Source organism: Quercus lobata, chromosome 6 (assembly GCF_001633185.2).
Source record: "Quercus lobata isolate SW786 chromosome 6, ValleyOak3.0 Primary Assembly, whole genome shotgun sequence".
NCBI lineage: Eukaryota > Viridiplantae > Streptophyta > Magnoliopsida > Fagales > Fagaceae > Quercus > Quercus lobata.
This window is the reverse complement of record NC_044909.1, coordinates 1,598,940-1,705,398: the sequence shown is the minus strand read 5'-3', so window position 1 is coordinate 1,705,398 and position 106,459 is coordinate 1,598,940. Positions and strand designations below refer to the sequence as shown.

At 34.3% G+C, this 106,459-nt stretch overlaps 7 protein-coding genes, 1 long non-coding RNA gene and 1 pseudogene across 14 annotated transcripts; 5 read left to right on the top strand and 4 right to left on the bottom strand.

Annotated features, from left to right (window-relative positions):
* The first annotated feature begins 6,341 nt into the window (after window positions 1–6,341).
* Window positions 6,342–8,427, top strand: LOC115950628 (non-specific lipid transfer protein-like 1). Its single transcript, XM_031067848.1, has 3 exons — window positions 6,342–6,832; window positions 7,066–7,134; window positions 7,996–8,427. Exons 1-3 carry the CDS (start codon window positions 6,439–6,441, stop codon window positions 8,193–8,195), a joined length of 663 nt encoding a protein of 220 aa, XP_030923708.1. The 5' UTR covers window positions 6,342–6,438; the 3' UTR covers window positions 8,196–8,427.
* Window positions 8,428–15,999: 7,572 nt separating this feature from the next.
* LOC115994517 (probable RNA helicase SDE3) lies at window positions 16,000–23,668 on the bottom strand. 3 transcript variants are annotated; one of them, XM_031118704.1, is made up of 6 exons: window positions 23,425–23,667; window positions 23,106–23,194; window positions 21,814–22,600; window positions 21,547–21,717; window positions 17,848–19,302; window positions 16,000–16,606 (listed from the first exon to the last, which is right to left on the bottom strand). In XM_031118704.1, the coding sequence occupies exons 3-6, from the start codon at window positions 22,585–22,587 to the stop codon at window positions 16,367–16,369; spliced, it is 2,640 nt and encodes an 879-aa protein (XP_030974564.1). In that variant the 5' UTR covers window positions 22,588–22,600; window positions 23,106–23,194; window positions 23,425–23,667; the 3' UTR covers window positions 16,000–16,366. The 3 variants fall into 3 exon arrangements, with proteins under 3 accessions (XP_030974564.1, XP_030974563.1, XP_030974565.1); XM_031118705.1 differs by lacking the exon at window positions 23,106–23,194 and adding an exon at window positions 16,786–16,828 and having other exon boundaries at window positions 16,519–16,606; window positions 23,425–23,668; XM_031118703.1 differs by lacking the exon at window positions 23,106–23,194.
* A 2,980-nt stretch (window positions 23,669–26,648) lies between these two features.
* LOC115994626 (proteasome subunit beta type-2-A-like) lies at window positions 26,649–31,387 on the bottom strand. Its single transcript, XM_031118835.1, has 4 exons — window positions 31,370–31,387; window positions 30,938–31,081; window positions 28,477–28,545; window positions 26,649–27,143 (listed from the first exon to the last, which is right to left on the bottom strand). Exons 1-4 carry the CDS (start codon window positions 31,385–31,387, stop codon window positions 26,811–26,813), a joined length of 564 nt encoding a protein of 187 aa, XP_030974695.1. The 3' UTR covers window positions 26,649–26,810.
* A 7,755-nt stretch (window positions 31,388–39,142) lies between these two features.
* LOC115994225 lies at window positions 39,143–40,268 on the top strand. Its single transcript, XM_031118288.1, has 2 exons — window positions 39,143–39,353; window positions 40,067–40,268. Exons 1-2 carry the CDS (start codon window positions 39,164–39,166, stop codon window positions 40,186–40,188), a joined length of 312 nt encoding a protein of 103 aa, XP_030974148.1. The 5' UTR covers window positions 39,143–39,163; the 3' UTR covers window positions 40,189–40,268.
* An 8,379-nt stretch (window positions 40,269–48,647) lies between these two features.
* On the top strand, window positions 48,648–49,793 carry LOC115994223. The gene is made up of 2 exons (XM_031118286.1): window positions 48,648–48,858; window positions 49,572–49,793. Exons 1-2 carry the CDS (start codon window positions 48,669–48,671, stop codon window positions 49,691–49,693), a joined length of 312 nt encoding a protein of 103 aa, XP_030974146.1. The 5' UTR covers window positions 48,648–48,668; the 3' UTR covers window positions 49,694–49,793.
* Window positions 49,794–52,115: 2,322 nt separating this feature from the next.
* On the bottom strand, window positions 52,116–72,344 carry LOC115994624 (vicilin-like antimicrobial peptides 2-3). Its single transcript, XM_031118833.1, is given in 10 exon segments — window positions 52,116–52,315; window positions 52,405–52,714; window positions 52,819–53,088; window positions 53,200–53,223; window positions 53,225–53,284; window positions 53,390–53,565; window positions 53,698–54,013; window positions 54,077–54,100; window positions 70,879–71,455; window positions 71,950–72,344. Coding segments are annotated over 10 exon segments (2,352 nt in total).
* On the top strand, window positions 57,775–67,287 carry LOC115994274. Of its 3 annotated transcripts, none has more exons than XR_004093169.1 (4): window positions 57,775–58,036; window positions 59,905–59,973; window positions 60,669–60,910; window positions 67,226–67,287. It is a non-coding gene; the product is annotated as an uncharacterized LOC115994274 (long non-coding RNA). The 3 variants fall into 3 exon arrangements; XR_004093168.1 differs by lacking the exon at window positions 67,226–67,287 and adding an exon at window positions 63,911–64,131; XR_004093167.1 differs by lacking the exon at window positions 67,226–67,287 and adding an exon at window positions 63,949–64,130.
* LOC115994273 lies at window positions 61,787–63,898 on the top strand (annotated as a pseudogene).
* Window positions 72,345–87,768: 15,424 nt separating the features above from the next.
* Window positions 87,769–93,420, bottom strand: LOC115995316 (type IV inositol polyphosphate 5-phosphatase 7-like). 3 transcript variants are annotated; one of them, XM_031119829.1, is made up of 14 exons: window positions 92,774–93,420; window positions 92,502–92,623; window positions 92,038–92,109; window positions 91,866–91,950; window positions 91,660–91,764; window positions 90,721–91,558; window positions 90,414–90,607; window positions 89,933–90,041; window positions 89,676–89,824; window positions 89,179–89,448; window positions 88,912–89,017; window positions 88,458–88,540; window positions 88,179–88,361; window positions 87,769–88,083 (listed from the first exon to the last, which is right to left on the bottom strand). In XM_031119829.1, the coding sequence occupies exons 1-10, from the start codon at window positions 92,794–92,796 to the stop codon at window positions 89,226–89,228; spliced, it is 1,920 nt and encodes a 639-aa protein (XP_030975689.1). In that variant the 5' UTR covers window positions 92,797–93,420; the 3' UTR covers window positions 87,769–88,083; window positions 88,179–88,361; window positions 88,458–88,540; window positions 88,912–89,017; window positions 89,179–89,225. The 3 variants fall into 3 exon arrangements, with proteins under 3 accessions (XP_030975689.1, XP_030975691.1, XP_030975690.1); XM_031119831.1 differs by having other exon boundaries at window positions 92,536–92,623; XM_031119830.1 differs by lacking the exon at window positions 88,912–89,017.
* Between the last annotated feature and the right edge of the window lie 13,039 nt (window positions 93,421–106,459).

The window sequence follows — 106,459 nt, the reverse complement described above, 5'->3', positions numbered from 1 at the left end:
CATACTTGGAACTATTTTTATGAGTTTCTCTGTGAGTTTTAAGTGTGTAGAGGCACACTTATTTCGACATATATACGGGGTAAGAAGTTTCAGTGTAAATTGGAGCCTCTTGGTTTTCTCTATGGAACCATTCTTCTAGGTATACAAATAATTTTACAAAAGATTTAATACCTACTTAGGTTGCAAGTTGTTAATAGTAAGTAAAATGTAATGTCAATTATGGGCATAATGAGAATCTATAAAAATTAGCCAACTCAACCGTTGTGAAAAATATTATGTAAATTATTGTATTGTGAAAAATTAGCCAACTCAACATTATTCTTCTTTGGAAAGCGTAGGCCCTGGAGGCCCTATGCTCAACAAGGATACTTAATATTATAAAAGATTACCTCGCTTCTGGTCGACAAATATATATTCTCTTTTTTCCTCTTTAACAAATAATTTTGCCCATGTCTAGTTACCTGTGACAGAAAAAAAAAAAAAAAAGGTGCCTCAGCTTTTTAAATAATATTGATTCTATTGTGCACTTTTTCTTCATTTATTTGTATTGTTATTTATTAATTCAATAAAAGGAACAAAAGAAAAAGACCTTAAAGGTATTGACTAGGCCGTAATTGTATTAGAAAACTGCTAAGCCCTAATGTATCTGGGTTGCTACTGTTAGTTTAAAGAATTAATATTAAAATTTTGATAATTAATTTTAGGATCATAACCCACATAATCATAGATTTTAATAAGAAGAAACCACCACACACTCTTAACATAATGAGTAGGAAAACAAAGACTAAACTTTTTTTTTAAAGAGAATTTCAACATATGGCGTCCACTTCTGATGATAGCTCTTTATCATCAGACTAAGACACCAATCGGTTTTTGGTGTAAGCGGGGATTGAATCTCAGATCTCTTATTTAATTATCAGAGACTTTATTAGTTGAGCTAATTGAAACCCACCAAAGATTGAACTTTAAGTATTCAGGAAGGAGTTAACCATGATTTTTAGAGATTTTTCATTTTTTTTAAAAAAAAAACCTGCAAAATGCTAAACAGCTAAAGTAGCAGAATTAAACCACTACCATGAATTCCAATCCTATGGTTTGCACATTTTGATGGAACCTAAAAAAATAAAATATAAAAAATCATAAAATCTCCCAAAAATTTGATTTTTCTTAGAAGGGCATTGTATAATTCAAAACCTGTGGACTCCGATAATTTCTACGGCACCTTCTCATTGGCTTTAAACTCTGTTAGGGTAATATTTTATGTAATTGGCTAATCCTTTGACAAAATGCATTTTACTTGTAATTGGGTAGATCTAAATTGATTTTAATACATCAAGAAATATATTGTTCAAGAATATCAAGTGTTCGTATTAAAAGACATGAAAATTGATCTAAGAAATAAGTAAAGAAAAGTTGATCATTAAGTCTCGACAGATAGCTTAATAGACGACTACAATCGAGACTTACTATGAAGCTCAATAGATGGCTCGACACATCCTCAATCTATCGAGAATTACGATTTCAAAATTTTTAGGTTTGAAATTTGGCCCAGACTTATGTATTTTTTTTAGGGTTTCTTTTCTCACAACCCTAAACATATATAAGGCTTATTTTAAGAGTCGTCACATATGGATACTGAGACTAAGAGATTTATTTTCTCTGTGAGAAGCTACTGCGTTTATACGCCATAGGGTTTTGTAACCAAGTGTTTCTTGATTTTCACTGTTAATGAAGTGAATAACTTTACAACTAACAACATCATTCAAGTTGTTGGAATTAGTCACGTACTAGGATCCATGCAAAGGGTTAGTCACAGATTAGAGATTTGTGTATCAAGGGAAAAAATGCTACTACAAGATCGAGTTCAATTAAGTATTGAAGCGAAGGTTCAATTGTAAGTTGGTATTTTGAGATAAGCCAGGGTAGTAGTAAGATTTCTTATACTTGTAACCGTTTGATTATTGATTAGTGGATTTTTGGGAGTAGTGACCTTAAATTCACCCGGTGTAGTTTTTGCCTTGCGAGAGGTTTTCCTCATTTGTCAACAAATCACCGTGTCAATTTATTTTTTGCTGCATTTAGTTTATTTAGTAATTTGTTGATGCCTTCACGATTTGCATGCAATTGAATCTAATTAATCAACTTGGGTAATTGAATTAATTAATTAGGGTCAAACTATCTTAACCCAACAAACTTTGCCAATGGTTTTTGATTGTTACTTTGTCCAGCAGCCTTCAATCCTCGGGTTTCCATCAATGACACAAGATTGTTCTCTTTCTTTATGATCTGTTTTGATTGAGGAGGAGAGAGGGAGAATGGAGTAGAATTGGCATAATGATTTTCCTTGTTACTTTCTCCACTCACCTATAGTCATCATGCAACTTATAATTTTTAGCTATTTCAACACCCATTGGCATTTTGGGATTGTAGACAAAGATTCCATTAATTATCTTTTGCCAGCAAGTTAGCTGAGTACTTCTTTGATGAGTGTGTGCAAAAATGTGTGTCAGAAAATTTTCACCCCTATCTTGATATAGCATTTTCGGAATTTAGCCTCAAACCAATTTTTTTTTTTTTTTTTTTTACTTTCAAAAAAAGAATAATGTGTCAACATTCACAAACTGTTGTGTTTGTTCCTTTCACAATTACAGCATGCTAAGACGTGCGAAATGCTTTAAGGAAAAAATAGTGAAGTTCCATTCAGCAAAGAAGACTGTAAAACCTTAAATGACATATGCAAATCTCAACTAAATGCAGTCTTTATAGAAACAATGAAATGTGGATCCTGCTTCAACATTCCACTTCATGTGGATCGTAGTTTCATGGCATACAAAAAGCATGATATGTGTTAACCTAATTTTGAATATTGTATCATATATATACCACTTCTTCGGTGAAGACATAAAACATTCACAAAAAAGCACATGCCAGTTTCATGTCCCTAGGTGTCAGATCAAATTAATCCTTCCGAACATCAAACCATTCATCTTCATCCTTATTAGGTTTAGGATATTCTGTTTGCGAAGGCTCTTGATCCCATTCATCAACTTCTTTAGAGGGTAGACTAGTAGAGGGTTTTCTTCATCATAGTTCAAGTAATCCTTCTGTGTAGGGTTCTTATTGACGAGCTCCTGTTTTCAAGGGAGAGCACAACCCTGATAAGAATTGTAGTCTGCACAATGCCATAAGAGCATGTTCCAGTGGGGGTCCTGCCAAAAATTAACCCCAAAAAAAAAAAAAAAAAAAAACCACTAGGCATTAGCAATGTAAATAACTAACTCCTGTATATGTTGGTATGAAAGCTCAATCAATTCAATTACTTGATGAGATGGAAAATACAACACGTGTAAGTTTATAACATCAGATTTTGGTCTTAAATCATATCAAAATTTTTTGACATGTTCATGAATACCATTCTTTTAACTATCCACATTGCTATTCTACCTAAAGAAATCTTGATTCTCCATTGGTTTTGAAAAGGGGGTAAAAAAAAAACCATTTAAACCTTTTCTTTTTAATTAACACAAAAAGTAGATGAGGGTTGCAAGAATAGTACTCCTCTTAAGAGTCATTTAATTTCCTAGCTCATTGGTAGGAAGTGCTGCAAACAACAGAGCAGTAGAATAAGCAGCACATTCAGGGCATGCCATGTCCATAATTAATTTATTCACTCAGATTGAAACTTGTTATATAATTCTAAATGAAATATCATAAAGCCTTTTGCAAAATTACATATCAATTATAAATGATATTGAAATGTCATGGGAATTTCGAAGGCAGCACCCAGATTGGATTTTCAAGTTGATAATTGAAGGTAAATTGCTGGATGAAACTCCATTAAACATGTTAATATATGGTACTCATCAATAATGTCAGTTATATTTTGTACTTCTACAAGGCTCTTGGCTAGAGGACATTGACTGTTACCATCAGGTTTTGTTCAAAGTAATGGGTGGATTTCCTTAAATTTGCCTCATCTCAAAAAACAACTTGCATTAGAGCATCCACAACAGTGGAGCTAAAAATTTAGCTTTTTAGCTCCACTAAAAGTTACTTTATCTATTATACCTACACATATGTTGCAGCAGTGGATCTATTTTAGCTATCAACGCAATAAAATAATATAAACATCACAATAAAATAATATATTCCTACAATAAAATAATATACCACCTACAATAAAATAATATATCACATTACCCAAAAAAACAACCCAGCACCATCCACAACCACCTCTACCATCAGCCACACCCACAACCACCACTACCACCACCACCAGCAGACACAACCAAACCCCAAAAAAAAAAAAAACCAAACACCGTACCACCAAACCATAGCCACAACAACCACCATTGCCACCACCACAACCATCAAACACACAGAAGAAAAAAAAAATCAAACATCATTCCCACATGAAAATACATTAAAAAAAAAAAAAACAAAAAAATAAACAAACTTAATCACAGCAAAGAGAATGGTATGGGTCTGATCGGAGGATTGGGCGGAGGCGTTGATCGGCGGAGTGGGGAGGACTGGGCGGCGTGGGTTTGATCGGAGGATTGGGCGGAGGCGTGGATCGGCGGCTTGGGGCTTGGGCCGTTGACGTTGAGGCCGGCGGAGGGGCGCGGACTGGGCGATGGGGCTTGGGGAGATCGGCGATGGGGCTTGGCGTGGGTCGGCGAGCTAGGTCGGTGGAACAGGTCGGCGGTGAGGGAGCTGGCCGGCGAGCTGAGGGATGAGGGAGATGAGGGAGGCCGGCGAGCTAGAGAGAAAAAAAAAAAATTTTGACCGGCGAGCTGAGAGCTAGAGAGAAAAAAAAATGATCGGCGAGCTGAGGGATGAGGGAGGCCAGTGAGCTGGAGAGAAAAAAAAATGACCAGCGAGCTTAAGGATGAGGGAGGTCGGCAAGCTGGAGAGAAAAAAAAAATTGAGGAAGAAAGAAGAAGGAAGATAAGCCCCAGAGAGAGAGAGAGAGAGAGAGAGAGAGAGAGAAAAGGATAGGAATATTTTAATTAGAGTGGAGAGAAAAGTGTAATAATAATTTTTTTTTTTTTTTTTTTTTTTTTTTTTTTTTAGCTTTGAGCTATAGTGCACATCTAAAGATAGATGTGCACTGTAGCTGAGGAGCTAAATCTTTTAGATTTAGCTCCACTGCTGTGTAATGGTTTTTGGGTATTAAGGAGCTAAAAAATAGCATTATACCTATATAGCACCACTGCTGTGAGTGCTCTTAGAAAAGGCATTACCTTGTTGATGATGTGCAGTGTGGATTCCCAATTATGACCAACAAAGATATAGCACAAGTTACAACCACATTAAACCTTCTTGGATTGCGAGAAAAACCCAAACAATACACTCTCATTTATATAATATTTAAAAACTGAACAGTAGTATTTATTCTTATCACACTCTTGTTAAGTCACATCAGTGTAACATTTTAGTTCATAGTTCGGTTCATTCACATTTCAGTTTGTTTAATGACTTTGGTCCTGTTCAGTGCATTTCAGTCCACTTAGGTCCATTTCGGTCTATTCAATCCGTATCGGTCCATTCATTCCGTGTCAGTCTACTTCAGTCTGTTTTGTTCACTTTGGTCAATTTCGGTCCACTTTAATGATACATTGAGACGAGTGGTTTGTATAGAAAGAGTATCCACTTCATTGACAATTATTTTACATTCTCAGTATAATGTTGGTAGGCTTTTGATAAAATTTCATTTTTCTTATGTTATTAAAGTCTTATATTTTTTTTCCTAATGTAAGCGATATATTTACTTATATTTGCTTTTCTTTTTAGGTCATTTAAGATATATAGAGGATGAATAATTTGTAAATAGTATTAGAAACAAATTCCAACTACACATTATATTATTTACAAAATATCTCACCTTATATAATAATTGAATGAAAAATGTATTATATTTTCTTGAAGAAAAAGAAGAATAGACTTAACAAATTTTACATTTTCACTTAACAAATATAGATAACTTAATTTAAAATTTTTAATATAATTTATTAATTATATTTTGTTAGAAAATAATAGCATCTTTTTAAGAATAATCTACTAACACTTACAATTCTCATATACTATTTTTATTTTTCATATTTGTATCTAATTACAAACCAGACAGTAGATATAATAATGAATTTCTTCTCTTTTCCTTGAAATTGTTCAACACTTCCAACCTTGATATCTGTCATCTCCAAATTTTCGAGGTTGATCTTTAGTTTGCACTTTCTGCCTATAAAAAAATAAAATAAAATAAAACCAAAGGGCATTTTCGGAATTCCATCCTCTAGAGAAGAAAACAGAACTCTCCCACCACTCAAATATATTTATAACCGTTTTACCAGACTCCAACACCAACAAAACAAACCAAACCCCTCTCTCCAAAATCAATCAACTGTCTCCCTAAAGACTCCCCCAAAACTCCCAACCATGATTACCACCATGGCTCTGCAGCTCATTGTTCTCGCTCTCAGTGTCACCTCCACGCTCCTCCTCACCGTGGCGGCCCCACCACCACCACCGCAGCCATTGCCACCGCCTTCAGGTTGCTCCGACGAGCTTGTTCTGTTCTCGCCATGCCTGCCCTATGTCTCGACTCCGCCAAACAACCTCTCCAACACTGCCTCCGACAGCTGCTGTGGTGCCTTCTCCTCGGCTTTAAACTCTAACAATGGTGTTTGCCTCTGTTACCTTGTCCGGCAGCCTTCAATCCTCGGGTTTCCTGTCAATGACACAAGGGTTCTCTCTCTTTCTTCGGTTTGTCCCATTGGAGAAGACAACAACAGTTCCATAAAGATTGGATCTTTGGAGTCACTTTGCTCAGGTTCAAAAAGCCAAACCCAGTTCTTGGTTTCTTGAAGTCTTGAGCTTTTCTTGTTTAAACTTAAGTTTCCACGGATTATTTTTGGGTGTAATTAGGATAAAGTTAGAATCTTTATAATGGGGTTTTGCAACTCTGTTCCTTTTCTCTTTGCTTTATATTTTTTTTCCTAGAAAGAAAATCAAAGATTAAACAATGGATTAATTGAATTCTACTTTTGGTCTATATTGAAACAGGGTCATCAGCATTGCCTCCTCTGCGGAGCACAACAAATACCTCAGTAGTTACAAATCATTCTGCTTCTGGTAACTAGGCAGAGTAGTCTTTCACTCTTACAAACACTATTTTTAGAAATTTACATTTCCCTTAATGCACAGTTATATTTGGATCACCAATTTTCCATTTCTTTGAATGATTTAATTATACTCTTTTAAATCTTAGCAACTCATGCAAGTATTAATCAGAAATTAGATTTTAGGGTATATTTTTAATGCTTCATTTGCTATGAGATAGTGTCAACTTATTAGAGAATCAAGTGAAATTCTTATGTTCACAAAAAGAGTTAAATTGTAGGGGCAGAGGCCATAGTGGTTATTTGCCTTATCTTTTTGCTTAAAATTGCAGTGATTAATAAACCAATTTATTTAGCAAACTATTTTGGACATTACACTTCCCTTAATGCAATTATAGTTAATAAACCAATTAAAGTATCACCAATTTTCCATTAGTTTGAATGATTTAATCCATCTCATTTTTTTCCCTTCCGAATCTTAGCAACTCATGCAAGTATTAATCAGAATTTAGGTTTGAGAATATATTATTAATGCTTAAATTTTTTTGAGATAATGTCAACTCACTAGAGAATAAAGTAAAAAACTTGATTTCACGTAAAGAGTTGAGTGAATTGTAAGGGGGCATAGGCCATAGGGGGGCCATTTGTCTTATATTTTTAGTTAAAATTATTAACATCTTGGCCTTGATAACCAATGTAAATAATAAATTGATCAATTATCACACACTATAACAATGTCAAAACCGACTTATCTTAAATCCCAATTGTAAAATGGTTATTAGACATAAGTTTTGAATTTTCTTATAAGGCAGGAGCCTTGGTGGTTAGTAGAAACATGGTATGATCTCTCAGGTTTTGAATCCCTTTATTGCAGGTCTTAATGATGTTCATTCTCCACCAAATCAGTTTGCTAAGACACCACCCACACAACAGAACTCATCACTAGAACCGGCTAGAATTTCATCGGCCACAACCATAAAACAACTTTGTAGCAGCTACAGTTGCTTCGCATCCGGCATAGTGATTCTCCTTGTTCCCATCTCCATTCATCTATACTCATCATGCAACTTATAATTAGCTCTTTCAGCACCCATTTCCATGGTGGGATTGTAGATAGATTCCTTTAATTACTGTTACCCAGCAAATTAGACATGTACTTTGATATGAGTGTGTGCATAAATGTGTATTCTCACTTGTCAGAAAATTTCTACCCCTATATTGGCACTACTGGAATTTAACCATAATTCATTGTGTTTTAAAGCCCAAACAAAGAACAATATGTCAACATTCACAAACTTTGTTTTTCCTCCTTTCACAATTACAGCATATGCTAAAAAGTGCAGAATGCTTTAAGGCAAAGAGAGTGAAGCTCCATTCAGCAAAGAAGACTATATACGCTTAAATGACACATGCAAATCTCAACTAAATGCAGTCTTAATAGAACAATGTAACATGGATCCCGCTTCAACATTCAACTGCATGTGGATCATAGTTTCCTTGCATACAAAAATCAAGATATGTGTGAACCTAATTTTGAATATATATATATTCACACACCACTTCTTAAGTGAAGATATAAAACACTTCCTTCCAAAAAAAAAAAAAAAAAAAAAAAAAAAAAAAAAAAAAAAAAAAAAACAAACAAACAAACCAAACCAAACCAAAAAAGCACATGCCAGTTTCCTCATGTCCTTAGATGTTGAGCAAATTTAATTCTTCCAACCATAAGACCATTCATCTTCATCCTTATTAGGTTTATTAGGATATTTTGCTTGCAAAGATTCTTGACCTCATAAATAATGTAAAAAACATGGTGCCAGTTTTGCTACCTGCCTCTATTGCTAATGGTTCAGCAGTTGAACTATAAGCAGGTCTAACCAGACAAGACAAAATTTGAAGAGCACTCAACTAGACCATATTCCAGGTGGAGAAATTCCTAACAATTCAAAGTGTATACCTACCTGGGATGCACGGACGCGGCTCCGAACCCAGCGCACCCGCGTCTGACGCGGCGGGACACGCCGACGCGGGAGGGACGCCGCAGACCGCGCGTCTGTGCCGCGTCGTGCCACGTGGATTTCCCGACTCGCGCCGACGCGGCTCAAATCGACGCCGACTCGCACCGATTCGGCTCCCACGCATGCCGATTCGCGCCGAACCGGACGGATTCGCGCCGATTCGGGCCGAATCGGATTGTATCGGCAGAATATCGGCGTGTTTCGGCCGGAAAAAGGAAATCGGCCGGTAAGGGAAAAAAAAAAAAAAACCTTCTGGACTGGACTGGATATTCTTACGCTACTGTTGCCGGTGGACTGATTTGCTTCTTCGTGTTCTTCTTTGCATCATCTTCTGAGTTGTTCTCTGTTTTTTCTTTTTTTCTTTTTTCTCTGGAAGTCTTCTGTAACGTAACTACTGTTTCTCTTTTTGACAAGTACAAAAACTTTTCTTTGGTTTTTGTCCCTCTCTGACCAAACGTGAGAGCCACATCCTCTCTCTTTTTTTTTTTTTCTTTTTCTTTTTTAATGGAAAGCTACACGTGAGAGCCTCCAACCTTTTTTGTTTTTTTTTTTTTACTTATTATTATCTATTTATTTTATTCTTATTATTTCTATACTATTATTATTATTATTATTATTATTATTATTATTGAGTTTTCTATTATTATTATTATTATTATTATATAAAAAAGCATGCTTAGTAATATATTAAAAATATTTTTAATAATTTTTTAATCGCCGAGTCCCGCCGCACCCGCACCCACCTTTTTCAAAAATTGCCGAGTCCCGCACCCGTACCCGCACCCGCACCCGCACCCGAGTCCTAAAACGCACCCGTGCTTCATAGATTACCTACACACTGCATAAGCAACATTGATATAAACTTAGTTCTATAAATATACCTGTGTGTGTACAGAATAATTATATGGATCTGATAGAGATGCAATCTTTTAGAGGACACCTTTTTATTATTATTATTATAATTCAATTGTTACTAAACTAGAAGACTCGTGTAGATGACACTGTTATCATTAGGTTTTGTTAATAGTAATGTGTGGGCTTATATCAGACTCAATTAATAAAAAATAACAGCTTACAATAGAAAAGAAATTACCTGTTGATGGTTTATAGTTTGTACATTTGGATGGAACTATAAAAAAGAATCTCTCCCAGAAAATTAATTTCTTATTGAAGGGCCTGTGTCAAACTGTTTAATGAAGCGGAAATTGAAGCGTATAACTCAAAACCATAGGGCATTTTCGGACTTCCATCCTTTAAACAAACAGAACTCTCCCGCCACTCAACTATATTTTTAACTGTTTACCAGACTCCAAAATTTTCCTTATACCACCAACAAAGAAAACCAAAACCTTCTCTCCAACATCACTCTACAGTCTCTCTAAAGACCCCGCATAACCCCCAACCATGATCACCACCATGACTCTGCAGCTCGTTGTTCTTGCTCTCGGTGTCACCTTCATGCTCCTCCTCATCATGGCGGCCCCACCACCACCACCACTGCCACCGGCTTCAAGCTGCACTGACGAGCTTGTTCTGTTCTCACCATGCCTGCCCTACGTCTTGTCTCCGCCAAACAACCTCTCCAACACGGCCTCGGTCAGCTGCTGCGATGCCTTCTCCTCGGCTTTAAACTCTAACAATGGTGTCTGCCTCTGTCACCTTGTTCGGCAGCCTTCAATCCTCAGGTTTCCGGTCAATAACACTAGAGTCCTCTCTCTTTCTTCGGTTTGTCCCATTGGAGAAGACAACAACAGTTCCATAAAGATTGGATCTTTGGAGTCACTTTGCTCAGGTTCAAAAAGCCAAACCCAGTTCTTGGTTTCTTGAAGTTTTGAGCTTTTCTTGGTGAAACTTAGAGCCTGTTAGGCCAACAAAATTTGATCACTTAATTTCCGTCACTCAATTTCCATCATTCATCACTCATTATTCGTCATTCAATTTTTCACATCCATTTGCCTTCATCAACCAATTTCTACCGCTCAATATTTTTCACACTATTTATGGACCCCACAACTGTTACTGTGTCAGAGTACTTCTGTTTTGTTACCCGTGGATTTTTTTTTTTCTAGTACCCAGAAATCCGAACCAAGTGAAAAAAAAAAAAAAAAAAAAAAAAAACCCAGTGAAGAAGACCGAACCCAGTGAAGAAGAAAGGAAAAAAAAAAAAAAACCAGTGAGACTGAACCCAGTGAAGAAGAAAGGAAAAAAAAAAAAAAAAAACCCAGTGAAGACCGAACCCAGGTGAGAAGAAAAAAAAAAAAAAAAAAAAAACCCAGTGAAGAAGACGAAACCCAGTGAAGAAAAAAGAAAAAAAAAAAACTAGTGAAGACCACCGAACCCAATGAAGAAGAAAGGAAAAAAAAAAAAAAAAAAAACCCAGTGAAGACCGAACCAGTGAAAGAAGAAGAAGAAAAAGAAAAAAAAAATCCCAGTGAAGACCGAACCAGTGAGAAAGAAGAAGAAAAAAAAAAAAAGGTCAGTTGGTCAAAAGGTGTGGCTGAGTGGGACGTTCATGTGTGTTTAATTACAAAAATGTCATTGAGTTATGAATTATGGAAACAAAAAATTAGAAACTGAGTTATGGCTTGCTAAACAAATTTTTTTTTGAAAATTGAGATGGGTCCTACCATTTTTTAGAATTGAGTTATGGAAACTGAGAATTAAGTTACGGAAACAGCTAAACCAAACAGGCTCTTATAGTTTCCATGGATTTTTTTGGGTATAACTAGGATAATGATACTCTGTTCATTTTCTCTTTGCTTTATCATTTTTTTTTTTCCGGGAAAGAAAATCAATGATTAGATAATGGACTAATCGAATTATACTTTCTCTCTTTTATTGAAACCGGGTCACCAGCATTGCCTCCCCTCCAGAGCACAACAATTTCCGGGCTTACAAATCCTTCTGGTTCTGGTAACTAAGCAGAGTAGTGTTTTACTCTTAGGCACTACTATTTTGATATTAAGATTTTTCTTATTGAACTGTTATATTTGGATCACCAATTTTTCATTTCTTCAATGAATAATTTAATTCATTTTTTTCAGAAAAACAATTAGCAATATATTCAAGTATTAATCAGAATTTAGTTTTAAGAGTATATTATTTATGCTTAAAGTTTTCTACGATATATAGTGTCAATTTATTGGAGAATAGAGTGAAAAACTTGTTTTCACAACACGGGTTAAGTAAACTGTAGGGGCGTAGGCCATATATAGACTAGTGGCTAATTAATTGTCTTATATACTTAGTTAAAAATGTTAGGGAATTTTTTTTTTTATATATATATATAATAAAAAACTTCGAATAGAATGATTTAATATTAAATATAATCAATTTTTTAGTTAATAAACTTTTTTTTTTTTTTGAGGAATATAAAGTTTGTAGGGGTAAGGACCCAAGATCATATATTGGGCATTGAGCTTTGTTCAAGGACATTGATAGGTCCGAGAATGAGCAAATAATTATTAGGGATTCCCAGTTAAAGTCTCATAAGTGAGAAACGAATGGAAGGTAGTCCAAGAAGGAGCTCTTCCTCGGATATGATGAATGCAACCCAAGTATGTATTCTAGCAACTAGGGTAACCCTCCAAGAAACTCAAGTGATAGGGATGTGTTTCATGAACGTGCGAAAAGGAAGGGAACTCAAAAATATCTAAGAGAAAGCTACTATCACCGCATTAAATGCACTACAGCTATTTTTCTGGCCACATTTATTAGGAGAAGACTTTTGAATAATGCTGTCTTGGCTAACACAACTCACAAAAAGCCAAAGAGGACGTTTGATAGGACTGGTACTCAAGTAAGGGTTTAGATGATCAACAAGGGTAAGATCAAGATGGTTCAAAGGGGGCTATATAATGTGAGAGACCCTCCATGAGAAGGGGATCGAAAAGGAGAGGGAAGAAACATTGTAGTAATCTAGAACTAGACTTGTAGCAAAGCTTAGAGAATAATATTTAAGAATCAGTCTCCTCGGACTTGGTTGGGACATTTTTCTTTAGTAAACTTCTGTTATTTTCTCTCTTTGTCATCAAAATCTATTGGTCTGTTATCTTTCTCTCTTTGTCATCAAAATATATTGGTCTGTTATCTGATTCACTAAAGCTCAATTTTTCAACCCATTCTCTACAAATTTATTGTTTAGGGTTTTTTTGGACTTAAGTCCATATACCCGTTGGGTTAGAAGCTTAAATCAAGTCCTTACAAAGTTAATCAAACTAATTTGGAATATACATTTCCCTTCATGCATAATTATAGTATCACCAGTTTGCCATTAGTTCGAATGAATTTTTATTTTTTTATTTTTTAAATCTTAGTAACTCATGCAAGTATAAATCATAAATTAGTTTTTTTGAGTATATTATTCATGCTTAAATTTTTCCGACTTCTGAGATAGTGTCAGCTTATTAGAGAATAGTGGAGGCATTGGCACAGGCCATAGTGTCCATTTGTCTTATCCTTCTAGTTAAAATCATTAACATCATGATAGCCATGATAACTCTATATAAATTGATCAATCATCACACATTGTAACCATGGCAAAACTAACTTATCTTAAATCCCAATTGTAAAATGGATATTACTAGAAACTTTGGTCTTGTCTCTCAAGTTTTGAATCCCTTTATTGCAGGTCCTAATGGCTAATGATGTTAAATCTCCGCCACATCCAAGCTCGCCACAACAGAACTCATCACTACAACCAACTAGAATTTCATCAGCCACAGCCACAAAACAACTTTGTTGCCCTAGCTTCTCATGTGGATGGTTTTCAGTAGTGTTTCCCCTGGTTATTTTCTTCGTTCAACAATACCCTCTCAACCTAGCAACATATCTTGCTATCCTATTCTTCCTTTTAAAGGCTTTAAATTGGGTAAGCCCTACAATATTTTAACAGCTTCATATATTCTGGGTTATCTGTGACACAAAGGAGGCTCATTTATTTCTACTTTTATTCAGTATTTCAATAAAAGGAACAAAAATCTATCACTTTTGTCACAAAAATAAATAAATAAATAAAAGGAACAAAAAAAAGGGACCACAGAGATATTGACCTCCCACATAATCATAGGAATAGGAGCCTCTCCATTTGAAATGGACTATATACGTTATAGACTATTAGATCCAGAAAATAAAATACTGAAATGAAATTCTCTTATCAACATCCTAATCTCTTTATTTTCATTGAAATGAAGAAGATTGTGTTCTATAATCATAGATCTTGATAATAATAGAATGTGTACTTCTCTTAACAATCCAAATGTGTTACCTTTTAAGGAATTTACACCTCCGTCTCCTTTTATTTTTAGGGGTTTGTAGATGTCTATACTCTATAATAACACAAAATAATTCCGATCATGAACTAGGTTATGGTGTCTTAAGATTTTGACAAAAACCCTAGAAACTAGATAGAATATATTAGAGGTGTGATCCTTAGGAAACCCCATCTTTGGAAAATTGAAAAGGCTAATTATTGCTTCACATCAAACCATGCACATGCTCTTTCCTTAAAAATTCTTATCTTCAAATGTAACACCATATGTATGAAAACTCTAATTGAATAGTTTTGAGTAATCAATATAATGTATAAAAACACTACTTAACTCAAAAAAACTTAAACTTATAAGTTGGACCCCAACTATGTTATGGTATATTTACCACTTACCCTTCTCATGTAGTATTATTTAATGTGAGACTATCATTACCCACTGCCTAACTAAGCCACTGCAAAATGCAAAATTTGGACATTATCTCCAATGTTCACATTAAAATAAATAAATAGAAACTGCTAAAGCTGCTAGCTGAATTCACATCCTATAATCTTCTCAAAAAAAAAAAAAAAAAAAAAAGAAAAATTCACATCCTTTTTTTTTTTTTTGATGCGAAATTCACATCCTATTGTTTGCACATTTTGATGAAACTTAGGGATATATATATGTCAGAAAATTAATATTTCCTAGAAGGGCACATATAACTTAAAACCAAAGGATATTTTTAGAATTCCATCCTTTTCTTTTGCAACTCTGTTTCTTTTCTCTTTGCTTTATCTTTATTTTCCTACCAAAAATTAAGAATGATTACATAATGGACTATTTTTCTTTTTATCTATATTGAAACAGGGTCAACGGCATCATTGCTTCCCCCCCGGAGCACAAAAATATATTCTGTTCTTAAAACTCTCTCTAGTTCCGGTAATCAGGCAGTGTGGTCTTTGCTATGACCAATTTGTCATTTCTTTGAATAATTTAGTTTTACTCTTCCTTTTTTTTTTTTTAAATAAAATATTTTAGCAACTCATGCAAGTATTAATCAGAAATTATTTTTTTCATAATGTTGAATCTGTTCTGAGATAGTGTCAACTTATAAAGAAAATAAAGTGAAAAACTTGTTTTCACAGAGAAGAGTTAAGTGAACTGTAGGGGCATAAGCCATTTTTGGACAGTAGTCTTTGTTCCCTTATAAGGCAAGGAGCCTTGGTGGTTACTAGAAACACGGTTTAGTCTCTCAGGTTTTCAAATCCCTTTATTGCATTTCCTAATGCTGGCGCATCTCCACCACAAGTACCATAGAGATTATCCACAAAACGAAGCTCGCCCCCAGATTATGCTAATACGCCGCCACCCACACAACAGAATTCATCGCTAGAACCAGCTAGAATTTCATCAGCCACAACCACAAAACAACTTTGTAGTATCTACAGTTGGTTCGCACCCAGCATGGTGATTTTCTTTGTTCCTATCTCCATTCATCTATACTCATCATGCAACTTATACTTAGCTAAAGTGCTTTGATATGAGTGTGTGCAAAAACGTGTATTCTCACTTATCGGAAAATTTCCACCCATCTCTTGATATAGCACGTAATTTAACCACAAACCATTGTGTTGTAATTCCCCAAACAAATAATATTCACAAACTATTTTTCTTTTTCCTTTCTCAATTACAGCTTGGTAAACGTCTGGAATGCTTTATGGCAAAGATTGTAAAGTTTCATTCACTATATAGACTTAAATGACATGCAAATCCCAACTAAATGCCGTCTTAATAGGACAATGTGACATGGATCCCGCTTCAACATTCAACTGCATGTGGATCATAGTTTCTTGGCATACAGAAAGCAGGATATATGTAACCGAAGTTTGATTGTATGATAGATATACCACTTCTTCTGTGAAGACATAAATAGCAAAAGTACATGCCAGTTTCCTCATGTCCCTAGATGTCAAGAAAATTAATCCTTCCAACCATCAGACCATTCATCTTCATCCTTATTAGGTTTAGGATATTCTTCTTGCCAAGACTCTTGATCGCATTCAACTTCTTTAGAGGGTAGAGGGTTTTCTTCATCATTGTTCAAGTAATTTTCCTGTGTGGGATCCTCATCAACAAACTCCTCCTTTTCCGGGAGAGTACAACCCTGATATGAGTGGTTGTCTGCACAATGCCATAAAAGCATGTTCCAGTGGGGGTCCTGAAAAAAATGCAAAAATCTGGGTGTTAGCAATGTAAAAAACTATATCCTGAATTTGTTGGCATGTAAGCTCAATCAATTTGATTACTTAATGAGAAGAAAATCACAAGACAGGTAAGTTTAACACATCAGATTTTGGTCTTAATCATATCTGAATTGTTTGACACGTTCATGAATACCTTTTTTTTACCTAACAAAAGAAACCCTGATTTCTCCATGCTTCTGCAAAGGGGAAAAAGCATTTATCCTTTTTTTTTGATAAGTAAAAGTTTATTGATCTCAAAAAATGGAACACCCTAGTACACAGGGAGTGTACAAGGGTTCAAACAATCAAGAACAAAAATTACAAGAATCTAAGAAATCAAGAAAGGATGGAAAGGATTGGTTCCGCAAAGCAGCCAACCAATCCATTAATGTTCTAAAGAAAAATAGCTTCAAATCTGATATGGATCTCTCCTTATCTTCAAAGCACCGACTATTTCTCTCCCTCCAAAGGCACCACAATAAGCAATGAGGAACCATAAGCCATATATACCCATTTCGATGACGGCCAAAACTGCCTTGCCAACAAGCTAGAAGCCCCACTACATATTGTGGCATAACCCAACTCACTCCAAACAACCCGAACACCATAGCCCACATATCCATTGCAACCGGGCAATGAAGAAAAAGATGATCAACTGATTCCCCATTACACTTGCACATATAGCACCAATCTAATATCCAAACCTTCCTTCTTCGTAAATTGTCAATCGTTAAGCATTTCCCTAAAGCAACAGTCCAAACAAAGAAAGCTACTCGAGAAGGAACCTTCTGCTTCCAAATGCTTTTCCAAGGAAAACAATAGTCAGTAGGGCCCACTAAGAGATTGTAATAATCCCTAACTGTGAATCCCTTCTCTCTAACAGACTTCCAGCACATTTATCCTTTTTATGTTTAATCAACAAGAAGAGTAATATCCTATCAAAAAAAGCAAGAAGAGTAATATCTAAAAGAGTCATTTCCAAACTCATTGGTAGGAAGTGCTGCAAATATGAAATAACAGAGCAGTAGCATAAGCAGCACATTCAGAACATGCAAAGAGCATAATAGCATAATTAATTTTATTCACAAGAATAAGAGTAATCTTTTAAAAAATGTGTATCTTATTACCATCAGGTTTTGTTCATAGTAATGTGTGGGTTTTCTTATAGTTACCTAAATTAATCACAAATAATAGCTTGCAATAGAAAAGGCATTACCTTGTTGATGATGTGTGGATTCCCGATTATGACCAACAAGGATATGGCGCGGGTTACAGCCACATTAAACCTTCTTGGATTGCTCAAAAATCCCAAACAATACGTTCGGTCAAATTCATTGTGTTTGATTGTTGAACGGACAGTAGATATAATAATTACTTTCTTCTCTTGACCTTGAAATTGTTCAACACTTCCAACCTTGATATCTGTCATATCCAAACTTTCAAGGGTGTTCTTGAGTTTTAGCACTTGCTGCCGATAAGGTGTTATCACCCCAATATCTTCCTCACTCAGATTTCCAGTAGCAGTCAGTCGCCTGATGACCTCTACTACCTTGCTTGCCTCGATTCGGTTAAACCATGATGGATTATTTCCTTCCCTCTCATCACAACCTTGGATACCAAAGAAAAGAACAGGAAAATCCCTGTTAGGAAGGAGATTCACCCCATCCAAGAAGGCACTTTCGTCATCTTTACATGCAATTAATTCGCTATTATAGAACAGCATTGAAGGGAGATAAAGAATTTCTGGGTGACACCTGTAGTTCCGCACCAATTTTGTAACATAATTTTCCTCCCCATTATAGTAAATGTCAGATTCAGACAATCTTTCCAAGTAAGATTTCCCCAATCCATAAGTTTCTGCCTCTTTAGAGTATATTACTGGACCTAACTGCATGGGGTCTCCAGCAAGAACAACAACTGTCTTTCTTTGACAAAGACTGGCTATAGGAATCATGGTTTCTGGCTCTGAAGCTTGGCCAGCCTCATCCAAGAAAATATGAGAGAAGTGGCCTCGCTTGACATCTTCTGCATAAAGAAGAGAGGCACTCATATAAGTCGATATGACGATCCTATATCGCATGAGGGCATTCGGTGGAGGACACTTGAAGATATGCTCATCAAAGAAGCAAAAGCGGATAATATTAGGTGTTACATCCTCATAAGTACGGCTAGGTGCATTGAGCCTGAATATTTCATTATCGTGAACCTTTACAGCCTTTTCACTGAGGAGCTTCTCTAGAATGTGGTCTGCTGCACTATTTGAAGGGGCACACACAAGAATCCGAGCATTCTTTCGAGTTGTGTAGAGCTGGAGGATTGCTTCCACTAAAGTCATAGTCTTACCAGTACCTGGAGGCCCATGAATCACATAAGGCGGTGCTCCTTTGCAGCCAAGGATCATCTCAACTGCACACATCTGCTCAGGATTAAGATGACATGATATAGGCACCAGTGGAGTGGTTTCAATCAGCCTCATGTTAGGGGCCTCAGATGGAAATAGGAACTCTATCTCTAACCTTGCTGCAGCTTCAATGGCTTGATATAACCTTCTCATGTTGACTCGATTATATTTGAACCGTATATTATAGAGATTCCCATCTCTATGCCACAAGTGAAAGTCTTTAGCAAACTTCAGGTAAACTTCATCAGCTTCAACACGGTGGATAAAACCCTATAGAAAACCACATTCAATTTTGGGAAAACTGCTCTAGGATTCTAAATATTCAACTAATAGTGAAAAGACTCAATATTTTCTTTTTAATGAGTAAATACTTTATTAGAAATATAGAAGCCTAAATACACAGATGTGTACAGGATTCTTTGAAGAATTATAATCTGAAATTTAAACAATAAAAATAAAAATCAAGAAAAAATGAGATAGGATAGTGCCTAAAGTTGACATCCAGTCATAGAACAACCTCAAAAATCTAAAGGGATATGGGATAATGTTATACACCATCAACTGCTTGACCTGTTCTCTCCAAATGGACCACCTAGACAATGTGGAATAGCATTCCAAATGTTACCATTTTTTTATGAACAAGTTTTGTTTTCCAAGAAGCAAGCAAGTCAAACTCAAAAGCCTCTTCTTCACCACCTGTTGAAACCCGGAACTGGAATAGAGAACACTAGTGATCACATATCTATTGTCATCCAACAGCGGAGCAGAAGAAGACCAACCAATTCACAAGAATATTCACACATACAATCAGTCCACCACGATTAGTCTCCTCTTAATATGGTTATTGCTATCAAATTTCCACCAAAAAAACGCCCTTTCCCATATGAATTTTGTACCATATGCTCCTCTAAGGGAAATTGCTATTAATTTTCCTTCTAAAGGCTATATAAAAACGAATGAACCTAATATTTTTCATTACACACCATGCCGCCATCTCCCAAAAAAAAATGTGCAACAAACTTCAAGTTTCAATTCGGGATGAAATGCACAAAGTAGGATTCCAATAACAAATACTGCCCTCTTCCAATCTTCCCCTATAGGCAGCAAAAGTGTTCTTATAAACAGCTAAAAGAAACAACTCTAGAAACAAGTCCTTCAAAGCCTTATCCTCACCACATTTTTTTTTTTTGATAGGTAATAAAGATTATATTCAAAAACACTACCTTATGCAGAAAAACATAAGGCAAAGAGAAAAATACTAGGCGTGGAAAAATCATCTACTAGGCGTGGAAAAAGATCATATCTGCTCATCCCATGAGATCCTCCAACCTCTATATACTCCAAGCCACCACTAACAAAGCTCTTATAAAAACTTAATTATCTAACCCTCAACCCACCTTTACTAGTAGAATAGACAAAACTACTTATAGCTTTCACTCAAAAGGCACTTCCTCCTTCCATGAGAATGGGTTTAGTGTATGGTCATGAGTTCAAAACCCACTAGATGCATTTGCAACTTATCGATAAAAAAATTAACAAATTAAAAAAATAATGATGATGATGAGGACGATGAAAGAGAACATGAAAACCACCATATTCAGAGGAAATGACTTAGTGAGTCCAAAGCAATTACAACTCTGAATGGCCAAACATTTCAAGAAGTGTTACCAAAAAGTGACATTAGTTCAATTGCTTAGCCATATCTTTCAAACTACCAAGCATATTGTGTGAAACTTGTTCCATTAGAAACTAAACATCCAAGTTCAAATGAGCACAATAATAAATAATAAATTACAAGGAAAATATATATATATATATATATATATATATATATATATAAAGGCTCCAATTATTTCGTTGTAAAACTATGTTCTGAAGTTTGGTGCAACTAAAAATTGCTAATGAATAGAAAACATTTTAATGGTCAATGGAAATTTTAACTAAATCGGTGATAAATAATCTACACTTTGTAAAAGCATGAATCATTTTTGGAGCAAGCTTGTAAAAGCATAAATGCTCTAAATTTTATAAAAAGTTTTATATTGAAACAAATGGAGCCTAAACGTAATAGTGATTAACATACACAAGGCACTTTTCAACTATGCACAAACATGTCTATTTGACATAGGTGAAATACATAAGTCAAATGAGAACTACTCATGTTGGACCATTATTTGCCAAACAGGAAAACATCAAAGGAGGCAAGAATCCTTCAATTTGTTCTATAGCCATTAATCAAAATCAATGGATGGTTGAGAGTATGATGATGATATTTTCTTTTTAATAAGTAAATGAAATTCCCTAAAACATCCAAGAGATCCCAGTAGAACACCACCTATATCTTCTTATCCGAACAATGCATCTGACACAAATAATTTGCCCATCTTTTTAATCAAAATCAAAAAGTTCAGTAGTTCCGGAAACACCTCAAATTTTGTAGCAACTAGTATCACACATAATTATGGATAGAAGTTGCTGATACATTCAAACCATTGAAGACAAACAAACATGAACCTGATATGAAGTAGTCTCATTTTCATCTTCAGAGGCAAGCCTGGCAAAAATATCATCTCCTTGGACAAGTGAAGGCCTTCTCTCGGCAAGACCTGGAACCACAAGGGACAAAAAATGAGCTCCCCTCTTCCTCATAGTTACACATTCCATGTCATGACCCCTCATGTCTTCCTGAAGTAAACAACATGCCAATTTTAGAACAAAATAAAAAAAAGGACTCTCATTTAATCATCATTATTGTTCTTTACTTTGCAAATAAAAAGTTACCTCCCATTGTATTTCTTCCATGATTACTAAATTCCTGAAGAAGTCAGTATACTTTTCAATTGAAAGGCCTTCTTCAACAGCATTCGGGATCTGCTTTTTCTCAAGCAATTCCCTGACTTCCCTTGGAATGTCATATCGAGGAAGTCTGTTCTTGAAAACTTTGTCCGTTTTCTTCGGAGGACGTACACCCATAACAAATGTACCATCAGTCACAACTTGCTTCTTTCTTCTGTCCCTTGAATAAGGCCTTCTAGAAGCCAAAGACTGTGATATGTTATCATCACACATAAGGAACACCACTCGTTCTATCCTTGTACTCTCAACATCAAAATACATAACTGAAGTGTGCAAACCAATTGTCTTTGGTTTGCAAGAGATCCATACAGTCAAGGTCTCTCTTGGCTGAATCATCCTGTCCTCCAAGGTGAAAAAGTCTACATAGCCTCTGCTAGTTTCATTTCCTGATGGCGGCTTCATCAGAGAAAGTTTGAACGAATTCTCAGGAGTTGAGGCAAAAATTGAAACAGACCAGAGATTCACTGGTTCACTAGTAGTATTCTTGATGGTAATTGACTCTGCAGCGGTTTCTCCTACGACTATTGATTGCGGGTTTCCACCTGACATAGGAAATGGGACAGAAATAACAACAGGACCCTCTTGATCTGGGTTGTAACTACACACAGATTGAGCGTCCCCAAAATCAAGAAACCCAATTTCTCCTTTGTCTCCAACAGTAGAGAATTCCTCATCCCACTTACCACCAAAGTCACCCATCACCAAGTAGAGACTAAAATAAACAAACTGTCAGTTTCAATAATTACAAACCTAAAAGAAAGGAAACAACCCCATAAACAAAAAGTGCCCAATTTTTATTTGAATAAAAATAAAAAATTACATGCAATACTACTTAAAACCCCCCAATTACTTAAGCTACATTGAAAGTATAAAAAAACAATCAAAATTCAGAAAGATCAAGGATAACATAAAAGATCTCAAATACCTAATAAACTCAAAATCAGAAGCACCATAACCTAAAGAGAATCAAGTAGTACTAGATTGCAATAAAGCATACTAATGATAGGTAGAGCCACAAAGAGAGTAAAACAAACAGTCATCGTTCTGATTGGCATTCCTTACTTTAAGGTTCAATGAACCAAACATCAATGCCCAAATCCCATATAAGAATCAAAACCCCCCACAATAACGTTGTCCACAATAAAAGCAAAGACAGACATATTAGAAACTGTATGGAAAACAAAAGGCAAATGCAGACTATGGTTAAGGAGACAAACCGTGGAAGAATCAAAGAGAGACGCTTTTGATGACAGAGACAAAGACAAAGAGAACCCAACTTTGATCAAACCTCAGCCTCTTCAATAACCTATGACAAAACAAAAAGTGCTCTCTCAATGCAAATTAATAGCGAAAAATGCAATGACCCTTTTACTTCAGTAACCAGAAGAACCCCAAAACAGAAACAAAATCATATAACCTTCTTGTAGAAGTATTTTGATGTGACTTTTATTATATTCCAAAAAAAAAAAAAAAAAATTGTAACCAAAAAAAAGGGAAAGATATAAACTTGATGGCATTGGCTTATTATTTTCGTACCTTTGGGTGAAAAATACAGTATCTTGGCAAAGCATTCACAAGAAGGGTATGATTGGGTAATCAAAATGGAACCCAGTTTACCCATTTATCATTAAAAGGTGAAAACTGAAAAGTGAAACTGCTCTCTCTGTAGGGAAGTGTGTGTAAGCCTGGTCTGTACTGAAAACTGAAAAGTGAGATTGCTCTGTTCTGTAGAGGGAATGAGAGTCCCATTGTTTTTAGGAGGTGGGTCTATTGTTAAAAGGATTTGATTGGTGGAGCTTAGAAGTGAAAGCGTCTTTATTGTTGGAGCCTCTTCAATGCCTTCAATTAATTATAATTTAATTAATTGAAGGCATTGATGGGTCTTCAATTAATTAAATTGGCCTATTGGAAGTGCATCCCTTAATATTTTTATTTTTTAGTTTTTAGAAAATATTTTTAGTATTTACTTCCATCTATTCACGTTTTTTTTTTGGCTTTTTTTTACTAAAATCTAAATGGTAACCTTATTTTTGTTGAATTATCATTATCATTGATAAAAGTTTTTTTTTGTTAGTCAGCGTAGTCTTTAAATTTTAACATTCTTATTAGGATTGTCTATTGTCATTTACAAAATTGTTACTTTTCAAATATGGATTTAGTTTAGGTACAATGCATTTAGTACACTGAACTTGGTTAGATGGTGATATATGTTCAAAAGTAAACACATGTCATCATCTCAACGGATCTAATATCACTGAACACTACACCTAAGTCTGACCCTTCAAATATATAATACTAAACTCTAACTTCACAGTAGTTTTATTATGATGACCAATTTTAAAGTTTAAATAAGAACGAAAATGATAATTCATCCGTTTTTTTAAATGGGAATAATTCACCCATTTGAAGGGTATAATCTAAATATTGACTTTTTTTTTTTTTTTTTTTGTCAATAACATAAGGAGTTAGCTCCAAATTTGAACAACATTTTTACTGCGTGATAATTCATTCAAACCAACAAACGCACTTAAAAAAAATAAATCTAAAACATGCAATTACTAAATGGAAATATTGATTAAACAAAAACTTTAATAAATAAACATGTTAAAATAATGGAGTGATTTGAGATTTTTATCCAAAAGGTGTGTACACATCACATACCCAGTGTAAGCACCTTTTGTAAACCTCAAGTAAATTAGGTCAGAAATGGCCTTTAGGGTTAGTTCTTAGGTCACATTTGGGTTTGAGCTTGGTTATGTTAGGCCACCTTAAGGTTCATTGGCTCATTGGGTTCCATTCCATATACGATGTTAATCATTTTGAAATTGAGTTAATTTCTTGTCATTAGGACCGGGGACCTCAGATATAAGTCAAAAAAAAATGAGGTGTCTATATACGTTATACGCAAAAAAGTATATATATATATATATATATATATTCCGCCAATAAATCAAAATGTAAGTTAAGGGAAATATTCATTCCTTAATAATAGTTATTTATAACATCTTGTGCATTATTAGAAAAGTATGTTAAAAATTGAAAATTATTCTTTTAAGTTTTAAACAAGCTTTCTTAAATCCTTTCTTTTTTCTCCCTACAATCCAAAACACCAAAATTTTATCTAAAAAATTAATAAAACTCAACAACTACAAGTCCAAAACAAAGTGTAAAAAAATTTACTTAAACACCTTTTACATGATATTAAGACCAAAGTTACCAATAAAAATTTAAAATAGAAAAAATGATAGTTGGAATAAGAGACGACAAGAAAGAATTGAGAAAAAAATCATTTCTATTATCACCTATTTATGTGGATTCATGAGAGAGAGAGAGAGAGAGAGAGAGAGAGAGAGAGAGGGGGGGGGAAGATAATGAGTTAGGCTGTGATAGAGTGAAGAGAATAAAAAAAAGAATTTTATTAACATTGTTAATGATAGTTTCTAAATTTATTGAATATTTATGTTATTTGTTGAATGCAAATAAATTTTATTTTTTTTGGCTGAATAAAAAAGGGGGATCTCCGGTATGGTCTTATCGACCTCATGCCACGTGACGGTAATGGATAATACCACGTGTACCATACAGGCTTTACTGGGGCTATCGCTCAAACCACTCCTCTATGAGTGCAGGACGAGGACTCCTACTATCAAGCCACATCTCCGTGTGGTGTTGAATGCAAATAATTGAGTATGATGTATGAGCTATTTAGTTATATTTTTACCAAAATTACTAGTTTGACTAGCTTAAAAAGAATGCTATTACCGACATGATTAAAAGTTAGTGGATTGAAAGAGGTTTTGTGGAAAAGAATGCTCTTACCGACACAATTAAGTTATTAAATTGAAAAAAAAGAAAAAAAAAAAGAACGAACGCATCTATTTGATCATTAGGACATTCCTTTTGCCTTTTTATCGTCAATCTTTTTAAAATAATTGGGTAGTGTTTGTTGCATGCATATGTGTGTATATACACTCATCTACAAACAACTAAAAATATGCATTGAAGACACAATTTCAAGTTGGAATTCGTATCTTCAACTCACGTTTTTTCAATCGTCGCATGCCTTTATATCCATATGTGCAACAAGATTTTACTAAAATAATTTGACTTTAAAGTTCAAAAGGTAAAATGGAAAATTAATACAGATTCTTTTTTTTTTTTTTTTTAAAAAAAAGGGAAATTAGATACATCCAATTTCAATGACAATTGTCTAACGACAGTGCTTTCAGAGATTGAAGTATCTAATTTTATGTTTTAACTTATCCTGGGTGTGAAAATTATGGCTTAGAAGTTAGAAGCAATTTATAGCTTCATGAAGACCGTTCCCAACTTGCAAGGACTGAGTGGCCTTTCTTAATGCAATGATCTATATACTGTTTAATCATATCTTGTAAACGTGTTTAACCTTAATTTTAAAAGCAAAATCACCCAATACTCAAATTTAACCAAAGAGATTAACTCAATCGGATCATGCATTTAGCCAATACAGCAGCCTGGCATTTTCTGCATGACTAACAAATTCCTTCACCATTACTTTCAAGAGACAAAGCTGTTGACATTTCATCTTACATCATTGAGAAAATAAGGTGTGGTTACCTCTTATAAGTTTTGAAACAAGACATTTTCTTTACTGCTCATGGTAAATGTAAAACGATAAACAAAACATCTTTCATCAAGGTGTTAATTGTGGAAAGCACTGTGAGAATTATATTAAGGCATGGTCAAACAAGTCCCACTTGGAAGAAAAAAGAAAAAAGAAATGGAAAAACACAAGCGTTGTATTAATTTTCTAACAATACAACTATTCTGGCATATCAGCAAATGAAACAAGAATAGTCGGTACGAGTATTTCAATCTAAAGTTCAGGAAGAGATATGTAACTTTCCCTTTTAACTCATTTAAATTAAAACATAAAAAGGAATTTAGGCTGTAGAAACTGCACCATCCTTGACAGATTCACGCCAGGCATACTCCCTTGCTCCATCCTTGTTAACAATCTTGATAACAAAGTTTGGTGGTGACACAACCAACCGGGATCGAATCTCCAATATGCACTTATCAACCAAATCAATTGCTTCTTCAACCGACATGCCACTGTGGTAGTGCCTATCCAACATGGAGAGAGAAAAATAGGACCCATAACCAAATGCTCCCTTGTCAAGTTTATGAAGTGTAGCGATGTAGTCAATATAGTAAAGGGATGGGCCTGTCTCCTTATCGTAGCCAGCCAGAAGGATATTCACAGAGTATGGATTCTGAAAAACAAATATCACAATTATATCAAGTAGCCAAAGTATCAATTACCTAGCAATTATGCCTATAAGATGTGTATGTCCCCACATGGGGATGTACTAGGCAACCGCATTAGCAACTATAACTCCTTAGGACCAACTCAATGAGAGGGGCACAATCACAGAACAGATCCAGAACAAGCATTTATATGTGATATGATTATATAATTACATCCCCTCCCCCTTCCTATCTCTCTCTCTCTCTCTCGTGCACACATTTTTTTTTTAGGTTTCTCTCTCTCACATTTACACATAGAAATGAACACAAAATTATGGCAACTTCTGAACATAACGAGCATAGCTCTATGTCAACTGGCTTAAACGATTACCTCTTGATCTTAATGCAAGTTCACTAGAGAAGACCACTGAGCATCAACGTTAGTGTTCTTCTTTGTTGGGTATATATATTTCAATTTGATTACAATTAGGAAAGAGGCATTACTGCTATAATAAAAGTAGGCAGAAAAGTTTAAGTGAGGTATCCTCCCAAGGAAAAACTCAAAAGAACATGGATGAAGCACCAAGAAGGAATGAAAGAAAAAATCTGGAAGCTAAAGCTTAAACTAGAACAAATTTCTCCAATATCACTATACTAAGAAGTCAGCCTCGAATTACCTGATCTTTTTAATCAAAGAAGATATGCAATCAGCAAGATCAATGGTACAAATAACTCAACCTATACATAATCCTCCAAGCACAACAATAGACCAATCACAGTATCTCTCCACCACAATGTCAGCAACATATGGTGATTGATTAACATTCCTTGTGCCGATAAAGAAAAGCATATAGCTTTCTTTATATGACATCTTGAAAAGGCAAGAATTAAAAACCTGTTTAAGAATCCTGTAAACCCCCTAAGATTCCTATCCTTTTTTTCTTTTGCTATTAGTAAGTTATATACACAACCAGCGAGCATTGAACCAATGACCTTACCATGGATCCCTGCCTAGAATAAACTTACAATATAACCATCTAATTATCAATTACAATTTCCATATAGCAATGACTGCTATTTCCAAATGAGAAACCAAAGTAGAAAAACAAAACCCTCAAATGAGCTCAGAGTCTTTAGGCCAAACAGGATGGGTTCCCACTGTACATGCCTAGCTGAGGATATATATATATATATATATATATATATATATATATATTACACATGTTTTAGTTGTGTGGGGGCCTAATTGATCTTTTGTTTCTCTAAAAGTATATATATGAAAGGATGCTGACGTGCAAGTGAGATGGATGACTCACCAACAGGAGTGCTGATGGGGTTGTAAGTTAAAAAAGGACATACCTTTCCCTCGATACTAGCTCCAGAGGAAGGACTAAAAGACACTCTTGTCCAGGCTGTGGGAAGATAAGCCTACTTTGGTCTTCAATCAAACTATGTCGTCTCTTAAGCTGTGTTTGGATGGGTGGAATATAGGGAGGATGGAAAATATAAGAGGGAAAATGGGATGGAAAACTCAGTTTTCCACTGTTTGGGAATGGGAAGAAAATAGGGGGAGTGGAAAACTAGGGAGAAAATTTTCTCCCTGGGCCCACAAATTTTTTTCCTCCCAAATTGGGAGGAAAAGCAAGGGGGGAAAACTGCACTAAGGCAGTTTTACGGTAATGCCCTCCCTTCCTTTCTTCCTTTTTTTTCTTTTCACGTGACCTGGAAACGTTCTTTTTTTTTTTTTTTTTTTTTTTTTTTTTTTTTTTTTTTTGCTTTGACCTGAAACGTTCTTCATTTTTTTTTTTTTTTGACCTGAAACGTTCTTCTTCTCTTTTTTTTTTTTTTTTTTGACCTGAAACGTTCTTCCCTTTTTTTTTTTTTTTTTTTTTTTGTGACCTAAAACGTTCTCTTTTTTTTTTTTTTTTCTTTTTACTTTTTTTCACGTGACCTGAACATTTTTTTTTTTCAATGTGACCTGAACGTTTTTTTTTTTTTCAAATATGACCTGATCTAATTTTTACATTATAATAAAAAAAATAATAATATAAATTTATATATGTGATGTGATAAATTTAATATTATGTAATAAGTATAAATAAATTTATTTCTTACATATTATACAACAAGGGTATAATAGTCAATTTATATAAATTACATTTTTCATCCTTCCCTTTTTCTCTCCAACCAAACAAAAGAGTTTTCCACCCTCCCACTTTTCCACCCCTCCAACCAAACATACAAGAGGGAAAACTAAATATTTTCCATCCTCCCACTTTTCTATTCTCCCACAATTTTCCATCCTCCCACTTTTCCACTCCTCCATCCAAACGGACCCTTAGTGAGAAAAAGAGGTAGCACCTATTCTAAGGTAGCCAAATGGTAAGCCCCAAATTCTTTAAACAAAAACTTCAAAGCAGATGCTAATTTTTTTCATTATAATCAAAAGTGAAAGTTCCTTATGTCATAGCCTCTATTTATAAGAGAGAAACTCTAACATTGTATCATAACCCTTAATTACTGAAACCCATGCATATCACAATAACTAAAAATAACTAAAAAACACAAACCCCCATAATTTGATTAATATTTTTCCTACATCAACTTAGTCTCCTCAGAAGCACAAACACAATAAAAACCTATGTGTCCGTGTCATACACGTGCCAGACATGGACATGCTTGGGACATGATTGCATGAGTGTCAATTTATCGATAAAGCATGAAAGCCTTCCATGATCTTCTCTCTCTCTCTTTGGGGTGCATCTTCTCTCATATTTTAAGTCTGGTATAATCTTTATTTGGGTGGTCCTCATATTAGACCAATATCATTTGTTCTGATTTCTTTTTTTTCCCCAAATATATAAATATATATATATATATATTTATATAAATGTGTAATATTTAAGAGTTCCTTTGTTTAATGTTCTCTTTCTCATGACTGACACTTAATTGTATTTTTCTAATTACTGTTTTGGTTAATTTTTTGTAGTTTATTTGCACTCTAAACATCAATTTTTAGGCATCAATGTACTTTTTTGCTATCTATTATTGCTTTAAAATTTATATTAAATATGTTTTCAAGAAACTTTTTTGGTTATTACTCATTTTTAAAAACCTAGAACAAACATAAAATATGCCTAAAAGTACATTTATTTATTAATTTTTATGTTCTTCCCAAGTCATGTCCTAAATTTACAATAACTGTCATGTGACTGTGTTTTTTACCTTCTGGTTTCCTGTCTGTGTCCGTGCTTTTTAGGTCTCCAAAAACCATATTAGCACTAAGTCCCCAATGCAAAGTCCAAACCCATATTACCAAATAGTGCATTTTAACACATACCAATCCCTACTAAACTGGATCCCAAATCTTTGATGTTGCATCCTTAACTATCATATAGATTTAACTACTCATAAAAGAAAATGGCCCTCATCCTCCCAGTCTAGATCTCAATCCACCATTTGGGATATTCTTTTTGGGTATTCTACATTTCTACTGTTGCTTTAATACCATCATATTTAGTCTATCATGAGTTAGTATGGCCTGAAATGCTTGACACTAAAAATGAAGCAAAATCATGCTCATTTACACATTAAGCTTTCTTTATCTTTTTCTTTTTTTGATGAGTAACGTAACTTTATTGGTGAAAATTAGCCCAAGTACACAAGGGGTATACTATGGGTACAAACACAATCAATCTCTCAAGTTATAATGATCAAACAGATCCAATAAAGAAGTAAATAGAAAATGATTCCAAAGCTAGAATCCAATCAAACAAAGATGGAAAGAAAAATAACTTAAGATCAAGAATAGACCATTCACAATCCTCAAAACTTCTAGATTCCTTTCCTCCAAAGACACCACATCAAACAATGTGGCACTACCTTCCAAATGACTATGTTCCGATGATGACCAAACTGACCCTGCCAGAAAGCTAACATATCCTAAACCCTCCTCAGCATAACGCTGTCAAGTGTGAACACCAAACAGACCCAATACCATAGTCCACAACTCCTTAGCTATAGGGCAATGAAGAAATGAACCAACAAATAACAACTTATAGTCATTCATTCTACTACAATCTTAATAAGTAAATGAATCAACAAATGCCTTCGGCATTTTGATACAAGCAAATATCTCATGCTCTAAATCATAAATATCCTGATCTCTCCAAGGATAAAAAAAAAATACTACAAGATATCACAGTGTTTTCATTGGTAAGTTAAGCACAGAATCAATCAGTTTTGAACTCACGTTCTCCTTCTCAATCATTCATTCTTGTGGGAAGAGGAAATACAATTTGAGCCAAATCTCATTGGCAAGATATCATAGTTGATAATACAATGAATTCATTCTTGGCTCAGAATTACACTTGCACAATTTCTTTCCATAGAATAATTCCCATTCATATATACAAGCCCCAGTTCACCAATCAAAAGCATACAAAACTATCTACTTCCTATAAATTGCACAATTTAATTTAAATTTTTATTTATTTATTTTTATTATGGGTATCCAAGCAAAATACCACACGAGACATAATAAAAGAAAAGAGTTAAACTCGTTAGACCTAACCTTCTTCACTGACCTTGTCGACTGTCGCTGCTATCAATGATTTACTACACAAACCCAAAGCTACTTTAACTTTAATAGGTGGTCATGCATGGCACACATAAGTTGAGCATGTTTGCTTATCATGTGTATGGAACGAACCTGAGAACACAGACCAGCAAGAAGTAAATGGAGCTGCAGAACATTGTCATCTGCATTCTTCACAAATAGAAAAAAGAGGAAGTGGGTGTGAGAATGTTATCAACTTTACTAGTGTTTACGGGTAGGTAGAGTCTGGAGTGTGAACTATATATAGTATATATACTAAAGTTACTTTAAGGAAGTTAAGGCATTCTCATCAGTTTCATGATTTCATGCCATAGGGGCCGGATAAACTACAAAAATTAAATGTCTTTTTTTTTTTTTTTTAATTTTTTATTGAAAGTTTATTCCAATGGCATTAATAACTGGGTCGAGAGTTTTCCATTTGACCATTTGAAATTTTAAGTGCTTGACACGTGATTTATTCTTCAATTTATTTAGTTAGTACAATATGGACTAATAATTAATTACGTATACGTTGCATGCTAACTTCTCAAAAAAAAAAAAAAAAAAAAAATTACGTCTACGTTTGTTACATCATTGCCATGTATTAATAAATTACAAGGGTAAATACATTTAAGCAATAATCATTTATATTTGGTGCATTAATTATTATTTATGAAAAGAAATTTATATAGTTATTTATCTCACTACAAAACTTGAGTCCTTGACAAATACTGGATTTAGATTTCAAAACATCGTAGTGAAAGGGAGAAATAGCATGATGTTGTCCATTTTGCCACGAAAGCTCACAGCTCATAGATTAGAGGCTTATTGGGTGATGGTAGTTTCAATATGTTGTAATATGAAATTGAGGATTTTATTTATTAAAGGATTTAGTTTACAGAATAGTATAAGGTGTAGGTGTAATCCCACTTGGGGATGTGTGGTCCTCAAAGAAGTGGATTGTGGGAACTCTTAAGAGTCCGAAAGATATCTTATAGAGGTGAAGGGAACCTGAGTCTTGTTCAGTCTCACATCACCTAGATAGAGCGAGTTGTTGCACTTTATTTGTACTTCTGCAGGCTTTAGACCTTAATTGGTATGGCATGTTTTGAAGCTATAAACTTTTGTAGCAAGCACACAACATAATGCCAATGATAGGTCGAGAGGTGTAACTTTAAAATGAAGCATTCATTAAGGAAACTAAAATGTCATGAGATTAATAAGATATTAGTCGCAACCCACGTGATGGGTGGGAATAAATAATTATTTTGTATTGTAATATAATGTATAATTTTTTCTCTAAAATATTTTGAAGATTATCTTTCTTCCTAAAAATTAAACTTCTATTCGATCCAATTAGGTTTACTTCGGTCCCATTCGGTTCAATTAAGTCTACTTCGGTCCAATTTGTTCCATTCGGTCCACTCGATTAATTTCAGTCCCCCTTCAGTCAATTTTAGACTAATTGTGCCTTAAATTGATTCTTTTGTAGGTTTTCTTTTCAACTTTAGCTCAAAAATTCTTTTTGTTTCTCTTTATTTTTGGGTTGAAAAGTATGAAATTTTATTATATTTGGGCTAAAATCTTTAGTTTTGAGTTTAAAAATAAAAAAAAAAAAAAAAATTAAAGTAGACATTGGAAATTAGATATGTGAGCCCTAAAAATAATAAATATTCAAAAGTTGCATTGGTTCTATTTGGCCCATATTGTCAATTTCAGTTCGATTTGGTCCTATTTTGTTTATTCGGTTATATTTAGTCCATTCTGTCCACTAAAGTTCTATTCGGTCTAATTCGACCCATTCGGTCTTATTGAGTCACTTTGGTCCAATTTAGTCCATTCAATCCACATTGGCCATATTCTGTCTACTTCAGTCCTATTCGGTCCACTTTGGTCCTATTCGGTCAATTCTGTCTACTTGGGTTCTATTTGGTCCTATTCGGTCCATTCTGTCTACTTTGAAAACCATAGTTATTCCTTTAAAGCGAGGCATATTTGATCTTTAAACTTTTCAACTCTTTCTCTTTATCTGCATCATTTCAAAAATAATTGGAAACCAACTAGCACACTAGCCACTTGCCAACTCGTAAAATAAGGCTATATGTTGCCTTCATCAATTAGCCAATGTGTAACTATTTTTATTAGGTTTGAACATAAATTTGAGAACTTAACTAAATTCTCCCATCCCAGTTCATCATAGATGGTTTCACTAAAATATATATTCAACATAATTGGTTTTTGAAACCTAAAACCCTACTTGTTTATGTCAACCTTTGAGTCCTCTTTCTTGAACTTGGTAAACTCAACCTTTTTGTGTCCCTCTAAAATTCACTACCATCCCTTATACTCCATTGACCTTGCCCACCTCTCATCTCCTTGCTCCCATAACTACCACAACGTTGCCCAATTCGTAATCGTCCTATGCATGCAGATCTACATCTGAACCCAACTTTTGCTTATCCCTAATTTCGAATTTTCTATGGAAAAGTGCCTATTGCACAATCATATGTCACCCATATAGACTTGCTTATGTGGAACTTATTTTTTAGGTGAACACCAAGTAATCATCCAATCTAAGTTTAATAAACATGGTCTCAAAATATTTGGAAGTTTGCAAATTAGGCATACTTTAATAGTATAAATACATTTTTCTAAAATGCCTGTTGGTGAGTTTGAAAATGTGGGTTCAAATTTCCAACTAAATAAATGTTTATTTTTTTTGTTTGTTTATAGAAACTCTTGTATACGAAAGAAATTGAAGCATGTATAAAGAAATTCTGTTGAAAATTTTCAACTATATTGTTCATCTTTTAATCTTGTATATGAACTCCATTTACTCTTAATCAAATTATCTATTTAAATTTCTTATATATATATATATGTGGGGCCCAATAATTTATGGGCCAGACCCACTTGCTCAGAGGGAGTCCAAAGGCCCAAGCCGAAAAAGGTTATGGCCCTAGTTCAAAAATATAAAAAACAAAAAATGGCCCGGAGGTGCAACCGAGGACAGTTTAGTCCTCGGCAGACCCAAAGCTCCATTGAGAAAAGGGGGATAGGAACAAGTTTGTAAGGAGATCTAAGATATCTTGGGAAAGTTATCCCTACTACCCTTCCCAAATAAGACTCTGCACCTAACAGAGCCTATTCTTCAGCTTTATCAACCATCCCCAACAATTCTGGGATTAGATTGATGGGACAAATATCAGTCTTGTAAAGGTTGACCCTACACGTGGATGAAGGACAGCGAACGCAGGCTAGTATAAAAGAAAAGATAAGTGAATCTGGAAAGGGGGCTCCCATCCTACCTCCAAAAAGAGACGACATGGGTAGAAAGACCTCAACAACTCATGCAGATCAGAGAAAAAACCCACCGTTGGGGAACCGGAGTAGGACCTTAATGATCCTCGGATCAAGTCCGAGGAGTCCAACCCCATGGGATGTGACACTATAGGGCTTAAATGTTCAAACCCAACTCCTCTTTTTATATGAATTCCTCCAAAATCAAGACTGGAATATCGCCCCGTGCCCAACGGCTAGCTTTTTAAGCCCACTCTCTACAAATCATATTGTGAGGGATCTTTCACGTGCGAGCCCAACATCATTATTGGGCCGCAAAAGAATCGTGTCCTTACAATTGGCGCCGTTTGTGGGGAAGCTTGCGCGTTGGCGCAGGTGGCGGTGGAGTCAGCTCTCTAGCAAGCAGAGATTCCTGGGGCTTCCTCCGTCTCCGGCGACATACAGTTGTTGCTCCGGCATAAACTTCTGCTAGGGGCTACGCCTTGCAGTGCCAAGGGCGCGGGCATCTCTAGGGGCTTCCGGCCTCAAGCCAACTTTCCCCGCCCTGGTATAGGGGCTTATGGTCGAAAAATAAACCGAATAAAAGAAATCTCAGAAGTTTTGGACAGAACTAAGGTCTTGCATGGTCCTCGGACTCAAGCCTATGGGGAAACCAAGTACATAAAAGAAATCTTACAAGTTTTGGACAGAACCAAGGCCTTGCATGGTCCTCGGACTCAAGCCTATGGGGAAACCAAGTACATAAAAGAAATCTTACAAGTTTGGACAGAACCAAGGCCTTGCATGGTCCTCGGACTCAAGCCTATGGGGAAACCAAGTACATAAAAGAAATCTTACAAGTTTTGGACAGAACCAAGGCCTTGCATGGTCCTCGGACTCAAGCCTATGGGGAAACCAAGTACAAAAAAGAAACATTACAAGTTTTGTACAGAACCAAGGCCTTGCATGGTCCTCGGACTCAAGCCTATGGGGAAACCAAGTACAAAAAAGAAAAATTACAAGTTTTGGACAGAACCAAGGCCTTGCATGGTCCTCGGACTCAAGCCTATGGGGAAACCAATTGCTCGGATGGGAAAATCCCCGACCCAAATACTGTAAAATGTTAAGGCCAATAAAAGTGTTAGGACGATGGTGGGGCACCCCACTATTCGGTAGCCTAAGGGGGCTGTTCATTTTTTGCGGGTGTTATGTTTTCGAATGATTACTTCCTACATCGCATGGAGCATCCAGTTCTAATCTCGGCATTGTTTCGGGCAAGTATCGTTATTCACAGGTACGCATTGCTATGTCAAGCAATTCTGTTAAAGTTATGATAACATCTTTTTATTAGCAAATATTTTAGCCTTAGTTGTCATCGATTCAAGTGCTATATTATTGTGCCGAGCAGCGTTTGCAAATTTGTAAAAACATAGAGACAAAACATGCGAAGTAAAATAACAACAATTTTTATTAATATGAGAAATTATTACAACGTACAAAGAGGGGCTCAAACGAGCCTATACAAAAGGTGAGCTGCCGAAGCAACACTAACATCCGCAGTACAGATAAGTAAACAGTCAGGTGTCTTTTAAACTCGTCTTCAAAGTCTCTCCAATCTCTGTCTCGGCATTGCTCATATCGAAAGAAGAACCTTCTTTAGAAAAAGATGAAGGAGAAGAAAAAAGAATTTGAAGGAGAAGGAAGAAGAAGATGGAGGAGATGAATGAGGAAGATGGAGGACATGAGTAAAGAAGGAGGAGAAGAAGAGAGAAGAGATGAAAAGAAAGAAAAATGAGCAAAAGATGGAGAAGAGAAAGCACCAGAATGGATCTGGTGCTGGGAAGACTAAGAAAGGGAGGCGGAGGGGACCACCAGTGAACGAAGAGAGGAAGAAGCGGAGGCACTTAGCCCCTGCCTCGTTCCTGACTCCTAATACACTGGGGCCATATTAGGTATGCTCGTAAGAGAGCGGTTGGTTACGATGATGGAAATTCTCGACTCAGTCACGCCGAAAATCTGACGTGATGAGCTCCTGCTTCGGATTTTAGCTGAAAGGAAGGGAGGACAAATCTTAAGTCTCTGCCATCCTTACCCTGACCGAGCCATTTCGAGCTTCGTTAGGGCATGGCGTTTCTGGGAGGGGAATAGTTTTTTCATTGCTTATTACTATGGCGAGTGTGTTTCAGGTTAAGGTATAACCGGGGAGTAAAAGTAAACGCCGGAAGGAATCTGGGTGTTTCAAATTTTGGGGGGGAAGAAAGGGATTCGCCTGTGGGAGAAGCAACTCCTGTTTCTCCTCTTTCTATAGGGGATGAAGAGGAGAGTACTTAATGTGTTCAGATCTCCAAGGAAATCTACAAACAAGAATGCGCCCGTATTCATTCTCCCACGCCATCAATAACCGTTACATCTGGGATGTCTCGTAAAGGGAAGATATTAAAGAAGCGCTTCGGATAACCAAACGACATAGGCGTGTCGTGGAGAAATTAAGAGGAGCATCTCGTGGACCGTTACGCTTCCTAGGCAGGTAAAGGGTCGCCAGCGTCAGTCAAAGGCTTGGTATTATCAAAACCCCCCATTCCAACCAGGATGTTGGACAGCAGGGTTTTGAGGGGCTATTGTGGGGCCCAATAATTTATGGGCCAGGCCCACTTGCTCAGAGGGAGTCCAAAGGCCCAAGCCGAAAAAGGTTATGGCCCTAGTTCAAAAATATAAAAAACAAAAAATGGCCCGGAGGTGCAGCCGAGGACAGTTTAGTCCTCGGCAGACCCAAAGCTCCATTGAGAAAAGGGGGATAGGAACAAGTTTGTAAGGAGATCTAAGATATCTTGGGAAAGTTATCCCTACTACCCTTCCCAAATAAGACTCTGCACCTAACAGAGCCTATTCTTCAGCTTTATCAACCATCCCCAACAATTCCGGGATTAGATTGATGGGACAAATATCAGTCTTGTAAAGGTTGACCTTACACGTGGACGAAGGACAGCGAACGCAGGCTAGTATAAAAGAAAAGATAAGTGAATCTGGAAAGGGGGCTCCCATCCTACCTCCAAAAAGAGACGACATGGGTAGAAAGACCTCAACAACTCATGCAGATCAGAGAAAAAACCCACCGTTGGGGAACCGGAGTAGGACCTTAATGATTCTCGGATCAAGTCCGAGGAGTCCAACCCCATGGGATGCGACACTATAGGGCTTAAATGTTCAAACCCAACTCCTCTTTTTATATGAATTCCTCCAAAATCAAGACTGGAATATCGCCCCGTGCCCAACGGCTAGCTTTTCAAGCCCACTCTCTACAAATCATATTGTGAGGGATCTTTCACGTGCGAGCCCAACATCATTATTGGGCCGCAAAAGAATCGTGTCCTTACAATATATATATATATATATATATATATATACATATGAATTACTCCTTTAAATTATTATGTTGATGAATACATATTTTTATTTATTTTTGTTAATATGGATACTAGGACTAAAAAGTATGAGTTTATAATTATGTGTGACAATTAAATTTGTGTTTAATTTGTTGTCTATTTCAATGCTTATTTTAATTAACAACTTCAAAATCAAATCTGTTTTTAAAATTTTCTTCAATAATATCTTTTCCTCTTGGATTAAAATCCCAACTCCGCCTTGAGCTGCTTTTTTCACACTTTGTTTAGGTTACACGTTTGTGCTTCCAATAATAGTAATTCATCTCTATGTTGGGCAGTAAAGATCTTGTAATTTTGACTTGTATATTAGCTTTGTTCACTTTTCAGCCCCTAAAATGTGTCACAAATTAATTAATAATCAGTTTACTTAGTGCTGTTGTAACTATGTTGCACCATATTGCAAGCTTAGTTGGACAATCTATTGCACAGAGTCACACAGGAACTACCCAACCACCATTCTTTAAAGTTAGAGGTTATATAAACAACTAAATTTATTTGTACTACAAATTACTTCTCAAGCTTCATAGTTACAACCATCAGAGAGAAGAAAAGGGGTATTTATAAACAAAATCTCTCTATATTTGTAAAGTCATGTATAAACCATGAATACTCCGTTCAATAAGGTCCACCGTTCATCAAAATACTCCAAACCCTATAAATATTGTAAATCTATGTCTCCCTTAAAACCAGAAGGGAGTGTATTTGTACTTGATTTGAGGAGATAAAAATGGCAAACAAAGTTGTAGCATTGTTCATTTGCTTTGTCCTTGTAGCTGCGGTTCCAGCAACTAAGGCTACAGGGGATATTTACAAGGCTTGCTTTAATCCGTGCAACGAAGGTTGTTTGCCAGAAAAGAAGAGCCATTCACTCTGTGAGAAGTACTGCGACGAGGGATGTGAAGCTTTGGAAAATGTTGGTACGTATGAGATTTTTCACTTCATGGTTTTACTTGGTTAATTAATATATTTAATTTGATTCTTCTTCATCTTCTTCTTTTTTTAAGTACTACTTAGTTCTATTTAGTATTTAGATATATATAAAACAATAATTGTAAAGCACTAAAAGTCTAAAACTTCTTTTTATAAGACATTAAAATTTTTCTTAAGGTGATACTACTTTTTTAAAGATCTGTTTGCTGAACTGAACCATAAAGGTTTTCATTCAATTTTTCAATTTTTTTTTTTGAGGGATTGGATTTTGCAATCATAATCTTAAAACATTTTTCAATACCACCTGTATCATTTTTCCTTATCTAAACTACTATTAGTGTTACGTTATTTTATTTTTAAAATTTTGATCCTTTTCATTTCTGTGACCCAATTGATGGAAAATATATTTTACAAAATGGAGTTATGAAGTGCTCCTTTTGCAACGCATAATTTCTATAGGTGTGCAGAGTTCATCAAATATGAGCGAAACACTCTATAAACTAGTCTCATGAGATACTTTTGAGTGAAACACTCCATAAACCAGTCTCATGAGATGCTTTTTCCAATTAGCAACTGACCAAGATTTTTACTCAATTCTAGATGTAAATGACAACTTAGAGATGTCCATATATTTGTTGTAAGTGTTGAAGTATTTCCTACACAGCTCTTAATCTTAGCGTGTATATATATTCCTTTGCAGCCAAACTAGGTGGCAAGATTGACATATCGAAAGGCACAATAGATGGACTGAAAAATCTCGACGTCGACGAAGCTAAAGGCACACTTAACGGATACAAGATATGGGATCCCAAGAACAACTAAGATATGGAAACCTCAGGAAAGGCACAAGTGATGGAACTTATTGAGAGTTGAGAATGAATGTGAGAAATGAATGTAATATCTCCTCGCCTGTATAACAAGTAAAAAAAAGAATTAATGATAATATAACAATTGTAATATATAAGTCCAAGACTCATCTTCCTTTTTCTATATCAAAACTTGTTTTCTTAAAAAAATAAATTGTGCATGCATGGAGGAGTGTAGTGTTTGAAATGCATTTGTAAAAGATTAAAAATATTTTCTCCCACATTTTGTGTGTTCCACTAATTTATACTCTATAAATCGAAACTTGCGGCATATATATTCCTTTAAATTTTTTTTATAACATAACCAAAGTTTAAAATGAAAAAAAAAAAAAAATCATATACATGACATATTGTAATTGGTAGAGTATAAAGTGAAATATAAAAAGTGAGACAAATAATTTTTATTCTCTCGTGAAAACTCACAAAAGACAACATTTTCATGCCAAGAAATTGATTTTATACTTAAGTCAATGATTTTAGCTTTGCACATATTTTTTTTTCCCTTTTCTAATATAATTCGGTTGTTATAACAATAGAAGAGGAAAAATATGAAAATCAATTCTTCTCACAAAGAAAAATAGTGAACAGACAATGTCACTAAGTTATTAAGAACTAGCTTTGTAACTTAATTTGTTACACTTTTTTTTTTTCTTCAACAGAGACTTATAAGGTTAAAATCTCCCCTCTATTATTTGCAAATGACAGTTGCCAACTAATATTTAAATAAATAATTTGGTGACAGATTATTGTTTAAATTGCTTCTTCTTTTTGTCTTTTTCTATTTTTTTTCTATTTTTGGCATGTTAGTATACTGCTGGATTCATTGTCTCGTAAAAGCAATTCAGTATAAATGAGCGTCTAACTTTCACTTTTAGCAATTCATTTGACAAGGAGACAGGAGTCTGCTTGCCATCAACTTTTTTAGTTCTTATATATATCCCTGTTCTCGTTTATGTACAGCTTAGCTCACTTTTTTCTAAATAAAACTATACTTTAACTAAATTTTAGCGAATAAACAATAAGTAATTAGCAAGAAACTGCATTCAAACGTTTGTTTGTTCGGTTTCTTTTTTAATTTTTTTTTTAAAAAAAATTTGACAATCAACTTCATTCAAACGTGCACCTAGCTAGTAAACCACAGCATATATAACTGGTCATTCTAAGTGGTATTTTAATTAGTTACATGAAATTCATTAAGTAAATCTACCGGAATGGTAGCAATTACACAAAAATGAAGTGTTGATTCTACAATTTACTATATAAAAAACAAATCCTAATAAAATCCACTTGGTAGTAAAATGAAATGACTAGCACAGAATGGGGTTGAAGTAAAAAAAGAACAAGACTATCGTCAATCATATGGACCCAAAGTTTAGGATAAGGTCTTGAACCTTGGGTGACATATAGATACAGTATTTAGGAGTGTATATGGGTTGGGTTGAAGAGTTTTTCATCCAAATCCAATCTATCATATGTGTAGAAACTAACTTAACCCTATCCACATGGGATCAGATTGAGTTGGCATACCGCATATTGGACTCATATGTTTCATGCCTTCTAAAAATTAGATTTCCATTAATTATATAAGTTTTTTTTAATTAAATTTTTACAATTCACTTAATATATCTAAATTACATTCCAAAATTTCAAATTCCTCAAAACTAATAATCAAAATACCAAAATAAATCAAATTAAAAGATTAAAAGAAGGGCAGTAAAATAAATTTCTATATCAAATTAGGTCGAGTTAAAAAACTATCAAATCCAAATCAAGCCCCACCCAAGACTACCCAAAAAAAAAAAAAAAACCAATTAACCTAGCTCAATTTTATGAAAAACCAACCCAAAGTGTAGTACTATTGGGTTGATATTGTCAAGTTGGTAGATTGGATGCACATCTCATCTCACATCACATCTCAAAAAAATTGCGTCAAAACATGTCTTGTTGGAGTGATAATGACACATATTCATTCAGCTATTAAAACAAAAGCAAAAACAAACAAACAAACAAACAGAGAGAGTTGCACCCAATATTACTCGTCCATTTTATTGATGTGTTTCATATGATATATAGTCAAAGGATTGGTTTTATACATGAATATAAGTGAGAGGACTAGCAGCAATGGGTTTAGGACATTCTGCAAATGCATTGATCAAATGGAATTCCTCCACCAGCAGGAAGACAATATACATTGACCATTCCAACACCCCGGTAACAAGGCCGACATGTTTCAAGGCATGCTTTTATATCCGGACAACCACCACTATCACCGCTATTTCACAACCATTCACCTTTGGCACCATGGTAATTATGGCTACACAACGCCACAACAACAACAATAACAAAAGCAAATTAGGACAAGGTTTCTACATAAATTGAGATAGATATATGTGAAAAGGGAAAAAAAAAAGTCGAACCGATTTTGTTATGAATATATACGTGTGTCTCTAGTAGTCTAGTTGATACATCTTGTATTCCTCCTTCATTTCCAAGCATTTTCTTTCCTTACAATGATGAGGGGCTTAGATATATAGCTAAAATGACTAAACAAAATTTTAGTCAAATTTAATTCAAAATACCATATTTTCTATTTTACCTAATCAATTTTTCGTCGGCCTAAATCAAACTCTCTAATTTTCTCAATTTCTTTTTAAATTTTTACTTATTTTTCTCCATACTTCCTCTCTCTAGCCTCTTCCTGCACTGACCTTGTCAACTGTCGCTGCTATCAATGATTTACTACACAAACCCAAAGCTACTTTAACTTTAATAGGTGGTCATGCATGGCACACATAAGTTGAGCATGTTTGCTTATCATGTGTATAGAACGAACCAGAGAACACAAAGACCAGCAAGAAGTAAATGGAGCTGCGGAACATGGTCATCTGCATTCTTCACAAATAGAAAAATGAGGAAGTGGGTGTGAGAATGTTATCAACTTTACTAGTGTTTATGGATAGGTAGAGTCTGAGAGTACTGTGAACTATATATAGTATATATACTAAAGTTACTTTAAGGAAGTTAGGATGCATTAATGGGAAGATATAGAATGATAAGGTTATCAATGCATTCTCATCAGTTTCATGATTTCATGCCATAGGGGGCGCCGGATAAACTACAAATTTTTTTTTTTTTTTTTAAATGAAAGTTTATCCCAATGGCATTAATAATTGGGTCGAGAGTTTTCCATTTGGCTATTTGAAATTTTTAGTGCCTGACACGTGATTTATTCTTCAATTTATTTAGTTGGTACAATATGGACTAATTACGTATACATTGCATGCTAACTTTAAAAAAAAAAAAAAAAAAATTACGTCTATGTTTTTTAGATCATTGCCATGTATTTTTAAGGGTAAATACATGTAAGGACTCAATTTGTAACGATCCTAAATTAGTATTGGGTTCGAACGTTAAAGGTCCAAACAATAAATTTGTAGAGCGTAGATGTCAAAGAACTAGGTTAACTCCAAAAGAAAAACGATTAAACTTAACGTTTATAGATGGATTAGCACTAATATAACAATCAATTTCTCCTTGAAACAAGTTCAGTTCTTTATTTCATAAGATTTTCTTCTAAGTCTTCTTTGTTTAGAGGTTTCGATCCCTTTTCTCAATGCATTCTTCCATGTTATATACTGCCCTCTTGGTGTCATCTTTACCACACACGTGTAGGTTGGGTTTGGGAGATCCCTTCCTGTCCCATCCAACACCTCCTGGAACCTCCAACCAGCAGCTGTAAGGCTGCCTCATCACTGTTCAAACATCACCTCCACATTAATGTGGCCAGAGAATTGGTTGAGAGGCAATTAATGCGGAGGTAGCTGTTGTTAAAGATATTTGTTTACCTTTTCTTTCTTACCCTTGGTCCCATGTCCCACCTTCAGTGGTAATGTAGCTCTGAGGTGTGCTTGCAACAATGTGGCGTTCAGGTCGTCCTCGGACTCATACTGCCGAGAAGGATTTTGTTTCGGACGAATACTGAACTCACCTCACATGATATCTACTCTCATTTTCATTTGGTTACCCTTATAACCTGATATAGGCCTCCTCGGACAGTTTTACGTCCTCGGATGGGCCACAGGCCCAATTAACACGATTTTAATAATTTATTAATTAACCGGCCCCCACAATACATTTAAGCAATAATCATTTATATTTGGTGCATTAATTATTATTTATGAAAAGAAATTTATATAGTTATTTATCTCACTACAAAATTTGAGTCCTTGACAAATACTGGATTTAGATTTCAAAACATCGTAGTGAAAGGGAGAAATAGCATGATGTTGTCCATTTTGCCACGAAAGCTCACAGCTCATAGATTAGAGGCTTCTTGGGTGATGGTATATGGCATAGAGTTTCAATATGTTGTAATATGAAATTGAGGATTTTATTTATTAAAGGATTTAATTTACAGAATAGTATAAGGTGTAGGTGCAATCCCACTCGGGATGTGTGGTCCTTAAAGAAGTGGATTTTGGGAACTCTCATGAGTCCGAAAGATATCTTATAGAGGTGAAGGGAAACTGAGTCTTGTTCAGTCCCACATCACCTAGACAGAGCGAGTTGTTGCGCTTTATTTGTACTTTCTGTAGGCTTTAGACCTTAATTGGTATGACATTTTTTTTTTGGAGAAACAAACACACACAGGGGAGAGGAAAAGGGGTTCTAACCCAAAGGCACACCACAACTCCACTCAAAAATCATGGTAACTTTTAAGGAAGGGTGGGGCAAGTTATACTACACACAATATATTCTATTAAGCAATGTGGGACAATTACCCTTTCTTCTTTTTTTTTCTTTTTTTTTTTTGTGGTATGACATGTTTTGAAGCTATAAACTTTTGTAGCAAGCACACAATATAATGCCAATGATAGGTCGAGAGGTATAATTTTAAAATGAAGCATTCATTAAGGAAACTAAAATGTCATGAGATTAATAAGATATTAGTCGCAACTCACGCGATATGTGGGAATAAATAATTATTTTGTATTGTAATATAATGCATAATTTTTTCTCTAAATTTTTTTGAAGATTATTTGTTCTCTCTAAAAATTAAACTTCTATTCGATCCAATTAGGTTTACTTCGGTCCCATTCGGTTCAATTATGTCTACTTTGGTCCAATTTGTTCCATTCGGTCCACTTAGTTGATTTCAGTCCCCCTTCAGTCAAGTTTAGACTAATTGTGCCTTAAATTGATTCTTTTGTAGGTTTTCTTTTCAACTTTAGCTCAAAAATTCTTTTTGTTTCTCTTTATTTTTGGGTTGAAAAGTATGAAATTTTATTATATTTGGACTAAACTCTTTAGTTTTTAGTTAAAAAATACAAAAAAAAATATTAAAGTAGACATTGGAAATTAGATATATGAGCCCTAAAAATAATAAATATTAAAAAGTTGCATTGGTTCTATTTGGCCCATTTTGTCCATTTCGGTCTGATTTGGTCCTATTTTGTCCATTCGGTTATATTTAGTCCATTCTGTCCACTAAAGTTCTATTCGGTCGAATTCGACCCATTCGGTCTTATTGAGTTCACTTTGGTCCAATTTCGTCCATTCAATCCACATTGACCATATTCTATCCACTTCGGTCCTATTCAGTCCACTTTGGTCATATTCAGTCAATTTTGTCTACATAGGTTCTATTTGGTCCTATTTGGTCCATTCTGTCTACTTTGAAAACCATAGTTATTCCTTAGTGAGGCATATTTGATCTTTAAACTTTTCAACTCTCTCTTTATCTGCATCATTTCAAAAATAATTGGAAACCAACTAGCACACTAGCACTTGTCAACTCGTAAAATAAGGCTATATGTTGCCTTCATCAATTAGCCAATGTGTAACTATTTTTATTAGGGTTGAACATAAATTTGAGAACTTAACTAAATTCTCCCAACCCAGTTCATCATAGATGGTTTCAATGAAATATATATATACTCAACTTAATTGGTTTTTGAAACCTAAAACCCTACTTGTTTACGTCAGCCTTTGAGTCCTCTTTCTTGAACTTGGTAAACTCAACCTTTCTGTGTCCCTCTAAAATTCACTACCATCCCTTATACTCCATTGACCTTGCCCACCTCTCGTCTCCCTGCTCCCATAACTACCACAACGTTGCCCAATTCGTTATCGTCCTCTGCATGCAGATCTACATCCGAACCCAAATTTTGTTTATCCCTAATTTCTAATTTTCTATGGAAAAGTGCCTACCTATTGCATGAAGTCATATGTCACCCATAGAGCCTTGCTTACATGGAACTTATTTTTTAGGTGAACACCAAGATATAAATCAATAATTGTAAAGCACTAAAAAATCTTAAACTTTTTTTTATTTTTTATTTATTTTATCATAACCATACTATGCGCCCAAAAAAAGCAAGATATTTAAATGACATAAAAATAGTAATCCTTATGTGAAAAGAAGACCATTTAAATTCCTAGTTTTATTCAATTGATAACATATTGAAGCTTCCTCACCCAAGACAGAATGGGTTAGATGGCGGGTTGACCCCCACCCCACCTGAACCAGAACCCAAACCCAACTTTTGCTTATCCCTAATTTCTAATTTTCTATGGAAAAGTGCCTATTGCACAGTCATATGTCACCCATATAGACTTGCTTATGTGGAACTTATTTTTTAGGTGAACACCAAGTAATCATCCAATCTAAGTTTAATAAACATGGCCTCAAAATATTTGGAAGTTTGCAAATTAGGCATACTTTAATAGTATAAATATATTTTTCTAAAATGCCTGTTGGTGAGTTTGAAAATGTGGGTTCAAATTTCCAACTATATATATATATATATATATATATATTTATATATATTTTGTTTGTTTATAGAAACTCTTGTATACGAAAGAAATTGAAGCATGTATAAAGAAATTCTGTTGAAAATTTTCAACTATATTGTTCATCTTTTAATCTTGTATATGAACTCCATTTACTCTTAATCAAATTATCTATTTAAATTTCTTATAGATATTGTAATGACTCAATTTGTAACGACCCCAAAATAATGTTGAGTTCGCACGTTAAAAGACCCAAACAATATAATTTGTAGAGCGTGGGTTTGAAAGGCTAGGCCTTGGTCACTAGACGATGGTTGGTCGTGGTGTTCATACGGAAATAAATTATATTCGCTCGAGGAGTCTTTCTCCTCGATACGGTCTGGGAGGCTCTGGTTTTTGGTCTTTTTTCCCAACCCCTTTTCTGGATTGCTTACTTCTCCTTTTATATTAGTCTGTACCCCTCATCCAACGTCCACGTGTAGGTTTGACTTTCCAGGACTGATACTTGTCCCATCATCCCATACCCAAAGTGGTTGGGGGTGGTTGTAAAAGTTGAAGAGCATAGTCCTGTCAGATGCAGAGCATTCAATGGCAGTAATGTCAGCTTTTCCTTTATCCTTTGTCACCATACTGTCCAGGGGTCCTTTCTCTATCAACGCGGATATTTTAGGTTTTTCCCAAAACTGTTCCTATACCGTTCTGACCCTTTCCTTTAGGAGGGCCTTGGGGATGCCAAGGACAGAGTCATCCTCGGCTATGTCTCAAGGTTGCTTGGACTTTTATTGGATGTCCTCAGCTATATCCCACCTCGGCTCGGGTCTTGGGCCCTAAGGTAAAATGGGCTAGGGTCACAATTTATTTGGCCTCACATATATATATACACATATGAATTACTCCTTTAAATTATTCTGTTGATGAATACATATTTTTATTTATTTTTGTTAATATGGATACTAGGACTAAAAAGTATGAGTTTATAATTATGTGTGACAATTAAATTTGTGTTTAATTTGCTGTCTATTTCAATGCTTATTTTAATTAACAACTTCAAAATCAAATCTGTTTTTAAAATTTTCTTCAATAATATCTTTTCCTCTTGGATTAAAATCCCAGCTCCGCCTTGAGCTGCTTTTTTCACACTTTGTTTAGGTTACACGTTTGTGCTTCCAATAATAGTAATTCATCTCTATGTTGGGCAGTAAAGATCTTGTAATTGTGACTTGTATATTAGCTTTGTTCACTTTTCAGCCCCTAAAATGTGTCACAAATTAATAATCAGTTTACTTAGTGCTGTTGTAACTATGTTGCACCATATTGCAAGCTTAGTTGGACAATCTATTGCACAGAGTCACACAGGAACTACCTAACCACCATTCTTTAAAGTTAGAGGTTATATAAACAACTAAATTTATTTGTACTACAAATTACTTCTCAAGCTTCATAGTTACAACAATCAGAGAGAAGAAAAAGGGTATTTATAAACAAAATCTCTCTATATTTGTAAAGTCATATATAAACCATGAATACTCCGTTCAATAAGGTCCACCGTTCATCAAAATACTCCAAACCCTATAAATATTGTAAATCTATGTCTCCCTTAAAACCAGAAGTGAGTGTATTTGTACTTGATTTGAGGAGATAAAAATGGCAAACAAAGTTGTAGCATTGTTCATTTGCTTTGTCCTTGTAGCTGCGGTTCCAGCAACTAAGGCTACAGGGGATATTTACAAGGCTTGCTTTAATCCGTGCAACGAAGGTTGTTTGCCAGAAAAGAAGAGCCATTCACTCTGTGAGAAGTACTGCGACGAGGGATGTGAAGCTTTGGAAAATGTTGGTACGTATGAGATTTTTCACTTCATGGTTTTACTTGGTTAATTAATATATTTAATTTGATTCTCCTTCATCTTCTTCTTTTTTTAAGTACTACTTAGTTCTATTTAGTATTTAGATATATATAAAACAATAATTGTAAAGCACTAAAAGTCTAAAACTTCTTTTTATAAGACATTAAAATTTTTCTTAAGGTGATACTACTTTTTTAAAGATCTGTTTGCTGAACTGAACCATGAAGGTTTTCATTCAATTTTTCAATTTTTTTTTTTGAGGGATTGGATTTTGCAATCATAATCTTAAAACATTTTTCAATATCACTTGTATCATTTTTCCTTATCTAAACTACTACTAGTGTTACGTTATTTTATTTTTAAAACTTTGATCCTTTTCATTTCTGTGACCCAATTGATGGAAAATATATTTTACAAAACGGAGTTATGAAGTGCTCCTTTTGCAACGCATAATTTCTATAGGTGTGCAGAGTTCATCAAATATGAGCGAAACACTCTATAAACTAGTCTCATGAGATACTTTTGAGTGAAACACTCCATAAACCAGTCTCATGAGATGCTTTTTCCAATTAGCAACTGACCAAGATTTTTACTCAATTCTAGATATAAGCGACAACTTAGAGATGTCCATATATTTGTTGTAAGTGTTAAAGTATTTCCTACACAGCTCTTAGTCTTAGCGTGTATATATATTCCTATGCAGCCAAACTAGGTGGCAAGATTGACATATCGAAAGGCACAATAGATGGACTGAAAAATCTCGACGTCGACGAAGCTAAAGGCACACTTAACGGATACAAGATATGGGATCCCAAGAACAACTAAGATATGGAAACCTCAGGAAAGGCACAAGTGATGGAACTTATTGAGAGTTGAGAATGAATGTGAGAAATGAATGTAATATCTCCTCGCCTGTATAACAAGTAACAAAAAAATTAATGATAATATAACAATTGTAACAAGTCCAAGATTCATCTTCCTTCTTCTATCTCAAAACTTGTTTTCTTAAAAAAAAAAAATTGTGCATGCATGGAGGAGTGTAGTGTTTGAATGCATTTGTAAAAGAGTAAAAATATTGTGTCACACATTTTGTGTGTGCCACTAATTTATACTCTATTAATCGAAACTTGCGGCATATATATTCCTTTAATTTTTTTTATAATATAATCAAAGTTTAAAATGAAAAAAAAAAAAAAAATGCTATAAATGACATATTGTAATTGATAGAATTTAAAATAGAACACAAAAAGTGACATAAAAATTTTTTATTCTCTCATGAACACTCACAAAAGACAACATTTTCATGCCAAGAAATTGATTTTATACTTAATTCAATGACTTAGCTTTGCACATATTTTTTTTTTCCCTTTTCTAATGTAATTCGGTTGCTATAACAATAGAAGAGGAAAAATATGAACACTAATTAATTCTTCTCACAAAGAAGAATAGTGAACAAATAATGCCACTAAATTATTAAGAGATTTAGATTTTTGTAACTTAATTTGTTACACTTTTTTTTTTTTTCTATTTTCAACAGAGGCATGTAGGGTTAAAATATCCCTTCTCCTATTTGCAATTGGCAATATTGCCAACTAATATTTAAATTTTGTGACAGATTATTGTTTAAATTGCTTCTTTTTTCTTTTTTTTTTGGCATTTTATTATACTGGATTCATTGTCTCGTAAAAGCAATTCAGTATAAATGAGCATCTAACTTTCATTTTTAGCAATTCATTTGACAAGGGATCGTTAATTTGAAGTTACATGTCATAGTACTACTGGTAATTACATGAGAAAAGAGGACAGGGGTCTGCTTGCCATCAAGTTTTTTAGTTCTTATATATCCCCGTTCGTTTATGTGTAGCTTAGCTCACTTTTTTCTAAATAAAACTATACTTTAACTAAATTTTGGCGAATAAACAATAAGTAATTAGCAAGAAACTGCACTCAAACGTTTTTTTTTTTTTTTTTTTTTCTTCAATTTGAGAATCAACTTCATTCAAACGTGCACCTAGTTAGTAAAACACAACATAATTGGTCATTCTAAGTGGTATTTTAATTAGTTACATGAAATTCATTAAGTAAATCTATCGAAACGATAGCAACAAAAATGAAGTGTTGATTCTACAATTTACTATATAAAAAACAAATCCTAATAAAATCCACTTGGTAGTAAAATGAAGTGACTAGCGCAGAATGGGGTTGAAGTCAAAAAAGAACAAGAATATCGTCTCATATGGACCCAAAGTTTAAGATAAGGTCCTGAACTCTGGGTGACGCTAGATACAATATTTAGAGTGTATATGGGTTGGGTTGAAGAGCTTTTCATCCAAATTTAATCTATCATATGTGTAGAAACTAATTTAATCCTATCCACATGGGTTCGGATTGAGTTGGCATACTGCATATTGGACTCATGTTTCATGCCTTCTAAAAATTAGATTTCCATTAACTATATAAGTTTTATTTATTTATTATTATTATAAATTTTCTAATAGAACACCTCTTCTAGAGTAATTTCTAGCATTGAGGAGTAAGGATATCTTTCTTATTTTTAATATGTTTTAATTTTGTTTCAAATTATTTTTGAGAAAATTATTTCCTTGAAAATTAATATCTTTGAAATTTCATATTTACAAAGTAAGATCAAATTATATTTTGTGAGGACTTATGATCATGATTATACGGAGATCAATATATTTATACAATTAGACGGAGATAGATAAATTGGTTTATGAGAGAAATGCAACTCTCATAAGCACATATGTAAAGAAATCTGGACTTCGTTAAATCCAAAAATAGTATTTCAAATATATTTTTTTCTCTATTTCACGTACTCTTCTATTACCTTCAATAAGAAATTAATATTGTCTTATAGAAATTTATCTTTCTTATTGTTATTTCTATAGGTATAGAGAGTATAGACCACATCTAGCGCTTTCATAATTTGTTGCAATGATTACATATATAGTGAAGGCATCTACGTACATACAAAATTCAAAAAATTGTAGAAGGAGAAAACAAGCTGAGTGAAAAAAAAAAAAAAAAAAAAAAAAAGGAGGAAAGAGAAAAAGTTGAGAACACAACTTCTCTTTTATTCATTAATACTAGAAAGCTTCATTTTCATACAAAAGCTATTGCCACAGTACGTAGAAGGCTTACCCTAAGTCCCTTACTCATCTTTACATTATTTGATATATATTACATAACATACACTCTCCTCCACTGACTTGATTTCCGTTACTACTTAGAAGATAGCTGCAAAGTCCAAAATTGATGTCAATAGTTGGTCTCTCCCTTGTCTTCGTTCATCACTTTGCTTATCTATAGGCATAAAGTAAGACTCAGTCGGGTTTGTTCTGAACAATTGGTCTATCTCATCTGCAGGCATATTGAAGGCAAGCTCCTTTGCCTCTCTCTCCAACTGGTTAATTATGTTGTCTTGCCCTACATTTATTAAAAAATATCATTGCACAATGTTACATTTTCAACATATCTTGTATTAGCAAATGTTGCTTTCAAAAGTTGAGACTTACCTGCAAGGAAGTTCCTTTGGTTGTTCTCGGCATTGACACCAAACCCAATTAAGCGCAAGTCCTCATTTTGAGAGGCAATGACAGCAACTGGATGACCTGCCGGGATAATAAAAGTATCTCCACGCGATAATCGAGCAGTGACGCGGTCGTATTGTCCACCACTCTCTTCTTCCTCTTGCTCTCTTCTGTTCTCGTATTCTTGGCCTTGCGTTGAAAGATGTGGGCAAGCCATTTCAAAGCTCCCAGTTCCATCTGCCACATACACAATAACTGTGGCCCTTGAGTTGTAGTGGGGCACAATCATAGCTCCCTGCATAATAATTTAGTAGAACAACATCAACTATAGGAAAGCAATACTAATTTTTAAGAAAATTAATGCCCATATAGTTTAATTGCAATAGAGATGTGTAGTACTCGTTTGATTTCAGCATAATCGACCAAGACATCCATGTCTTTCAGTTGCCTATGCTCCTCAGGGGAAGCCTCAAAAAACCGTCCAAACTGGTTTGAGTATAAAGGCCTTTGTCTTTGCAAACTCATCGGACCCCCAGAGGAGCGACCTCTCCTGCTGCTAGACATGGCATGTTGACTTAATGCCATGATCTTCTCTTGTGAGGCTTTGACTATATGGCCATCATTGTCCTTCTGTTGTCTAAAGAAGTTTTGCAACTGATCTCTGTTGGTCTGTTAATAATACAGTGATACCCCTATTTAGTTAGTATTTAGATGAATTATTTGCTAGTAGATTAACTAAAATTTTCACTTAAAAAAATGAATAAGAAAAAGCTTACATACATTTAGAGAAGCCTCGAGAATTAATTTCATTGCTGAATGCCCTTAAATATGATTCAGAATTTTGAGCACCAGCAACATAGTATCCCTATTAAAAAACAAACTCAAAATTTATACATATGCATAACAAAATATAATAAAAGAGAAAAGTACAAAGGATAAGAAGGCTATGCTAATTAGTATATGTAGTCACCCTAAATTGGCCAGGATTGTTGACTGGCTGGATGAGCTTCACAATTTCTAGCCTTTCGTTGTTGTCTCGGTTAATTATATAAACAGTAGTCCCTGCAGGTAACCTAAACGCATCTGTACACTCAAGGTTGAAGGATTCTATTCTGTTTTTCTGCACAACCTTGATAATTGCCTTTCCTAAAAGAAATAAATAAATAAAAATTAACCATGTTCAACAAATTTTCACACTATATATTGTTCAAAAAAAAAAAAAAAATAGAGATCTTAAAGCTTTCTTTCATAAAAACATGATAGAGAGATATTAATTACCATTTACGACAACAAGAACAGCTTCTGCATCGATGTGGTGTGGGAGAACAAAGGTGTTAGGATTTGCTTCGAAAACGGTAAAGCGATAATTCTCAATGCCACGAAGAAGGTCAGATTTTTCTGTGAACCTCTCAAGAGATCTAGTGTGACCATGTTCGGATTTGAAATGTGACTGCAATCTTTGTGAGTGAAAGTAGTAAGGATTATTCCTTTGTGAATGCATCTCCTCGCTGCCTCTGCTTTCTCTGTGCGGGTTTTCCTCTTGTCCCATTCCTCTGCCTTGTTGTTGTTGTTGCTCTACGCAGCGTTGCAGACACTCTAGCGGCACTCTTTGATCACCTTCTTCTTTGCAAGGCTGCAGGCATTGCTGGAACTCCACCTGCCTTTGCCTTTCAGGGTCACGACGACGAGGGTTCTCAGTGCTGTCCTCATCAACATCACGACCTCCTTCCCTCTGACCCATCTGGCACTTCAACAAACATTGAACGTATTGGTCCAGGTCAACATAATGCATTTGACACTTATCCACACATGACTCCTGCTCATACCTCGAGTTCTCAGACTTATGACTCAGAGTAAAAGGCACTGAGGCTAGAAAAAGAAATGAAAGGAACAAAAACAAAGGAACCTTAGCCTTGAATATCATGGTTTTCTTTTCTTTTTTGCCTGGATGGTGTGAAAGATATAACACAAAAGGGTCAAGTACTTATAGTCCCAAGAGCTAGCTTAAACATTGCATGGACATTGTCTAATTGGTATGTTAACATGCAAGGTGACTAGTGTCCTATCTCCTATGTGACAAATTGACGTGGTGCAAAAACCAAAATGTCAATAACATGATCATTATGGGAATAGCAATGAGGAGCTAGCTGTACATGAGGTCCAACTCAGGTGTCTACGTGTTTGTGTGCATGGAAGTTCTAATAAAGGACAAGGCTTTGGGTTGAGGGACGCGGCGACAGTCATCCATGAAGTGAAGTAAAATATGGACAACACACGTAGTGGCACAGAAAACTTTGCTATAGTTTAGTCTGACTCTAGTTTCCCTTTCCTACTTTTCCTTACTGAGCTAATAAAGATTTAAAACTTACATCTCTCTCTCTCTCTCTCTCTCTGATATCATTATAGAGCTAGAGTGATAGTGTAGAGATAGTGTAATATTATGCAGACTTGGAGCAGGGACGGAGCCATGTACATAATGAGACTCCTCAAATTTTTTTTAAATATTAAATAGTAGGTATAGTATATATTTAAGATTTTAGACAATAAACCTAAAAAAAATTATATTTACCCTCTCAAAAAAATTATATTTGCTCCTTGACTTCGAATCTTAATTCCGTCCTTGACTTGGAGCATTATCTCCCAATTTCCAGGTTCTTCCTACGAGAATTGGACGTACTTTACCCCACGACAAGTACGGTCATAAAGTTGAAACGGCCAAAAAAAAAAAAATTTCACAGGTTCTAGTCTTGATATTTTTGTTCTGCTGTCAATTGAGAGTCTAAGACATGCTAGCAGCCGCTACGTGTCCACAGCTTTTGGGTTTATAATTTTCATATACCAATGAGCAATAAAATCTCTCTTTATCCATAAAAATAATAATAATAATAATAATAGAAGCTTATCTTATTATTTTACGAAAAAAAAATCTTATTATCTCAATTTTCCCTTTCTATTTACTTGTATATATATATAGGGTTCTAAAAAAGTGTTAATCAAAATAGATGCTATACACTCTACTGTCTCTACAGCTCATATACTCAGAAACAACAAACTAGCGTGTTAACCAAATAACATTACCAACAAACTGCCTTGTTACTCAATGAGACTGAAGATGTCACACTTCCCAAATATAGCTCGTGTACTCAGGAAAAACAAACAACCCAACATTACCAATGACAATATACCAAAAGAGAAATTTTATTATCAAAATAAACAAAATTTACAGTGAGATATAAACACCAAAACAAAGATCAATCTCAGCTGTCTAAACTACTCATCACCTCTCTCTTTAGACCTGAACTCTCTACTAGCGAAAAGCCCCATCGTGCATGCATGGCACAAGTTGCAACCAATTACTGATAGATTATCATTTCCAAAATCACTATAAATGTTTCCCTCATTCTTTAACCTTTTAGAAGGGGAGGATGGGTAACGAAAAGCATCAATCTGTACCCAATTTTGTTGGAATCACAATTTGACTCTCTACAATCAATTTAAAAATAGGTCTGCATGATATGTTATCAAAGACCATAAAAGATTTAAGTGTGTCTTTCTCATTACCAATTAGTTTTGAGATGGAATGACATAGCTTACGGTCTGCTAAATGGTATTAGAGTCATTGTCATGGGTTTGAGTCACGGAAGTGTCATTGTGAGGGAGGGATTATTGAGTCACAATTTGACTCCTTACAACCACTCTAAAAACAAGTCCATGTGGTGTGATGTTGAAGTCCATAAAAAATTTAAGTATATCTTCCTCATCACTAATTGGTTTTGAGATGGAATAACACAACTCACAATTCAACAAATTTCATACTTCACATTAGAGTTTGTTGGACAACCCATAGACCATTCTGGATGGCACCAATCACTATTCAGAATAGTACCAACAGACATGTAACGATTCTTGAACAGCACCAGTTACTATTCATGAACAGTTCCAGCACTCAGCCGCCACAAGTGGAGAAAAGACAGAACACTATTCATGAACAGTACCAGAACTACTTTCTAGAATCACTGTTTGCTTTCAGTGGAAAAGATTTTCTCCCTCAGTAAAAGAAATTCACCTTCTGGAATTTTAGCAAATCTTCAGAGGATCCCAAGCTTCTTCCAGTACTCTATATAAGGATGCCAAAGCTCCATTTTGAAGACAGGTCCAATTTTAGGATTTCTCACAGGCTAATCTTTAGCAAACCCTTGTAATACCTTCTCCTTACAACCCAATACTTGTAATAAGATGGCAACCCTCAGTTTAGTTTACAATTGTAATGCCCTAGTCGGCTTTTACTTTTGTAATCACATGACCCCGGTCAGCCTCACAGCTTGCTTGTAACTTACCCCCTTTTCAATTCTTAGGTTTCGATATACATCATGGTGTAATCAAACCCATAGATAGAGCTATCCAGTTTGCAGATAAGTTTCTAGATCAAATCCTAGACAAAACCTAGCTTCAGAGATTTCTAGGATCTCTCAATTATATTTCAGATTTCTATCAAAATCTCAGGCAGTAATGCAAACCCCTTTTTGATAGACTTCAAACCAACCCATCTCCTTGGACTCCAGCCCATACCACAGTCGTCAAAGAAATCAAAAAATATGCCAAGACACACCCTTGTTTAGGAATTCCCTCAATATATTCCTTCAAGATTGTCCAGACTGATGCCTCTAACATAGGTTATGGTGGCATTCTCCTCCAGCGTGTCAGTCTTAATTCTCCAGAATAGATAGTTTGTTTTCATTTAGGAATTTAGATAGCCCATAGACCATTCTGGATAGCACCAGTCACTATTTAGAATAGTACCAGCAAATATGTAACTATTCATGAACAGCACCACTCACTATTTATGAACAGTTCCAGCACTAATCCGCCACAAGCGAACAAAAGACAGATCACTATTCATGAACAGTACCAATCACTATTCTGGAAAGTAGCGCTGGAACTGTTCATGAATAGTGTTCTGTCTTTTGTCTGCTTGTGGTAGTTGAGTGCTAGAACTGTTCATGAATAGTGACTGGTATTGTTCATGAATAGTTACATGTTTACTATTCTGAATAGTTACATGTTTACTGTTCTGAATAGTAACTGGTGCTATCCAGAATGGTCTATGGGCTGTCCAAATTGTAGCCTTCGTAAGGGTCTTGAGAGTCCTGGAAGGGATCAAATGGACAATGGTTAATTGATCACTACAAATAACTTGAGCTTTTTCAACATATTTTTATCTACATTTACTAAAAAATGTTGATAGAAGCATTAATTTTCTACAGTTGTATGCAACTATGGAGCTAAAGAAAGGAAATTGGTATACTTATTTCAAAAGTTGTGATATCTGTTGAGATAAATTTTAATTGACAAAATTTTATCCACGGGTGGATAAATGTTGATATTGCTAATTATGTTTTTTTTTCCACGGTTTGTAAATGTAGAAAATCAGGAACGCGCTTCCCTCTATGAAATTATGTTTTTACTCTGATTCTCCCTTCTTCTTTTTTCAGTAGCGTTGTTCTCCCCCTCTCTCTCTGTAACGCCCTCATCTCTCTCTTAGGAAAACCTAAGTACGTAGATCGATTTCTTTTGGTTTCGTCTGCTTGAACTGGAAAATTTCAATTTCAAGGCTTCGGTAAGTGATTTTCTATATCTGTTTTAGTTTTGTAATTCTATTTCTGGTTAGATCTCTAAATTCCATGCGATTTTTCTTGCTTTCTCATCTATTTGATTGATTATTGGATCTCGGCGCTATTGATTTTTTTTTTTTTTTTCAATTTTAGAATCCCTGTATTTGGAGGATTTTGAAAATTAGGGTTTACACATAATCGATCCATGGGTATGGTGATGAGGTAATTAGACATGTTGAGACTAAGATAAACTTGGTGAAATCACTACTTTCACGTTTTTTTTTTTTAATACTGGTAATATAGTAGGCAAAAGTACGCCATTGTTTTTAGCAGATTTGAGTCTTCTGAGTAGAACAATGATTAGAATTATGGCAAAGAGGAGGATAATAAAGATGATGGATTTGATGAGTATAAGAATGGAAGTGGAGGGGAAAATGCCATGGTGGTAGCTGTGGCTATGGCTTTGGGAATGTAAGTGATGGTGCTTTTGCGTGTGGTTGTTTGCAGTACTAAGACCAGGTGGGCTTGCTGGTGCAATAGGTTTGTTGACTTCCATGAGCACAAAGAGCAATGCAAGATAGAAAATGGCAAAGCCTGAGAGAGAGAGAGAGAGAGAGAGAGAGAGAGAGATGAGTTTTTCTAAAAGGTGGGTTTCAACTTTGTATTAGATAGATTCATAGAAAATCGTGCCAATAAAATTGCTGCTCGACCCACAGGGAATAGAAAGGCAGTACAATTTTTGGTTGCCTAGTGCCATTAAATAAAAAGAAATGAAAGAAATGGAGAGGAGGAAATAGATGGGACAAAGAAAAGTGGAATGACTAACAAACTTGATAATTCTATCCTTGACAATCTTTTGTCTTTGTTATTATGCTATGATGTGTTCAATTTTTGTTTGTCATTGCCATTTTATTTTATAGGCTTGATAAGATGCTTGATACTCCTTGTTTCTTCTAATAGTGTACTGCATTTCTTGGAGGGTGGATCTTTATTGCCAAAGGCACTTGCAAAAAGGGTCTCAACTTTGTGCGGATCTTAATTTGATTTTTATTTTATTTTATATTTTATCTATTTGGCTGTCAAGAGTCAGTATTAATATAGCTCCCAATTTACAGTGCCCATGGGATTTGGTTAAGTTAATAAACACAAAGAAGTTGACTTATGAAAATTCAGCCAAATCAAGTGCTAGTAGTACCTTAAAAGAAGGGTCTTGAGAAGAGTAGTCTGAATAGGTTTCAATTACAGAGGGGTTAGGCAAAGGACTAAAACTTATTGCCATTTTGAAATTCTGTTAGTCGCCTAAAACTTACTGCTAGTGGAAACGTCTAATAGCTAAAACTTATTTTTTAAAGTGCAATAATCATATGCGTAGTGCATTAAATATTTCATTGTGAAGAGTATAGTTGTATTTAAGATTAGCCACTACATGGCTTTCTATAATTTTCAAATTGTAGAAGCCATCACATTTATCCACAACCATTGCAGAGGTCACCAAGTTATGGATTTCTATAAAATCTAGGCTCCAGATGTTCACTTCCCACATAAAATCCTTTTCGCCAAACTTAATATATGGAATGGTTTTCTAATGTAAAATAAAGGGCTTTGGAGTAAGAAGTCTCCTTTTCTTCATGTCCATGATATGTCTTAAGAAATTTCATAGCTCAATAGGCTCACGAGAACTTTAGGAGTATCATAACTGATATCAGGTTGTGTCAGAAGAGATAAGCTCATATATTATGTGGCTTCATTAAATTCGAATTATTTCCTGTTGTATCCCAAAGCATGTGCTCTAATTTAAAGTATGCTAGACTAGAATTGGTTTGGAATATCTGGATTTTGACAGTTAGTTTCTTATGTTTTATTTGTTTTGTAGATCAATGAGGAGGCTCCTGAAAACAATCCAGCACACACTACTATCTATGTCGGCAACCTTTCCCATGAGGTAATAAGAAATGCATTGAATTTTGGTAATTTCTTTATTCTTGCACATAGCACATTAATGCAAGACAGACTTGTTGTCTTTGTACACTGTTTTATGACTAATTTGTAATTGCTCCAAATATTGTAGGGACATTTTTTTTTTTTTACTTAAAGAAAATCCCAAATATACATGCATGCTTGTTTACACGCACATGAAATTTGAGATAGGCAAATGGTACTCTAGGAAATAGTTTTGAAATTTAAGAAATTTCTATATTATTTTATTAAGATTAGGTTAAGTACTATGGTTAAAAGGGAATACAATGGGGTGGGGCCAATTTCTCCTCTCCCGTTCCTGTGCCACCCATATGAGACCCCTTCCAATATTGTTCTGTACTTGTGTTTGGACAAACTTTCTTCCCCATCGCTAATTCACTTAAAATTTGACAGCTCCATCCCCATTTACCCCCAACCCATTCAGAAACTACAGAGAATGATAGAAACTCACTCTCACTTGTATGTCAGATGTTCTGCTCAATTCTATATGATCTAGGGTTTAAGTTCTACCACTTGTTCGTATTGGCAACAAATAAGATTTGAATGTTAGAAAAATTAAATTGTTTGTTAAGACTAATAATCTTACTGAGGTTAACAAATAATAACTTTTTGGTGTATTTATTTCAATTAACACACTTATAGTTACTACCTACTTTGTAGGCGTGGACTAATGGAAGGCTAAAGAGTGTTGTACATAGAGCAGTAGTGGTAAACAAAGAGAAGCAAAGGCTCTTCAGAAAGCCAGGTGATGTTATAGCAGCTACAGAAAATTATATTGAAGAACATGGAACAAAGAGAAGCAAATGCTCTTTAGAAAGGCAGGTGATGTTCTAGCCACAACAGAAAATTATTTTGAAGAACATGGAACAGAAGCATTTGAAATGCTTATAGCCACTAGCAAGGTATGATCAGCAACCATGGTGTATTGTTCTTTTTGGTCATGTTTTATTTTAAATGTATAATTATTTTTTGGTAACTTACATTTTAAATAATTTATTAACTATGCTTGATTTTTTGTATGAATTTTGGTTCTAAATGTTTGTAAGCTAGGACAAATATTGAATATTGTTAAAAGGAAATAATTAAAGGAACTGATTCCGGTAAAATAAAAAGAAAGAGGAGAGACATGTTAGAGCACTAGCAATGGTGGTGCTAAAAAGCTATTTTTAGCATCACTACATATAAAAAAGAGTGTTGCAATAGTGGAGCTAGAGGTAAAATTTTTACCTTCATTGCTATAGTGCACAGCCATATATGGCTATGCACTGTAGCTAAAAGCTAAATAAATAAATAAAAAAAATCATTTTTTAGTTATTTTAAGGGTAAATTGCGAATTACACCCCTAAAGTTTGGGGATGATTGGATTTTATACTCTGAAATTTCATAATTTGGATTTTACCCCCTGAAGTTTGGAATGTTTGGATTTTATACTCTGATGTTTCGAAACTTAGATTTTACCCTCTAAAGTTTAGGGTTGTTTGAAATTTACATTCTCAAATTTTGAAACTTTAGGGTGTAAAATCCAAACATCACAAAACTTTAGGGAGTAAAATCCAAACACTCCTAAAATATAGGGGGTAAAATCTAAGTTCTGAAACGTCAGGGTGTAAAATCCAAACACCCCAAACTTCAGGAGGTAAAATCTAAATTCTGAAATTTCAGGGTGTAAAATCCAATCACCTTCAAACTTTAGGGGTGTAATTTGCAAGTTGTCCTTATTTTAATGAATGGTTCCAATTCCTAATAAGTTAGGCAAAAAATGAAGTACTTTCAAAAAGATGCATGCCAGTAACTCGTCTAGTGAAGAGTAGAAATTTCAAGTCTGAAAATTACTGATTTTAGACAAAAACAAGGGTTTCATAGAGCTACTGAGGCAACTAACTATTTGTGACTCTGTATCTGTCAAAGACTTTGAAGATCGATTTTGGGAGCTTAATGCCCTTGGAGATGACCACATTATTTCTATGATAGAAGATGAATCTTCTGGATGTTGGGAAATTTAGACCCCGGTTGATAGAATTAACAAGTTTTAAATCCAAGTTGTTAATTAGATTTATTATTAATAAAATTTGTTAAAACAAACAAATATCAATATCATGTCAAAATCATGCAGCAAAAAAAATAAATAAGACAAGATATGATAACCCAGAAAAACTAATAAAATAAACTAGTTTCACGGTAAAAAACTTGGGGGAAAACTTTTCTGAAAAGTAATCCACTATAGTAAAGAGAAGTTTTAGATCTAGTACAAAACCTTTGTCCCTAGACTCTACAATCTCGTAGATGAACTCACAGCAAAAACCTTCTACTGCTTCAGAACCTTTTAACTCTTCAATATATGAATGTCACTCTTTTGATGCATGAATCCCAGCACGTGACTAACTCCTTTGCACGAATCCCAATACGTGACTCACTCACCAACTAGAAGAAGAAGAATATTGGCTGCAAAGTTCTTCACTTCATCAATAATGAAGATCAAGAAGTACTTGATTACAAAACCCTAAAACGCAAAGACGCAGTAACTTCTTTCAGGGAGAATAAGGCTTCGATCACCTTTTGCATATGTTCTCCTTGTATTCTCTTATGTGACAGCCTCTAAAATAAGCCTTATATAGGTCTAGGGTTGTGAGAAAAGAAACCCTACACAAATACATAAACATGGGTCGAAAATCAGATCTGAAAAACTAAATTTCGTAAAACTCGACAAATAAGGTGTCGAGCCAGGTGTCGAAGATTAAAACATCAGACACAAGAGATGAGGCTCAATCGATTCACCAGGTGTCAAGAAGCTATCGAGGGGACAAGAACTTTCTCGATCGACCGACCAGCTATCGAGAAGGTGTTGAGATTACGATAAGAAACACCTTAAGAGGCTCGATAGATAGCCTAGCTGTCGAGAGGTGTCGAGCAGCTATCGAGCTTTAAAAACTCAGCACTTCTTCACTTGTTTCTTGGACAGACTTGATGACTTCAACACTTGACCTTGAAACAAGGTTTCTTGAAGTATTGAACATATCCTAGATCTACCTAAATACAAGTAAAATGCGTTTTGTCAAAGGATTAGTCAATTACACAAAATATGTCCTTAACATAGGAAAATTATTGCAACTGGGAGCATTTTCATTGAGAAAAAGTTTTTGAGGAATTGTGGCAAAGTTGGGCACATTGAAGATGTTGTGATTGACTCCAATGCTCGAGGGTTGAAATTACGCAAGAAAATTATCGCGTTCCTCACAGAGCATGCTCATTTGATGGAAGGTGATTCTTGACTGCAGTTTGGAGAATAAAACATTCTATGAGAAATGTGGCTTTAAATAGAAAGAAATTCAAATGGTTAAGTACTTTATTTGATTTTATTTTTGTTTCACTTACAAACCATTTTTGGCAACGGTTGCTTTCTAATTGTATTTGGAGAGAATTTTTTCAATTGGAACGAGGCAAACTCTCTTCGTGCATGGTGTCTAATTCAGATTACTTATTTTACTGCAGTTGATTTTGTTGGGTCAAGAAGTAAATCCGTTACAAGATATAGTTTTTCCATAGTTATTAGTATCAAAATGCTTGATTATAATGTGAATTTGACTATTTGAGTACATTGATATACCCTTAACATATTCTTAATATTTGGAGTAGCAAGTTGTAACCACCAAATTGTACGGCTGCTGTTATCTCTAGTTGCAAAGTGAACACGATGATAAATGTTGAAGGTTATTTTGCTTTGCTTCTCTTGCCTTTTATGCACTGAAGACATAATTTGAAAACTGAAACCATTAATTTTTCCTTAGAATCAGATGTACATTAATCAAAAAACGATTTGCTGCTAACATGGTAAACGTGGCCTTCTTAGCCTTGCTAGCTGTGACAAACATGAATCTTTCATTAAACTTGACCTTATTTTTAAGATTTCGTGGATTACCACATGGACTGCCTATTTTTGCAGAAGCAAAACCCATCAACAACAAAGTGTTAAAGACTTGAATGCCAAAAATCATTGCAGCAATTGCCGTAGCTGGTACTGACCTATAAGCTTATTCAATATGACCTACAATTATGTCTCAAAAGTTTCTTCTCAGTGGCGGTGGTGGAAGAGTTGGTGGCGGTGGTAGTGGGGGCGGTAGCGGTTGCGGTGGTTGTGATTATTGTTTATTGTAGTGGATATATTATTTTACTGTAGTAGATATATTATTTTATTACAGTAAATATATTATTTTATTGTAATATTTATATTATTTTATTGTGTTAAAAGCTAAAATAGATCCATTGCTGCTGGATGTTTTGTAAAGTGAGTAGGTAAAATAGATAAAGTAACTTTTTATGGTGCCAAATAGCTAAATTTTTAGCTCCGCTGCTCTGCACGCTCTTAGGTTGGGGTTCTAGAGTGAACATAGTAAACATTACCATAAGAGATTTAAGCACTAATGTTCTAGTCTATGGGCTAATTGTTGGGTTGTACTTTCTTTGGGCTAGTAATTTAGGTGATGGGCTTGTTAAAATAAATGGTCCATAGTTTAGTTAATAGGTCCACAGATTTGGCTTACTCATATGTTAAATCTCATGCTCTTGCTTCATAATCTATACTACTATTTAAGGGGCTGCATCTGTTTGGACCAGTTTTTTTTTTTGTTCCAAAATACCCCTAGCACCTCTAAGTTTAAGTAGAGACAAAACTTAAGAATAGACAGGTAAAAATACATGTCTAACTTGTACTAAAACGTTACCTACAAAATAGGAACACTCCCTATTCAAGGTATTTGAAATGCTCCAACACCTAATCTCACGATTTCAAAAAAAAAAAAAAAAAAAAAAATTTGCTTTTTTATATTTTTTAACCTTTAATAAGTCTATACTTTTTATTAAAGAAAAAACCTGCTCCCCTTATCTGAATATGTAAAAAAAATAATAATAATAAAAACCTGTTCCCAGTTAGAAATGTAATTAATTTTTTAAAACATCATACAGTTTGCTTTATTCTACAGATGTATCATTTCATTGTGGCAAAAAAGAAGGAACCCACTTCACCACTCTCACTCTCCCTGTATGATCACTTTCTCAAAACACAAAAGTGCAAGCAATCAGTTCCTATTCAAAACAAATTAAGAACAAAATGCCAACTTCCTTAGTTAAATTCTTCTTCTACATTCTCTACTCCCTTTCCTTCACAGGTACACTATTTTCTCTCACAACATGGCAATCTTTAAAACCCTTCAACTATGTATAGTATAGTTGAAAAACTTACATCGTTGCCTGTTGTTAATTTGTTTTGCAAATGGGACATATATGGCTTAGACTTCTTGCCACTGTAGGCCATTTAACCCCAATAGATGGTGGCTTTCATCTCAATAGTGGTGAAGAAGTAGTGTTTGAAGTTCCGGAAAGATGGTCTGAAAGAGTATGGGGCAGACAAGGTTGTTGCTTTGATGAAGATATTGGCGAAGGTTCATGCCAAACTGGTGACTATGCTGGCCTTTTGCATTGCCAACGCATTGGTGCAGTCCCTCCGGCCACAGTTGATGAAATGACATTTGGAACCTCTAAATCAAACTTACATTACTATGATGTGAGTTTGGTTGATGGGTTCAACTTGCCCGTGTCAATGGTTTCCCATAGGTGGTTAGTATTATGCGTGCAGGTTATAGGTGGTGAGTATTAGGAATGTAGGTGAAATAAGTTTTCATCACTGGATTTTATTTATTTATTTATTTTACAATTGAAAAATATAGTAACTCTAAATTATAATGCATGTAAATTATTAACTTTTTCTTTTTCTCTGGCACTATGTCTTTTATTTTTGCTAAATGGCACTACTTCTTTTTCAGCATTAGGATCTAGAGGAAACCTATAGAATATCAAACATGTGATTATTATGTGAATATGCAAATACATTCAACTATCTCTAAGAACCAAGATTATCACAAAAACTTAAACACATACGATGTCGAGATAAAACAAACACAACAATCCTAAAAACAATTATTAGCAATCCACTAAGCAACCAAGTCAGCCTACAAATAAAACTAAACCAAAATTAATGTAAATATGTAGTTTCGATAACTCTGCAAGTAGCAATTTTGTTATATTTTAGTCTATCACATACTGATAGATAAAGTGGTGAATTTGGAGGTAGTTATCCAAATTCCAAATTGTTTGGTTAAACGCCTAATAATTTTAAGGGAAATGGTAAGGATTAAGGAGTACATAGATTAAAGAGTTGGAGATAGAACAGAATTTTTAGTTAGTTTAGAATTTAGTAAATGTAATATTAGTACAAATTAATTAAACCGATTCCCCCTCTTTTGATTCTTAAAAAAAAAAATAAAAAAAGATTCCTCCTCTTCCATCCCTAACATCTGTTTTATTTTATTTTATTTTATTTATTTATATCTATTCAAGAATCCCCTTTACACCCTTACATTTTAATTTTATTAATACTAACCTCTGAACATGCGCTCACACACGTGCTCAGAAACTCTTCTATTTTTTGGGTAAATGTTAATTTAGAGCATCCATTATAATTTCTAATTATTACATTTTTCAATCACAAAAAAAAAAAAAAAAAAAAAAAACTAGGGTTGTGATGAGTATTGTGTGGCGAAATAATCTTTCATCACACCCCTAGGTTTTGTTGTGATTAGAAAATGTAATAATCATTAACCGAGCTAGTGGTACTCTTCATCCATTGGTTCATGCCTTATAAGGCATGAAGAGGAAAGCTTTCCTTCCAATGTGAGACAAGGGAATTCAATGCCAAAGGCAAGGTTAGGCAAAGCCAAAAATACCAAAGCCCTTGGCAAAGAATTCTTAAGCTCCTACAATAAAAGGATCCTTTTATTGTAGGAGCTTAAGAATTCTTTGCCAAGGGCTTTGGTATTTTTGGCTTTGCCTAACCTTGCCTTTGGCATTGAATTCCCTTGTCCCACATTGGAAGGAAAGCTTTCCTCTTCATGCCTTATAAGGCATGAACCAATGGATGAAGAGTACCACAATCATAAATTATAATGGATGCTTTAAATTAACCTTTACCCAAAAAATAGAAGAGTCTTTGAGCACTTACGTGAGCGCGTGTTCAGAGGCTAATAAGTAATTAAAGTTTCTTTGAAGTAAAGGTCTTATTCACATGGTGTATTGTTCTTTTTCTAAAGTAAAGGTCTTTTGTTTTCTCTAAAGTGGTTTTGTATACAAAATCTAAGTTGTTTTTGTATGCAATTTACTTATTATAGGTAACTGGAGGTGGTGAGGAGCAGTTGGAAAATGTGAATGTGGGGCAAACTTAAGTTGTTTTTGTTCATACTGCACATTTGCTTTGGCCAAAACAAATGCATATTGTGTAAATTTGAGGCAATATGTCCAAGATATTTTTTATTTTGTAAATTATATTATATTAGTAAAATTTTGAAATTGCTCATTATTAATGTTTATATTTTGAATGTGGATATTAAATTTTGATCAATGTGCAAGATCACATCCAAATTTTTTTTTTGAATGGAAAATACTTATTTCAACAGTTACAAACCGTTGAAACTTATGTCAAGATACCCTTTATCAACAGTTGAGTGCAAGTTGATAAAGGTGTAAAACTCTTTCCAACAGTTTCATAGGCTGTAGAAAAATATTCTTGACATGGTTTTTAATAATGATTTTCTACGGTTACTCCAACTGTCGAAAATACTTTTTTCAATAGTTTTTAGTACTTTTTTCAACGGTTTTAACCGTTGAAAATATCCAAATATCTTGTAGTGTGTGTATATCTATATATGTGTGTGTGTGTACTAAAAAAAAAAAAAAAAAAAACACCTTATCGAGAACCTTCATCTCGTTGTGTTATCTCATAAAAGAACCTAAACCCTTAAACCCGTTTCTCCCCACCACCAATCCAAAACTAGCCAATCTATTTCACTTTTGAAATGTCAATCATGAAACTTGAAGTGGGCATGTCCTGTCTCAATTTCAAATTAATTTCGACTTTTGAAAACTAGGTGTTTGAATTTAATTTTTCCTATTTAGTAAAATTTCTTTATAACTAGTGTTCTAATTTTGTGGTTAAATCTGTTTTCAACCAAATGATCAAATGGCAAAAATAAATTATTGGTTGAGAGGAGCACTTCAGTACAATCATGTGGTGCCCTAGTAGATTCTAATAATTTCTCATGTCTTTGGTAATGTACTAAGGTAAATATTCTTTATGCAACAAACCTTTTTATTTTTATTTTTAAAGATGTGCTTAATTTGTCTTTTTGTTCCTACCACGCATGTTGTAATTGTTGTTTTTATTTCGCAATTGTTATATACATTACTAAGTATTCAAATATTGGAGAGCAATGATCCTTTTGCTCACATAATAGTAATTTTACTAATTAAATTAATTGTGGAATCCATTCTTTTTCCTATGAGAGGAATCAGAATTGCTCACCAAGTATACCACAAATTTTTACTACATATTGATATTAGTGTTATTACAAATTAAGTTGTTAAATTTTAAACACAATATAAGAAATGAGTAATGCAAGGATATTGCAAATTTTATTGCATAACTTTCACAATCAGATGTGGCAATAAATGTGATCGGTGGATTTCAAAACATAATAAATTAATGTTTTAATAACTTTTAGTGATTAGTGACATCAATTTTGTAAAATTTCTGTTCTTCATAGAAATAATAAATGAATGTTTTAATAACTTTTAGTGATTAGTGACATCAATTTTGTAAAATTTCTGTTCTTCATAGAAATAATAAATGAATGTTTTAATAACTTTTAGTGATTAGTGACATCAATTTTGTAAAATTTTTGTTCTACATAGAACTTATAAATGGATTTCAAAACATAATAAATGAATGTGTTTATAACTTTTAGTGATTAGCGACACATCAATGTTGTAAAGTTTCCGTTTTATATAGAACCTATAAATTGATGTGTCACCAATCACCAATATATATATATATATATATATATCTCACTTTTAGTCCCTACATTTTGAACTTTTTCCATTTTGGTCCTTACATTTTATTTTTTCCACTTTTAGTCCCTAAAACGAATTAGCGCGTCTCATTTTAGTCCTTTCCGGCATCTAACTAGCAGAAAAGGCTGACGTGGCAGCTGGAGCGAATAAAAAAATAATATAAAATGCCAGTCAACATTTAATTTTTTTAAAAATAATTTATAAATTTTAACTAAATAAAAAAATTAAAAACAAGAACACAAAGAACACAAAAAAAAACCCAGAACCAAACACAAACTCAAATTTAAAAACACAAAAAAGAAGAAGAAGAAGGAATTCAAAATCCCAAAATGGCAGAACACAGGAGCATAGACCCAAAAAAATCATTAACCCAGAACAGCTTCCAGCTCATCCACCTCCGACGACGACGAAGAGTACGACGTCGGATCATGTTCCTCGCTGAACAGCTTCTTTAGCGGAATCCGAAGACACCGTACATCCTCATCTTCTTCTTCTTCTTCTCTGTTCTTCAAATCCTGGCCGTCAGCCATTTGTTGACTTTTGGTGGGGTTCTGATCAGACAGAAGGTCGCGATTGAACACCGGGAAAACCGGACCGATCTGACCGTCCAACACGACCACGTGGTCCTCGTCTTTACGAACGGACACGAACTCGAACTCCTCATTTTCCTCGAACGCTTCCTCACCATCGTGATCACGATGATCAAACTCGCGAGTCACTTTAGCAGCTACGTCCACGAGTTTATCAGAAGAGTAGCTATTGAAGCTTGGACACACCGAAAGTTCCCAACTTTCTTCTTGCATTTGAACCCTCTTTCACACCCTTCCTCTTCTTCTTATTAAGCTTTTTTTCTGGGTTAATAAATAGGGGGATTAGTATTTTGTTTCTGTGTGAATAGTTGTGATGGTTGGTTCTGGGTTTGTGTTTGAGTTGGGTTTGGAATAGAGAGAGAGAGAGAGAGAGAGAGAGAGAGAGAGAGAGAGACGAAGGTTTGAGAATGTATGATTTTTTTGGGTCTATGCTCCTGTGTTCTGCCATTTTGGGATTTTGAATTCCTTCTTCTGCTTCTTTTTTGTGTTTTTAAATTTGAGTTTGTGTTTGGTTCTGGGTTTTTTTTTTGTGTTCTTTGTGTTCTTGTTTTTAATTCTGTTTTTAATTTTTTTATTTAGTTAAAATTTATAAATTATTTTAAAAAAAATTAAATGTTGACTGGCATTTTATATTATTTTTTTATTCGCTCCGGCTGCCACGTCAGCCTTTTCTGCTAGTTAGATGCCGGAAAGGACTAAAATGAGACGCGCTAATTGGTTTTAGGGACTAAAAGTGGAAAAAATAAAATGTAATGACCAAAATGGAAAAGGTTCAAAATGTAGGGACTAAAAGTGAGATTGTCCCTATATATATATATATATATATATATATTACAAATATTTAATTATTAAGTGGATAAAGCCCGCCAATCAAATTCATCGCCACATCAATTTTCAAGTTTTATGTAGAAAAATTGTAGTTTCTATTGGAATGATTATATAGTGAAGCCATATGTATATATACAAACTTGAGAACATTGAAAAGAAGAACAAGGCAAGTAAAAAAAAAGGAGACTTTTGAGAAGACAACTTCTCTTTTATTCATTCATAGTAAAAAGCTAGAGATCTTCATTTTCATACAAAAGATAACGCCACAATACATACATGGCATACCCTTATCTCTCTCTCTTTACATTATTCGATATTACATAACATAACATAACGTACCTGATTTCCGGTACTACTTAGAAGACACCTCCAAAGTTCAAAATTGATGCCAATAAGTGGCCTCTCCATTGTCCCCGTTGGCGCTCTTGTTTTCGTTCTTCTCATTCTCTTTGTTGTTCGCACCACCTTTGGCATTGTTATTGTTCATGCTGGCCTTATTCTTGCCTTTGACAATGTTGTTGGCATTATTGATATTGCTCTTGTGGGTCACGAGAATAATCCACAGTGTTTCTATGGTGGCAGCATTCTCTTTCTTCTTCTTGCTCTTGTTCTCTCATTTGTTGCTCGCACCTTCTTCGGCATTGTTGTTGTTCATGTTAACCTTGTTTTTGCCTCTGGAAACATTGTTGGCATTGTTGATATTGCTCTTGTGGGTCACGAGAATAATCCACATTGTTTCTACAGTGGCGGCATTCTCTTTCTTCTTCTTGCTCTTGTTCTCTCATTTATTGCTCACACCTCCTTTGGCATTGTTGTTGTTCACGCTAGCCTTGTTCCTGCCTCTGGCAACAATGTTAGCATTGTTGATATTGCTCTTGTGTGTCACGAGAATAGTCCACAGTGTTTCTACGGTGACGGCATTCTCTTTCTTCTTCTTGCTCTTGTTCTCTCATTTGTTGCTCACACCTCCTTTGGCATTGTTGTTGTTCACGCTGGCCTTGTTCTTGCCTCTAGCAACGTTGTTGGCATTGTTGATATTGCTCTTGTGGGTCACGAGAATAATCCACATTATTTCTACGGTGGCGGCATTCTCTTTCTTCTTCTTGCTCTCATTCTCTCATTTGTTGCTCGCACCTCCTTTGGCATTGCTGTTTTTCACGCTGGCCTTGTTACTGCCTCTGGTAACATTGTCAGCATTGTTGATATTGCTCTTATGTGTCACGAGAATAGTCCACAGTGTTTCTACGGTGGCAATGTTCTCTTTCTTCTTCTTGCTCTTGTTCTCTCATTTGTTGCTTGCACCTCCTTTGGCATTATTGTTTTTCATGCTAGCCTTGTTCTTGCCTCTGGCAACATTGTTGGCATTGTTGATATTGCTCTTGTGGGTCACGAGAATAGTCCATAGTGTTTCTACGGTGGTGGCGTTCTCTTTCTTCTTCTTGCTCTTGTTCTCTCATTTGTTGCTCGCACCTCTTTTGGCATTGTTGTTCATGCTGGCCTTGTTCCTACCTTTGGTAACATTGTAGGCATTGTTGATATTGCTCTTGTGGGTCACGAGAATAGTCCACAATGTTTCTACGTGGCGGCGTTCTCTTTCTTCTTCTTGCTCTTGTTCTCTCATTTGTTGCTCGCACCTCCTTCGGCATTGTTGTTGTTCACGCTGGTCTTGTTCCTACCTCTAGCAATGTTGTTGGCATTGTTGATATTACTCTTGTGGGTCACGAGAATAGTCCATAGTGTTTGTACAGTGGCGGCATTCTCTTTCTTCTTCTTGCTCTTGTTCCCTCATTTGTTGTTCGCACCTCCTTTGACATTGTTGTTGTTCATGCTGACCTTGTTCTTACCTCTGACAACGTTGTCGGCATTGTTGATATTGCTCTTGTGGGTCACGAGAATAATCCACAGTGTTTCTACGGTGGAAAATGTGGGGCAAACTTAAGTTGTTTTTGTTCATACTACACATTTTTGGAAATTTACCTTTTTAAATTTCCAAAAGTAATTTAGATTATACTTCTTCGAAGAAATTTTTTTTTTTTTTTGAAAATTTTAATAGATAAAAATATAATAAATGATATAAAAAATTTTGTAATTTTTATGTTTATTTCTTTTTATTGTTTTGTTAGTCAGTAATTTGATATTGCATTGTAAATTGTAAATTTGTTCTTGAATATATAATTAGTAAAGATACAGATATTATAAACTTGTTAAAAAAATGGTAGTAATTGAAAGATTCTTTCTAAATGGACTGTTTAATTGAATTATTTGGTTTTCTTTTTCTTTTTATTGATTTTAAATTGTAAATTTGTTCTTGAATATATATATTTAGTAAGATACAGATATTATGAACTTCATGTTAAAAAAATGGTAGTAATTAAAAGATTCTTTCTAAATGGTTTGTTTAATTCAATTAATCGTTTTTCTTTTTCTTTTTATTGTTTAAATCAGATGAATTGTGCTTATAATGTATATCATTTGAGGACTTGTTCTGAAAATTGTTCCATGAGAAAATTATTTCCCGCTTGTTCCTCGGATTATAGGAAAATAGTGAATCATTATGGTGAATTTTACGTCAAAGAATTGTTAGAAAGAATACCAGAGCAACATAAAGCTGCTTGTGTCACTTCCCTAGTATTTGATGCCAATGCCAGAGCTTTGGATGAAGTCAACGGAGCGTTAGGATATATTCGATGGCTTTCTAAGGGCAAGGATGGAACTACTTTGGGATTGAGGGGGGCCATGGCCCCCCAGCCTTTGAAAAAAAATTCCCTAGTATATATATTAGCATAAAAAATATACTTTTGGTTCTAAAATTAATATACTTGGCCCCCCTCTCTCAAACAATTTACAAGTTGACCCATGAAACAAAAAATGAAAAAAAATTATCAAATCATCCCTTGTCTGGTTGTCCCAAGAATATCAAAAAAATCTTTTAGCTAAACATTTGGACAATTTACAAATCTGAACAAGAAGAAAAATCTACAAAACAATTCACGTATATATTCAGATAATAATAATAAGAAAAAATCTTTGGACATGGTCTAAGTAAAATATATAAATATATATATATATATATATATATATAACAAATCAATTATAAACCCTAGTAAAACAAATCACAAAAACCCGATAATCTTTACCCAATTTCTACCTCTTATTTGAGAGCTTTTTGTTCCTCTCAAATAACTCCACCCCATAGTTACAAAGATAACTCATATGCTGCTAATCACTCCATCCACACACCAATTAGTCTCACCAGCAACTTGGATCAGTTGATGTCTTTAACTTAATCCATGAAAAAAAATTATTTGTTAAAGAGCTGCTACTCTTTAACACAACCTGTGGAAATTTTTTTTTTTTTTTTTTGAATGATAGAATTTTATTAATTTTTAATGTTTTATTAACTTTGGGACACACTTGGCATGCATGCATAAATGTAATACACGTGTGAAACAACAACAATCTACTGTTTTGTGCCTTACCTAAACTGCCACCAAAGCATGTGTGTGATTAGTCTATTGGTAATAAACTTTGTGCCTTAGCTAAGTTAATGTGGTGTTGGGAAAAATTTTATTATTTACATAGTTGAAGACTCAAAATTATTGTTCATTATCATGTGATTGTTTAACAAATCTCCTTTTCTTTTCTTTTTTTAATACTTTTTCAAAATGGCAATTTTTTAAAGGAAAAGATCTCACATCTTTATGCTACCTCAAACTTAACCAAGTAATTATAAAAATAAAAATAAAAATCCTTAACCAAGACACCAATAATTGTCTCACCCTTTTTTCGCTAAATATTAGTGCATGATGTTGATTAACCATTATTTTAGTTTTTTTATTAATGTAATACTAAACATGGATTTGAACTTTTAACTACAGTTTTTGTTTTTGTTTTTTTTTTTAAGAATCTTTTATATATAGCATTATGAAGTTATTAGGTATAGAATTATGTGAAAAGAATAAATAGATTTAAAAATATATATACAATGTGGATAGAATAAAAAATTGGTCTAACCTCAGTCAGACCTTGAAAATATTAAAACGTGTCAATTGACTTACAAAACTCTTGATTATAAATATCTATTATTGATTAAAATAAAAAATAAAAAATAAATGCTAATAATGCATCATTGTCAACCTCTAATATTAATATTCCAAATCAATATATATATAACCGAGGCCTCTAAAACTCCCACAATTTTCCACGTCATCACTATTTTATTTTTCTTTTTATTTTAGATTCTTTTTCCACATCAGCATTATTTTAAAAAAAAAAACAAAACAAAAATTCTGATTTTATATGATAGATATTAGAAGATCATATATAGATACGTATAGTAAGATTAATGCCACTTAGCCGGTTGTCATGAATTAAGAGTCACGTTAGGAATTGGATTTTATTAGAGTGGCATGGAAGTCTCTAAATCATGTTTGTATGCAATGCAAACTCCTTCACAGTGAAGGAGGTGCTGACTTACTCTCCTATATATGTATAAACCTACGTGTGTTGCCGCAAACTATTTTTTTGTTACAAACACTTCTTTCTCAAGGTACGAAAATTTCTCTTCATAGCTTTCTCTCTTTAGTTTTTGTATTCTTTCTTTAATAGTAGTTTTTGTATGGTCTGTGTTTGTGTTTGTTTTTCCTTTAATAGTCCGTGTGAATATATTTCTTGGTACTTATGCAAAATCTTTAAAGATTACATATTCTATGTTTCCTTTTCGTTTGCTATTTCTTGGCTTATATTATAGATTGTAATGTATATATTCATCAAACAATTTAGTTAATTGGTTTTTACATCCTTAAACATCACCCGTTCATGAATGGAGATTCCGTGCAATATACCACTAGGTTATTGTAGAGTGAAATTCTCTCACAACAATTTTGACATTTTGACTTTTTTTTTCCAATTTTTTTTTATTCAAGGGTTTAGATTCAAAGTTACAGAAGCAACTTTCAATCCAAACCTTTCAAAAAAATTTCTATTGATGAATTAAAAATCTGGTGACTTTATTTCATAAAGTCATTTTTTTTATTCTTAAGTAGAAAGGATAAGATTAAAAAAAATGCAAAACTATTTTATAAGCATGCTAATTATATGGAAACCTAATTCAATTAGGAGAGAAGTTCAATTAGAATTAGGAGAAGAAGCTACAGGTCAAATGGAAACCTAATTCAATTAGAATTAGGAGACATAAGTTACCACATAGAATAGAAACCTAAATTCAATTAAAATTAGTAGAGATAGAAGTTACCAAATAGAATAGAAATCTAATTCAATTGGAATTAGCAGAGATAGCTAAGAACCTTGTATGATATAAAATCTATAATAGTGTTCTGTATTATATGTTAATATATTTATATTTGGTTTTGAAATTTTCTATTATTGTTTTAAAGTGTTCCAGATTCAAAAGATACGCTTTAACCCTCTATTCCAAATGTTAGTTTTATTACTTTTATAGTTTTACTTAAACTAAGTGATATTTGAACGTTGGTGGAATTTTCATAGTGAGGTTGTGTTTGAAATTGTAACTTTTAAATCAGTATGCTAGATTATGATACTTTTTCGATTACTAATATTGTTTGGTTACTTAGCATAATAGTTAGAACTTAGAAGCTATATGGGTGTAGTCATAAGAATATGTTTTTTCTATTCTCTGCCCTATACAACACTTCAATATATTACATTGGTTACACATTTTTGGATTGAATATTCACTTTAGGATTTTGATTATAATGAGAAGAATTTTATGTAACAAGTCGCCTTCTTTGAACTCTACCATTGGGCCCAAATATTGGAAAAAATATTTCTTCTAGGACCTTTAATCCTTCCTTAACAATTGTAGTTGCTCTTGCTTGTGCTAAAATTTCCGACTTTTTAAATCAAATTGTTTTCTTCTAAAAGCTTGTGTTATTACCCTATCCATTAAATATCATTATCCATACTAAAACAATCTTTGTGGTAGTTTTGAAAAGCTCTCCAATAGCTTGTGCATACGGGTTAACTATTTCCGACTTTTCCTAAATTTCCAAAACAAATTGTTTTCTTCTAAAAGCCTGTGTTATTACCCTATCCATTAAATATCATTATCTTTGTTTTCATACTAAAAGTTTGTGTTCTGGTAAATTTATATCTTTGTGGTGGGAAGTTTAATGAAAAGTTTTTAAAATCTCATATCCAATAGCTTTCTTGTGCATCGCACGGGTTAGCGACTAGTTTTTAAAATTCTTGAACAATGAACTTTGGCCCCTCTAAGATTGAATCCTAGCTTCGTCCCTGTTTGAGGGAATTTCCAAAATTCCAACAAAGTACCAACTTATAATTCAACTACATGCTCAAGGATTTCTACTTCCGGATGGTTTGGTGGGGGAAGCACATCAACAACAGAATTTGCTACAAACGCATCAGCAACAGCAACATGTTGCTGAAACCCAAATCAAACAGCAGTTATATATGTGTTTTGAAAATTTCCTTCATATGCCCGCCATACAAGCAACACAAGGTCAGACTCAAGAACAGTTACCTGAAGTTCAAACCCAAATCGATACTAAATTAAAAGAAAGTAATGAGCGACTTCTCAATCCGATACCCGCCCTAACACTCCAGATCCACCAGCAACTACCAAAGTGTCAAGTCCAAACCCACCATCAAACACAACATAAATAGGTCCACAAGACGCAACCATTATCACTACATCAAAATAAGTCTATTATATCAAGTGTTAATACCATTAGACATAATATTACATCACAAATTAAAATTCGTTGCAGTAATAACTTAAAAGTGGTAAATTATTACATTAATAATAATTAGTTAAAATAACAGTTGCAATAGAGGCTTTAATACTAAATTACGCAATAACTTATGTACGGCCCGTATATCTAAGTCCATTTGGGCCTTGGACTATGGATCAATAGTATGACCCAGGGGCCCAACCTTTGCTCTGCTCAGGATCCCGACCCGAGCCCATAAAAGCTACGAGCCCAAGCTAGGTGTTGTTCAAAGACCTGAGAAGCAGGCAGCTGATTCTAACTCACATATTGCTCGGCAAGTCGTCCCCGAGCAAGGTTGCGGTTGTTCGGTCACACCGCCATTTATGTGCCCGGCAATGCCTTAGGGAACTTTGCCGCCGAGCACATTTGCTGAAGTGGGAACCATTTCCAAAGCCACTCTCACCTAAACGCCCACTTACAATTAACGACATTGGACCTCTCATTGCACTAGTTTTAAAAGTAATGATAATCTTCCCACTAATAATTAGCTATAAATAGGAGAAGCTAAAGAATAGGAAGGGGATGGAATTTTGGGGAGAGAAATAGAGAGAGAAAGAGAGTATAGAAAAGAAAAACAACAGAGAGAGAGAGAGAGAGAGAGAGAGAGAGAAGTGATCTCATTGAGTCTCTGAGTCTAGAACGACTCAAAGTAGGATATCCAAGCCCACTATACAAGTAAGTTGTGAGCCCAAGTGAGGTTCAACCCAATAACCTCATCTTTGGCGCGCACAACTTAAATTGAAGAAATCGTTGTAATAACTTTGTACCAATTATTTTGCAATCTATTACAATAGAAATTTCAAAGTGTTAACTTATTGCAACAAATATATCATTGCAATAACTAAATATCAATTATTTTACAATCTATTGCAATAACAAACATGAGGTTGTAATGAATATATTATTACAATAATCTAATACCAATTATTTTACAATCTATTATAATGAAAAAATATGAAACAATTATCTATTACAATGAATATATCATTGCAATAACTTGACCAAAATTTTTTTTGTTAATTTTTTGCAATCTATTGCAATAAAATTCGTGAAATTATAGTCTATTGTTACAAGATATTCGAAATAGTAAATTGTTTATTGTAATAGCAAATATAGTATTACATCAAAATTGTCATTAAAATATTTAAAGTTTTTTGCAACGAGATTTTTTTAACATAAACCTATTATATCAAATTTTATTGCAACACTTTGCATAAATTATTGCAATGATCACTTTGATGTTATTACAACAATTTTTTTCATTGTAATAAACATTTTTTGTTGTAGTGTATTGAATCTGGCCCTGATTGATGATGAGTTGCAATTACTACAGAATTTGACTGAGGTTGAGCCGCAACCAATACAAGACAGGGCTAGGGAGGAAGAAATGAACGAGTTCTTCTTGAACGTCGAAGACCTTTTCCCAACCAAGACCAAGAAACACCACACGGCTAGTTCCACCTCCTTCAGCCCAAAATATTTAGACTTTAGTTGTAAGTTAATATCGGCCCTTTAAGGGGTCTTCATAAATATATAAATATATATATATATATATATATATATTTTTAAAGGTCTTATATACAAATGGATAGAGATGAAAAAAAAAATGTTTAGGGCGTAATGAGTTAGCATATAAACTATATCCTATGGAATTGCTAACAATCTTGAGCTATGCTAGTTTTAATCTTCTATGAACCATGATGGCGGTATTACATAGTATTGGATTCATAAAAGTAGTCAAAAAACGGTAAACTAGAATTGAATGGATGACATTTATAAATACATCAAATATTGAATTTAATTTTTTCTTTTTCACCCCTCTCTAGTTTTCATTTTTGTACATTAGATGCTCTAGAAGCTGAGTGACTAGGTGAGTCATTAGAAAGGGCCTTAAGACCCTTGTGGTATGGCTATATCGTGAGGCTCTTGGCTTATCTTCTTATTGTCTAGGCTTGGCTCTAAAGTAATTAAAAATCTTCAATTTAGAGAGTTTCCAAACTCGTGGATAACAACATGTGCTATAAGTTACGTGGAAAGTCTAGTTTCATTCACCGGTGAAAATGTGTTTCAGAATTAATATGCCTCAACTCCTAATTATTTTCATAGCATAGGAATTTTTATTTTATTTTTGCTTTTAATTTGTCCTTAGGTGTGATTTAGAGAATATGATATTGCATCTTATATGGATTGATGATGTATTTATTAAGTTTCAATTCCCTATTCCTATTCAATTTTTTGCATTTTGTCAATAAATGTTAATTTTTTTGCATTGGGATTGTGATTGAATTTTGGTGGAGGTAAAATTATGAAACATTTTTGCTATCAATTGATTCTATGTCAGTTGTTATTCTGTGTTTGGTGAATTTAAATAGAGAATATGTCAAGAAGGTATTAACCTTATGGGCTTTGTCTTGTAGAATTTCAATTAGTTGCTGTATCCTAAAATCTTACCTATTGCCACGCCAAATATGTGAAAATATTTTACATATAACTGTAAAATTTTACGGATGAAAATATATTACTTCAAAATAAATGGAGTGTTAAAACAAAAACTATGGTAATATGGCTGGCTTTAAGTTACAAGAATGCTTATTTTTTTCACAGAATGGTCATTGTTAGGAAGTCACGAAGCACCATCAAATGACTGATTGACAGTCATGGGCAATGATAACTGATCATCCAAAGGTTCTGCAAAAAATGGCTGTACAATTCCATAAGCAATTACTTGGAAGTTGGAACATCTACTAATAGTTTTAGTGAGGGTGCCACAGCTTTGGTACACATAAAGAAAAGGAAACTAGTCCTTTTTTAAATGGTGACTTTTTTTAATTTTTATTCAATCAAGGAAACTCGAGGAACAGCCATTTTTTAGTTGCTTGATAACTAAGCCTTACGTAGAACAAGATATGAACCTGTGACAATCACCCAAGTTATGAATACAAAAGAGGATACGATAATAGAGCAATCAATCACGGCACTGAAAAACATGTTCCTCAATGGAATAGAATTCTACCAGAAGAGGACTTTTATTCCCTTAAAACTTTGCTTCATGTACTGCCAAACTAAGAATCTCTTTGCCAAAAATCTCACTCCCGAAGAATTTATGTTGAGTTTTTGATCTCTTAGCAATATATATATCCTCTCCTACTCAAACTCTTCCTCTCTCTCATTTACATTTTCAGCAGGATCAGCACCTCTTTCCTCACCTCTCAAACCCCATTTTTGTTTTTTTTTTTTCAAGCTCTGACTGTGAGTAGTGTGTATGTTCACTTTCTTGCCTCTAAACCCATGAAGGCCATCTTCTGTTTTTCACTTCTTGACGTTTGTTTTCTCAAAAGAACTCTAACCCTAGTTTTATTTTTTCTTCTTGAACGTCTATTTTGCTGAAAACCCTAACCCTAGTTTTACTTTCTTACAAAAAATGCATACCAACCAAAAATCCTTGAAACCCTAGTTGTTCACTGATGTCTTCCAAGCTCTCTCTTCTTCATCGGACGACAAGCCAGGGCATGATCAGGCTCGATGAGTCAGAGACTTTTTGGGTGAAGATGCTCCTTGCAGCGCCAAAATTGGATCTACCACCCCTCCAGAAGAAGCAAAAGCGTCCTCACAAGAGTATATTGACTCTGGGGTCAGTTTGGGAACCGAACGACAAGGGGTCCAAGAAGAACCCCGACGAAGGGTTTGGGGAGTTTCTCAAGGCTTGTTTTCAATGCAAGACGAAGCTCTAGGATGATAAAGATGTGTACATGTATGGGTAAGTCTTGCTTTCTTTGGCTCAGTTTTCCTCTAGTTTATTTTCTTGTAATTAAACAATTGCTTTTACAATCAAACAGGGCGCTTAATGGTTTTGTCTTAAATTATATTATAATCTGTTTAAATATGTGATTTTATTAGTTTTTGCAGTGTCTCAGTTATCTTTTTTAGTAGGACAGGTTGCCCTTGAACTATATTTGATCCCTTTGAATTGATTGTTTCTAAGTTTAGCTCATAAGCAATTTAGTTGACTGAAATTCTTAATTAAACTTAAAATGATCATATATCATATTAAAATCATTAATGACTAATCTAAGGACCAAAAATATATTTAAGTTAATTTTTTTTATAAGAGATAACTAATAACACGTGTGTGTCTATATATAATGCTAAGACACTCGAACCAACTATATTAATTGACTTTATCATCTGTTGTTTGTGGAAGTAATCATAATCTGCTACTTCAATGCAATATGTTTAATTTTTATGACAATTAAGCAGCAACTAGTTCCTTGCTTTGATTTAGCTAAGCTGAATTGAACTAAATATTTAGAACTTCCTACTATTGAATTTTATGTACTTGATGTATAATCAGTTAGGTATTCAAAAGTGACAAATTTATGGAACTAATTTATATTATTCAGACAGAAATTAAGGACCATGTTGGAAGTGGTAAACCAGAAGGTACCTCTTGATATTTCATAACAGTTTGTGTCTTTTGTTTTTCCATAACTATTTGTGTCCATTGTCATTCCATAATGTTTGTGTCTTTGAGTTTTCCACATTCTAAAATTTATTATTATGAAACAAAGAGTTATGACAATAATAATAGCTCTTGTAACTTCACCCTATAAAAGGGGATAGATGTATGATGTGAAAGTGTGTGAGAAAAAAAGTTGTAGTGAGCTCTCAAGGTCTTTTTGCTTGTGAGTTTGAAGTACTCTAATAAAATTTTTATTCCTCTCTTTCTTGTGAGTACTTTGTTGAATTTTAAGTCAAGGCTTTATAAAGCCAACAGACCATTGTATCTTTGGTTTGTGTTATATTATATGATTGATGAATTAAAAAAATGTGTATGCATCTTTGGTTGCATAGCCCTGTGTATTTCTTTATTATTGATATATCTATTAAATGGAGAGTATCAAGTTCATATTAATTGGGATGTGTATTTACTTCATATATAAAATTGCTAATTTGATGCATGAAACATTATGGTGCAGTTATCTAAGAGCATTTTGCTCTCCTGCTTGCTGTGACAATCAGATGTCATGGGATGGTTTTCCAAAACTAGAATCTTCAGAACCAACAAAGTTGATTACAGGAAGAAAAGATATGCGTAGTCAGGGTTTGGGTGGTAAAAATGGCATTCCAATTCCTACAGCTAAGTATAATTAGTCTACAGATAGTTCACTTGTTAGTAGTAGAGGTGCAGAGTGGTGTAATTTTTGCAATCGGCTTGCAATCTTGTGCAGGATAGAGATAGTGTACACTATTTTTTTTTTTTTTCCATATTTTCATGTTGAGTTGAATTTAAGGAGGATTCAACTTGGTTCTGTTTCATTGTCTACTTCTGATTTGCATTACAATTTCTAAGGAAAAAAGAAAAAGAAAAAGAAAAGAGACATATATCGACTAATATTGCAGCCTTAATTTCTTAAGATGGTTGTATTATTTTTTTGGATACCCTACTTCGTTTCTAGTTATAGATGATACTCTTCATGTCAGTGTCACTGTTTTGCTTTTTATGTAGATCTTCTGGAAGATTTATGGCAGATGAGGCATGAACTGTCATGCTAGCCAAATTTTATGGTGATTGTTTGATTTTTGTTGTCAATATATGTAACTAAATAGAATTGAATTACTATTTGTAAATTTTTATATATAACAAGAGCTTGTGGAAATTTTTCAGGAAAGTCGATTATTGGTTTCTGTATCTACTTGTACCTCTGTTTAGTTTATCTTATGTTCCCGCTAAGAATGCAGCTATTTGTATCTAATCAGTAATCATGCGAAAAAGATTACAGAAACACTCCCCATTGGCTTATAAGATCCTAAATATAAGTAAATTTTCATAATGACTTTATTTATTAGTTTTTGATTCATCTTAAACAAGTTAAAACATTGAGAACATATATAATTGCAAGCCTTGATGAATACACTTCCAAATGTATTTTGTGGCTTTTGGAAAAAGCTTCCAACCAGCATTGAATCTGACATTATCAAAGGGCATTTAATCATTATGTTTCACTTTTATTCTTTAGCAAAGTGTACATATGCATAAATTGCTATAAATTACAACAACGGAAATTGCTTTTTGGTCATTCATCTAAAAAACAAGGTAGTGGGCGGACATTTATATAGACTTTTTTTTTTTGGGGCGCAAGGAGAGGGATTTGGCTGCACATTTATATTTGCAGGTTAAATTTCAATGAACTTTGTGCATGCACAATGATCATTTGGACATGTTGAGGAAGGATAAAGTAACTTGTAACCGGGATGCCAAATGAGCCAACAAACTAATGAGTAAATACTACGTGGAAGGTTAGCAGGACCAGTATATGACAAAAGAATATAAATTGGATTATATAGCTGACTTAGTATGTTTTTCACTTTCTCGTTTAGGAAGAGAGGGAAAATGATTCAATATTATGTAGACCTTGTATAAGCTGTAAAAGAAATAGCAAGAACTCTATCTTTGATTGAGATTAATTTGTAGAAGTAGTTTAGTAGCATATTTTCAAGAATAAATGATAGCAACTTGGGAGGCAAAGGAACGTAACCAATCCTTTGCTTTGGTCGGCACAGCAAAGACAAAGTGATGTGCTTTTACCTTGTTTACTGTATTTGTAGCCCATTTTGCCTATCCTTCCCACTAACCAAAAGCTTCTGCCACCGCATAAAATCTCTCCAATAGTAAACAAAGTGATGTTCCATTTAGACCCTTTTAAGCTTTGAGCAATAAAGGAGTAGGAAAGGACCATAATGACTTCTAATGTCCACAAGTTACCTAGTTCCCAGATTCAATTATGGGAATATAGTTAATCTGCAAGATATTAGAGATAGAAGTGGAACACTAATCTGTGCAAAAGGAAAAGGCTCTAAATTATGACTTCCCAATATAGCTGTCAGATCTTTAAAGAGTTGCTTTTCAAGTTTGTTGCTTTCCTCAAAGAAAAAGTAGGGTAAAGAAACCACCCTTTTCAGTTAAATCATAAGCAGAAACATAGAAAAGCTTCAAACTTCTATCATGAAGTCCAAATTTATGACATTGATTACTTCCAGTAATGAACACCCGTCAAATCTCTACCTCTTCCTTTTTTTTTTTTTTTTTTTTTGAATTATAACAGAAAGTACTTATGTTTACCACGTTTGCTCTTCCATCATTCCCTCACATTTGGTTTTTCTGGTTCTTTCCCACGCACCCAAAAGAGGAAAAAAAAAATTCATTGACCTAGTGAAAACTTCCCTGCTTACTTGGAACTGCTTGATTGGTGAATTTAGCTTTTGGAAAATGCTGTAGTTACTACCAATTTTACAATAAAAAATTTGCAAACTAACATAAAAATGAATGTGATCGGTATTACATAAACAGTATAATAAATAAACTAATTTCTTAATGCCGTTTTGTTCCTGTTTTAAAAATAACGCATCAATTTATAGAATTTATGAAGTAAAATTTGTAGTATGGTTAGAATCACTCTTTAAGAGATTATTAGTACAACCAATTGCATCACCACAGAGGGTTATCTCCTAGTCATTATGCATAACTGCAAATGTTTGGACAAGACTTTTAGATGCCATAAAGAAGTTTTTGTTAACCGAGTACATTCTCAAACTGATATTTCCAAAAGCCAATTAAGAAATACACCAAGAAAGATTCTATGAAAGTGATTGATTGTACCACAAAGTTTCATGAATCATATATACCAAGGTCTAAGAAAATGAGGCCACAGTTAAAGAGTTACAGGTTACAGCAAAACCAAGAAAAGCAAAATAGAGGCTTGTGCTTTTCTGGTTTGTGCAATAGGGAACATTTCAGTCACGCTTCAGGGCTGACTCTCTGAAGTGGTTTTTGCCTGCAAGGCTGCTATTGGGGACCAATTACCTAAAGCAAGCTATTAATCTGCTCAAGCAAACCTTCCAATGGATAACAAATGCAATTAGTAATACAGTTTCCAGTCATTATGCCAATCAGCAAGCATGTTCTTTAAACATCTTTCCATTTTTTTTTTTTTTTGTCTGAAAGATGATAAAAATTTAAAATTCATCTCTCTTTCATTTATTATATATTAAAAAAAAATGATAAAATTGGGGTGAAGCGGCATACCAATCAGGAAATCACCTCTCTTAGACCTCACAGAAGTGGGAATTATACATGGGTACGACCTTGATAAGACTATAAGAAAGACATTTGCATATGTTCTGCCTAATTGTCTTTTTTATCCTGCGGGTACTTCAAACTATAGATGGAGCGACTTAAATGTGCAAGTTCTTCTGTAGGCTACATGCACTGTCTTTTGCACTGTGGAAATTTTCCAAGACATAATGGGAAAATGCATCTCATTTTGCAAAAATTACATATCAGAGACCTTCACATGAGCTGCTGTCCTACTTTTCATCAGCAATTACTGCTGATTGTCACACCCCAGTGCCACTCAAACTTGGTCAGTACAAAACATACAGCCTCGGTTGACTTTTAACTTATATACATCAGGCAAAAGCAATACACTAAACATTCAACTACATTGAAGTAAATTCAGGTGTATGTAACTGTTTTTCCCCGTCCTAGATTTGAATAAGAAAGTACTCAAATTTCAGGAGTGAATCTTCCAATTAACTATAGGTCCAATAAGTTATAACTCAACTGGCATGACCCACTATGTTGCATAAAAAAAAGGTCCAGGCATTTTAAGTCCAAGCTAGAACCTGGGCACTTGAGTTGGGTATGAGCCTCTCTATGAAGGTTAAGGGCTTGTAAAAGCAGAAAGGAAATGGGATCACATCAGAAGAAAGGAAATGGGATCACATCAGAAGAACCCTTTTCACTCCATAATTATGACTCTATACTAGCATCCACGCCCATGCCATGCGTGTAGAATCCCCAATAAAAAAAGAAGAAAAAATCATGCATTTGAATCTTTAAAAGTTAAAAAACTTCAGAGAAAACTCCAAAAATTTAAAGGACTCTATTCATCATGGTTTAGTGAGGGAAACGAGACCCACAAGAATCTTTTTTTGGCCTTGATACCGACTAGGTAGAGCTTTCTTTTTTCCTTTTTTTTTTTTTTTTGGGGGGGGGGGGGGGGGGGGTGTGTGGGTATGCATATGGAATTTTATTCAGTTATAGCCAAAGGCAACTAGCTTGTGTAGCTGATTCAAACTACCAAGTTTCAGAGTTCACGAGTGACAAAAATTTTTCGTTGAGCACTCCCCCCTTTGAAGCTCTCAGCTCAAATTATACCATTCAAGTCAACTACCTGCAATTGAGTAAAAGAGAGCTAACTAGAACTATAGTGGATAACTTTGATTATTGTTAGTAAATGAACATGTTTTACATGACAAAGTGTATCTTTCCTCTATGTTTTACACCTTAGTCATGGTCCTTTCTTGAGCCCTGCATCAAGGCATATCAAGAATAATTGATGTCTTGATTCGGGCGTTATCAATGGCTTCTATAGGTCAATCATTGTGTGTGTATATATATCCTATATTGGATTCTTGAAATACACAATTCAAAATGGTACAAACATACATACCAAAAAAAAAAATGGTACAAACATAGTCACAAAGGACTTTCCTCTCTCTTCTCTCTACGTCTTTTATTTTCTTCATTTTATACTAATAATTACTTTGAAGTTTGAACCAGGTGACAACGTCAAGACTCAAAAGCATCAAAGCAAAATGCTTATGGGCCTCATTTCATGTTGTTTCCGGTTATGCAATAGCACCTCCAGGATTCAAACAAATAATAGTACATCATTGCAAATTAAAAATTTTCACGCGCAAATAAATTGTAGTAATAAGAGCAAGGCAAACAGTAGTGATGCACTGATGTATCAAGCATTTGGACCTCAGACACAGGCACAAGGCTTTTTTACTTTAGGGAAGAGATGCAGAGTGGCCTTATGCAATGCTGCAATGCTGAGATACAAAAGGTAGGATTGAGTTTGACGCTATCTAAAATGATGTAATCATGTCATGTGTAGGCTTTAGCTGACCCATTAGTGGGAAAAACATTAATAAAATGAAATAGGTATAAGAAACCATTGGAATCCACAAAAAGGCAAAAATGCTTCCTATGCTTCTCTGTTGAAATTCTTGAGAGTGAGTACGCATGCATTAACAAATTACAGCTTATTAACATATTACAGTTTTTTTAAGCTATATTCAAAACAATAATGTATTAAGCACAACAAATTTCACAACTTATTGAGGTAGCAAATTGTGATTAATACAACATCACTTTGATATGAGACAATTACTGAAATCATTTTTATTATAAACCAATTACAACCTGCCACCTCAGCAACTATGAAAACAGTTGTGAAACTTTTTGGGTAATTAGCTTTATTTTAGTAAAAATAGTCCTATAGCCACTTTGGTTACTCTTCATCTGAATTTGGACACTGTTATTGCTGCCTCCACTGTTGTGTTTATGGTATTAATAGTTGAAGTAATTAATAGTAACATTTAGAATAACAGCAAAAGACAAACGTGGAATAAGAAATATTTCTTAAAGAGCAGTCTCTAAATCATGGCGTCTGATACTGCCAAAGCTGTGAATCTGTCTTGTTCTTTTCTAGTTTGTTATTCACCTCACGGTAAAAAGAAAAGCCAACAGCAGTGGGGATGGGAGACTATCAAGAAAACAACCTTTTTCAGTAGAATCATTAACTACAATAGAGGGAACAAGAGGAATCAGATTTCTATCATCAACTTCATTTTCTTCTTTCTTTACAATTGTTTTCCATCAGTTTGGCAATGAGTATCCAAAAAACCTTTCTTTACTTCTCTTTGTATTTAAAACAAAAAATTTGGTATCCAAATGATTATTTTGACTATCTTTCACCTTCATTCAGTCATCATCTATTATCTCTATAGTCCCTAGACAAATTAAAGAATAAAAAAATCGTCATCTACCCACTTGGCACTTCTTGATAGGCTGAGTTCATCCTGCAGAGCAAAAAAAGTTTTGATCATAAGTACATGGACAAGTTATTTAGTGTTAAGTATAGAAGTAAGCACTAATTAACATATGTATATAGTACCTGATTATTATGCAGGACTGCAAATGCTCTTACGGAACTTCGAGATGCCAGAAAAGTAGGTGCTTGTTAATCAGATCAGTTAACAAAATTTACGCATAATACTGAAACTTGTGTGTTGTTAGCTAACAAGTTATGATGATCAAAGGTACAGTGTGTTGAGGACAGAAATTACAAAATTAACACCTGGTAAGAGAAAGTAAAGGTTAAATTAGACAAAGGAACTGAGAGCAACAGCAAAACCAAGAAAAGTAAATATAAAAAAAGGAGAGGCAGACCAACCTTTTTCGGTTTGTGGGCAACGGAATGTCTCCATCACTCTTCAAGGGTGATGAATTTTGTTTCAAAGTGATTCCCTCCTGCAACTGGGGACCAAATGGCTAAATAAGAATAGGAACAAGCAATAGATATGCTGCTCATGAAACTCTCAAAGGATAAGGGAAAGAGAATGTAAATGTGAAAAACTTTCAGATTATGCAAAGCGCATTTTATGTTTTTCAACTTGGTTTGCACATGGATTCACAAAATGCATGCACTATGGGGACCAAAAGAGGCATGATTCAGTCCTTGGTGGGGTATTGTACTAAGTACATCCTCCATGCTTATAGCAAGAGGCTGGGAAGTAATGTCATCAAGGAGACTTGCATACATCTGTACTCCCAGCCACATATAATGCTCAAAAGGGAAAATATAAATAAAAGAGAGAGGGGGAGGGAACTGAAGGTGGGGTATTCACCTGATTGACTGAAGATGCAAATTATAATTGAAATGCAGAAATAATTGAAATTCTTCAAATGTTTATTGGCCTCAGTAATCACTCAGTTATGGGAAAGAGCAAGTATCTGCAATGGTAAGAATATACTTCAGTTAATCTCCTTGTCAGGTTAGCTTACATAATGTCAAGGCAACTAAACTAAGAAGTAAGTAATGCATCCAAAGGCCAAATGTCAAATCTAACATGTAAAATTGTGTGTACAGGCAGAGAGAGAGAGAGAGAGCTTACTCTAGTCTAGTGCAGGTCAATGTGGATCTCAACTATTGTCCATTCCTTTAGAAAAAGTTTAGTTCAGTATATCCATGTGCATACGGCAGAAGCTCCTCCACCTCAATCCTGGAATCAGAACAACTCATGCTTTTCCTCAATCGGCTCTGGCTTGACTCAACCTCTGCCCAAAATATGCCATAAACCGGTCTATGATCTGAAAATCTAGATTCACCACGGACATAGGACAATTGATGGAGGCCTTCTCCATGCCACAAAATTCGATCACACCTTTAAACGAAAATAATTAAATCAGCACAAAAAGGTACTAAAATTTATGAATGCAACAACACAAAGACCCTCACTACCTACATCATATGCTCCATAATATAGTCTACAATCCATCTAACAAAGAAAAAAATATGTATCATTTTTATTAATTTCCACACTATCTCGATTATGCATTTAAGATATTATTTCACATATTGTTGCCCATAAGATAGGACAGATGATCTTACCAGGCAGGTGTTCTGCGCTTCTCCTTTGGATGCATATCATCCCCTGCATATCTGTCTGAATTAGTTGAATACTTGTAAGTTGGGGGAAAATAGATCTTCCCTTCATTCCATCCCTTAAAAACACGACCATTTCTTTGCTCTTTACGTAACTGTGAAGAGAAACATCAACAATTTAGATCAAAAGTCTTCTTCATATGAGTAATAAATCTGAAAGTAAGCAATTGGAAACAGAGAGGATTTCAGGAGAGGAAACATACCTGGTCATTCTCTAACAATGCCCTCCAATTTTGCATCTCAACAAGTGCCGTAGCAGAGCGGTAAGAGAGGGCAATGCGATAATTCAAATCCCCAAGCCATATAACTCGACTAGATTGAAAAAAAAATAAAAAATTAGAAGATTGAAGGCAAGTTTTGTTGAACAATGATAACTATTAGTTTATGCAAGTATATGTGTGTACAAGGTCTATACAAATTGCTGTCATTCCTTAACTTTCAAGAGGTGGAATTATGTAGATGAAAAAAAAAGAACAAAATTGGTATGTCTAAAATTAGAAATCCTATAAAATATATGATCAATTTATTTATATTCCAAGGGATGTGAACAATTAGTTTTATTTTTTTTTCTTATTGTTTTCAGATCCCATGAATCTGCATTTACCCTAATCTCCCCTAAATTTCTGTTGCACTGCAAGTTATTAGAGTCCTATTTAATTGATGAAAAATGTGCAAGGGTCTTACTCATGCTCAAGGATTGTTTCTGGGGACTTCTCATCGCCTGAGCCATGGACCCGTGGAAACCTTGTTTTCCTAAGGATCTCCATAACATCAGAGTTCCTTCTTAGCTCATCACCCTCCTTTTGTCCTGAAGTCAAATGGCTACAGACGAAGCAAAAAGATGTTTGGTGTAAAGACATGCTGACCGAAATTGAACCCTGCAGATTCAAGCAGAACATTGCTCATTCTTTTAGTTAAATAAATCTAAGAAAATTCTTTAAAAAAAGGGGGATAAATATGGTAATGATCATTTTATTGAATAATATGGTACCTTATTTCCGAGGTAACCCATCAATCCTCTACCAACACAGGATACTTTCATGTTCCGAACATGGTCTCTCAATTCACTTCTCACCCAAACTGTGAGAAATATGCCAACCATTTGTTTGCTTGCAACTAAGCAGTACCTCGAACGTGTTGGCATTCTAAATCCATCTTCATTTGCTGCATATCCACCATAGGACATTGGTGAATATAAGACAGTACTTGGTGAATCGCCCAGACCATTATCATCATCAGATGAACCCCATCTGGAATAGTCACTAGGCCTGGAATAGTCGCTCGGCCTAGAATAGTCACTTGGCCTGTGCCCCCATCTGTGATTGGGATCATAATCACTAGGCCTGGAATAGTCGCTCGGCCTAGAATAGTCACTTGGCCTGTGGCCCCATCTGTAATTAGGATCGTAGTCACTAGCTCTGGAATAGTCGCTTGCCCTAGAATAGTCACTTGGCCTGTGACCCCATCTGTTATTAGGATCATAGTCACTAGGCCTGTGGCCAAAGATTACTCTATCACAAACACTGAATCGTCGATCAAGTCGTGGTTGTGGAATTGAGGGGTCATTGTCCATTCTCCAGCTCTGTGTTGTCTGGAACGATCGGCGATGAAAGAAAGATGAGTTCTTCTGCCTAGTTGATCCCTCAAAATCTGCATTTATTTCTACGATTGGCTCAGGAATGGGAGATGGTGTATAGCATCCACTAACACCACTGGTCCCAGGAAAATTATTTAGAGTCTTTCGAATGAGAGACAGCCATTTTTTGGCAGGGCCATTGTCTTCTGCTCCCAAAACATTACCAGCATTCAACGGAACAATTTCTTGAAAACTGAAACAGACAAAGAACAGAATGGCATATATAAGTAATGTGCCAATTTCAGAGTTTCCTTCCAAAACAAAATGTGGAAATATAAGCCTTTCAAAACATACCCAAGAACATAAATGTCAGCAGGAGGTGAGGCATGAAGCAAGTCATCTAGATTCAAATTACTTGGTGGGGGTCTTCCAGCCACATTCCATGTAGCTACGAATAGGCTGAAACCAAATCAAAAAGAGAGAAGCTTTCATAATCAATACAATTACAAGTCAATACCATTTGTAAGAAGAGAAAGGAAAAAGAAGGAAGGGAAGGTTACCTATAGTTCTGCACATCTATAATCCGAGGGTGATCAAGATTCATTCTTGCTCGCCGGACCTGCTCTGTGTTCCGGCTAAATTTTTCTGCGCATTATAGAGAGGACAACAAAAAATTAGGAAAAAAGATAACTTACTAAGATGTGTCAAAATCGTGTTCTAATCATACTAAACCTGTTTTGCTTTTTTTGGTTGTGCATGGCTCCCTCTCTGAGAAGCTGCTAGTCCTATATTCCACATCACCTCCTGAAGAAGAAATCTTTGTTAATGCATCAATCATACTTTTAAAACAAAAAGGATGTAAATTCCATAAAGAAAAATACAAAAACCAAGAACGTTTTAGAAGCAGCAAAAACAAACTTGATCAATTGAGTTAATTTATAATTTGGTTACTATGAAATTTTGGAAAAAAGAAATTTAGAATTTAGAATATGAGAATATTCAGTACTTATGATATGTGAAACAGAATCCTCAATTATTTGGCCAAGTACATAGCATTTTGAGAAGTGAGAACCATGAAAATATTTTACAATAAAGTTTAAAAAAAATACACATATCTGTTCCCTTCCTCAAAATCACATATTATTTGCTGATATTGAGGCAAAGATTTAACTCCCAAAGTTCTAACAATTACCAACCAAGTAAGAACCCATAGAGAACAAAGATATCCACCTCCATATTTAACCTCATCCGCCTGAAAATCCTCTGTTTTGCTCTTGATATTGAACCACTTCCTGACCATTTTCTTTGACCATGAGAGCTTCATCAAACAACAAACAAAGAATCAGCTTGACAACTTCCAATAATTAAGAAAAGAGAGAAAGGAATTCAGAAACAAATCCATTATATAAATTTTTTTCCCCAAGAAGAGAATATCTTTTGTAGCAGAAGAAAGTAAAAAAAGAAAAACCTTGCTTTTCTTGGAATTCCCATCTCTCATTGTTTCACTACCACTTCATACAGCTCTCCAGGTATATTCTCTTCTCTACTATTTCTGGATTTCAGGGTTTTGCTTAGAACCAACCGAAGATGTCAGAACATAAGGAATAGAAGTTAGAACCGCATTAGCCACTCCTCTCTTGGGTTTTTCTCTATATTAATGAGCTTTGCAACAAAAGAACAAGCTAGCTCAGTTCAACTTCAACTTCAACAACGTAAATAAGTCTGTTGTATGTAACTCCCAAAAGTACCCAAACAGACTCTTGATGAGCTCAGCCTTAAAGAGACCAAAGAAAACAAAATGGGTTTTCTTGCTGTCCTCTATTGATGCTATTAAATGCACTCTATGAAAGCCTTTAAGACACAAAGAAGCAACAACCCAGGAAATATGAGAAAAAAAACCAACGACTGAGAAAGAGAGACAATGCTTTAATGCGTGGAAGTGAGATGAGATTCTGAAGTAGAACAAGACAATGCGGCAGAGAGAGAAAGAAAGTGTAAAGCTTTGGCCTTGAGCTTCCCTTTCTCTCTCTTTGAACAAAGAGCCTCGGTCTCAGTAACCACAGCAAAGTATCGAATTTGAACAGAATAAAGTGCATAATAAGAGAGAGAGAAAGAGAAAGAGTTTCTCTTTGTTTTTCTTTGTTTTTGTGTTGTGTTGGTTTTGTTTGTTAATTTTATTGGTTTTACCACAAAGCACAAGACAAAGGGTCCAAAGCATGAAAGGGCAAACGGGCAGGTAGTTTTAAGCTTTTACATTACTGATTGCAGAACAAAAAAAAATGAGTCGGGCAGCTGAGACAAAGGCTGCCCTTTCGGTCAGCAAAGTGAAGTGAAGGGTACCCTATAGCTGTATCCCTTCTCCATCTTCCCGTTTTGGTCTTCCATCAAAGCAAAAGCATACTTAAAGAAAGTAAAAAAGATAAAGGGAATGTATGTGTTGTAGACTAGTATGTAGTACTATATGACTATAGTTTTATTTTTATTTGTTTCTTCTTCTTTTTTATATTTTGTTTCTTCCTTTGTTGGACATGGAATGTTTGCAAGTGAAGGTACAGTGTTCTAACTTAAACAATTCTGAACTTTGTCTTTCAAACTTTTTTTTTTTATTTAGGTTTTGTGAGGCTTTTACTTGTTAGGATTTTTTGGATTTTGCATTTTGGTGAGATTAAACTTTCCACAATATCACATACATAACAAATTTTACAACTTTTTTTTTTTAATTTGTTGAAGTTACCGTTCAAACGAGATCATCATTAACATCATTTTTATTATACGTCAATTATAATTGATATCAACTTAACAATTAAGAAAATAAAAAATTGTAAAGGTGCGTGAATCTCCTCAAAAAAAAATAATAAATAAAATCATTTTTGTCATTTTTTAACCCCTTTGCCAAGTTTGGTTTTGTGGAGCAATGTTATCATGTGTGTTCCTATAGGTTCGATTATTGGTGCAATGACATGGATTGTGGAAAATGTCTTTAAACTACTTTTAGGGTTGTTTGGCTCGATCTAGCTAGGCTTGTGTCTTTGGAAAAAAGGACAAGTGTCCCAATTTCAGGAAGTTGGGGGGCTCTTTCTGTTTATTGGGAAAAAAATATTTTGACCATTTTGTGTATTAATGTTTTAGACTTTTTTTTTTTTTTTTTTTGATAGGAATGTTTTAGACTTTTAGTACTTAAGAAGTACCAACTTTGTGTCTTGGTGACTAGCATTTTCCATAATTTAATGTGAGGAGCTTCCTCACTTTTATGAGTTTTTTTTTTTTTTTCTTTTGGCTTAGTGAGGTTGAAGATGTTTTTTGGTCACACAAAAATGAAAAATCATACTATTTATAGTTGGATGTGCCTCGCCGTCCGCCGCCCACACTAGCATGGTGTCTCCTCGGGCATTCAACAAACCTTTGGCTTTGTTAATTAAAAACCCATTTCAATGCATAAAAAAGCTTTTGGGTCAAGCTCCATAGTTTGAAGCATTGACCAGCCTTAATACATAGTATATGAATATATATATATATATATATATATATATATATATATATATATATATATGAGGCCGTCTGTTATATTTGGACTCATCCTAATCCTCATGATTGCTTTTGTGCCTTTCAACAATCTATTAGGGGCAAAATTTTTATATGTATGATGTATCTGTCTTTTAAAAGACAAAATATAGTGAGCTGACGGCGTTAAAATCCAAGCTGGGGTACCACACAAACACGATGGCACAAAAACTATTATCAACATTATGAATGGAAATCCTTAACAACTTCATGATCCCCCCACTAACCCAAGTGCACAGTAGTTTTATTTTGGTTTTTATAGCCTGTTGGTCCCAATTTGAGATTATAAGGTTTTTTTTTTTTCTTTTTTAGTAAGTAATGAAGGTTTGTGTCATTCTCTTTTGTTTTCTTTTTGTTAAAACCATTAAGAAAAAGAGTCAATTGCCCCTTTATAATATGGTGTCTTTTTCTCCCTCCATCTTACAATATAAACCACATATGATATGGGCTCAAATTCTCTAGAATTCAACTTTAAGGACGGGTGTTTACAGGTCAGTCAAGTTTAAGTTCAGGTTAGACCCACCACTTGACCGGATCATTTTCAGAATGGGTTTTCTTGGAACCGTCGCTGAGCGGCAAATTATTGGTCAAAATTGGCCTATGGATATGGTAATATTCACGATGACAACAATAAAAATAACAACAAAGTCCTGGCTTCAAAAATTTTCAAGCGCTAGTAATCTTTAACAAATTAGTCGTAGGTTTTGGTTAGTTTAACTGGTAAAGACTTTGATGATTAAATAAGAAATTTGAGAATCAATTCTCGCCTACACCAAAAACTAATTGATGTATTGGTCTAATAATAAAGAGCTATTATCAGAAGTGGATATCATAAGTTGAAATTCTCTCTCTCAAAAAAAAAAAAATAGTCAACGTCGGTCACTTGTATTTGTTTTCCCCATTATATTTTATCTGAAGTCATACTATATGTGATTTCTTTAATTGACATGTCTTTTTTTACTAATTTTCTAATGTAATTTCTTGTCTTTCTTTACCTTTTTTATTCCCTCAACTTGAATCAATTCATTCTTTCTTACTTGTACATTAGCCACTTTCCTCTGAACATGATCAAACCAACTCTAGTGACTTGTATTTTCATTAGTAGCAGCCACTCCTATCTTTAAACGGATTTCCTCATTTCGAATCCACTCTTTTTGTGTATTTCCACTTATATCTATGTTCATATTTTTCATTTAGTTACACTTATTTATGAATATGTTACTTCTTAATAGCCCAAAATTTAATACCATAAAAGCATAGCTGGTTTATAGTAGTCTCATAATAAAATTTCCTTTAACTTAAGAAATAGAGAAATGATATATTCACAACATTTTTATAATATTTTTACAACAAATCTTAAGTAACAGGTTGTTACTGATTGTTATTGTTGGGGCAAAAAAGTAATCTTAGTGTTAGTTTCAAATTTGAACCAATAACAACTAACCACCTGTGATTTGTTGTAAAAATGTTGTAAATGTAGCATCTCTCTAAGAAATATTCTACAATTATACTTTTTTCATGCAATTCTTCACTTCATCCACCTTACTCTTATCCTATGATTCACATTATCTTTAATCTCTCCATCTCTATGAAGTATTGATCCTAGATATTAGAAAATCTCTCTCTTTAGTATCTCTTGACTATTAAGTCTTACTGTCCCTTTATTTATGTTTCTACTTTTACTAAACTTACATTCCATATACTATGTTTTAGTCTGTCTTAATTGAAAGCTTTTAGTCAAATAACTTGGCATTGTTTAACTCCTTTTCTAGTTTCATCCAACAAAAACTATATCATTTGTAAAAAGCATACACCAAAAGACAAATATGAACTTAGTAACATCAAAGGGGTAAGCATCTATTTGTGCTAGGTTTGGCACAATGGTTGTCAAAGAGATGATATGATGGTACTGAGCTATGACTTATGAAGGTGGAAGAGCAAGAAATCTGCAACAGTGAAGGGGTGAGAAGTGAGTGATGATAGGTTGGCGGCTAGTGAAAAGGCGATCAATGAATGAAAATAAGTTGGAGAGAGAGAGAGAGAGAGAGATTGGGGTAGGAAAAATATTATCATATAAGTGGAGTCGAATAAACATAAGGTAAAAATCCTAATGTGCAATAAAAATGCAAAACATGTCTATTGGGGATATAAATAACGATCGAGTTGGATTTTCAAGTGATTTATATTAAAACAACTTGAGACTCACACGAATATCCGATAATCCCTAATGGTCAAATTTGATTTCAACCACCCACCCCGGTCGAACCCATCCATAACCCTTCAAGTCAAATCAGGTTGGTCAAGTGGATCGATTATTCCAAATCTCAAAAAACCCCTGACTCCAAGGCTCTTGAAATAATAGTTCCAAGCTAACATGCATAATTGATGAATCATTGGATAAGTTTTGAGAAAAAACTCGATGAATCCTTTGAATGAAATCTCAGCCATGGTGAAGACATAATGCGCACATGCATATGGGTATATTCTCTAGAGCCATTGGGTTGAAATAGGATAAAAACTCAAATTATGGAGAACCAATTAAAATGACTTTTTTCCTTGTCTATTTTGTAAACATGTATAATGAGTGGACTTCCATATTGTTCAAATCAAGGTAATCTAATCAGCAAAACATCAATTACCTTCATGAAATGGTAGGTGACAAAATGCTTTTCCTTTTTGTATGAAATTTAGAACAACGCAGCCACGTTTATGCTTCATCTAATGTGGGTCTTGGGGAATGATTTGAAGCAATAAGGTGAAAAAGAGAACATTGAATAATACAAAGAAACTTGTAAAGTGAAGAATTGTATCAAAGACTAAAGAGCAATGGGCCATGTTTGGTATTTGGATATCTAAAGAGCACAACCAGTGGCCCCACATCCACAGCCCTACAACTTGAAATATACTTCTTTTTTTGACAAACCTTGATGCGGCATTTCATGAGTGGTATCTATGAGAAACCAATATTTTTGGATTCAATAAGGACATAATGGAAAGAGAAGTTTGGATGCGCATTTTCTCGAATTGTCATTCTAAGTTGGAGAGAGAAAGTTTGTCACAAAAAAAAAAAAAAAAAAAAAGTATTTCTCATTCATTTGGTTTTGTCGTATGCTAATTAATAAATAGTAATACAATTTTTAAGTGTAAAATATATACCGGGACAGAACCAGGATTCATATTTGGGGAGGGCCAAAGCTTAAAACCAAAAAAAAATTTATGAAAATAAAAACTAACATCTATTTCATATTCAACAAAATACTACCTACAAGATAAGTATTTCTTAAACATTTCATATTATAAAACACATCAACAAAGTATAACATACAAAATAAGTGTTTCTTATTTTGTGTGCGATTTTTGTTTAGTCTATATTTTTTTATTTTTTTTATTTTGGTTTTGTAGTTAAAGGGGCATGAATTTATTTATCTATTTATTTTCTTGTAGGTCAATATCTAAATATTTTAGAGGAGGAGAGACAAATAAATATATATATATATATATATAAGGGAAAATCTTAATTTTTTTATAATATTTTTTTTTAATTGTTGTTGGGGGGGGGGGGGGGGGGGGGAATGGCCCCCCTCTTGCATAGTGTAGGTCCATCCCTAAATATATATAAGAAATGCTTTTCATATAAAAGAATTTTACAAAATTTTCATACAAAATAATGTGGATATTTGCTATCATGACATCTTTAATACATGGACCTATGATTGAATGAGATTTTTTTTAATAGAATTTTATTTATATAACCATTGCTCAAAAAAAAATTTATACAAGTATTACACTAAAAGAGTAGGGTTTTTTTTTTTTTTTTTTTTTTTTTTTTTTTTTTTTTTTTTTGTTGAGAAGAAGAAATAGATTTGTAGCTCAGTAAACACTTTTTAATGTTTCTAATAAATATGTTCACGAAATTATTGTCTTATAATATAATAACCTAAATAAATACTTAGAAAGAGAGTATATGTTAATTAAGAACCATTTATGGAAAAAAGTGATTATAGAGTTAGTGATAAAATTCTTGTGAGAATAGAGAGTTGCTGTAATTCAAAAAGACAATGGGTCCATTTAGTAAATGAAAATGACATCTAAGTGGCAATAGAGGAAGAGATCTCAGTATCTCTCGCACCTTGATAGGAAGTCTCGATCAAATTTTTTCTACGGTAGACTAGCATACTAATAAGCATAGTAGAATCCCAATGTCAAAGGAGTATCAACTATCAAAGGGAACACCGCGTTCATGGATTCAATGTAGACATAATGATAATACAGGAATCTTATTGTTTATTCTTACATCATAATCATAGGAAAGATTTTAAATGGTATCCCGAGTTAGAAGTTAGAACACCATTTTTTGTCTTGCAAGTTGACTATGAGCCTTTACTTTTCTTTTTAGTGAGTGAAAGGCTCCAGTTAACTATAAATCTAGGCAATTGATAATATATTGAAAGCAACTTGTGAAAATTAATAGGATGAATTCAAAAGGATAAAGGTTAGTTATAAACTTTGTTGTAGCTTAAGGTTATAACTTCATTCAATATTTTTTTTTATTGGATGTGAACTTGACAAATCTACTGTTGGATTATTTTTTTTTTTTTTATATCTTTCATACTTACAAAATTTCAAAAAAATCAAAGATCAACAGGTATGTCATTAATCAAATGTTTAAATTTTACGTTTTTGCATGTAATCTAAAATTACGCATGAAAATTAAGTTTACTGATAAGATATTTGTAATAATAATTATTCAAAAAAAAGGAGAATAAATAATAGTTAGCAAAATACACATATATATTGTACCACGTCATTTTAATACATACTCATTAATATATATATATATATATATATATTTATATATATAATAAAAAAAATAAAAACTTGACCATATAATCTCACAAACTCTTTAAAATATAAAATTTTAATTTTCCTATTTAAAATATAACACACGTATTAAACATGTTAACGTTCCTTATTATATTTATAAAGAAAAAGTCCCATTTGACTGGACTTTATTATTCTTATTAGTACTAGAGTTGTTTATTATGTCAATCTATATTATTATAATTGAGAATATAATTGTCAAAAACAAACACATGCAAAGATATTTTAGATTTTAAATTTAGAAAAATTGAACAATTTTACAATATTGCAATAAAATGAGAATAAATGGTATGTATTTGCGTATAATATTTTACTTAAAATACATTTAAGTATTTTGTAAACTAGTTAGTTATATTTAATAATAAAATAAATAAGCGAATACATATAGGCTCTTGTTAGACCGGAATTTCCCTTTATCCATATTTTATATTGTATATATTTCCCTTGGTTTTTGTGGGGGCCGGTTAATCAATAAGTATTAAAACCGTGTTAGCTGGACCTGTGGTCCATCCGAGGACGTTAAACCATCTGAGGAGGCCCATATAAGTTTATAAGGGGAACCAAATGAAAAGAGGAGTAGATATCACATGAGAAGGGTCCAGTATGCGTCCGAGTACAAAATCTTTCTCGGCAATATGTGTCCGAGGACGACTTGGAGGCCATATTGTTACAAACACACTTCGAAACTACATTACCACTAAAGGTGGGACATGGGACCAAGGGTAAAAAAGAAAAGGTAAACAAATATCTTTAACAACTGCTGCCTCCTCATTAATTGCCTCTCAACCAACTCTCTGGCCGCATTAATGTGGAGATGATGCCTGAACAGTGATGAAGCAGCCTTACAGCTGCTGGTTGAAGGTTCTAGGAAGTGTTAGATGGGACAGGAAGAGATCCCCCGAATCCAACATACACGTGTGTGGTGAAGATGACACCAAGAGGGCGGTATATAACATGAAAGAATGCATTGAGAGAAAGGGATCGGAACTTCTAAACAAGTGACGCCTAGAGGAAAACCTTATGAAATAAAGAACTTAGCTTGTTTCAAGAAGAAATTGATCGTAATATTTGTGTTAATCCATCTAAAAACGTTAAGTTTAATCGTTTTTCTTTTGAAGTTAATCTAGTTTTTTTATATCCACGCTCTACAAATTTATTGTTTGAGCTTTTAGCATTCGAACCCAATACGAGTTTGGGATCGTTACAAATTGAGTCCTTACAGTTTTCATTCATGTATTTTTTTAAGCCAAAATTTTAACATGTTTTTAAAACTTTAAACCAAATGAATTACGCGTACCAATATTGTAATTAATATATATATTCTAACTTATGTATTACTATGTTTTAAATAAAGTCTCAAAAATTTTGTTTAAAATATATAAAACATAAGTTCTAATTAATTCAATTGTTAAAGTTTTTTCATTGTCAAATAAAAGATGTAGAATTAAATCTCACCTACACAAAACATGACAAAATAAAATAACAAACCAATTTGAATGCACTGTTAGACCGGGGATGCCCTCAATGATCCCTTCTTCTTCCATAAAGGCTTTCACCCGCACTAGTTATTTAAATCTTTTTTTCTAATGAAAGTTTCAATTTATGGCATCCGTTTATGATAATTACTTATTCAATCACAAGGAATTTTACTAATTGAGCTAACTCAAACCCACCTATATAAGTGTTTTGTTACCCAAATTATACAGAGAGGTCATTATTATCGAAAAATACATTAAGATGTAGACTACTCAGGCAAAAAAAAAAAAAACACAAAGATGTAGACAAAAGAAAATATTCTTGTAGAGTTGTAGGTGTAATGTAACGTATCCCCTTAAAATTTTGTACGTGCTAATATAATATTCCAGAATCAAGAACAACATGATCAGAGTCTCCCTTTGTCTTTCAAAAGAGCCTAAACCGCCCCTATAATATGTTCACAACTGGATGACTGAGATTGCGTACTTCACAACACAATGATGGACCAATGGATCTCCAAATGGAATAAGATATATGATTAAAAATAGGGTCAAAAACATAAAGAAGTCCCAGAAGATTTGTGTTTGCTTTTGCTTTATATATATGTTTCCAAAACCACCCTCCTCCTCTCTCTCTTTGCTGATGAATCTAATCAGGCTAAAACAAGATTTACGAGGCAGTCAAAGGGAGCAGCAACCCATTTTGATTTTTCTTCTCAGTTACTTTATTGCTTTTTTCCTGGCTTTGAGAGACCCCATTCCTCCCCTTTCCTTTTTTTCTTTGTTAAGAGAGGTTTGTGTTTTTTTTATCCGTTTCAAGAGCATGGTTTTTGGGGTCCTTCGGTTTTCAAAATGTGACCAACCTTTACTCACATGTCATTATCTTTAGCATCTATCTAGCACAGCAAAGTTGGATATTATTTACCTCTGTATTGTATATGTCTACAAGATACTGTGCCCTCTGATGTAGACCTCTCTCACTTGTTCAAAATACTTTGCTTATAATTATATTATCTTCCCATATCAAAGGCACCCTTTCTTTTATCCTCATATATTATTATAATTTCTTAGATTTTATTCTCTTCTTTTTGGCCGCAAAGAACCTTATTATATATATATATATATTGAGATAACCTTAAATCATCCGCGCATGTTAAATTACTTAACTCATTAAATATGTCAAGTGATTAAAATTACACGTTCATAGTCATTTGAATTGTCACGTAATGAACTTAAAGAATTTTCCTTTAAAGCTAGTTTGGAAGTAATTTTTTTTTTTCCAATGATTCAATTTGGTCCATTAGTCTACATGTTTGATATTTTTAATTTTGAACATCAATAATCTGGGGTCCCAGATGCATCCCACAAATGATTAAGTCACATAAATGACTAAATTACAAGTGTAGTTATGCCTAGTGTGTGATGGTGGCAATAATATAGGTTTTATCATGATGGAGTTGGTGTAATTGAGCCCACCTTACTGATCTCCGAAGTGAAAAGTTAGTTATAATGAGTAGGAACATGTCGGTAATTGATGTTAACTTTGACGAGTAAATTTTCATTTGGAATAATACAATCTGCTTTCAACTTATCATTGTAAATAACTAGATGATCATGCTGGAACATTTATGCCATTATTTTTTCTATCTCTTTGTAGGGTAGATAAATAGTACTAGTAGATCTCTCTTCATAGATTAGTGAGGTAAATTCTTCCATTATTTCTCTTTTTATTGGTCTATTTCTGTCTGCTGGTTGCTAATTCTTCATATCACCAAAATAAGGTCAGAAATATGGGTTATACACAAGATTCGAGCTACTATGTGGAGTTAGGACCACACTTTGAATGAGAACTGTGAACCCGACGAAAATGACTTGACCCAATGCTCCCTTTTGATTGAAAAATGAATTTTCTGACAGGGACTTCAATCTTATGCACCCTGACCCCATTAAAAGTATTAGGAATTTGGAATAAAATTCAGGGCCTTGATTTGGTATGCTGTTTGCTGTCAAATTGATCTCACAAAATCATTCATAAATATTCTATTCATGATTTCATTATTTTCCTAATTAATATTAAATGATTTTCCCTATAAAAAAAAAAGGTGATGATTTCCTTTTATTTGTTTTTGCTACTGACAAATATTCTCATTTGAATTCCCACCAAACCAAATTATCAAGGTTGGTTAGAAGAATAATAGGGGAATTGAGACTTTATTGTTCTAAGCATTAAAAAAAAAAATAGGGGTTTGAAAAGAAACAAATCGTATATGTAAAAAATTTGGTTGTTAAAGAGCTGAAATACATGAAGTCCGACTCTTCATCTTATTTTATGTAATTATGTATACATGGCACCAAGTTTTTCCATGTTGAAAAGTTTTCTTATATATGTGTTTTTGGAAGTAGAAGAATAAAGAAGACAAATCATTTCTTACATGAATAGTCAAGAACTCATAATTCTTAGAATATTTTCTCTCAAAAAAAATTCTTAGAATATATGATTAACAATTTAACACCCTAGGTGTGTTCAGTCCTTCCATCCTAAAATCCCATACACATTGATTAAATAATTAACAAAAGCAATCCCTAATAAGGTGACTCTTACACATTGGCTAAAAATTTGAACTCAAAGCTTCATGCATTACATGAAAGATGAAACTTACAAATCACTAAATCAACTAGTGACGGAGCCACATGTAGACTAGGGGAGCCATGACCCCCAAACTTTTTAAAATTCCTTTTTTCTTTTTTTCTTTTTTTCTCCATATGATATACTATAATATATTTTCAACTATAGCCCTTACAAAAAGTAGTAATTGGCATTCGATTTATAAATGATAATGACTCTAAACTTTTTTAGAGTTTGAAATTACATACAATTTATAATGTCTACATCTTTTCTCTGGTCTCCACTTGGAATTCAGATTAGGGGGTCAGCTATGAACTCCAAGAAAAATTTTCTGACTCCATCACTGAAATTAACCCGATATTTTTTCTAAGATAACTAAACCATAGTGTTTGGATCGATTAGCTATATTTCAAGGCCTAGATTGCCTGACTTTTAGTCACTAGCCATGAAACAGGAGCAAATCATCAAAGGGGTTCATTAGACGTAGACACAAGGGAAGACTATGTTCACAATATTAGATGAAAATGGCCACGTACAAGAGCCTCTCACCGTCCATTTTTTCCTAATACATTGTGGTATAGCAGTCTTATCCTTTCAATTTCCAGGTATTATATCACCCTCCATATTGGCTTTCAATTCACTGTGTGTCTTTCAGACTTTTCTCCAAAAAAAATCACCATGTGTGAGTCCATATTTTCAACGTCTTGTCCTCCATGAAAGTTCTCTAACTAGCATTAAATTACACGTGGGCCTGTTCTTATAAGAATTTATGATGGCCGTATTTTATGGTCACCATGGACATGAAGGTTTTATTTTGGAAGTCAAGCCAAAGTCCAAACATAATGTCATTGTCATAACTCATAATCCCAGTACGACCAATGCTGTAATGCAATGAACCTTTATCTAATCCCAGGCCGGTTGGTAGTTTTTTGAGCTTGACTGTGAATTATGTCAATGTCATAATAATACACTTGTGAGTTTAGACACCCAACCCTCCACATAGCTAGGATTTCACATTGATATTTGGTTTGATTTAGAGCTGCACATGAGACATACATGACATATCTTACTTCGATATGATACCTATCGATTCAAAGAGGAAAAACATATGAACTAATTGTAAGAATTTCAATTAACTCTTTGTACTAAGTGTGTCAAATAAGATTTCAAATCTACTCTAATTTTGTGATTAATGTCTCTTCAATTCGAAGTTACTTTCAGCTTATTTAAGAATACTTCCAAACCAAAACAAATCCAAATTCTCTCTTAAAAATCTAAAACTTATCATTAACTCAAATATACACTTTAATGAAAAGTTTATTGGCAATACCTAAATACCCCACTTCTTTTCTTTTTATCAAAATAAAGCAATTTAGGAAGAAGAAATTTCAAATTTTTATACTTTATCAAAAGATTGACAATAAAGTTAAATGATTTCAAGTGTGGGCCCAGAGAACTTACGACCCGGCCCACTTTCCACTAGGGCCCAAGGCCCATGCCGAGGAGGGTAATTGCCGAGGACGAGTAGGAAAAGACCAAATAGCCTAGAGACGCAGCCGAGGATGACCCTGTCCTCGGCATCCCAAGACTTTGAAGGGAAGAATGACATGCCATCAAAGGCAGTCTCCAAAAGGCCCCCAGGAGAAGAGGCAAGTAGAATGGGACCCACATGGGGGTACGGTGTGGAGGTGGTTCAAGGTAAATACGCCCCCTCCTCATTGAATGCGTCCACAAACGTCCTAACCATATTAATGAGAAAAGACGCCTGAACAGTGTGGTTTCGGTTATTGCAACTAACAAAAAGTAAGGGGAGGCGGCTGATGGGACAGATACTTGAATAGGCACCTGCCTAATCAACAGGTGGAGGGCCAGGATCAGCCAAGAAGGGCTATATAATGTGAAGACTGATGCGCCAAAAAAAGGGGCTGGGGGAAAAAGGCCAAAAGCCAAAACCTCCCAGACCGTATCGAGGAGAATGACTTCTCGAGCGAATATGGCTTACTGTTGTATGAACACCACGACTAACCACCGTCCGGTGATCAAGGCTTAACCTTTCAAACCCACGCTCTACAAATTATATTGTTTGAGCTGTTTTACGTGCGAACCCAATATCATTTTGTGGTCGTTACAAATTGAGTCCTTACAATTGGCGCCGTTTGTGAGAAAGGCTTGTGTGTTGGCACAGGCGGTGGGTCGAGAAAGTTCCCCCCATCATTTCCAACAGCCCGTTGTGGTGCCCTAACATAAAGTTCCATTAAGGGCTACACTTCGAAGCGCCAGTAGCCCATCATTTCCAACAGCCCGTTGTGGTGCCCTAACATAAAGTTCCATTAGGGGCTACACTTCGAAGCGCCAGTAGCGCAGATGGTTCTAGGGGCTTGGCCGAGGGGCTAATCCCCCCAAACCAATGTCCCATACCTTGGCCGAGGGGTTAATCTCCCCAAACTTAAAAATCTAAGTTTTGGACAAAACCAAGGTATTGCATGGTCCTCGGACTCAAACCTATGGGGAAACCAACTACTTAAAAAACTAAGTTTTGGACAGAACCAAGGTATTGCATGGTCCTCGGACTCAAACCTATGAGAAAACCAACTACTTAAAAATCTAAGTT

Excerpts from the sequence above, each read along its gene's own strand:
- LOC115950628 (XM_031067848.1), top strand. The coding sequence starts at position 6,439 with ATGATTACCACCATGGCTCTGCAGCTCATTGTTCTCGCTCTCAGTGTC. Across the intron at positions 6,833-7,065 it reads TTTGGAGTCACTTTGCTCAG|GGTCATCAGCATTGCCTCCT; the intron begins GTTCAAAAAGCC and ends ATATTGAAACAG. Across the intron at positions 7,135-7,995 it reads TACAAATCATTCTGCTTCTG|GTCTTAATGATGTTCATTCT; the intron begins GTAACTAGGCAG and ends CCTTTATTGCAG.
- LOC115994517 (XM_031118703.1), bottom strand. The coding sequence starts at position 23,459 with ATGCTTTGCCAAGATACTGTATTTTTCACCCAAAG. Across the intron at positions 22,601-23,424 it reads ACTGTATTTTTCACCCAAAG|TCTCTACTTGGTGATGGGTG; the intron begins GTACGAAAATAA and ends TGTTTATTTTAG. Across the intron at positions 19,303-21,546 it reads ATGAGACTACTTCATATCAG|GGTTTTATCCACCGTGTTGA; the intron begins GTTCATGTTTGT and ends GGTTTTCTATAG.
- LOC115994626 (XM_031118835.1), bottom strand. Across the intron at positions 28,546-30,937 it reads ATCTAGAAGTTTTGAGGATT|GCTTATCTTCCCACAGCCTG; the intron begins GTGAATGGTCTA and ends AGACCAAAGTAG. Across the intron at positions 27,144-28,476 it reads GAGCTAGTATCGAGGGAAAG|AATCCATACTCTGTGAATAT; the intron begins GTATGTCCTTTT and ends TTTGTTTTTCAG.
- LOC115994225 (XM_031118288.1), top strand. The coding sequence starts at position 39,164 with ATGGCAAACAAAGTTGTAGCATTGTTCATTTGCTTTGTCCTTGTAGCT. Across the intron at positions 39,354-40,066 it reads TGAAGCTTTGGAAAATGTTG|CCAAACTAGGTGGCAAGATT; the intron begins GTACGTATGAGA and ends ATTCCTTTGCAG.
- LOC115994223 (XM_031118286.1), top strand. The coding sequence starts at position 48,669 with ATGGCAAACAAAGTTGTAGCATTGTTCATTTGCTTTGTCCTTGTAGCT. Across the intron at positions 48,859-49,571 it reads TGAAGCTTTGGAAAATGTTG|CCAAACTAGGTGGCAAGATT; the intron begins GTACGTATGAGA and ends ATTCCTATGCAG.
- LOC115995316 (XM_031119829.1), bottom strand. The coding sequence starts at position 92,796 with ATGGGAATTCCAAGAAAAGCAAG. Across the intron at positions 92,110-92,501 it reads TCTCTATGGGTTCTTACTTG|GAGGTGATGTGGAATATAGG; the intron begins GTTGGTAATTGT and ends TTTCTTCTTCAG. Across the intron at positions 90,608-90,720 it reads TGGGTTACCTCGGAAATAAG|GGTTCAATTTCGGTCAGCAT; the intron begins GTACCATATTAT and ends TTGAATCTGCAG.